The sequence below is a fragment of the Rhinopithecus roxellana genome, chromosome 9 (assembly GCF_007565055.1).
Source record: "Rhinopithecus roxellana isolate Shanxi Qingling chromosome 9, ASM756505v1, whole genome shotgun sequence".
NCBI classification, from domain to species: Eukaryota; Metazoa; Chordata; class Mammalia; order Primates; family Cercopithecidae; genus Rhinopithecus; species Rhinopithecus roxellana.
Window position 1 is genome coordinate 18,922,690 of NC_044557.1, and position 144,179 is coordinate 19,066,868.

Here is a 144,179-nt window from a genome sequence, read left to right on the forward strand (position 1 = left end):
AATCTCGCTCTGTTGTCCAGGCTGAAGTGCAGTGGCGTGATCTCGGCTCACTGCAACCTCTGCCTTCCAGGTTCAAGCACTTACCTCCCTCAGCCTCCTGAGTAGCTGGGATTACAGGCTCCTGCCACCATGCTCTACTAATTTTTGTATATTTAGTAGAAATGGGGTTTCACCATGTTGTTCAGGCTGGTCTTGAACTCTGGACCTTGTGATCCACCTGACTTGGCCTCCCAAAGTGCTGGGATTACAGGCATGAGTCACTGTGCTTGGCCTGAGTTTTAGTTTTTATTATGAGAGGCAATGGTTTTGTTCCACAGGGATTACCCAGCTTAGAAAGTCTTTAGTTGTAAACTAAGTAAGGTTTGTCAGGGTGGAGTTCCCCACTTCTCTCTCAGAAGCTTCTGTCCAATCCATTGCTGCCTCCCTTCTGGGCATCTCTTAGGGGACAGCTACACTATTCACCATTTTTGACCTCCTCTCCATCATTATGAAAGGAGGACTCTTTCTTTGGGAGAGGCTGTAGGGAGAGTGTATGTCAGATACCATAGCTTATCCTAATTCAGATTCTTCTTAAGGACCCCAGAGATGATTAATTTTATGTCAACTTGGTTGAGTCATGGTGCCCAGGTATTTGGTCAAACATTATTCAGGATGTTTCTGTGGGGATATTTTTCTTAAAGGAGATTAACTTTTAAACTGATGGACTTTGAGTAAAGCAAATGGCTCTCCATAATGTGGGCGGACCTCTTCTAATCAGTTGAAGGCCTGATAGACCAAAAACTGACCTCCCCTGAGCAAGAAGGAATTAGCAAAAGTTTTCTATATGCCAACAGTGAATAATGTGAAAAAGAAATTTTAAAAAGTAATCCCATTTACAATAGCCATACCTAAAAATAAATACTTAGGAATCAACTTAAGCAAAGAAGTAAAAGATCTCTACAATAAAAGTTATAAGACGCTGATGAAAGAAATTATGAGGATACCAAAAAATGGAAAAATATTTCATGGCCATGGATTGGAATAATCAGTATGGTTAAGACGTCCGTATTACCCAAAGTAACCTACAGATTCAATGCAATCCCTATCAAAATATCAATGTCACACTTCACAGAAATAGAAAAACAATCACAAAATGTATATGGAACCACAAGAGACCCCGAATGGCCAAATAAATGCCGCACAAAAGGAACAAAACTGGAGGAATCACATTACCTGGCTTCAAATTATACTATAAATGTTATACTACAGAGCTACAGTAACCAAAACAGCATGGTACTGGCATAAAAACAGACACATAGATCAATGGAACAGAATAAAGAACCTGAAAACAAATCCACACACCTACTGTGAACTCATTTTTGACAAGGGTGCCAAAGGTACACTGAGGAAAACACAAACTCTTCAATAAATGGTGCTGAGAAAACTGAATATCCACATGCAGAAAAATGAAACTAGACTCCTATCTATCAACAAATACAAAAATCAAATCAAAATGAATTACATACTTAAATCTAAGACCTCAAATGATGAAACTACTACAAGAAAACATTGGAGGAAAATCTTCAGAACATTAGTCTGGGCAAAATCTTTTTGAGTAATATCCCACAAGCACAGGCAACCAAAGCGAAATAGATAAATGGGATCCCATCAAGTTTGAAAGCTTCTGCACAGCAAAGAAAACAATCAACAAAGTGAAGAAACAACCCACAGAATGGGAGATAATATTTAGAAACTACCCATTCACAGAAGATGAATAACCAGAATATATAAGGAACTCAGACAACTCAACAGGAAAAAAAATCTAATCCGGGTAAATGGGTAAAAGATCTGAATAGAGATTTTTCAAAAGAAGATATACAGATGGCAAACAGGCGCATGAAAAGGTGCTCAACATCATTGATCATCAGAGAAATGTTAATCAAAACTACAATGAGATATCATCGCATCCCAGTTAAAATGGCTTTTATTCAAAAGATAGGCAACAACAAATGCTGGCAAGGATGTGGAAAAAAGGGAACACTTCTACACTCTTGATGGGAATGTATACTAGTCCAAAACCACTGTGGAGAACAGTTTGGAGTTTCCTTAAAAATCTAAAACTAAAAATTAAGTTACCATATGATTCAGCAATCCCACTGCTGGGTATACACCCAAAAGAAAGAAAGAAAATTAGTCCATCAAAGAAATTTCTGCACGTCTATGTTTGTTGCGGCACTGTTTATGAAAGCTAAGATTTGGGCCCGGCGCGGTGGCTGAAGCCTGTAATCCCAGCACTTTGGGAGGCCGAGGTGAGCGGATCACGAGGTCAGGAGATTGAGACCATCCTGGCTAACCCGGTGAAACCCCGTCTCTACTAAAAAATACAAAAAAACTAGCCAGGCGAGGGGCGGGCACCTGTAGTCCCAGCTGCTCGGGAGGCTGAGGCAGGAGAATGGTGTGAACCCGGGAGGCCGAGCTTGCAGTGAGCTGAGATCCGGCCACTGCACTCCAGCCTGGGCGACAGAGTGAGACTCCGTCTCCAAAAAAAAAAAAAAAAAAGAAAGCTAAGATTTGGGAGCAACCTAAGTTTCCATTAGCATATGAATGGATAATGAAAATGTGTTATACATCTAGAATGGAGTACTATTCAGTCATAAAAAGAATGAGATCTTGTCATTTGCAACAACATGGATGGAACTGGAGATCATTATGTTAAGTGAAATAAGCCAGGCAGAGAAAGACAAATACTGCATGTTCTCACTTATTTGTGAGATCTAAAAATTAAAACAATTAAATTCATGACACAGAGAGTAGGATGATGGTTACCAGAGGCTAGGAAGGGTGGTTGCGGGCTGAGGGCAGGTGGAGATGGTTAATGGGCACAAAAAAATAGAAAGAATGAATAACATCTACTATTTGATAGCACAACAGGGTGACTACAGTCAATAATAATTTAATTGTATCTTTTTTTGATATGGAGTCTTGCTCTGTCACCAGGCTGGAGTGCAGTGGCACGGTCTTGGCTCACTGCAACCTGCGCCTCCTGGGTTCAAGCGATTCCCCTGCCTCCCAAACAGCTGGGACTACACAAGCATGCCACCACGCCTGACTAATTTTTTGTATTTTAGTAGAGACAGGGTTTCACCATGTTGGCCAGGATTTTCTCAATCTCCTGACCTCGTGATCTGCCCGCCTCGGCCTCCCAAAGTGCTGGGATGACAGGCATGAACCACCGTGCTTGGCCTGTAAATTTTAAATTTTAAAATAAAGACTGTAATTGGATTGTTCGTAACTCAAAGGATCAATGCTTGAGGAGATGGCTACCCTATTCTCCATTATGTGCTATTTTCACATTTCATGCCTGTATCAAAACATTTAATGTACCTCCTAAATATATATACCTACTATGTGACCACAAAAATTAAAAATAAAAAATTAAGACAAAGAATTATGAATTGTGCTTACAGATGGTCTTCAGACATAACCTGCAGCAAAGCTATTCCCTGGGTCTCCAGCTTGTTAGCCAATCCTGTAGCTTTTGGAATTTCTAGCCTCCATTATCTCTCTCACTCTCTCTCTCTATCTACATACACACATGCACATACACACACAGAGTTGGACCCCCAAATATCTGTGGGTTTCATGTCTGACATCTGTAGATTTATCCAACCACAGATGAACACTTTTCAGAAAAATGAAACAATAAAAAATAATAATATGACAATAGAAATGATACAAATTGAAAAACACACCTTAACTATTTACATGGGATTATTAGTAACTACTTATGTAGGTATTATTAGGAATCTGGAGGTGATTTAAAGTATGCAGAAGGGTGTGTGTAGGTTACATGCAAATATTACAGTTTTATATATAAAGGACTTGATCATCCCCTGATTTTGGTATCTGCAGGGGTCCTGGAACCAATCTTCTACTGATACCAAAGGACTCCCCCCTCCACACACACACACACACATATATATATATAGTGTTCTCTTTCTCTGGAGAACCCTGATGTAAGGTTTTAATTAAGGAATCTCAAATATTTATCAAGTTACTGAAGGAGAGATCTATACATCAGCATAAATTTGGTGAAGCTTCCCACTGAACACATGAATGGTACCTGCTCCATCCATTTGCAGGACTGACTTACAATAATTGAAGATGCAGCCTCCTTAAGATAGAAAGAAAACAAGCATTTTCTTCACCTCCACTGGGCCCCTGGCAATAAGAATGAGTATCCTGAAGAAAACTATCTTTGAGGGCAAGAGCTTGTAGACCTCCCCTCTATTCCATTCAATCTGGGTATGGATTTATTCTGCAATTGTTGAGAAACCATGATGTGTTAGACACTACCATTGGTTTAGATTTTATCTGGGTGAACCTAAAGTATAATCTCATGGCACCTTCTTGTTCTTATTGTGAAACAAAACTTAAAGGCTGGGCATGATGGCTTACGCCTGTAATTCCAGCACTTTGGATGGTCGAGGCGGGCGGATTACTTGAGGTCAGGAGTTCGAGACCAGCCTGGCCAACATGCTGAAACCCCATCTCTACTAAAGACACAAAAACATTAGCTGGATGCCAGGTGTAGTGGTGCGTGCCTGTAATTCCAGCTATTCCGGAGGCCGAGGCAGAAGAATCACTTGAACCTGAGAGGCAGAGGTTGCAGTGAGCCAAGAATGCACCACTGCACTCTAGCCCGGGCAACAAGAGTGAAACTCCATCTCAAACGGAACACAACAAAATCACAAAACCAAAAACACAAGTCCCAGACCAGAGTGTGTCTATCCCGGGATCTGAATCTGGGCCAGCTTTTCAGTCTCTTTATCCTCAGTCATAATTCTGCATCTTACCTCCATGCACATACACGTGCTCCAAGGGTTTCTGCAACACTTCTTCTTCTTCTTTTCTTTTACTTTTTTTTTCTTTTTCTTTTTCTTTTTTTTTTTTTTTGTTCTTGTTTTTTTTTGTTTTTTTTGAGACAGAGTCTCACTCTGTCACCCAGGCTAGAGTGTAGTGCCACGATCTCGACTCACTGCAACCTCCACCTCACCGGTTCAAGTGATTCTCGTTCCTCAGCCTCCCAAACAGCTGGGATTACAGGCGTGAGCCACCGTGCTCAGCCTCTGCAGCATTTCTCGACTGCTTGTCTTCCTCCCTCTTCTCCACTTGCCTCAGAACTCACAGGGTGAGAGAGCACACACTTCCTACTCCTACTGCTTTTTCTTCCCTAGACATTTCTTCTTATCCAGACCATGAGGATCTTCAGGGAACATGCAGCATCATCACATTACAACCATTCACTCAGTGCCAACTCTCTAACAATATATATGAGCTTGACTTTTCGCAAAAACACTGCAAAGTAGCTATTATCTTCATGTAAAATGTGACTATTATGATTCAAAAATGTTAAGCAGGCCAGGCGCATTGGCTCACGGTAATCCCAGCGCTTTGGGAGACTGAGACGGGTGGATCACCTGAGGTTGGGGGTCCCAGACCAGCCTGACCAACATGGAGAAACCCCATCTTTACTAAAAATATAAAATTAGCCAGGCACGGTGACTCATGCCTGTAGTCCCAGCTACTGTGGAGGCTGAGGCAGGAGAATTGCTTGAACCCGGGAGGTGGAGGCTCCGGTGAACCGAGACTGCGCCATTGTACTCCAGCCTGGGCAACAAGAGCAACTCTGTCTCAAAAAAAACCAAAAAAGTTAAGCAAGATAAACAGCTTGTACATCTTGTATTATAAGTAAATGTCTACATTAGACACTGAGGTTTGAACACCAGCTCTGCCATTTCTTCAAGCTCAACAGTCACACCCCTACACCGTCCTAATAGTATTTCTACATTAGATAGCCATTTTTTCACTGGTGTGCATACCCTTCATCCCTAGGAAACTTGAGAAAACTTTGTTCTCTTCTGTAGTGGAAGCTTTACCTTGACCATTATACATCAAGCTGAAAATGGAACTCCTTGCTCCAGAAAATCGTACCCAACATATGAACTAGGTAGGTTAATTGGTTCATGGTTGCTCATTAGCAAACAAAATAAAAACATTTGCTTTTATTTCTTCCTCGTGTATAAGGCTGAATGACAACAAGCAAACACAATATATTCTGAAGGCTTTGAAAGATAAAATTTTGTACACTTCTCTTCCTACCTCATTTAATTTATCCAGTTTTCCATTTATTCAATATTTATTGAAAATTCTGTGTCAAGTTTTGTGGTTTTTTTGAGTGCACTTGAATCCTTTAAAAGTAAACCAATTAAGATGATTACTTGTTAAGCCTGTAACACTAAGGCACAAAATAGGTCCCCATGTAGTACAGGTCTAGGTTTAAAAGATAAAGCGACTGTGGCATCCTTTCTTCAATTCTCAAAGGTCCTTGCATCACTCACTACATGTCTACATGATTTCAAGACAAATCCAGATTCTATCTCACTTTGCTTGCTTGATTGGGTGTCATATCCCTTTTCTTCACCAACTACAAGGAGATAGACACCAGTTCCAAGCTCTGTTCTGGTTCTTAGGAACCCCTATACATGATTCTCTACGGTTCAAGGACCAAACAGGGAGAATGGTAATGTGATAACCACCATTTAGCTCCATACAGTAATTATGAAATCACCTCTTTTATAAATAAGCAAACTGTGGCTATGAAAGTTTAGACAACATGTCTGTCAGTGACAAAGCTGGAATACAAACCCAGATTTTTCAGCCTTTTTTTTTTTTTTTTTTTTTTGAGACGTAGTTTCACTCTCTTTGCCCAGGCTGGAGTGTAATGGCGTGATCTTGGCTCACCTCCACCTCCACCTCCCAGGTTCAAGCGAGTCTCCTGCCTCAGCCTCCTGGGTGGCTGGGATTAGAGGTGTGCCTGGCTAATTTTGTATTTTTAGTAAACATGGGGTTTCTCCATGTCGGTCAGGCTGGTCTCGAACTCCCAACCGTAGATGATCCACCCACTTCGGCCTCCCAAAATACTGGGATTACAGGTGTGAGCCACCGCTCCTGGCCTGGTTTTTCAGCTCTTGAAGCCCATAGTTTTGTCAGTTTCTACCTCCCCGCATATCCAAATGACAAACAATCATTTTATTGCTATGGATTCAAGAAGCTGGAGGAATATAGTGTTCTCTTTTGACTGATATATACGCAATCTATGCTCTGATGCCTCACCTCATAACCAAATAAACTTTTGTTGACATTTTCCCTTTGTGCCAGGCATTATCACTTCTGTTATTTGTATCTACCTTGAGACCCATCTGATCATCTCGATTTTATAAGAAATAGGAATCTGAGAATTAGTGACTTTCTGAAATTGGTCAAAAAACATATTGTTTTAAAAACAGGAAAGTCAGAATTCGAACAGGTCTTATTCTAAAGGTCATGAGCTTTATACCTGAGAGTGACAGTGGGGAGGAATAATGGTTTGGATTATTCACCAATGTGCTTCTGTCCTCTCCTGCCACCTGTTCACATCCTTGGACCATGGCACACGCTCAGCCCAGGTAGTTAAGACTGTCTGAGTTTACTGATCCCAGAGCAAATCAAAGAACAACAAATATATTCATGCTCACTTTTTGAGGTTCAAAATAGACTTTTCAAACACAAGAACAGCATGCATAGAGAAAAGGCATTCTGAGTCATGGTAGCCTAAGTTTTTGAGCTGAGACTCTGACCTGAACAACAGGCAGAGAGGATACCATCAGAGCCAGGCGTTCTCCTTGGCCCATCCAGACTAGAAAAGGATTATTCCTTATGGGTTAGAGAAGAGAGGGCAATGTCAGCAGCAGGGAAGAGCATCTGAAAGTGTCTCTGAGAAGAAGCTCTTGGTCTTTCCTGTCCACCTCATCTTTGCCAGACCAAGCCCTGTGGAGATAGGACAGGAAGGGCCCTCCCCATGCCCCAGGTGGAAGACACTGGTTCATGGCATCCTACCAAGGGCCCCAAGAGTTCATAAGCCTGCAAAATTCTCTTTCCCCCATGACACTGGAAAGAGGAGATGGTTGCTGTGGTTATAACACTTTCCAAATATTCCTAGGGCAGGTGGGAAGTAGTCAGATATTTTTCCAGGTATTGTGATAGGACCTTGAGGGCTGGAGAATGTGAAGGGCTTTGAGACATGATGACACAGGCCACAGGTTGCACTTGACCAGTGTCCACGTGAGGAGAGGGACTTCTTAGCATATGTGAACTTGGCAGAGGCTGCTCAGTGATCAAGATACTGGATAGGCCCCCTGGAATTTAGAAGCTATTCCAGGTATATGTTTGTGCACAGCATGGAGGGTGAGGGGCAACCTTCAATTAACAGAATTTATTTTATTCTAAATTGGTCTGATTGGCTGGGTGCAATGGCTCAGGCCTGTAATCCCAGCACTTTGGGAGACCGTGGTAGGTGGAACACTTGAGGTTGGGAGTTCAAGATCAGCCTGGCCAACATGGTGAAACCCGTCTCTACTAAAAATACAAAGCACAACAACAAAAAATTACTCAGGCACGGTGATGGGCACCTGTAATCCCAGCTACTCAGGAGACTGAGGCTGGAGAATCGCTTGAACCCAGGAGGTAGAGGTTGCGGTGAATAGAGGTCACACCACTGCACTTCAGCCTGGATGATAGAGCGAGACTCCATCTCAAAAACAAATAAATAAATAAATAAATTGGCCTGATTAAAATTTTCTCATTTTCTACTGCCAGGTGAAATGAGCTCTTGAGATAGAAACCAAGTCAATAAAAGCATTCACATTTATTTGCACACTCACCACATCGATTTACTACTTATTCCCAGTTTTCTTATTTTCTTATATAAGATCCATTCTTTCATTTTACAAATACAGATTTTCAGAGTAAGAAGAGAGAATAATCCTTCTAAAAATAAAGAAAGGCATTACAATACAATTTGCAAATCTAGGTACCACGTGGAAAGTCTCATCCGTTCCCGTATCATTAACTGCTCATTTTCACTCTGGCGGCATCCAAGTCCTTATTGTCAGCATCCTCTTTCTTCCACATCTCCACTGGAGCATTTCCAACCTCCTGACACCAAACTCAACACATTCAGGGAGAAGAGGGCTGGTCTGGGACCACAGAAATCCTTGTTCTAATCTTGGAGGCAGTGCTCAGTAGGAACTTAATGAATTGTTAAGTGAATTTGTTTTTTAAGAAAATCAGCAGGTAATATATCCCCGGGCAATTTTATCTGATTTTTGAAATTCAGATTGGTTTTCTACTACTTGGCGAAGAGAATGGGGTACAGTCACTCCTCTGGGGGGTTCTGCATGAGGAAATATCCATGATACTTGCTATTTAGCAGTGATCAGGTAGAGAAGGAAAGTCTTGGCCACATCAAGTGTCCTTTCTGAAGTCAACAGTTCTCGACAAGGAGATTATGGTGCTCTGTAGAGCAGGAACATGAATAGGGCTGAGATCCTTCCTGGATGATCCCAGGCAGAACCCTGACCCTCATTCTCCAGGCCCACCTGCCCTCCATGGGAGCTCTGCATTGCTGGGGAGAGGGCAGCCTCCTAACTACCTGGGTGAAGGATTGACTCCAAGGTCTTATCCCTGACACTCTTAAGGAAGCTCATAACTGTGGTTCCACCTGTGCCCCTGTCTTCTAAAGCCTGAGGAGGCCCTGGGAGATGGTTTGGCTTCTGACGCTTTGTCTTGGCTGCAGCTATGATGAGGTATCTGGTGACCATCGTGATGTGATAGCTCCGCAGGTCTACCAGGGCCTGCACACACTGGTTATAGGCTGTCAGCAAGTGGTCCTGTCCAGAGGACAGGACGTAGTCCCTCAGGGAAGGTGCTGAGTGGATGTCTTCTATGAAGGCCTTATGGGAAGGAGGCATGTAATCCCTCATTCTGTACAGAAAGTCAGCTGAAAGAAACAATACAACATAATGTCATAGCTCCACATGGAAATATAGCAGAGCTCATCTGCTTCTTCTTCTTTTTTTTTTTTCTCGAGATAGGGTCTTGCCCTGTCACCCAGGCTGAAGTGCAGTGGTGTGATCTCAGCTTACTGCCACCTCTGCCCCTGAGTTCAAGTGATCCTCCCACCTCAGTCTTCTGAGTAGCTGAAACTCCAGGTGTGTGCCACCACACCCAGTTAATATTTTTTGTATTTATTTTAGTAAAGACGGGCCATTGCTATGTTGCCCAGGCTTGTCTTGAATTCCTGGGGGCAAGCGATCCCCCAACCTCAGACTTCCAAAGTGTTGGGATTACAGGTGTGAGCCACGGTGGTGCCCAATCTTGTCTGCTTTTTCAGACAGGAATGCACCAGAAACTGTTGCTGGTGTTCTAATTCAAATCTACCTTTGCCCTTTCGTTTGCAGACTTCACATACTCAAATGCATATTTCTAACTGTTGACAGGAGATGGAGAAGAGGAAACAAAGTAAGCACATCTCAAATGACAGAGTTTGCACTAGATTTATTTGCCAATGTATAAATATTTACTAGATAACAAATGTAAACGAAGTAGCCAGTTGGTAGCTGCTATGAGGAATATCTTCAAATGTAGGACACAAACCCTTGAACTGACTAGCTGAATACTCTGGTGAATTTTGTTTCCTCAGTGCTTTGTTTTGGAGGGAGCACAAGAAAAGGAGAAAGTTACACAGAGCCTGTGAAGGCAAAAAAGATAATGAGTCACTGTTTTAGTAATAGCCTCTTGAAGCCAAATGGTTTAAAAAATCAAATCAATAGATATTTATAGGAAATTCATTATGGGTTTAATAGTATGCATGGTAAGTAAATCAACCACTGACATCACCAAATGCCAAAATCCATGAAAAGTTATCACAGTTCTAAAGAACCAACTTGAATGTATGACACTAAGTTCTGGTGATTCTTTTTCCTCTAATCCAACTTGAAAACTCCATAGTATGAAGTGTCTTGTTTGCAACTGTTAAAAACTTAACTTGATCCTGGCAGGTAAGAAAACGAGCAATTTCAAGCTTCCAGGGTGATAGATCCCTCTGCTAGTATAAATAGATTTGGCTAGAGGTTGCACCATTTTGTGGGGAAGGACTTTCTTGGAAGAGCCCAGACCTGTTTCCAGCTGGCCCAGGTTCATAGCCTTCAAACTCTACATCTCTCCCCCATTTCAGAAAAAGGAAGCTAGTTTCTAAAGATCCAAACCAAAGTGATAGTGAACAGTTGGAAACAGAGCAACATTTTAAGATTTGGAAGTAAAATCCAAGATCAAGCTGAGATCTGATATTCCAATATTAATTGACTTGACACAAAAACATTGGCAGTCATGCGGTTTCTTGGCTGACTTAGAGAAGTATAAACTTCATGACATTTTAATTTATATTTGGTTTTATCAATTGGTTAAAAAAACAAAAACTCTCTTCTCTTCCCCCCTCTCCTCTTAAGGGAAAACAAAATGTCTGACTTACCACTTTCCTTGCTATGACGAATGCCTAAGAACTCATCAAAGGCATGAAGCACTGTGCTCTGAGCTGCACTCCCGCCCGAGTATTTCAGGGGCTCTTTGGAAACTCCTTCGTACATCAGCCCTGTAGGCATTGCTGGGTTATCTTTCCATCTAAGCAAGAATAAAAGTGAGAGAGAAGAAAGGGGTGCAGAGAGGTAACAGTACATTTTCTGACACGGAAACTGAAAGTAAAGGAGAAAGGAAAAGTGATTTCAATGGTAATTTTAGGTTGAGGGATTGGGGGTATCTTTGTAGGGTAAGCACTGAAGCATCATCTTCACTCCAGCTTCATAACAAGCTATAAATTCATAGCCCTTTTCTTCCTCATCTAAAGGGTTATTCCAGAGAGGTAAAGGCTATTTAGAGAGGAATTTGTGGCTCTGGTCCCATGACATATTTATTGCAAATACTCGGTTATAAAGATGTCCTCAGTGCTACTCAACAGGAACATTTCAGGGGCTCTGGAAAAATCTTCTTCACTTCCTTTGCTAATCTCAACCTTGATGACCAGATACTTACAACTCTGCCAAGTAAAGAGACTCACAAATATACACAAACACCCACAACTGCATACACAGATACACACAAATGAAAACACACACACACACACACACACACACACCCCTTTGCCCTTCCCTGAAACAGTGATAATTGTTAACAAGTCATCACATTAAACTATCAATTCTGGATATTACCTAACTTTGTAATCTGTAATGTACAGATGTTACCTGACTTTGAGGATGCCTTTATCAAATACTTTATTGACCACAGGTATTGATAATAAGGATGGATGAGAAGAGTAACAGCAGGAAGCACATAGCAAGCCTGTGCCTCACCAGAGGCTGAAGTCAGGGACATGCAGAAAGGCTGGGACTGGGCTGCCAGCCATGCTCCACGAAGCAGCTGTTCTCTCCTCCCTTCCCTTCCCTCTCTTCTCCTCCCCACCTTTCCTCTCCTTCTTTGTCTCTCTGATTCCTGTTCTTCACTGTTTTCTCTGAGTTCCCCCTCTTTACGCCTCCATCTATTTTACTCATTTTCCTGTGTCTGACTTTGCATAGTCTTGAACAATCACAGAGTGTGTGGGCATGACTTTATAATGAGTCCAAAACAAGAACAAGCTCATGTCACATTTGCACCTACCATGCTGTATAGTTTATAAAGCATCTTCGCATTCATTTTCTCATTTGACTTCTTGTGTGTAGATCAGGACAGGTTTTTGGGTTTTTTTTTTTAATACTTCATTTCATAGATAAACTAACAAAGACTTAAAGCAATTAAGGTTCCAGGGTCATACTGTTAAAGGATGATAAAAACAGAACTTGATCCCCAAACTTGCAATTTTCTATCTTCATTTCTACAAGAACCTCATATGTGGATTTCCATTTTTACTAAGGAATATCGTCTTTTCCTCCTATAGCCAGAAACAAGTTACTTTCTTTGTTATGAGTTTAAATAAATAACAGATTTACATTGATGTGGCACCTTTTTTCTATAATTCTGAAAGTCATTTTGCTCAAGAGAAGGGACACACGCACACACCATATACACATATAAAAGCCACAGACAGACTGCCATGTTTGCTGTTCATGATATTTTTCAAATACTGCTCTGAGGCTGGAAGTGCTATAAGGAGCCAGGTTGTTTTCACCGAGGGCTCTTTGGGTTGTCTGTGCTATGGCTTTCACTGGGTAAATAGCATGGTGGCCTTTGTAACTTGGGCACCATCAGTCTGAAAAGAGATGTGGTACAGAAAGAGGGCACGGGAATGGTGGGAAGAGGAAAGGAGAGGTTACTACTGCCAGGTCCTGACAGGCTGCAGCTGTTAGGAGCAAGGCCTCTACCTCTAGCAGATATGGAATTTAATTTTAGCTTTGCTATTTATTAACAGTGAGCCTTGGCTTAGTTAATTAACCTCTCTGAGCCTCAGCTTTCTCATCTGAGAAAATTAGTATCTACCTTATTGGATTATTGTGAGAACTAATTAAAATAATACCTGCCCAGGGCCTGGAACATGTTAAGCATTCAATGAATACTAGCCATTTTATCATAATTTTTAGAATGAGTGGGAATCCTGGCTCCCTTTTCATTACTGTTTAACTTTGTACAAATCTTTCTGAGCCGTTGTTTTCCCAATTTATATTTGCTTCCTACAGTTGTTGAAAAACAAAATAGGCTCCAGAGAGGTTTTGTGACTTGTCCGTTAAGACCCTGGTCCAATAAAGTTGATGAACATTTTATGGGGAAGAAATATGAAAGACATAACTGCTATTGGGTGAGATATGGGCACACTTGTTCGGGTTTTTCTTTGTAATCTGGTTGATGGTCTTATGTAGTCATTCGGGGCTCTTTCACTAGCTCCTTCCCATCCTGAGTACTGCTAAATGTTGCACTCTCAAAGGGTCAGTCCATGGACTGCTCACTACTCTCAATTTCCAAATGGTTTTATCTAGCCGCATAGATTTAGAAAACAACTATATCCCAGCTGGCTGGGGTGGCTCACGCCTGTAATCCCAGCACTTTGGGAGACCCAGGTGGGGAGATCACTCGAGGTCAGGAGTTTGACACCAGACTGGTCAACATGGTGAAACCCCATTGCCATTAAAAATATAAAAATTAGCCTGGCATGGTGGTGCACACCTATAGTCCCAGCTACTCGGGAGGCTGAAGCAGGAGAATCGCTCGAACCCAGAGGCAGAGGTTGTAGTGAGCCGAGATTGTACCACCGCACTCCAGCCTGGGTGGCAGAGCGAGACTCTGTCTTAAAAAAAGAAAAAACAAAGCCTATATCCTGACTATTTACAAATGTAAAAAGCTATTTACACCTATAGCTGGACCTCTCCCCTATATTCCGGACCCGTACATCCAACTGTCTCGTTTATATGAATGTGTCCCTAAACTGATCTCCTGATTTCCTTTCTTCTTTGCTAAACCTGCTCCTCCTATAGTCTTCCTCATTGGAGTAAATGATGTCTCTGTTCTTTCAGTGAACCAGGCCCCCAAAACCTGCAAATTATCTTTGACTCACATGTTTCCATTAACTTTGATTTCAGTACATATCCACAATCTGACCATTTCTCAACACCTTTAGCCCTTGTACCCTAGTACAAGCCACCACCCTGGATTGTAGTGATAGCTTCTTTTTTTTTTTTTTTTTTTTTTTTTATTATACTTTAAGTTCTAGGGTACATGTGCATAACGTGCAGGTTTGTTACATATGTATACTTATGCCATGTTGGTGTGCTGCACCCATCAACTCGTCAGCACCCATCAATTCATCATTTATATCATGTATAACTCCCCAATGCAATCCCTCCCTCCTCCCCCCTCCCCCCTCCCCATGATAGGCCCCAGTGCGTGATGTTCCCCTTCCCGAGTCCAAGTGATCTCATTGTTCAGTTCCCACCTATGAGTGAGAACATGCGGTGTTTGGTTTTCTGTTCTTGTGATAGTTTGCTAAGAATGATGGTTTCCAGCTGCATCCATGTCCCTACAAAGGACGCAAACTCATCCTTTTTTATGGCTGCATAGTATTCCATGGTGTATATGTGCCACATTTTCTTAATCCAGTCTGTCACAGATGGACATTTGGGTTGATTCCAAGTCTTTGCTATTGTGAATAGTGCCGCAATAAACATACGTGTACATGTGTCTTTGTAGTAGAATAATTTATAATCCTTTGGGTATATACCCAGTAGTGGGATGGCTGGGTCATATGGTACATCTAGTTCTAGATCCTTGAGGAATTGCCATACTGTTTTCCATAATGGTTGAACTAGTTTACAATCCCACCAACAGTGTAAAAGTGTTCCTATTTCTCCACATCCTCTCCAATACCTGTTGTTTCCTGACTTCTTAATGATTGCCATTCTAACTGGTGTGAGATGGTATCTCATTGTGGTTTTGATTTGCATTTCTCTGATGGCGAGTGATGATGAGCATTTTTTCATGTGTCTGTTGGCTGTATGAATAACTTCTTTTGAGAAATGTCTGTTCATATCCTTTCCCCACTTTTTGATGGGGTTGTTTGTTTTTTTCTCGTATATTTGTTTGAGTTCTTTGTAGATTCTGGATATTAGCCCTTTGTCAGATGAGTAGGTTGCAAAAATTTTCTCCCATTCTGTAGGTTGCCTGTTCACTCTGATGGTAGTTTCTTTTGCTGTGCAAAAGCTCTTTAGTTTAATTAGATCCCATTTGTCAATTTTGGCTTTTGCTGCCGTTGCTTTTGGTGTTTTAGACACGAAGTCCTTGCCCATGCCTATGTCCTGAATGGTACTACCTAGATTTTCTTCTAGGGTTTTTATGGTATTAGGTCTAACATTTAAGTCTCTAATCCATCTTGAATTAATCTTCGTATAAGGGGTAAGGAAAGGATCCAGTTTCAGCTTTCTACTTATGGCTAGCCAATTTTCCCAGCACCATTTATTAAATAGGGAATCCTTTCCCCATTTCTTGTTTCTCTCAGGTTTGTCAAAGATCAGATGGCTGTAGATGTGCCGTATTATTTCTGAGGACTCTGTTCTGTTCCATTGGTCTATATCTCTGTTTTGGTACCAGTACCATGCTGTTTTGGTTACTGTAGCCTTGTAGTATAGTTTGAAGTCAGGTAGCGTGACGCCTCCAGCTTTGTCCTTTTGACTTAGGATTGTCTTGGCAATGCGGGCTCTTTTTTGGTTCCATATGAACTTTAAAGCAGTTTTTTCCAATTCTGTGAAGAAACTCATTGGTAGCTTGATGGGGATGGCATTGAATCTATAAATAACCTTGGGGAGTATGGCCATTTTCACGATATTGATTCTTCCTATCCATGAGCATGGTATGTTCTTCCATTTGTTTGTGTCCTCTTTGATTTCACTGAGCAGTGGTTTGTAGTTCTCCTTGAAGAGGTCCTTTACATCCCTTGTAAGCTGGATTCCTAGGTATTTTATTCTCTTTGAAGCAATTGTGAATGGAAGTTCATTCCTGATTTGGCTCTCTGCTTGTCTGTTACTGGTGTATAAGAATGCTTGTGATTTTTGCACATTAATTTTGTATCCTGAGACTTTGCTGAAGTTGCTTATCAGCTTAAGGAGATTTTGGGCTGAGACGATGGGGTTTTCTAAATATACAATCATGTCATCTGCAAACAGGGACAATTTGACTTCTTCTTTTCCTAACTGGATACCCTTGATTTCTTTCTCTTGCCTGATTGCCCTAGCCAGAACTTCCAACACTATGTTGAATAGGAGTGGTGAGAGAGGGCATCCCTGTCTTGTGCCAGTTTTCAAAGGAAATTTTTCCAGTTTTTGCCCATTCAGTATGATATTAGCTGTGGGTTTGTCATAAATAGCTCTTATTATTTTGAGGTACGTTCCATCAATACCGAATTTATTGAGCGTTTTTAGCATGAAGGGCTGTTGAATTTTGTCAAAAGCCTTTTCTGCATCTATTGAGACAATCATGTGGTTCTTGTCTTTGGTTCTGTTTATATGCTGGATTACGTTTATTGATTTGCGAATGTTGAACCAGCCTTGCATCCCAGGGATGAAGCCCACTTGATCATGGTGGATAAGCTTTTTGATGTGCTGCTGAATCCGGTTTGCCAGTATTTTATTGAGAATTTTTGCATCAATGTTCATCAGGGATATTGGTCTAAAATTCTCTTTTTTTGTTGTGTCTCTGCCAGGCTTTGGTATCAGGATGATGTTGGCCTCATAAAATGAGTTAGGGAGGATTCCCTCTTTTTCTATTGATTGGAATAGTTTCAGAAGGAATGGTACCAGCTCCTCCTTGTACCTCTGGTAGAATTCAGCTGTGAATCCATCTGGTCCTGGACTTTTTTTGGTGGGTAGGCTATTAATTGTTGCCTCAATTTCAGAGCCTGCTATTGGTCTATTCAGGGATTCAACTTCTTCCTGGTTTAGCCTTGGGAGAGTGTAAGTGTCCAGGAAATTATCCATTTCTTCTAGATTTTCTAGTTGATTTGCGTAGAGGCGTTTATAGTATTCTCTGATGGTAGTTTGTATTTCTGTGGGGTCAGTGGTGATATCCCCTTTATCATTTTTTATTGCATCTATTGGATTCCTCTCTCTTTTCTTCTTTATTAGCCTTGCTAGCGGTCTGTCAATTTTGTTGATCTTTTCAAAAAACCAACTCCTGGATTCATTGATTTTTTGGAGGGTTTTTTGTGTCTCTATCTCCTTCAGTTCGGCTCTGATCTTAGTTATTTCTTGCCTTCTGCTAGCTTTTGAATGTGTTTGCTCTTGCCTCTCTAGTTCTTTTAATTGTGATGTTAGAGTGTCAATTTTAGATCTTTCCTGCTTTCTCTTGTGGGCATTTAGTGCTATAAATTTCCCTCTACACACTGCTTTAAATGTGTCCCAGAGATTCTGGTATGTTGTATCTTTGTTCTCATTGGTTTCAAAGAACATCTTTATTTCCGCTTTCATTTCGTTATGTACCCAGTAGTCATTCAGGAGCAGGTTGTTCAGTTTCCATGTAGTTGAGCAGTTTTGATTGAGTTTCTTAGTACTGAGTTCTAGTTTGATTGCACTGTGGTCTGAGAGACAGTTTGTTATAATTTCTGTTCTTTTACATTTGCTGAGGAGTACTTTACTTCCAATTATGTGGTCAATTTTGGAATAAGTGCGATGTGGTGCTGAGAAGAATGTATATTCTGTTGATTTGGGGTGGAGAGTTCTATAGATGTCTATTAGGTCCGCTTGGTACAGAGATGAGTTCAATTCCTGGATATCCTTGTTAACTTTCTGTCTCGTTGATCTGTCTAATGTTGACAGCGGAGTGTTGAAGTCTCCCATTATTATTGTATGGGAGTCTAAGTCTCTTTGTAAGTCTCTAAGGACTTGCTTTATGAATCTGGGTGCTCCTGTATTGGGTGCATATATATTTAGGAGAGTTAGCTCTTCCTGTTGAATTGATCCCTTTACCATTATGTAATGGCCTTCTTTGTCTCTTTTGATCTTTGATGGTTTAAAGTCTGTTTTATCAGAGACAAGGATTGCAACCCCTGCTTTTTTTTGTTCTCCGTTTGCTTGGTAGATCTTCCTCCATCCCTTTATTTTGAGCCTATGTATGTCTCTGCATGTGAGATGGGTCTCCTGAATACAGCAGACTGATGGGTCTTGACTCTTTATCCAGTTTGCCAGTCTGTGTCTTTTAATTGGAGCATTTAGTCCATTAACATTTAAGGTTAATATTGTTATGTGTGAACTTGATCCTGCCATTATGATATTAACTGGTTATTTTGCTCGTTAGTTGATGCAGTTTCTTCCTAGCCTCGATGGTCTTTACATTTTGGCATGTTTTTGCGATGGCTGGTACCGGTTGTTCCTTTCCATGTTTAGGGCTTCCTTCAGGGTCTCTTGTAAGGCAGGCCTGGTGGTGACAAAATCTCTAAGCATTTGCTTATCTGTAAAGGATTTTATTTCTCCTTCACTTATGAAACTTAGTTTGGCTGGATATGAAATTCTGGGTTGAAAATTCTTTTCTTTAAGAACGTTGAATATTGGCCCCCACTCTCTTCTGGCTTGTAGAGTTTCTGCCGAGAGATCTGCTGTTAGTCTGATGGGCTTCCCTTTGTGGGTAACCCGACCTTTCTCTCTGGCTGCCCTTAAGATTTTTTCCTTCATTTCAACTTTGGTGAATCTGGCAATTATGTGTCTTGGAGTTGCTCTTCTGGAGGAGTATCTTTGTGGCGTTCTCTGTATTTCCTGAATTTGAATGTTGGCCTGCCCTACTAGGTTGGGGAAGTTCTCCTGGATGATATCCTGAAGAGTGTTTTCCAACTTGGTTCCATTTTCCCCCTCACTTTCAGGCACCCCAATCAGACGTAGATTTGGTCTTTTTACATAATCCCATACTTCTTGCAGGCTTTGCTCATTTCTTTTTCTTCTTTTTTCTTTTGGTTTCTCTTCTCGCTTCATTTCATTCATTTGATCTTCAATCGCTGATACTCTTTCTTCCAGTTGATCGAGTCGGTTACTGAAGCTTGTGCATTTGTCATGTATTTCTCGTGTCATGGTTTTCATCTCTGTCATTTCGTTTATGATCTTCTCTGCATTAATTAGTCTAGCTGTCAATTCTTCCACTCTTTTTTCAAGATTTTTAGTTTCTTTGCGCTGGGTACGTAATTCCTCCTTTAGCTCTGATAAGTTTGATGGACTGAAGCCTTCTTCTCTCCTCTCGTCCAAGTCATTCTCTGACCAGCTTTGATCCGTTGCTGGCGATGGGCTGCGCTCCTTTGCAGGGGGAGATGCGCTCTTATTTTTTGAATTTCCAGCTTTTCTGCCCTGCTTCTTCCCCATCTTTGTGGTTTTATCTGTCTCTGGTCTTTGATGGTGGTGACGTACTGATGGGGTTTTGGTATAGGTGTCCTTCCTGTTTGATAGTTTTCCTTCTGACAGTCAGAAGGACTGTCTGTTGGTCTGTTGGAGATTGCTTGAGGTCCACTCCAGACCCTGTTTGCCTGGGTATCAGCAGCAGAGGTTGCCGAAGATAGAATATTGCTGAACAGCGAGTGTACCTGTCTGATTCTTCCTTTGGAAGTTTCCTCTCAGGGGTGTACTCCACCCTGTGAGGTGTGGGGTGTCAGACTGCCCCTAGTGGGGGATTTCTCCCAGCTAGGCTACTCAGGGGTCAGGGACCCACCTGAGCAGGCAGTCTGTCTGTTCTCAGATCTCAACCTCCGCGTTGGGAGATCCACGGCTCTCCCCAAAGCTGTCAGACAGAGTTGTTCGCGTCTGCACCGGCTCCGGCTACTTCCCCTGTTGGTCTTCAGCTGTGCGCTGTCCCCAGAGGTGGAGACTACAGAGACAGGCAGGCTTCCTTGAGCTGCTGTGAGCTCCACCCAGTTCGAGCTTCCCAGCGGCTTTGTTTACCTACTTAGGCCTCAGCAATGGCGGGCGCCCCTCCCCCAGCCTCGCTGCTGCCTTGCGGATAGATCGCGGCAGACTGCTGTGTTAGCAGTGAGGGAGGCTTCGTGGGCATGGGACCCTCCCGGCCAGGAGTGGGATATGTTCTCCTGGTGTGCCTGTATGCTTACAGCGCAGTATTGGGGTGGGAGTTACCCGATTTTCCAGGTGTTGTGTGTCTCAGTTCCCCTGGCTAGGAAAACGGATCCCCTTCCCCCTTGCGCTTCCAGGTCGTGATAGCTTCTTAAATATTTTCCCTGTTTCCATCTTAATTCTCGGAGTCTGTTTCTTACTCAGTCAATACAGAGATGATTTGCAACTGAAGGCCGATCACGTTGTTATTCTTTTCAAAACGTGTCAATGTTGTCCATCTTACTCAGAAGAGAAGCTGACAAAGCTCTACATGATCCGGTCTGTACTGTCACCTCACTCTTTCTCATTCTCCCCTGAGTGTTGCGGTCCTGCTGGCTTCCTGCAGCTCTTCCACCATGACCAACACGCTCCCACCTCAGGGACATTGCACTTGCCATTCCTTCGTGTGGCTCGCTCCCTCACTTCCTCCAGGTATCTGCTCAAATGTCATAGAGTGTTGTGGCACTCTTGGACCACAATAAACAAGAAAATTTGGCCACCGTATTCAACAGTCCCTAATACACTCTATCCTGCTTTCCATTTCTTCATTGTGCTTATCATTGTAATGTATATTGTATGATGCTTTTATTAGATTTACTTGTGTATTAATTGTCCATCCCTCACCATGGAAATGTAAGCTCCAGAGGGGCCAAGTTGAGGGTTGGTTTTACTGCTCTATTCCCAGCACCTAGAACTGACATGGGGTAGGCACTCACTAAATATGTGATAAATGAATGATTTAAAAATAGCATCCTATAAGTATGTATTATATATCCAGAATATGTAGACCCAAGCATAGTTCTTGAAAGAACGTGCCAGCTTAAAAGAGCCATCCAGTGTCTCAAATGGTCAAGAGACATAATCAGTCTGTTTTCAGTTCCTCACCCTGAAGAGGATGTCACATTGAAGGTGACAGAGCAAATATCAGCATGAAAGTCCAAAAAGATAAAAGAAGCACATCTACTTTCAAAACTCATGTTCTCTAGCTTGCAATTCTAGTCTGAGGAAGGGAAATGGTGTTTCTTTGAGCAGTCCAAATATTGCCCCCCTACATTCTCAGGTACAAGCTACTACTGTGAAAAAAGAGGAACTATTTTCCTTTCAAATATCTGTAGGCATGATTATTTTTAACCTTTCTTGTAGCAACCCCAAGAAAACGGGAAGTTTTGGTAGGAAAAAAATGAGATGGTTTTTTTGCAAGGGCTAATAACTTCCTCAAGAAATTTAATGTGAGTGGAAACTAAAACTAAAAGGAATGAATATGTGTCATTTACACATGAAATATCTCCATTCTCCTAAATAAAAATGTTTTTTTAAAATCAAGCAAAAAGGCCGGGTCTGGTGGCTCATGTCTGTAATCCTAGCACTTTGGGAGGCCAAGGTGGACAGATCACCTGAGGTCAGGAGTTTGAGACCAGCCTAGGCTACATGGTGAAACTCTGCCTCTACTGAAAATACAAAATTTAGCCGGGCACTGTGTGGTTGCCTGTAGTCCCAGCTACTTGGGAGGCTGAGGCAGGAGGATCATTTGAACCTGGGAGGCAGAGGTTGCAGTGAGCCAAGATCGCACCATTGCACTCCAGCCTGTGTGATACGGCGAGAACTCTGTCTAAAAATAAATAAATAAAAATAAATAATAAATCAAAAATAGGATAAATCAAGAACAAAAAAGCAAATTTATGTTTTTCAAGACAATACTAATGGGAATTCTCAATAGTTCGGATGTTTTTGGCCATCTACCCTAATTAATGCATGTAGGATTTAGTACTGGCCACTTAGCTACAAGGGAAATATTTTCAGGGTAAGAAACAGAGTGGAGGCATTTATGTAAATCACAGATAAAATTTGTCAATGACTCCGAATTTATTTTAATGAGAGTAAAATCACCTTCTAGTACCCACCTCATCATGGGGATTTCAGAATACATAGTTCATCCTCATCAGATGCTTCTGACATAAGGAAGAAGTAGAATCAATTTATCCCTTGAAGGATACTGTGGTAGGTATAAGTCTCAAAATGATTCTCCAAGATTCTTATCATAATTCTTAGAATTATTAGTATTATGAGATATCATGTCTATCAGTATGATATATTGTCACAAAGGGGACTTTGCAAGTGTAATTAAGGTTATTAATCAGTTGATCTTGACATAGGGAGTTATCCTGAATTACCTAGGTAAGCTGAATCTAATCACATAAGACCTTTAAAATCAGAGAGTTTTCTCTGGCTAGTGGCAGAAAGAGAGGTGAGAGGGAATCAAAGTGCTAGAAGGATTAGAATTGTCAGTGCTGTCTGGGCACAATGACTCATGCCTGTAATCTCAGCACTTTGGGAGGCTGAGGTGGGCGGACCACTTAAGGACAGGAGTTGAGACCAGCCTGGCCAACATGGTGAGACCCTGTCTCTACAAAAAATACAGCCAGGCTGGTGGCGGGTGCCTGTAATCCCAGCTACTCAGGAGGCTGAGGCAGGAGAATCATTTGAACCCAGGAGACAGAGGTTGTGGTGAGCCGAGATCGTGCCACTGCATTCCAGCCTGTGTGACAAAGAAAGACTCTGTCTTAAAAAAAAAAAAAAAAAAAAAAAAAAAAAAAAAAAAATTGCCAATAGGGAGATGGGAGAAACCACATGACAAAGAATACTGGATGCCTCAAGAAACTGAGAGCAGCTCCTGTCTGACAGCCAGCAAAGAAACAGATCTCAGTTCTGGAACCACAAAACACTGAATTCTGAAAACAACCTGAATGAGTTTTGAAGGGAATTTTTCCCCAGATCTTCAGTTAAGAGCCCAGGCCCAACAGATAAATTAACTTCGGCCTTTTGAGACCCTAAATGGAAAAGTCAGTTGCGCTTGCCTATGATTCTGACTTACAGAATTGTGGAACAATGAAGGCATATTGTTTTAAGCTACTAAATTTGTGGTAAATTGTTGAGTAACAAGGAAAAACATACAGATTTAGAGAGCAATGTGAAGCACAAAGGGATTTTCCAGAATTAGGTGCTTCCTAAATGCCAGTCTGTTTCTGCATCTACAGTACAAGGCCACTATGTGGTAGCATGAAATTTTTAAAAATGGTCCATTTTTCTTCTTCTAATCCTATCAAAGGTATACAGAGAAAGTCTAAATACTAAGATACACTCTCAGCTCCATTTCTGCACCCTTCTTTTTGTTTTCCCTTTCCCCCATAAACCATGCACCCATCACTCTCAATCTTGGAAACCTTTTTGCTTCCACTCTGTACCCTCTACAAGGAGGATTCCACCCCCACTCTCTCTCAGACTGGACTCTGTTTGAAGTGCTTCACATGTCACACTCATCCAATGTGGAGAAAATACTTAGTATGTGTTGCTACTCTGTCCTGTCCTTTCACCAATGTAATACAGTAGATTTTTAGCATTTGCATGTCTCTTGCTGTATCCAGACACAGCTTCAGATTATTTCTATTGATAGCATTTCAGGTATCTCCTAGTTAATAAGATGGCCCACTAGATGATATCTATTTGACATATTCACCTCATCCAGCCATTGCCTCCACCTTTCATTTTTCACTGTTTAAAAATTAAACAAAAACAAACCAAAAACTCTTAATTTCCAAAGTTAATAGGAAGGCAATCTGGTTAAAACATGTCAAGGAAGGAATGGCTAATTTGTTTAAGCAAAGCAAGTACCTAAAAGTAGAGTTATCGACCAGGCGTGGTGGCTCACGCCTGTAATCCCAACACTTTGGGAGGCCAAGGCAGGCAGATTACCTGAGGTCAGGAGTTCGAGACCAGCCTGACTAACATGGCAAAACCCTATCTCTGCTAAAAATACAAAAATTAACCAGGCTTGGTGACAGCCACCTGTAATCCCAGCTACTTGGGAGGCTGAGGCAGGAGAGTTGTTTGAACCCAGGAGGCAGAGGTTGTCATGAGCCAAGATGGTGCCACTGCATTCCAGCCTGGGTGAAAAGAGCAAGACTCTGTCTCAAAAATAAAATAAAATAAAATAATAGTAGAGTTCTCTCTGTGGAGAAATCTTAAGCCATGTGACAAAAGAAGAGTATTGAGAAAATATGAAACAAATGGTTTGGGGTAGTGTCTTAAGTCTGTTCTTGTTGCTACAACAAAATACATTAGACTGGGTAATTTGTAAATATAGATGTTCTTTAACTCACAGTAGGTTCCATCCTGATAAACCCATTGTAAGTTGAAAATATCATAAGGCAAAAATGCGTTTAACACATCTGACCAAGCAAACACCTTAGCTTAGGCTAGCTGCCTTTAAATGTGCTCAGAACACTTACATTAGCCCACAGTTGGGCAAAGTCACCTAACACAAAGCTTATGTATGTCAACATGTTGAATATGTAATGGAATTTATTAAATACTGTACTGAATGTGAAAAACAGAATGGTCATATAGGTACTCAAAGTAGTTTCTACGGAATATGTATGCTTTTGCACCAACATAAAGTCAAAAAATGGTAAGTCAAACCATATTGAATTGGAGACTACCCATAACAGAAATGTATTTCTCACAGTTCTGGAGGCTGGGAAGTCCAAGATCAAGGTGCTGGCAAGTTCAGTGTCTGGTGAGGGCCTGGTCTCCACTTCCAAGGTAATGCCTCAAGTCCTGTGTCCTCACAGAGTGGAAGGGACAAGGAATTGAAGAAAAAAGGAGCAAAAAGAGCCAAATGAGCTCCATCCAGCCCCTTTATAAGGGCATTAGTTCCACGCATGGGGATTGTTTTCTCCTCTCAGAGGAGACATAATCACCTCACAGAGGCTGCACATTTGAATACCTCATCATCATAATTAGTTTTTAACATATTAATTTTGGAAGGCCACATTCATTCAAACCACAGCATAGCTCTTCCAGGAACTTTAGAAGAAAGCTTTGATGCTATCTAACCCTATACTACACTCCCCACCCCTCTACCTGCCTTAATAACAAGAAGAAAAAGTAGATGTAAGTGATAGAACTGTGTGAGGGACATACTTTTTCTTCTCCTTCTGTCATTGAGCGATAATTCTAAGAAAAGTGAATATAAATGGATCTAGATTGCCTAAGAGCAAACAGTTTGAACTGAAATATTTAGCCCTCAGTGTTATTTGTCGTGCAGATGGTATCCCACTTCTTTTACCTGAGAGTGGATCCCTAGCAAGGGTCACTTGGTATGTTTCTTATGCTAGGAAGCTTCTGTCTCTTTCTCCCCTTATACATTCAGTCAATGCTACAGAGACTTCACACAGGAAAACAAATGAACTATACTTACCCAGAGAGAAAGATCCGGATGATTGAATAAAATATGTCTGGATCTACATGATCTGGAAAAGCAATCAAAATGTGAACTTTGCTACAGGCAAATAAAGCAATTGGTTACATGTGCATGGACCCTGCTGCTCTCCAGGAGCTCCTTCCCTATCTGATATGCACAGAGACCTGGAATGAAAGCTGCAGCAACTGGGGATAGAATGTTCTCTTCTGCAGTTGCCCTCATGGGTGCTCCCAGAACTTCTAAACTATTCCATACGCTGCCCTTTTCTATTTGTGGTTCTTCCTTTCTCTGTACTTAATAACAACAAAAAAGAGATCAAGGCCATCTTTTAAATTTTCATATTTTAAAAAGGCGATGTTTGAGAAAATGAGGGAAGGGAGGAGAAGAAAAGCAGAGAGAATCACCTCTCAGGGCTTTCACAAGAGATGAAAATTAAATTCACTGATGCTCAACTGAAGGTCTGAATATTCAGCAAAGGACACAGGAGCGGAGCAAGTGTCCCTTGCCCAGGGATTGCCACACTAGGTCAAAGACAGGTTCGCTCAGCTTCATGTTTAGCGGCCTTCATTAATATAAACAACTATTTTTGATCTATTCCAGTGTTTGGGGATAACTGATTCTTCCAGTTTATTAACTTGTATGTAAGGAAGCCTGCCCTCTTATTTGTACTAAATTTCTTTTCATCAACTTTTGAAGGTTGTTCTATTGTTTTCATGTAGCGGGACCTCTCTGAATTCTGTCACCTGGCATATGCCTATCTTACTGAGATCTCTGTCTGTGTCTCTGTTTCTGAGATATCTATCTATCTAATCTATTTATCTATCTATCTATCTATCTATCTATCTATCTATCTATCTATCTATCTATCTTTTATGTGAGACCCAAATGATAACATCTCCATACCATCAACTTCCTTTTCCAACCATCATACATAGTCTTTGATCCTATTTCTTCTTCCTGCTCCCTAATTTCTCTGAAGCGTCCATGAGCCTGGGTGACTTATCTTCCTTCAGCCTCCAGCCCTTCAGATGCTCCTTGGTGGTACCACATTCTGTCTGCTCACATGTGGCAATGCCCCATGCACTAGATTTTTACTGGGTCCTACTTCTATGTTTTTCTTATTTGATGCTCTCTTTTCACCAAAACTGCTAAGAAACTACTACTTTTTGCTGTAGAAGAATGACTGGCAATACTTTAATATTTTGCTCAACTTAACATATTGAAGGAGGAAAAATGAAATGACCATTTCAATAGGTGTTAAATATCTTTTATGTAAAATGGTTTCAGTAGATGTAAGAAATACATTCACGATTAAAACAAACATGCAGAAAACTTTGGCTAATTAGGAATAAGAGGAGATGTTCTTAAATGGATAAAAGGAATCCACAGAAAGCCTACAGTGCATATTATGCTTAACAGTGAAATATTAAAAACAATCTTTTCTTTAAATGTGAAACTAAACAAAGATCAGCACTTCCACTCAATACTGTGTTAGAAGTCCTAGCCAGGAGAATAAGAAAAAAATATTAAAAGGAAATAAAAGTTGTAAATTTTATAAATGAAGAAGCAAAGCATTCCACTCAAACAATATAATTTATAAATAGAAAATACATAGGATCTACTAATAATTATTAGAATGAATAATAGTATTTACCAAGGTGCTAGATTTAAGGTTAATATTCAAATATCAATATCATTTTTGAAACTGGTAATGAACAGGTAAGAGGCAGTAAAATCGAAAGATACCATATTTATTAGAAACAAAAATATCAAGTAACTATGAATAAAGCAGAAGATAGGTAAGCCCCTTAGCTTGAAAGAAATTGAAGAAAAAACTAGTAAATGAAAGGATATATTCTCTTTTTTTAATTATTATTTTGTTTTTGAGACCTAGTCTCGCTCTGTCGCCCAGGCTGCAATGCAGTGGCATGATGATCTCAGCTCACTGCAACCTCCGCCTCCTGGGTTCAAGCAATTCTCCTGCCTCAGCCTCCTAAGTAGCTGGGACTACAGGCATGTGTCACCACGCCTGGCTAATTATTGTGTTTTTAGTAGAGATGGGATTTTGCCATGTTGGCCAGGCTGGTCTCAAACTCCTGACCGCAGGTGATCCATCCACCTCGACCTCACAAAGGGATATATTCTCTTATACCATATTCATGGACAGGAAAACTCAATATGAATATCTAAAAGAAGAAATGTATTGAAGAGAAGAGTTCTCTGTCTGGATATATTTCGGGGCGTGGGACAAAAGAAGAATATTCAGCAATATGAAGAAATGATTTGAGGTGGTTCACCCAGGAATTTTAGTTATTATTTTATGCTATTATCTGCCTCTCTATTTGCCTTGTTCATAATACAGAAATATTAAATAGAATATCAAAATCATGTCATTTTTCTCTAAATTAATGTGGACATTTAATAAAATTTGAGCAAAATTTCCGAAATAGATTTTTTATTTTATTTTATTTTATTTTATTTTATTTTTATTTTATTTTGAAATGGAGTCTCACTCTGTCACCCAGGCTGGAGTGCAGTGGCACAATCTCGGCTCACAGCAACCTCCACCTGTAGGGTTCAAGCAATTCTCCTGCCTCAGCCTCTCGAGTAGCTGGAATTCAGGCGCCTAACACCCAGCTAATTTTTGTATTTTTAGTAGAGAAGGGATTTTGCCATGTTTGCCAGGCCGGTCTCAAACTCTTGACCTCAAGTGATCCACCCGCCTCGGCCTCCCAAAGTGCTGGGATTACAGGTGTGAGCCACTGCATCCAGCTCCAACATAGATTTTTAAAATGGAACTTGGCTAGATGATTCTAACAGTCTATATGAAGGTCCTAGTCCAGGATAGCACAAGCGATGCTGGAGGAGAAAAGCCAGGTGACGGTTTGCTCTACTTGAAAATGAGGAATACCATAAAGCTAGAGTGTTTAAGGCAGATGATATTGTTGCAGGGAAAGACAGACAATGAAACAGAACAGAGCCTAGAAAACACATCCATTCATTTTAGAAAATATGACATAAGACTGTGCTAATATTGCAGGTTTGTGCTTATTCCTAGGAGGGAATTAGAATTTATTTCTTATCTCATATTACTTACAGATAATTATAAGTACTAAGTGGTAATTATATGTGAATTAAAAACTTAAAAATGAAAGACAAAACAACTGTAGAAGAAAATACATAAACATGTATTTATGAGCCAGGCATGGTGGTTCACACCTATAATCCCAGCACTTTGGGAGGCTGAGGTGGGTGGATCACTTGAGTTTAGGAGTTCAAGACCAGCCTGAGCAAAATGGTGAAACCCTGTCTCTACTAAAAATACAAAAATTAGTCCGGTGTGGTAGCACATGCTTATAATCCCAGGTACTCAGGAGGCTGAGGCAGGAGAATCGCTGGACCCAGGAGGCAGAGGTTGCAGTGAGCCCAGATTGAGCCACTGCACTCCAGCCTGGGCAACAGAGTGAGACTCTGTCTCAAAAAAAAAAAAAAATGTATTTATGACTGATGATGATGGAATAATTTCTTATGCAAGACCTCTTAAACCACAAACTTTTACAAATGATTGATAGGTTGACTATATTTAAATTAAGAACTTTTACTTTCAAAAGGCATAAGACACACTATAACATTTGCAACACATATAATTGACAATAATCGGCCTCCAGAGTGTCCAAAAGTCTTATAAAAAACCAACAGGTAAGATAAAAGCCTATTTAACATAAAAATGAGGAAAGACATCCAGGCATGGTGGCTCACGCCTGTAATCCCAGCACTTTGGGAGGCCGAGGCAGGTGGATCATCTGGACACAGTGGCACATGCCTATAATCAATCTGGGTACTTTGAAAGACCAAGGTGGGAGGATCATTTGAAGCCAGGAGTTCAAGATCAGCCTGGGCAATGTAGTGAGACCCTGTTTCTATATAAAAATAATTTTTAAAAAATTTAAAAAGAAAATCAGAGAAATGCAAAGTAAAACCATGATGAAGCACCATTATACACCTACCAGACTAGCAATAAACAAATAAATAAAAGACTGAATTAATCAATTAGTGAATGAAGAAATGAAGTTGACAACACTAAATGTGATGGGGAGGTGGAATTTCAACTTAGTTCAAACATTGTGAAGAACAATTTGGTGTTGGCCAGTAAAATTAAAGATGCACATACAGTCCTGCTGAACAATTCAACTCCCTGGTGTCCACTCTACAGAAAACCTGAATATGTAAACTTGTAGTTATGGGCATGAGTATATGTAATGACATCGCTTTTCATAGCAAAACAAACAAACAAACAGAAATAAATAGAGAATAAGTAAACTGTAGTCTACTTGTACAAAATGATGCTGTATAGGGGTGAAAATGTGCTATGTCTATTCGACTAATGTGGATGGCCCTTAGTGAAATAGGAAAATTGTAGGAAGAAATTCATACACTTTAATTTTTTTAGACAAGCTTCAAAACCATACAAAACAAAATAATATGAAAATATGCTGTTTAGGAATACTTTTGTAATAGTGAAAGCATACAAAAGTGAAGGAGAATGATTAATATAATAATCAAGATGATGACACCTGGAAGAAATGTTTTGGGAGAATGAAGTTGAAAACAACACAAAAGGTTGCAACAGTTTTTGGTGATAATCTGTTTATTAAGGTAAAAGTTGGATATGAGGGTGTTTATTTTCCAATTATTCTATATATTCAACTTATATATTCTATATTCTATATAATTAAATATTTGATTTTTAAAAAGAATAGAAGTTGGGCATGGTGGCTTCTCCCTGTAATCTCAGCACTTTGGGAGGTTGAGGTGGAAAGATTGTGGGAGCCCAGGAATTGGAAGCTGCGGCTGCAATGAGCTATGATCATGATTGTGCCACTGTACTCCAGGCTGGGCAACAAAGCAAGACCTTGTCTCAAAAACAAAATAACAAAAAACAAACAAACAAACAAACAACAACAACACACAAGAAAATAAGACCCAGAATAGTATACAGCATAGTTATAATGGTTATACAGCTATTAATGGAGTTAGAGCTAGATATTCTGCTTCTGACTCTGATATTCTTTTCATACTCCCAGCTGATTTATGTTGAAGAATATCAGTGTATTGTGGGAGCTGACTCTGAAGACTGTTGAGAGAATATGAAGTAGAGAACTTCCTCCTCTACCAGCACGGAGCTGGTGAAGGAGGAGAACCCTTGCTTTCACATTTAATGTGTGCATTTTGGCTAAGAAGGGTGGTTCCTAAAAGCCAATGACATTATCCTGCAGGGAACCCAGAAGATCTACACACAAACGTGATGAAGCCTCCACATGTGGCTTTTCCTTCCACGGGACTTTCTAGTGAAGTAGAAAAATGATTAAACTTCTGCCCAAATGGCAGCTCCGTTTAGTGCCTGGCCAGATGTCTTCCAATGTCCCTGTTCTCATTGTCCAGCAAAACACAAAACATATTGGTCAGGTAGCTTTCCCTTTTAAACCCACATGAATCTCAAGGAAAATATAATGTCTGCTCTTGATTAATTTACATTCATCTCCTCAAATTTTTATGTCATTATTATTATTATTATTTTGTTGAGGAAACCCCAGGAAACTTGCTTTTTAAACTTTTCAGGAGCAGAAATTTAGGTTTTACACTGGGAAGTAGCTTTTAAACAATGCAAAACTCAGAAAATCATTTCTTTGAGTCAGTGTTGTAAAACCTCACACTCAGAATGACTCCAGTCTTTTTACATGACATTCTTAATGTTCACTAACTACCAACCCACTCAAAAAGTCACAAGGCCAATGCTTCATTACTGACACACAGGGCAAGGCATTGCAGATGCACAATCCACTCCAGCAGATTGAGCTAGACAAGCCATGGTCACGACCACCAAAAGGTATCTCTTTTGTGCCATTCTCACTTTTATTAATTGATTGATTTTGAGACAGGCTCTGTCACCTAGGCTGGAGTGCAGTAGCGCCATCATTCCTCACTGCAGCCTCAACCTCCTTTGTTCAAGTGATCTTCGCACATGAGCTACACAAGTAGCTGGGACTACAGGCACACGCACCACCACACCCAGCTAATTTTTCTTTTTCTTTTTCTTTTTTGTTATTGTTGTTGTTGTTTGAGATGGAGTCTGGCTCTGTCCCCCAGGCTGGAGTGCAGTGGTGCAATCTTGACTCATGGCAACCTCCACCTCCCGGGTTTGAGTGATTCTCCTGCCCCAGTATCCGAAGTAGCTGGGACTACTTCACCCAGCTAATTTTTGTAATTTTAGTACAGACGGGGTTTCACCATATTTGTTACGCTGGTCTCAAACTCCTGGCCTCAGGTGATCCACCCGCCTTGGCCTCCCAAAGTGCTGGGATTACAGGCATGAATCACCATCCCCGGCCTTTTTTGTTGTTGTTGTTGTTTTGGTAGATATAGGGTCTCGCCATATTGTCCTGGCTGGTCTCAAACAGCTAGGCTCAAGCAATCTTCCTGCCTCAGACTCTCAAAGTGTTGGGACTACAGGCATGAGCCACCGCACCTGGCCAGTTCCTACTTTAAAGCCTCATATTTCCACTGGATGTTTTATAATCACCTTAAATTAAATAAGTCTTTTAAAAATTATCTTTGATTATTTTTAAAGAAATTAATTTGTAAAGTCTAGGTAAGACGTGCGTTTGGCACACAATTTACAAAGTTCAACAAAGTATCTAATGAGAAGTATGCTTTCTTCCTATTCCTGACCCCAACAATCAATTCTTCTCACCAAAAGCAACCCTTGGTCACTGGTTGCTTCTAGTGAATGTTTATGGAAAATATTCTCAGATTGGCTATTGGTCAAGACTTCTAAAGCTTACAATTGACCTTGCTTCTCATCCTCTTGAGGAAGAAAATAAAAAGTTTAAAAATTTTGGCTGGGTGTGGTGGCTCACGCCTGTAATCCTAGCACTTTGGGAGACCAAGGCGGTGTATCTCCTGAGGTCAAGAGTTTGAGACCAACCTGGCCAACATGGTGAAATCCTGTTTCTACTAAAAGTACAAAAATTATCCTGGCATGTTGGCGGGTGCTGGTAATCCCAGCTACTCGGTAGTCTGAGGCAGGAGAATCGCTTGAACAGAGAGGCAGAAGTCGCATTGAGCCAAGATTACACCACAGCACTCCAGCCTGGGCAACACAGCAAGACTCCATCTCAAAAAATTGAGAAGAAGAAGAAAAAATTAAGAAGAAGAAGAAGCAGAATGAAGCCTAAGGCCAACAAATTGAACAACTCAAAAAGTAGACAGATACAGAGAAACCTGTACATGTAGTCAGGGGAGAAAGATAAACCAACAGTTAACATCTCAATAGCAACCATGGAAACCAGAAGCTATTGTACTGATATATTCAACATTTAAAAGAATATAGCTGCTGGCAAAAATATCCTTCAGGAATTGAGAAGAAATAAGGCAACTTTTAGAGGGGAGAGTTTACCAACAGCAGACATTCACTAGAGGAAGTCTTACAGGATGTACTGAAGGAATTTCTAAAGGAGTGAGGACAAACTTTAGAAGCATTAACATGGGGCTGGGCATGGTGGCTCCCGCCTGTAATCCTAGCACTTTGGGAGGCTGAGGCGGGCAGATTTCCTGAGCTCAGGAGTTTGAGACCAGCCTCGACAACATGGCAAAACCCCGTCTCTACTAAACATACAAAAAAATTAGCTGGGTGTGGTGGTGCACGCCTGTAATCTCAGCTACTTGGGAGGTTGATGCACAAGAAATGCTTGAACCCAGGAGGCAGAGGTTGCAGTGAGACGAGATCATACCATTGCACTGCCTGGGTGACAGAACAAGGCTCTGTCAAGAAAAAAAAAAAAAATTAAGAAGAAGAAGAAAAAAAGCATTAACATGGGAGGGAGGGGAGTCTGAGTCCTGGAAACAGAGCTCCACGCTGGAACTGGTTCCCTTGCAGTCATTTTCTGTCCAACCAAACAGCTGATCAGACATGGGAGCCAGCCAGAGCTGCAGTAGAGATGAACGGGGACCGCTGTATGACATGTGCTTCTGCACTGGGAATTTCCGAAGACTGCACTGGAGGAGTCATTATGTTATACAGCCTCATGATGACAGTGAGGACAGCATGAATGGTCATGAAGATACAAATGGTGCAAAAGAAAGTTGCAGAGAACAAAATATACATTTTTTGATTGCACATGTCACTGGGATAATGAAACATGCCATATCTCAAATGGGAAATGCCCAAGAAAGTGTTCAAGAATGTGTACGTGCGTTCATCAGCTTTATAACACCTGAGGTAACTGAAAGATGTCCCCAAGAGAAACGGAAATGACCAGTGGAGAGGATCTTCTCTTTGCCATGTCTGCCGTAGGCTTCAACAGTTATGTGGAACCTCTGAAATTATCTCTTCAGAAACTCAGAGAGGCTATGAAAAGAGAGAAGGGAATTGGTGGAGAAGTCAGAGCTACAGATGGGCTAAGTGAGGAGCTTACAGAATAGGCATTTGCTAGCCAGTCACCAGCCGGCTTCATACCTGCCGCTGGGCAACAACAAATGTTATGATTTATGTATCACCATAGCAAGAGATTTCTGGTGTTCGACAAATTCTGTTTCCAGGCTCTGAAGAAATGATGGGGTGAGGAATTTAGGGAAGTGAGAGTGTGTGAATCTGGAATAGAAATACCAGAAGACAATGACTGGTGAAAAGGTATCCCTTTGTATATTAAGTAGCTGTAATGTAACTTCCTGATGCTTGACTAGTTGAGGTGTTAATTCTGACTAGAGAATCTTTTCCATAAATGATATTTATTTATTTATTTATTTATTGAAACATGGTCTCACTCTGTCACCAGGCTTCAGTGCAATGGTGTGACCTTGGCTCATTGCAGCCTTGAGGTGCATCCTCCCACCTCAGCCTCCTGAGTAGCTGGAACCACAGGCACTCAGCACCATTCCCATCTAATTTTTGGTTTTTTTTTTGTAGAGATGGGGTTTTGCTATGTTGCCCAGGCAGGTCTCAAACTCCTGGGATCAAGTGATCTTGCTTCGGCCTCCCAAAGTGCTAGGATTACAGGCGTGAGTCAATGCATCTGGCAATGATTTTTTTTTTTTTACTTTGGATTTTAAATGTATAAAATATTTTTATTTCCTAGGAGAGTTTATTCTTCTGTAAGACTCCTGCATGCATTGTGTATTACAATTTATTACGTCAGAAATTTATAGACAGTCTCTTACTTTCATATTGAGTCATGCCACTTTTGTAATTCAGGAAGCAGCTGGGTTAATTCATAAAGTCTGCCCTTTTAATAAAATATAAAGGTAGGGTTCATTTTGAATGCAAGTTGTTTGTATTACGAATTTGTATTTGTCCTGGTTATATATCTTGCATGATAGTTTAGTTAGAGTTTTAGCACATACTGTATTTATTAAAATGATTTCCTTTGTAAAGCATTCATAGCTTGAGCAGCACCATTTTTCAACAGTGTAACTGAGTAAGTGTGAATGCAGAAGTAAATATTGTCTGCCCTATTAAACTTGGTGCCGATTAACGGTGTTTACAATGTTCATTGTGCTTGTTAATGTAGTTTTAGTTATTGGAGCTTTTGTTAACACTAGACTTGTTTTTGAGTTACATTATTAAGAGTGTTGGAATTCATTTAAGTTTAATGTAGCTCTAGTGCTTGTAAAATGGTGCCCTTTCAGTAAGTATATACTTTTTCTTTCAAACCATATCTTCAAGTACTATTACCCTTCAGAAGAATTTTAGGCTGGATGCGGTGGCTCACGCCTGTAATTCCCAGTACTTTGAGAGGCCAAGGCAGGTGGATCACTTGAGGTCAGGAGTTTGAGACCAGCCTGGCCAACATGGTGAAACCCTGTCCCTAGTAAAAATACAAAAAATTAGCCAGGTGTGATGGTGCGCACCTGTAATCCCAGTTACTTGGGAGGCTGAGGCAGGAGAATCGCTTGAACCTGGGAGGCAGAGGTTGCAGTGAGCCGAGATCACACCACTGCACTCCAGTCTGGGCAACAGAGCAAGACTCCATCTCAAAAAAAAAAAAAAAAAAAAAAAAGAAGGAAGAAGAAGAAGAAAAAGAATTTTATAGGCTGATGGTAAATGTTCTCATTTTACCTTTTAATTGAAATGTGAAGGTTCCTAGTATAACGTCAGGCATCATTTTGTGTACAGACCTTTTGCATGGGTGAGGGAATGGCTGGAACAGTGGCTATGAACAGTGTGAATAGAAGCCGTCAACCACTAGTGTGCTCTTGATCTTTACAGTAAACTGAGCTTAAATAATATAACATCGTATAATTTTTTAGTATTTACTTTGGTCGTTTCTTTTTTAAAGTGAGAATTTGTATTTTCTCAATTATTCTTTTGGTGTTAATTAGTCTGAACTTTTTTTTAAATAGTTAATATCAAAAATTGCTGTTATGCAGTCTGCCTAAAAGGAAGTTTGAGTGAATGACATTTCTGAAGGATACTCCAGTTTGTAAGTTAGGAACAATTTCCAGATTCAGGCTGAACAGAGGCATTTACTCTGCCAGAAGTACCCTCTGGGGCATATTTGGGTTAATCGGAGTTTAATAACTTCCTCACTTTCTAACCCTATTTAAAAAATAATCAGGCCAGGCCTGGTGGCTCATGCCTGTAATCCCAGCACTTTGGGAGGCCGAGGCAGGCAGATCACCTAAAGTCGGGAGTTCAAGACCAGCCTGACCAACATGGAGAAACCCTGTCTCTACTAAAAATACAAAAAAATTAGCTGGGTGTGGTGGCACATGCCTGTATTCCCAGCTACTCAGGAGGCTGAGGCAGAAGAATCACTTAAACCAGGGAGGCGGAGGTTGCAGCGAGCCAAGATCCCGCCACTGTACCCCAGCCTGGGCAACAAGAGCAAAACTCCATCCCAGAAAAACAAAAAAAGAAACAATCTTCATTATAGAAAGTTCAAATTGAAAAAAAGGAGGGAAGAAGTTAAGTAAAATCAACTATCATCCTCTGTGTTGAAATAATTAATGTAAATATTTTAATAAACATCATTTATCCTTTTTTGCTAAATATGTATATTTTTATTAAAATGTGCTCATATTATGCAAGTTCTGTAGCCTGCTTTTTTCACTTAACAATATATTGTGAACATCTTTTATTTATTTATTTATTTTGAGACAGAGTCTCACTCTGTCGCCCAGGCTGGAGTGCAGTGGCAGGATCACGGCTCACTGCAACCTCCACCTCCCAGGTTCAAGTGATTCTCCTGCCTCAGCCTCCTGAGTAGCTGGGATTACAGGCATGTGCCACCATGCCCAGCTAATTTTTGTGTTTTTACTAGAGATGGGGTCTCACCATGTTGGCTACCCGGCCCTCGAACTCCTGACCTCATGTGATCCACCCACCTCAGCCTCTCAGTGTGCTGGGATTACAGGCTTGAGCCACCATGTCTGGGCTGTGAACATCTTTTCTAGGTCAAAAAGAAAAAGAAAGAAATGTTTGTATGATTTTATTATCATATAGAATGTATTAAAGAAGAATCTCAGTGTTAATTACTTTCTAATTGAGTTTAGACAAAATAAGTTCTCAGGCTAAGACGGAAAATCTTTCCATGATATCAAGTGAACTAATAAGAAAGGAACAGTAGCAGAATTTCACACTACAGCTTAGCCCCAATTTACTCAATAAGAAACCCGATTTAAATGCATACACTAAATTGTTAGAAAGAAACCCTCGACTCCTCATTACTGCTAAAAGAAAAAATTCTTAACACTGCCAATGTGCCAATGGGTCAAGTAAAAACTGGAGATTCTGTTAATTTGGGAGTAAATAAAGGCAAACATTTCCATGACTTTTGGGGGAGAAAAATATCCTTCACCTTTTCCAAGAAGAACATTACTTTCTAGAGAACAGGGTCTATCAGTAAGCATGCCCAAAAAAAAGAAAAGAAAAAAAAAAAAACAAAAAAACAACCACATCTCTTAATAATCTGAACACTTGAAAGTCTGAAAATAGTTTAATCTTCCAACGAGTCAGAAAGCTCAGAACTGGCTGAGTCCCTGGAAACCAATTCCAAAGAAGGACTGGACGCAGCTCCTGCAGACACACATGGTTGACAGGCAGCAGGTGGTGGCAGGCTGACATAGTACCGTATGGACTTCTGCTTTATGGGGGCAGTTTATGAAAATAGACCGGGCTGGTTCTGTCTTCCGCTCAGAAGTGAGCACGGTACAAAACTGAGAAAAGCTGGGCAAAGGACTTGGGATTCGGGTACCGGGAGTATGGCTCTCCAAAATGCCACTGCAGTCTGCAATGGGCATTTTCTACTCAGCCCTGAGTGTGAAGGGGTCTACGTGCCTGGACGGAAGTAGTTATGGATGAAGGGATTAGAGCTCATGACTCTTGCTAAAGTTGGGCTCTAAAAGAAGCTATTGTTTGGTATGCTCCATTTTGGGGAATGGAAGCAGAGGGAAAAAGTCCAGCCAAGCTCTATTTATCATGCAGAAGAAAATTAATAATTACAAACCAGAGGCAATGCCTGGAGTGTTCATGTGATTCCTTAAATCCTGCAATTTCTAGTGTTTGTTACTATTTTTATAACTTCATTTCTTGCGATTACTATTGCTGCATAGAAACCACTCCAAACATAGGGGCGTGAAGCAACCACTGTGTTCTGCTGATGAGGAATCTGGACAAGACAAGTTGGCAATGGCTTGTCTCTGCTCTACGTGGCTAGCGCCTCAGTTGGGAAGACTTCAAGATGGGACATAAGTTGGGGTGGGAGCCTAGAACCATCTGAAGGCGCCTTCACTCCTGGGCTGAAGCCAGCTGGGGAACCCACACATGGCTCTTTGGTGTGGTTTGCCTGTGTCATTTGCACAGCATAGTGGTGTCAGGGTAGGTGGACTTTTTACCTAGTGGCTCAGGACACAAGGTAGAACCTGCATCACCTTTTCTAGTCTTGCCTTAGAAGTCTGTGCTATCCCTTCTACTATATTATATTGGCAACACGCATATCACAAGCAGGGGCACAGAGTCCACCCCTGGATGAAAGGAATGCCCAGGCCACACTGTGGAGGAGCATGCAGGATGGCATGGGGCCATCCTTAGAAAATGCAGTCCAATCCATTCAGCTGTTTTTCCATATAGATGAATGTGACTAGGAGTAAAACATTTAAACGAAATTATGTCTGCGTGGGAAAATGTGCCTTTTGGGAAAACAAGGGCAGTAGCCCTGGGACCTCCTCAGACAATGAGACCTCCTGCAGAGGCTGAGCAGGAGAGCACAGCGGGTTGGCCTGGGCCTAAGAAGTGAGTCTGGGCTGGGCGCAGTGGCTCATAGCTGTAATCCCAGCACTTTGGGAGTCCGAGGTGGGCAGATCACCTCAGGTTAGGAGTTCGAGACCAGCCTGGCCAACATGGCGAAACCCCATCTTTACTAAAAATACAAAAATTAGCTGGGCGTGGTGGTGCCTGCCTGTAATCCCAGCTACTAGGGAGGCTGAGGCAAGAGAATCACTTGAACCCAGGAGGTAGAGGTTGCAGTGAGCCGAGATCGCGCCACTGCACTCCAGCCTGGGCGACAGAGTGAGACTCCATCTCACACACACACACACACACACACACACACACACACACAAAAGTGAGTCTGAAAGTGAGCCCTAGGAAAGCCTGTGACAGTCAGACACTGAGTGCACCATCTTACTGCTACATGCACTGGGACCCGGTGGAAGGTTTCTCATAGTCTTCCAAAATTACTTCCTTGTGCTCATCCATGTGATCTGAAGACACCTGCACTATCTCCCTAATAGCCTTGATATCCTGAGTGATGGATATCAGGCTTTCTTGGCAAAGCTAAAACACATCTCATCTCATTTCAGCTTGGCAAAGCCACCATACAACTTAGGGGACTGGTTTGGCGGAAGGCCTACTGATGTGATCATGAGGGCTTTAAAATTAAAATTCAAGGAAGTAGAGAAAATAAAAATATAAAATACAAAACCAGGAAGTGGAATGGAAATAATACCTAATCCTATGACTTCACATAGATTTCTGCTAGTACTGAGAGGCTGGGATGACAAATTATATTTACTTTTTTAGTACAGGATAATAAAACTCGGCACCACCTAGCGTCTTTCTCCCTCCCTCCTGTCCTGCTTCCTATAAACACTCTCTTTTTCCAGAATCTTTCTTTCAAGGATTTCAGCAGGATTCAGGGAAAAGGATACTTAGACTCTGGTTTTCTCTTGTTAGGAAATCACACCCCTCTCTCACATCCCCCTAATACATTCTTCAGATTCCTCTGAGAGAAGAATTTGAAGCGCCTCCCAGATTTTGGAAACTGAATGCAGTAACCAGAATAAGATTTGTAATCGGTCCAGGAAGTTTGGGCCCCATAACTGACCATGCCTGTGTTAACCAGAGTAACAGGGAGAGGCTCCCTAATGCAACAGGATATTTATTCTGGTATAGGGCATTGCAATGGGAATACGTGTGCCATAATAAACCATGTGGGTGTTCAGAGAGATAAAGGAAGACACAAGTTTTTAAAGGAAAAATGAAGACAATTACATAAATGTTTGGAGATCATTATCCTTGGCTATAGGCACCAATAAAAAGGGTGGCACAAGGCCAACTTTGGAAAGGCAGTTGCTGGGCAGATGTCATTGTGTAAGTATTTTTGTGTGTGTGTAAGGTGTGATGGCCTTTGTGCAAGGTGGTGATTTTTTCAGTCCTTTGGAAAAGATTTTGTTATCAAGCATTTACACATGGGAGCTCTCTCTTTATAGCCTTCCCCAGCTCTATTTATCAAGGTTTAAAATTTTTTCTTCAACAGAAGTGACTCTATTTTGATTCTGACAACTTTCCTACTTTTGACAACTCAGCCTGCCCTAGCTACAGAAAGGGAGCACAGGCCTTCCATTAGACAAGGCTTAAAACCAAGGTCAGACATCTCAGGAACCAACAGAGGGGGTTAGAATAAAAGGGGCATTAGAGAGTGTAGACAAACCGCTCTGCAGTACCTAACACTGCGGGATGGGGCATGTGCGACCAACATTGCTGTGCATCCCATCCCCTCCTCTCAAGCTTCAGGCAAGACCTCAACATGCCTAAGAAATGTCTGGCCACTGCAGAAGGGAAACCATCTTAATCACGGGAGAATATAAAGGAGAGGGAGAATACAAAGCTGTGACAATAGCTTTCCAAGATAATATGCGCTTAACCTAAAAGAAAGATCATCCACCAGCCTCATCTGGTGGATGAATGTATCATCACCCCTTCGGGACATGCCTGGTCTCCAGGTCCCCTTCCCCCAAGCAGAGCCCAGGACCCCTGGGGGATTGTTCAGAAGCATGGGAGGCATCTTACTGTGCATCTGTCCTAAGGTTTTGGTGATGTCCTGAATAGACAGTCTCAGTCGCTGCAGGGCTTGGAGCAGGGCCTCCTGGTTGGGCTGTAAGATAGCATTCACGGCCTGAACAAGAGCCTGGGAATGAGATTCATGTATACAACTTATTAGTACTTCCTTAAAGTCCATGCAGGCAGAGTAAGCCTCATACTGTGGGAACCCAGGAGAGGACTGGACAGTTTGTCAGAACTTCCTGGGAACATCCTAAGCTAGATCCACTGTGGTGTCAGCCTGACAGCCAGAAGCTCCCTGGGGACCTCCCAGACAGACCCCTAGGTAAGTGTTTCGGGAATTTCAGCTGACTGTTACTTCTTGCACCTCCCAAGGGCCTGAGTACTATTATTTTACTCTTTTCGTCTCTCAGATTTGTCACATATTATGATCAGTTCTACTTCTGCATTTCCAACTGGGGCATCCTTGCTCTGAAAAAGTCTCATATAAAGTCAGATTTAAATGGTTTGGCTCTGTGTCCCCACCCAAATCTCATCTTGGATTGTAATCCCCACATGCTGATGGAGGGACCTGGTGGGAGGTAATTGAATTATGGGCATGGGTTCTCCCATACTGTTTTCATGATACGAGGAAGCGCTTTCACAAAATCTGATGGTAAAAAATTGTTTGGCAGCTCCCCCCTTTGCTCTCTCTCCTGCTGCCTTGTGAAGAGGTTCTTGCTTCCCCTTCACTTTCCTCCATGGTTGTAAGTTTCCTGAGGCCTCCCCATCCATGCAGAACTACGAGTCAATTAAACCTCTTTCCTTTATAAGTTACCCAGTCTCAGGTAGTATGTTTATAGCAGCGTGAAAATGGACTAATACACAGACAGATTCTACAGAGCCCCCAGCTCTGGAACCCCCTCTGCTGGGAAGACTTCCTTGTCTTCCTTGAGCCTCTACTTCATCTGAACTATACTTAGAAGGCCGATATTTCATTCTGTATCTTCCAATGCACCAAACACATGGATGAGAACTAAAGTAACCATGGAGTTTAACTATTGAGAGAGAAAGAAAGTGCTATAATATATCAGCAATGGGTCACCCCATTGAGGACACAGTAGGTGCTCAACATATGCTTATCAAGGGAGGTAGTGTTGGCTGGGCATGGTGGCTCACACCTGTAATCCCAGCACTTTGGGAGATCGAGGCAAGTGGATCACGAGGTCAGGAGTTTGAGGCCAGCCTGACCAACATGGTGAAACCCTATCTCTACTAAAAATACAAACATTAGCCAGGCATGGTGGCATGCACTACTTAGGAGGCTGAGGGAGGAGATTCGCTTGAACTTGGGAGGCAGAGGTTGCAGTGAGCTGAGACCACGCCATTGCACTCTGGCCTGAGGACAGAGCAAGACTCCATCTCAAAAAACAAACAAACAAACAAACAAAAAAAGCAGTTGGGGGAGGTAGCCAGGGAAGGCAAAAATCTTAACTGAAATATTTTTAGGCAAGACATTAACGCTGTAGCTGATCACAGGCTGCATCACTGTCTTTTGTCTTCTATCCAGCCTTCCTGGTACCTGTCTGACTCCTGAAGAATTTCCAGTTTGAGGCCCGGTGCAGTGGCTCACACCTGTAATCCACGTTAATCCATCTTCAACCACTGTATCCATCATGAGCTTCTGTCAGGGCTGGGAAAATGTCTGTCTTGTTAGATCCAGTTTCCCATTGCCCAAAACAATGCCTGTTTGTTGAATGGAGAAAAGGTCCATTCCAAGTTTTATAGGAATTGAGAAAAGGGAGCAAATACGGTGGCCTAGAGCTTAGATCTCTTCTCTCAGACTTGAACTAAGCAGGACAAGGTCTATGTTCATTTGTATTGAGAAATCCACTGCAGGAAAGGCAGAGTGGGAAGCTCAAGCTCATTTAAAAGGAAAAGTTGCTATCAAGTGAGAAGATACCTTTATCCCAGGCACTGCTGCTTTCTCCACCAAAGCAGTCACCAGTATAAAGCCATGCAGGCTCTCTCCCCCAGGAAATGAGATGATGGTCTCCAGGTTCCTTGGGAAAGAGAGGATCACATGGTTAGGGATGTGGAGACTGTACTGTGAGTACTCACTGCCCAGAGATCCCTGCCAAGTTAGGTAACTGCAGGGTGGAATCACTGCACAACTTTTTCCTCTCCATAAGACAGTCCTGAAGATGGGCATATACCTTCAGCAATGTTCAGGGAGGAAAGAGAACAGATAAGTTCAATCTCATGTTCACCTGACAGGCAGCCTCCCAATGTCTAGCATGGCTCTGATGGTCCTGGACCATCTCCGCAGTGGAATAACTGGCTGAATGAGAAGTTCCTAGTAAGAGATGTAGCTGATTCTCCACAGGGCCAGTTCTATGGTCCATCAACATCATTCCTAACAAAAGCCAGAGTCTTGGAGCTAGACAGACCCAGGCAATAGCTAAGTCCATGTTCTTTTTTCTACAGGTATGAAACCATGGCCCACAGAAGCAAAGCAGCTTGCCCAAGGTCATATAGCCAGCTAATCACAGGACCAGGCTGGGAAGAGTTTCACAACTCAGGCCAGTGCTGCCTCTAATCCGTTTATAAGTGTATTAGTTCATTCTCCCACTGCTATAAAGAACTACCTGAGACTGGGTAATTTATAAAGAAACGAGGTGTAATTGACTCAGAGATCCTTAGGCTTACCAGCAAGTATGGCTGCGAGGCCTCACGAAACTTTTCAATCATGGTGGAAGGGGAAGCAAGCATCTCACATGGTGGCAGGAGGTGGGGGGAAGTGCCACACTTTTAAATCATCAGATCTTGTGAGAACTGGCCGGGCGCAGTGGCTCAATCCTATAATTCCAGCACTTTGGGAGACCAAGGTAGGCGGATTACCTGAGGTCAGGAGTTCGAGATCAGCCTGGCCAACATGGTGAAACCCTGTCTCTACTAAAAATACAAAAATTAGCCGGGCACGGTGGGACATGCCTGTAATCCAAGCTACGCAGGAGGCTGAGGCAAGAGAATCGCTTGAACCTGGGAGGCAGAGGTTGCCGTGAGCCAAGATCATGCCACTGCACTCCAGCTGGGGTGACAGAGTGAGACTCTGTTGCAATGATAATAATAATAATAATAATGATATCTTGTGAGAACTCACTCACTATCATGAGAATAGCACTGGGGAAATCCACCCCCATGATCCTGTCACCTCCCACTGGGTCCCTCTCCTGACATGTGGGGATGACAATTTGACATGAGATATGGGTGGGAATACAGAGCCAAACTCTATCTATCTATCTATCTATCTATCTATCTATCTATCTATCTCTCAATGCTGTGCAATCAAATGGAATCTGGAAGGCTGTTACAGAGGAATCATTTCTAAATGACCTGCTGTCATTTAAATGGAGTAAAACATCTACAAAACCTAAAACCTTAACTCTATGGATCATATTTGCCCTTCACATTTTAAGTATGAGACAAAGATGAAAAACAAAACCAATGTCAAACCAAACCAAACCAAGTCAAAGGCAAGACTTACATTGTTCCAGCAGCAACATTAGCTTGGGAAATGATGTCTTCACCTTCTGTGCCCCCATCTGCCCAGTTTTTCTACTAGACACTCTTATTTGATGGGTTTGGCAATAGAAGCTGAGGTTTGGTGATGGGAGAAGCAACACTAGATCAGAGGCTATTTTTGTTTTCCAGGAAAAGCAGAGCCTAAAGATGTGTGGATCAGACCTGCCCCGTGAGCTCCAGTCTATGTAATAACAAGGTCTTTTGAAGGGATTTTTCTATAGCCAATCTGCAATCTGGCCTCCCATAGAAGATATAGTGAGATGAGAAATATTTTTTTCAAACCATTAAACTTCAACTGGGTGCAGTGGCTCACGCCTGCAATCCCAGCACTTTGGGAGGCAAGGTGAGTGGATCACCTGAGGTCAGGAGTTCAAGACCAGCCTGGCCAACATACTGAAACCCTGTCTCTACTAAAAATACAAAAATTATCCAGGTGTGGTGGGGGGTGCCTGTAATCTCAGGTACTCAGGAGGCTGAGGCAGGAGAATGCCTTGAACCCAGAGGCAGAGGTTGCAGTGAGCCGAGATCATGCCACTGCACTCCAACCTGGGCAACAGAATAAGACTAAGTCTCAAAAAAAAAAAAAAAAAAAAAAAAAATTAAACTTCAAAGAGTTACTGAAATTTGGTAAAGTTTAATTTTGTTTTCTTTGCATTGCACGTTACTTGTTTTATTATGTACAGACTGGAAAATACAGAAAAAAAAATTACCTAATCTATACAAGGAAGAGGCAATCACTGTTAACTTTTAGATTTTGAACTTCAGGCACATTTCCTTCTAGTATATTTTTTATGCATTTTATATGGTTGATATTATACTATACATCTAATTTAGCATGCTTTGTTCTTTGTTTTATTGTAAGATTTTAAATTTGGCATAGATTCTAAAGTGCATAAATGATTTCTGAGAACTTACCCAATTTCCAGGAATCTAGCCCAATTTCAGTTATTGATGACCACCAAGAGAAAAAAAAAATAAAAGAACAATTCAGTTTGTAAACCAGATGTATTAATAACTTCTAGGGTCACATGTCCACAGGCATGCACACTTGTTTGCAAGGCACTGCAGACATACACGCATCCACACTTACTTTGAATTCTGCAGGTTGTGGCTGGACTATGGGATGTTGTGTGACAAAGGGTGAGTGACATCTCCACTCACATTCCAGCCCCAGAATATTTAGCCTGTGGCCATCTTAATAAATTATTAGGCTGTGCACAGTGGCTCATGCCTGTTATCCTAGCACTTTGGGAGGCCAAAGCGGGCGGATCATGAGGTCAGGAGTTTGAGACCAGCCTGGCCAACGTGGGGAAACCCTGCCTCTACTAAAGATGCAAAAATTAGGCAAGGCTCAGTGGTTTACGCCTGTAATCCCAGCACTTTGGGAGGCCGAGGCGGGCAGATCATGAGGTCAGGAGATCAAGACCATCCTGGCTAACACGTTGAAACCCCGTCTCTACTAAAAATACAAAAAATTAGCTGGGCATGGTGGTGGGCACCTGTAGTCCCAGCTACTCAGGAGGCTGAGGCAGGACAATGACGTGTATCCAGGAAGCAGAGCTCGCAGTGAGCTGAGATGGTGCCACTGCACTCCAGCCTGGGCAACAGAGTGAGACTCCGCCTCAAAAAAAAGCAATAAAAAAATTAGTTGGGTGTGGTGATGGGTGCCTGCAATCCCAGCTACTCAGGAGGCTGAAACAGGAGAATTGCTTGAACCCAGGAGGCAGAGGTTGCAATAAGCCGAGATCATGCCACTGCACTCCAGCCTGGGAGACAGAGTGAGACTCTGTCTCTGAAAATAAATAAATAAATAAATAAATACATAAATACATAAATAAGTTATTTCACTCCTCTTACATTTTTGTATTTACCACAATCCCACATTTTGCTCTAGCTAGTTGATTCCTACTCAACTTTTAGGATTTGCCTTACATCAAGTTCTGCCCCCTCACCAAGATTTTTGCTGATTTGTAAAGCCTGCATTGATGCCATTTCTCTGAAATTCTAAAGGACATATTGTTTGAGTCACTCTTTGACATTTGTCATATAGTGTCTTGTTATTTAACCACATGGGGAGTACTTTGCTTCTATTTCTTTCATTTCTTCATAGCACTTAGCTCTGTGTTAGGCATATTAAAAGGTTTCAAAAGACAGTTACCAAACAGAATAACTGGTGAGACCCAGGACTGTGTCCACATCTCTGGAATTAAACTAGCCCTTCACTCTTCCTTCCTAGGAAACTATTATAGCTTTTTTGTTGTTGTTTTGTTTTGTTTGTTTTTGAGACAGGATCTCACTCTGTCGCCCAGGCTGGAGTGTAATGGTGGAATCTTGGCTCACTGCAACCTCTGCCTCCCGGGTTCAAGTGATTATCCTGCCTCAGCCTCCCGAGTAGCTGGAATTGCAGGCACCCACTGCTACACCTGGCTAATTTTTGTATTTTTAGTAGAGAGGGGATTTGACCATGTTGGCCAGGCTGGTCTAGAACTCCTGACCTCAGGTGACCTGCCCACCTGGGCCTCCCAAAGTGCTGGGATTACAGGTGTGAGCCTCTGCACCTGTCTGTTGTTGCATTTTTGACTACCATTCTAGTACAGTCATTTTTCCCTTCAACCTCCTCTTATTCTTTCTCTTTGAGTAATAAATCCAGCTAATTCACTATTCAGTACCTTGAACAGAATAAATTATGCACATATATTTATTATTTTTATCCAAATTCTTACCCAGATTCAGCAGTTTTCAGTAGTCACCCATTTTATTATTAAAGCATAATTAATCAAGGATCACAATTCATAATTGCAGAAAATATAAACCTCCAGGACTCAGAGCTCCTGAGAGATATGAGATGGCCCAATCTCACTTCTTCCAATGGGGCACATTTTTTTTTTTTCTTGAGGCAGAATTTGTCACCCAGACTGGAGTGCAATGGCATGATCTTGCTCACTGCAACCTCCACTTCCTTGGTTCAAGCGATTCTACTGCCTCAGCCTCCCGAGTAGTTGGCATTACAGGCATGCGCCACCATGCCCGGCTAATTTTTTTGTATTTTTAGTAGAGACAGGGTTTCACCATGTTAGACAGGCTGGTCTTGAACTCCTGACCTCAGGTGATCCACCTGCCTCAGCCTCCCAAAGTGCTGGGATTACAGGCATGAACCACTGTGCCCAGTCGGGGCACATAAATTAGCCTTAAAATCTAGGCTGTCTACTAAATACGTAACCCTTTTAAGTAGATTCCCACCATCGCCTCTGGCAATCCCATGGCTGAGGAAGTTCTTCCTCACATCAAACCTCAGTGAACTTTCAGCTGTTGTAATCAGCCACAAAAGAAACTGCTGTCTCTTTTATCTGGAGCTGAAATAAATTTGGCTGCAAAAATTAAGGTGAAAGGAAAATTTAACATTTTAGATCATGTGTCCAATTCTATTTGTTGAATTGCTTGTTTGTTAAAAACTCATGCTATTCCTTCTATAGACAAATGTCCTTATTCGCAGCCCAACTGTCAAAGGAATGATGTGACTTTGGTGGAATAGATGGAATTAATCAAATTCTCAATCCAACCCACCTGGAGCATCTGCTCTGAATTCATCCATAATCATTCTCTTCTGATCACTATATAATAATTACTTATCAAAGCCAACTGGTTCTAACCTGATAGAATGGAGAGCATCTTAGGGAATAAACAGTGTGAAGAGAAAGAACAAATAAAAGCTGATTTTGCAGGAGCTTGATGGTCAGGTTGAGAAATCCACACATGATGTGGAAACAAACAAGACAAAATGGCCTGATCCATTGTGTTCAGAGCGGACTGAGAGGAAACTTCTGGGGTCTGTGATTTTTGAATTTTTGGTCAAGCTCACCCCTTCTTTGGAACCATAAAGCAGACCATGAATATGAACATCCGTAATTATAAAAAAAAGCCTGGGCGTTTCCTGTGGGAAAAGTTAAAAGTCACAAAACTGCCTCCGGCAGAGTTTCAGTCTGTGGAAATTCAAAGCATTCTCTTCCTTCCTTACCCGTCTGGATCTTTTTTGGTCCAGTTTGTCAGCACCAAGTCTGAGTGGACCAGGATAGGAGGGAGCCCCAAGTTCCTGGAGACTTCGACAAATGGAAGGGCAAGATTCCTTGGCAGGACCTTTCAGAAAGAAATCAAGACAAATAGCATATTCTAGAAAGCTTGCAGCAGAGGAAATAACCATGGTTGCCTTTTGTTACAGCAATCCTGTGGTACACAAATGACCTGGGAACCAAGTTTGAATTACCTGAGTGACGCACATTCATATGCCTCACACATATCTTTCTGTTAATGACCCAGTGGAAATACTGCTTATGAGTACACGGTACAATATATGTGAAAATTACAGCCGGGCATGGTGGCTCAAGCCTGTAATCCCAGCACTTTGGGAGGCCGAGACGGGAGGATCACGAGGTCAGGAGATCGAGACCATCCTGGCTAACACAGTGAAACCCCGTCTCTACTAAAAATACAAAAAAAAAAAACTAGCCGGGCGAGGTGGCGGGCGCCTGTATTCCCAGCTACTCGGGAGACTGAGGCAGGAGAATGGCGTAAACCCGGGAGGCGGAGCTTGCAGTGAGCTGAGATCCGGCCACTGCACTCCAGTCCGGGCGACAGAGCGAGACTCTGCCTCAAAAAAAAAAAAAAAAAAAAAAAAAGAAAAGAAAATTACAACGTTGGACCATACATGTACATATAGAATATAAAATAACCTCTGCAAACTGACTGTGCAAAGAAAGGCACTACCAAAACAATTAAACATAAACTGGGGCCCGAGGAGATTACCAATAGAAAAAAATTTTGATAGATGGGTAAGTAGGTAGATGGATAGAAATATGTATATACATATATATATAGAGAGAGAGAGAGACAGAAAGAGAGAGATGATATATACATAGATGATAGAATGATGATGATAGATCGATAGATAGATGATAGATTTATCGATTGATTGACTGATAGAGATATACAGCTAGATGCAGAAACCTGTGTGTGCACCAGGGTATGAGCCAGGGAGACCCCAGCGCCCTAGAAAAGCATGAGGATAGACCACCTCAGCCTGTGGGGAAACTGACTCTGTCTCTCACTCATTAGTCAAACCCAGTAACACCTTCAAGGAAGCCACCGCAGGACAGATCCCTTCACCCTTTTTTATCCAACGAGCCCTCCACAGCGCTTTATCAGTCACAAGTCCAGAAAAGCTGCATGGGGTTCTCTATTGGAGGTAAAGGCTGAACGAGTCTAGATTCAAACCCCATCCTTGCGCCCCCTCTTCCTTCTCCATTTTCATTTCTCCTTAAGATAAAATATCCATTAAGAATGCCCTGCTTTTGCCTTCATTTTTCCCTTGAATTTTTTCTTGGGTGGAAAACAATGAAGAGCTTTAAAAGGTTTTGCAGTGTGAACCTCGGGTACACTTTCCTCAGAAGGCACTGGAAAGCTAGGTACTTTCTGAGCTGAAAAGTCAAGGGAGGAGAAACAAAGAAAGTGAAAGGTGATCTGAGGCGAGATGGTGGGTATGAGGAGCCTCCCGGTTCCCTGGAACTACCAGGTCACAGCTGGGAGGAGAAGACTTCCTTCCCCTATCGCTCTTCTCTCCCCCAAACCCCAATTTAGGATAATGGTTTGCAGAGGGGATGGTCTAAAGCAGACCCACTGGGACGTGCCTAGACTTCAAACTTTTCAGCATCAGACACACTGTTTTAAAAATGCAATGCACTGGCCGGGTGCTGGGGCCCATGTCTGTAATCACAGCACTTTGGGAGACCCAGGTGGGTGGATCACCTGAGGTCAGGAGTTCGAGATCAGCCTGGCCAACATGGTGAAACCCTGTCTCTACTAAAAATACAAAAAAAAAAAAAAAAAAAAAAAAGCTGGCCATGATGGCAGGTGCCTGTAATCCCAGCTACTCAGAAGGCTGAGGCCGGAGAATCCCTTGGACCCAGGAAGCCAAGGTTGCAGTGACCCGAGATTACGCCACTGCACTCTAGCCTGGGCGACAAGAGTAAAACTCTGTATCAAAAAAAAAGAAGATATGCACTGACAAATAACAAGGCTGAAGTGACTCTACACTGTTCCTCTTCCTGAGTCTCCTTTGTTTCCCTGAGAGACAAGAGGTAAGATCAATCAGGCAAACACAGTGGGCACAGGCTGTTCTCTTCACCATGGAGTTCTAGGACATGGGTAACTCCCTGATTTCTGGGAAAGGCACACTTTTAAAACTGACAAGAAATAGTAACTGACACTGTGGATGGAAACTGTACAAAGTTATACAATGATTCAGAAGATTTGGATGAAATATTAAAAGACAGACTAATAATTGGCTGGATAGAAAGCAGTATTAAAAAAAAATAATGAAGATGAGTGTTGTAAATATCAATATGTCCCCTGGGGAAAGAAGACTGCACTAGTAAAATCAGAAGATCTGGGTTCTGGCCTTGGCTTTTCCACTAACATGCTGTCTGACCTTGATTAAGGAAATAAGCGTCTGTGCTTTTCAGTTGTAAAATGGGCCTGGTATGGCTCTCCTTACTTTACAGGATTATGAAGAGCAACCTGGATAATTTATATAAGTAAGAGTACAAAATGCTGTGAGGTCTTTATGAACTCTCAGAGTCTGTCTTCAGGTCCAGCATGGTGGCTCATGCCTATAATCCCAGGACGGGAGGCAAAGGCAGGAGGATCACTTGAGGCCAGGAGTTTAAGAGCAGCCTGGGCAAAAGAGCAAGACCCTCATCTCTACAAAAAATTTTTAACGATTAGCTGGGTGTGGTGGTACATGCTGCTAGCCCCAGCTTCTCGGGAGGCTGAGGTGTGAGGGTCGCTTGAGCCCGGGAGGAGTTGAGGCTGCAGTGAGCTATGATTGCACCACTGCACTCCAGCCTGGGCAACATAGTGCGACCCTGTTTTAAAGCAAAAAAGCAATCCGCCTTCACATGAAGTTCTTCAAACATTCTTGGAAAAGGGTGCCAAAAAACAAACAAACAAAAACAAATTCAAAAGCTTATAAAAGGAAGAAATAGCTATCAGTTTAAACAACAAATTAGCTTCTTAGAAAAAAAAATAAAAAATTCCTTCATTTAAATGGCCCTTCAGGTTGAGCGCAGTGACTCACGCCTATAATCCCAGCACTCTGGGAGGCCGAGGCAGGCAGATTACCTGAGGTCAAGAGTTCGAGACCAGCCTCGGCAACATGGTGAAACTCATCTCTACTAAAAATACAAAAACTAGCCAGGCGTGGTGGTGGGTGCCTGTAGTCCCAGCTACTCAAAAGGCTGAGGCAGGAGAATTATTTGAACCTGGAAGGGGAGGTTGCAGCGAACCAAGATCATCCCACTGCTCTCCAGCCTGAGTGACAGAGTGAGACTGTCTCAAAATAAAATCAATAATAAATAATAATAAATGAACCCTTCATCCTTGCTTAAACTAATGCCCATCGAGAAGAAGAAAGTACCCATTTTCCGGGAAAACAGTGTAGCACCAAGCAGGGAGCACGTTACTCCAGGCGCAGCCAACCTGCAGGTAACAGGAGAAGCAGCTCTCTGGCCCTCACCTCTGCCGGCTGGGCCTCTCCTTCCTGCCAGACATAACCCATGGTGAGGAAGCTCAGGACCAGGTGGGCCAGGCGCTGCTCTCGGTGACCTTTCAGGAACTGGCAGCTCAGCAAGGGCATCTGTTCATGAAAATCCAAATACCGTCAGAGGAGGGATGGGAACAGGGACAGGGGAGGGAACGGGGCCTGGGGACCTGGGATGTGAAGGGACCTTTGGGTGCAAGGCATGGGTTGTATTTTAATGAAGGAATAAAGAGCCCCCACACACACCCATTTATCCCCAGACCCAGGACCCTGCAGTATGGGAGGTGGTCCACACGACTTTGCACAGGAAGAACCTAACCGCCCACCTGAGCCCACAGTTTGTCCCCATGGCTGTGGCAGCCTCCCATCTCCATCCCCAAAGTCACTGCTTGGCTGGAATGTTGTAGGATACTTAACTCCAAGGACTGAGCGGGCTTATTTCCTAGGGGTCTTGCATGGCAACTTTTACAAGCCTGTCTTATCCTAACACTGTGGCCTGCTTGCTATCGCTGACCCTGCAACAGCTCTGTGCAGTGGGTGTTCCTCTCTCTATCGAACAGGAGCAGAAACACAACCCCTGATGCTGCCTGGGGCTTTTCACACCCCCTCCATCTCCGCCCTCCATGCCTAATTTATTTTGAGTGTTATATAATTATTTTTATTATGGCTAGACACATTTGAAAGATATACTATTAGAAAATTATTAATACTTTTCTCAAAAATAAATAAAAAATATTAATCACATTTTATTTCTAAGTCAATTTGTTCTGAATTGTAAATGACTTTGAGGACATGAGCACAAAATTATTTGTCCGTGATGACAAATGTATTAAAAATCTGTTAATTAGCAGAAATAATATTGGACTAAAAACAGAAATACTAATTTGTGGGTTTCCATCACAATGGAAAGGTACTCTACCTTCAATGCTTTTCTTAATGCTACTCAGCTAACATTTTGACAGTCTCTGGCCTCAGTTTGGGAGGGCTAAATATGTGATTTTCCCTCTAAAAGCAAAAATGAAGTTTGAGGAGCTTCTCGGAACCATTGTGAACATTTCTTTAGAATCTGCAACATGATTCAGGGCAACATGTTCGCACTATTTTCTGCTGAACACTTTGAAATGCATCTTATAACTTCCTATTTATTAGAAGCATTTCATGAATTTATATACCATGAATATAAATTAAACATATGCAATATCTATTTACAACCAAAAGAGTAGACATAAGCAAACACATATTCACTCATCACTCAGCTTAATAAATAGAACTTGACCAACATTTTTGTAACCCTCTGTGTGCCTTGTATTGATTGTAATATGCTGCTTGCTCCTCAAGAGTATCTATTTGTTGAATTTTGTATTTGTTATTTCCTCGCTATTTATATATCCTTCAAAATTCATATATGTACGTCACTGAGCAATATATTATTGGCCAGGCACGGTGACTCACACCTGTAATCCCAGCATTCTGCGAGGCTGAGACAGGCAGATCACTTGAGGTCAGGAGTTTGAGACCAGCCTGGCCAACATGGTGAAACCCCATCTCTACAAAAACACAAAAATTAGCCAGGCGTGGTGGTGCTCACCTGTAGTCCCAGCTACTTGGGAGGCTAAGGCTGGGAAATAACCTGAACCTGGGAGGTGGAGGTTGCAGTGAGCCAGGATGTTCCCACTGTACTCTATCCTGGGGGACAAAGCAAGACTCCATCTCAAAATATATTGATTATTTAGTTTGAATGCTTTTGAACTTAACATAATGGAATTATACTGAATACAGGATATTCTATGATTTTCTTTTCTCATCAATGTTATGGCTTTGACACTCATCATTACTGGATGCATCTGCAGTTTATTTATTTTCACAGTTATTTCATGTATTTTTGCTATGATAAACAATACTTTCATACCTTTCAGAGTACGCAGTTATCAGTACGCAGGCCTAGGAAGCTCTAAGGTATTTATATACACAAAAAGGGAGTTCTTCATTAATAGGATGTATATCTTCAACATTGCCAGATAATCACAAGCAGTTTTTGAGAGAGATTGTACCCACCCACAGTGAATAAAAGATTCAGGTGTTTTATATTCCTGCCAAAACCTGTTCATGCCAGACTTTAAGCATTTTTCAGTTGTATGGTTATAAAATGTTATCCCATTATGGTTTTGACTTTCATTTTCTTGACTATTAATGGTAGTTTGCATTTTTCAGATGATATATTGGGAACTTATGTTTTCTATTCCACAAAATGTCTGTTGAACATTGTTTTCTATTTGGTTGTTTCTCTGACCAATTTACAGGATTTTATATATTCAGGATACAAATCTTCTTTTCATGTATATGTATGACAATATCTTCTCTCAGTTTGTGGCTTGACTTTCGTTGTCTTTCAGCCTATTTTGATGAACAGAGGTCCTGTTTTAAGGATATCAAGTATATCAGAAAAATACTTCAATGTTGAATGGCATGAACCCAGGAGGCAGAGTTTGCAATGAGCCAAGATCGCGCCAATGCACTCCAGCCTGGGCAACAGAGCGAGACTCTGTCTCAAAAAAAAAAAAAGAAAATAAAAAGAAAAAAAATACTCCACTGTTATGCCTTACTAGAAAAATCCTTTTTTTTTTTTTCTTTTTTGAGATGGAGTCTCTCACTGTTGCCCAGGCTAGAGTGCAATGGCACGATGGCACAATCTCGGCTCACTGCAACCTCCGCCTCCTGGGTTCGAGTGATTCTCCTGCCTCAGTCTCCCGAATAGCTGAGATTACAGGCACATGCCACCACACCCAGCTAATTTTGTGTATTTTTTTTTTTTTTTTTTTAGACGGAGTCTCGCTCTTTCGCCAGGCTGGTGTGCAGTCGTGCAATCTCCGTTCACTGCAACCTCTTCCTCCTGGGTTCAAGCTATTCTCCTGCCTCAGCCTCCCAAATAGATGGGACTACAGGTGCGCACCACCACGCCCAGCTAATTTTTGTATTTTTAGTAGAGATGAGTTTTCACCATATTGGCCAGTATGGTCTCAATCTCTTGACTTTGTGATCCACCCACCTGGGCCTCCCAAAGTACTGGGATTACAGGCGTGAGCCACGGCGCTCAGTCAATTTTGTGTCTTTTCAGTAGAGATGGGGTTTCAGCATGTTGGCCAGGCTGGTCTCAAACTCCTGACCTCAGGTGATCCACCTATCTCGGCCTCCCAAAGTGCTGGGATTACAGGCGTGAGCCACTGCACCCAACCCTAGAAAATTCTTCCTTCATGCCAGTACATAAAGATACTCTCCAACATTTTCTTCCAACAGATGAAACATTTTTGATTTTGACATTTAAGTTTGTATTCATCTTGAATGAACTTATTTTTGTTTGTGGTGAAAAGAGCAGAGCCAGTTAATCATTTTGCTATGTGCAAACTCTATGTATGGATTACCAGTCATGTTACTACCATCGTGTTCCCAACATTTCACCCCTGTCCCGTGTTTAGTGTGTATTCCATACACACATGGGTCTGTATGTAGGTCGTCTATTAAGTTTTGGTTCCCTTGGTTATTGGTCAGAATTTCTATGGTTTTATAACATGTCATGATAACTGACAGCACAAATCTTACTTCGCTGTTAACTATGTAATATTTTTCTGGTTCATTTCTTTTATAATCTGGCATAGCACACCAATACAAACATTATTTTGGCTGGGCGCAGTGGCTCATGCCTGTAATCCCAGCACTTTGAGAGGCCAAGGCGGGTGGATTACTTCAGGTCAGGGGTTCAAGACCAGTAGGATTTTGGTGAAACCCAGTCTCTACCAAAAATGTAAAAAATTAGCTGGATGTGGTGGCAGGAGCCTGTAATCCCGGGAGGCTGAGGCAGGAGAATCGCTTGAACCCGGGAGGCAGAGGTTGCAGTGAGTCAAGATTGTCCCACTACACTCCAGCCTGGAAGACACAGCGAGACTCCATTTCAGAAAAAAAAAACAAAAAAAACAACAACAAAAAAAAAAAAACAAAAAAAAAAAAACAAGAAAATCCATGATTTTAGTTTTACAACTGTCATTCCACTATGTCCCAAGTTTTGTTAAAAAGAAATAGGAGTTTAACTGTATCATTCTATCACGACTTGGTCACAAGAATATGTACCTACACACAATGCACTCACAAATTATTTTGGAAATTATTTTCTTATTTCACAGTCACATTGTCAATGATTACAGTGACCATAGAATTTACTGGTTTCATTGTTTCACAGTGTTTCTTACATACTCATATTTTCCTTCCCTAAGTCCGTGATTCTAAATTGTATTCACTTTATTGGAATAATTCCTGAGCAACTGAGACAAAATACTTGAATGTTATATTTTCTTACTTCTTGGTTTGACGGATATCATGTCTTTTTGTACTCATAGATGAACAATACAATTCTGGGTTTTTAATTTTTCTTTTTTTTTGCTAAAACTTTACAAATATTTCCAAATTGTCTTTTTAAATAAAATAACATTATGAACAGGTGTATATTTAATTTTTACTTTCAATCACACTCCAGCGCTACTTGATGTATTTTCTTGCTCATATTGCTCCAGCCTGGCCATTGATAGCTCTTTCAGTTGGCTCCTGTGTTTCATGTGACATCTACTCAACCTTTCTGAGCACTCTCCCACTTTCTAGTGGGACAAGATGTTCTGGGGTCTTTTTGTATTTTCCCTACCTGAGGTTTATTATCAGCTATTTCTTTTCTTTTCTTTTTTTTTCTTTTTCTTTTTCTTTTTTTTTTTTTTTTTTTTTTTTTTTGAGATGGAGTCTCACTCTGTTACCCAGGCTGGAGTGCAGTGGCACGATCTCAGCCACTGCAACCTCCACCTCCTGGGTTCAAGCAATTCCCTGCCTCAGCCTCCCAAGTAGCTGGGATTACAGGCACCTACCACCACGCCCGGCTAATTTTTGTATTTTTAGTAGAGATGGGGCTTCACCATCTTAGCCATGCTGGTCTTGAACTCCTGACCTCGGGATCCACCCGCCTTGGCCTCCCAAAGTGCTGGGATTACAGGCGAGAGCCACCACGCATGGTCTATTATCAGCTATTTCTTCAAGAAGACCAGGCTACTGTTATTGGAGAAAGGTATTTATCTGGGCAGTTGGTTTACTCATTGCTACTGGGATGTCACTAATTCCAGATCCTTGCAGTGGATAGATCTAGGAAACGTGTGTGTGTGTATATACATACAACTCATTATATAGGCATATGTAAGTAGTATTATACATTCCTATGTATTTATAAATATTAAACAAAACATGACTTCATACTGTGTCCGGAATTGGTGGGTTCTTGGTCTCGCTGACTTCAAGAATGAAGCTGTGGACCCTCGCGTTAAGAGTTACAGTTTAGCACTCTGTGTCTAGCTAAAGGATTGTAAAGGCAACAGTCAGCACGCTGTCAAAGGGACCAATCAACTTTCTGTAAAATGGACCAATCAGCAGGATGTGGGTGGGGCCAGGTAAGGGAATAAAAGCAGGCTGCCCAGCAGCGGCAACCTGCCTGGGTCCCCATCCACATTGTGGAAGCTTTGTTTTTTTGCTCTTTACAATAAATCTTGCTGCTGCTCACTCTGGGTCCACGCTGCCTTTATGAGCTGTAAAACTCACTGCGAAGGTCTGCAACTTCACTCCTGAAGCCAGGGAGATCACGAACCCACCGGGAAGAACCCACAACTCCAGACACACTGCCTTTAAGAGCTGTAGCACTCACTGCCAGAGTCTACAGCTTCACTGCTGAAGTCAGCGAGACCACGAACTCACCAGAAGGAAGAAACTGCGGACACATCTGAACATCTGAAGGAACAAACTCTGGACACACCATCTTTAAGAATTGTAACACTCACTGCGAGGGTCCATGGCTTCATGCTTGAAGTCAGCGAGAACAAGAACTCACCAGTTCTGGACATAATACTGATGTCTCCAACTCTAATGCAGTAACACCTATTAATTCTAGCTTTTCCTCCTACCCCTTGCTAATCTGTAACTTCCCTCACTCACAGTGAAACATCATCCACCATCTATTTACTTATTGTTCAACCCAAGTATATACAGGCATACCTTGGAGATATTCAGGGCTCAATTCCAGACCACCACAATAAAGTGACTATCCCAATAAAGCAAATCACACACATTTAATGGCTTCCCAGTGCATGTAAAAGTTATGTTAACAACATAAAGTGTGCAATAGCATTATGTCTAGAAAAACAATGTACATTATAAAGTACTTTATGCCTTAATTATAAAGTACTTTATTGCTAAAATATGCTAATGATCATCTGAGCCTTCAGTGAGTCATAATCTCTTTGCTGGTGGAGAGCCCTGCTTCAATGCTGATGGCTACTTACTGTTCAGGATGTTGGTTGCTGAAGGTTGGGGTGGCTTACGATAACAAGGCAGTTTGCCACATCAGTTGACTCTTCCTTTCACAAATGATTTCTCCGTTGCATGCATGCAATCTGTTTGTTAGCATTTTTTCCCCAGTAGAACTTTTTTTTTTTTTTTTTTTTTTTTTTTTTTTGAGATGGAGTCTTGCTCTGTTACCCAGGCTGGAATGCAGTGGCAAGATCTTGATTCACTGCAACCTCTGCCTCCCGGGTTCAAGCATTCTCCTGCTTCAGCCTCCCAAGTAGCTGGGATCACAGCTAATACAAAAAATTAGCTGGGCGTGGTGGCAGGTGCCTATAATCCTAGGTACTCAGGGGACTGAGGCAGGAGAATTGCTTGAACCCGGGAGGCAGAGCCTGCAGTGAGCCAAGACTGCACCACTGCACTCCAGTCTGGACAACAAGAGCGAAACTCTGTCTCAAAAAAAAAAAAAAAGAAAGAAAAGGAAAGTTCAATCATGAAATTGCAGCAACTCAGTTACAAAATCAGATTCCACTTCTAATTTTAGTTCTCATACTATTTCTGCCACATCTGCAGTGACTTCCTCTGCTCAAGTCTTGAACCCCTCAAAGTCATCCATAAGGGTTGACTTCTTGCAGACTCCTATTAATGCTTTATTTTGACATCATCCATAAATCATGAATGCTTTTAATAGTATCTAGAATAGTGAATCCTTTCCAGGTTTCCATCTGGCTTTGCCCAAATTCTTGGAAGAAATCACTATCTGTGTCAGGAATAGCCTTACAAAGTGTAGTTTTTATTTTTTTTATTATGTATTTATTTATTTGAGATGGACTCTCTCTGTCGCCCAGGCTGGAGTGCACTGGTGTGATCTCAGCTCACTGCAAGCTCCGCCTCCCAGGTTCACGCCATTCTCCTGTCTCAGCCTCCCCAGCAGCTGGGACTACAGACACCCGCCACCACGCCTGGCTAATTTTTTGTATTTTTAGTAGTCACCATGTTAGCCAGAATGGTCTCAATCTCCTGACCTCGTGATCTGCCTGCCTCAGCTTCCCAAAGTGCTGGGATTACAGGCGTGAGCCACCGCACCTGGCCACAAAATATAATTCTTAAATAATAAGACTTGAAAACCAAAATGACTCCTTGATCCATAGGTTGCAGAACAAATGTGTTAGCAGACATGAAAACAACATTTATTTCCTTGTACATCTCCATTAGAGCTCATGGGTGACCAGAGCCATTGTTAAAAAGCAGTAGTATTTTGAAAGGAATTTTTTTTTTCTGAACAGTAGGTCGCAACAGTGAGCTTAAAATATTCAGGAAAGCATGCTGCAAATAGATATGCCAGGCTTTATTGTCTGTTTATAGAGCACAGGCAGAGTAGATTTAGCATGACTGGTAAGGGCCCTAAGATAAAATCAACAGCTGCACTAGCCCCTAACAAGATAGTCCGCCTGTCCTTTCAAGCCAGGCATTGACTTTTTTCTAACTATGAAAGTCCTGGGCCAGGCGTAGTGGCTCATGCCAGTAATCCCAGCACTTTGGGAGGCCAAGGTGGGTGGATCACGAGGTCAGAGATAGAGACCATCCTGGCCAATGTGGTGAAACACTGTCTCTACTAAAACTGCAAAAATTAGCTGGGCATGGAGACACACGCCTGTAGTCCCAGCTACTCTGGAGGTTGAGGCAGGAAAATCACTTGAACCCGGGAGGCAGAGGTGGCAGTGAACTGAGATCACGCCACTGCACTCCAGTCTGGCAACAGAGTGAGACTCTGTCTCAAAAGAAAAAAAAAAAGTAAGTCCTGATGGAATCTTCTTCCACTAAAAGATGGTTTTGTCTACACTGAACACCTATTTTTAAATGTAGCCACTGGTTGGGCCTGGTGGCTCATGCCTGTAATCCCAGCACTTTGGGAAGCCAAGGTGGGTGGATCACCTGAGGTCAGAAGTTCAAGACCAGCCTGGCCAATGTGATGAACTCCTGTCTCTACTAAAAATACAAAAATTAGTCAGGTGTTGTGGCAGATGTCTGTAATCCCAGCTACTGGGGAGGCTGAGGCAGGAGAATTGCTTGAACCTGGGAGGTGGAGGTTGCAGTGAGCCAACATCACGCCACTGCACTCCAGTTTGTGGGACAGAACAAGACTTTGTCTCAAAATAAATAAATTAATGAATAATAAAAATAAGAAATAAATGTAGCCACCTTCATCAATAATTTCAGCTGGATCTTCTGGATAATTTGCTGCAGCTTCTCCATCAGCACTTGCTGCTTCACCTTGCACTTTTATGGTGTGGAGATGGCTTCTTGCATCATACTTCATGAACCAAACTCTGCTACCTTAAAACTTTTTTTTCTGCAGCTTCTTTACCCCTCTCAGACTTCGTAAAATTGAAGAGAGTTAGGGCCTTTCTCTGAATTAGGCTTTGGTTTGAAGTTGTGGCTGGTTTGATCTTCTATCCAAAACACTCAAACTTTCTCTATATCAGCAATAAGGCTCTTTTGCTTTCTTGTCATTCGTGTGTTCACTGGAGTAACACTTTTAATTTTCCTCAAAAACTTTTTCTTTGCACTCCCAGCTTGGCTGCTTGGCAAAAGAGGCCCAGATTTAAGCCTATCTGGTTTTGACATGACTTTCTCACCAAGCTTAATCATTTCTAGCTTTAGAATTTTTTTTTTTTCTGAGACGGAGTTTTACTCTTATTTCCCAGGCTGGAGTGCAATCGCGTTATCTCGGCTCGCTGCAACCTCCATCTCCCGGGTTCAAATGATTCTTCTGCCTCAGCCTCCTGAGTAGCTGGGATTACAGGTGTGCACCACCACCCCCGGCTAATTTTTGTATTTTTAGTAGAGACGAGGTTTCACCATGTTGGCCAGGCTGGTCTTGAACTCCTGACCTCAGGTGATCCCCCTGCGTTGGCTTCCCAAAGTGCTGGGATTACAGGCATGAGCCAGCATGGCCAGGCTCTAGTTTTAGATTTGTAAAGTGAGAGACATGCAACTCCTTTCACTTGAACACTTAGAGGCCTGTGTAGGATTATTAATTGGCCTAATTTCAATATTATTATGTCTCAGGAAACCAGGAGGCCTGAGGAGGGGGAGAGAGATGGGGTAATGGCTGGTCAGTGGAGCACTCAGAACACATACATTTACCAATTAAGTTTCAGGACTTACAGGGGCACAGTTTATGGCACCTTCAAAACAATTATGATAGTAACATTAAAGATCACTGATCACAGATCACTGTAACAGATGTAATAGTAAAGAAAAAGTTTTAAATATTGTGAGAATTATTAAAATATGACACACAGACACCAAATGCGCACACACTATTGGAAAAATGGGGTTGACAGACTTGCCTGATGCAAGGTTGCCACGAATCTTCAATTTGTAAAAATTGAAATATCTGCAAAACGCAAAGTTATGACTACATGTAAAGCAGTTTCACAACTGTTCACCTGCACCCCGTGAAAAACTGATTTACCAATTAGAGTATAGTGATCACATAAAGTTTCATTTACCATAAGCCTTATAGAATCTAGTCACAGCACAACAGTATTTTCTGGAGTAATTTAAGTCTGTTCCTTTCCCTGATCCCCACTCTCCTCATCGAGGTTATATAGTGCATTTGTTGTCCAGTTAGGTTGGTTTTTTATTTTTGTTTTTTCACTTCTTTAAAATTTTACTTTAAGTTCTGGGATACATGTGCAGAACGTGCAGGTTTGTTGCATAGGTACACATGTGCCATGGTGGTTTGCTGCACCTGTCAACCCATCATCTAGGTTTTAAGCTCCTCATGCATTAGGTATTTGTCCTAATGCTCTCCCTCCCCTAGCCCCCCACCGCCCAACAGGCCCCAGTGTGTGATGTTCCCCTCCCTGTGTCCATGTGTTTTCATTGTTCAACTCCCACATATGAGTAAAAACATGTGATGTTTGGTTTATGTTCCTGTGTTAGTTTGCTGAGAGTCCAGTTAGTTTTATTTGTCACAGTCTGCATTCCATCCTAGTATTCTCCCAATATTCTGGTTTATTTTTTAAAATTTGCGTACATGAAAGTCCATTCTTTGTGACATACAATTCTATGGGTTTTTCAGTGCCTAGAGCCATATATCCATCACCTGAATGCCATATAAAACAGTTCAATCATGCTAAACATTCCCCTATATGTTACCTTTGCAGTCAACTACCAACTCCTTGTCTGTCTCTGGTAACCATAAAGGTATATTTCATCCTTCCAGTTTTGCCTTTTCTAGAAAGTCATTTGAAAAGAATCATAAAATATAGGCCTGACATCTTTCATTTAGGTAAATGTATTTAAGGTTCATCCCTGTCATTGCACAAATTAATTGTTCAATCATTTGTATCACTGAATACTATTCCACTATCTATTCTACAATTTACAATTACTATAACTTGGTTTATTCATTCCCCTGTTGAGAGATATCCTGTTTTCTTCAAGGTTTTTTTTTTTTTCTTTGGTGATTATGAATAAAGCTGTTATAAACATTCACATATAGATTTTCTTTTCTGGGAACATAAATTTCCCATTTACTTGGATAAATACTTAGGAATGCTATTGCTGAGTTGTGTGGTAAATCTATGTTTCATTTTATAAGAATCTGCCAAGCTAGTTTTCAAATTGGCTGTACCGTTTTGCATTTCAACCAGCAATGAATGAAAGTCTCTATTGCTACACATCCTCTTCAGCATTTGATATGGCCAGATTAAAAAAAAAACAATTTAGCCATCCAAATAGGTATGAAATTGTCTTTTAGGCTGGCATGGTGGCTCATGTCTGTAATCCCAGCACTCTGGGAGGCCAAGACGGGTGGATTACCTGAAGTCAGGAGTTTGAGACCAGCCTGGCCAACATGGTGAAACCCCGTCTCTACTAAAAGTACAAAAATTAGCTGGGCGTGGTGGTGGGCACCTGTAATCCCAGCTACTTGGGAAGCTGAGGCAGGAGAATTGCTTGAACCCAGAGGCAGAGGTTGCAGTGAGCCAAGATCGCACCACTGCACTCCAACTTGGGCAACGAGTGAAACTCCGTCAAAAAGAAAGAAAAGAAACTGTCTTTTAATATTTAGCATTGCAGGTAAACAGTCCTATGTATTTACTCTGTAAATAAACTGTTTTTCATTTTTGTTTTCTATGAACATTCAGATTTCTTTATGCTAAAAAATTCACAATTTCATCTGAGTATTTACATGTGCCCCCCAACCCTCACCCCATTTCTTTCTGATATAAAAACTCAAATATTTCTTAAGGTCTAAAAAATTTGTGCTTATATGTTGGAAGTTTTACTTTTCCTCCATCCATCTGCTTATAGGACTCGATGATAATGAATTTGGATCCCCTGTATTTCTCTTTTTTATGTATGTTTATTTTTCTGATAGTTTGCACTCTTTGATTTTTGCTTTATGCTTTATGAAATTTCTCAAGGAAGTCCCTAAATCACTATATATATTTTTTGCAATCAATGTTTTACTGAATTTGTTGAGTTTATATTGAGGAGTTTTTGGATGTGTGTGGTTTTTTATTTCTAATAGTTCTTTTTATATATCAGCTTTCACTTAATTTATGAAGGCAATATACTGGATACACAAAATAGAATATTTAAAGCACTAATATCACCTTAATTATTTATTTGAGGCCATTGGTCCGCAATGCCGAGTGGGCTACCCTCTTCTTTTTGAGTTGCCCATTTTTTCCATATTATTTGGCAATTCTGTGTATTCAAATTCATGAACAAAGGTTAGTTTTATTAAGATTAGTGTCTACTATGGATTTTCTTATTGTATTTCCAGAATTCCGCTGGATTTCTTCTTGCATAGCTCCCTCTGATCATGTCTTCCTGGGAAATGTGAGTGGATGGGTCTAAGCCAATTAATATGTTTTGTTTCAAGATACAGATAGATATGTTGAGACATTCTAAGACAAGGTGGTTGGCTTAGGTTCACTGTGAGATCAAAGCTGTAAATTCACTTATTCTGTTGTCTGTAGCAAGTAAAGGATCCAGAAAACATGTTTTTGTCTATAGCTCCATCTGTGGTTCTGGAAACTATCATATTTGCCTCTCACAGAAAATTCCTGATTCAGTCTCTGGAAACTATTGTATTTGCTTCTCACAAACAATTCCTGTTTCAGTCTCAGCCTTTGGTGGTAAATCTAAAAACTGGCCTTAATTTGTTAGATATTTTCTAGGCAATTAAAAGTAGGGATAGAGGCTGTGCACAGTGGCTCACGCCTATAATCCCAGCACTTTGGGAGGCTGGTGGATCACAAGGTTAGGAGTTCGAGACCAGCCTGGCCAATATGGTGAAAACCCATCTCTACTACAAATACAAAAATTAGATGGGCGTGGTGGCTGGTGCCTGTAGTCCCAGCTACTCAGGAGGCTGAGGCAGGAAAATTGCTTGAACCTGGGAGGTGGAGGTTGCAGTGAGCCAAGATCGTACCACTGCACTCCAGCCTGGGAGACAGAGTGAGATTCTGTCTCAAAAAAAAAAAAAAAAAAAAAAAAAAAAAGAAGTGATAGAGACCAAGAGTGTTGTGTTAGTTTTATGGGCTACCATAACTAATGTCCACAAATGGCATGACTTAAAACAGCAGAAATGTACTCTGCCACAGTTATGGAAAATAGAAGTCCCAAATTAAGGTATCAATAGGGTTGGTTTCTTCTGGAGCCTCTGAGGGAGAATTTGTTCCATTCTGTTCCATGCCTCTCTCCTAACTCTTGGTGGCTGCCAGCAATCCTTGGCACATCTTGGCTTGTCAATGCATCATTCCAATTCTACCTCCATCTTCACGTGATGTTTTCCCTTGTGTCTGTGTCCCTGTGTTTGATTTTTCCTCTTCTTATAAGAACACTCATCATATAGAATTTAATCCAGTATCACCTCAGCTTAACGTGAATACATCTATACACATCCTATTTCCAAATAAGACCACTTTCACAGATCATGCATGAACATGACTTCTAGGAAGACACTACTAAACCCAGTAAAAATTTATATGTATATATATATATAGTTCATTTGTTTTGTTTTGTTTTTTGAGACAGAGTCTCACTCTGTGGCCCAGAGGGAGTTCAGTGGTATGATCTCAGCTAACTGCAACCTCTGTCTCCCAGGTTCAAGCAATTCTCCTGCTTCAGCCTCCCAAATAGCTGGGACTACAGGCATGTGCCACCACACCCGCCTAATTTTTTGTATTTTTAGTAGAGACATGGTTTCACCATGTTGCTCAGGCTGGTCTCGAACTCCTGAGCTCAGGCAATCCGCCAGCCTTGGCCTCCCAAAGTGCTAGAATTACAGGCGTGAGCCACTGCACCCAGCCTAAACCCAGTACAAATGTTAGGTGATGGATTTCACACTCGATTTTAGCCAAAAGGCCAAGAAATAATAGCGACTGGTTTCAATGCTGTGCTAGGAGGAGCCCCAATTTGACAAGTCCTTCTCTTCTTTTATGGCAGTTTAATCAAATAAAGCCTGGTGAATGCCTGCGGCAGAGGACCTCGTAGTTCACAAACTGAATTCTAACCTCCCTCCTGCCAACTGTTCCAGGCTTCCCTTGCTTCTCTTCTCTGCTATTCTGAGATGGGAAAGGGAGACTCATGGGGATCTCCTTCTGCTTTGGTTAAATACTTGACATGGGTCCTGTAAACTTATTTCTGGATTTTATACATGATTTGCTTAATATGGTCAAAAAAATCCTTTTTTATTCCATCATTGGAACTTTTCTCTATTTTTCTGTGCTTACAGTTATTTTCTTAATTTTTTTCTTATTTTTGGATTTCTTTGGTCTTGTCAACACAATATTTTATCTATCAGGCAAAGAAATTACTCTGCTTAGTTTGCTATCTTCATAGACATTGAAGCCAGTCCCTTATTCATCTTCTACAGGGTTCTAGTGCTTTGCACAGAGCAGACATTCAATGAGTATTTTAAAAAGAATTTGTAATTCTAGACATTCAATATTATCCATCAGCAAAGGGGAATTTTGGAGAGTAGAAAACTTTTCGTGGACTTCTGCAATTATGTGGTACTCCAAATTAGTAAGATTAAGACAGATGGAGAAGAGACTACAGGGAAGTAATGAATGTATACTGAATGCTATAATAGGACAAGAACTACAAAGGGGCCACTTTGAAAGTGATTTAGTTCCCATAACAATACTATGAGACCAGAGTTTCTCACATTTTATAAATAAGGAAGTGGGATTACAGAGTTCAGTAACTTTTTCAGGGTTATGTAGCTATTAGGTTGGTACAAAAGTATTTGCGGTTTTTGTCATTAAAAGTAATGGCAAAAACTGCAATTACTTTTGTACCAGCCTAATAAATACTTTTGTGGAATTTACAGGCTTATTGGATGTTTCTGTAGAACCCGTGGCCAATTTTATAATTCAGAAATTCCCTCCATTTAACTATTCTATAACACCCAGGACAAAATCAAGGTAGAGCCCCTCAGCAACAACAGAGCCCTGAGCACGTACATGGAATGAGGAACCTAAGAATTTCCAAGCTGGCCTTCCTAGGCCATACCTTGTCCATTAGTTTATCATTCTCACCCAGATTCTTCTTTAAACAAATATTTGGTGAGTGATTGGTATGTGACAGGCATTGTTTTGTGCTGACTCTGGAAACCTTAGAAAAACACAGTATCAGAAGGGGTCATTCTGTTTTCCGGGAAGGTAGAGATAGCTTAGCTGATAAGTTCAATGGTAATGATCAATTGACACACTTCCGCAAGGCTAATAAAAGTGGTATGATGATGAAAACAGAATGTGATAAGGGGGTGAAGAGAACAATACCTTGTCCACATGAGCTCGAAGCTGGTGAGCATCAATCAATTGAGGAAGTTTGTTGGCAATTTCCATCCAAGACCTGTAATGATCTGGAAGTTCTTTCTGCATTTAAAATAGAAACATGTAAATATTTTAGACCTCTCTGGAAAGGGGCTTCCGGGAATAGCTATTTTCACATTTCAGTCTTCAGGGGAATTCAAGTCAATGAGGTAACATGAAAAGTAAAAGAAGAAAGCCTAGACTAGCACAATGGAGAATATTCACAAGGCAGATAGAGGAACTAATTGCAGCAATACAGATCAAAAACATAGTGACAGACATTCAATGAGCTTGAATAGAATGACCTGATAGAAGTCAAGACAGTAGAGGATTTCACAGAAGTAGAGAATCATCAGAAGGTCGAATGCATCACTACAGAGTTAAAGTAAGATTGACCTCTCTAAAAATCAAAACAATATTAGGAAGTCGCAAATACATATTAGTTTATCTATGTACATTTAATAGAAATTTAGGTCAGGGTCATAGAAGCAGGATTCAAATGTTAGTGTGTTGAGGAAGTAGAAAATAGAGAAAATGTAGATTACTTTTCTCTGCATGTTGAACGAACATTGAGAATGCACCATATGCTACATAGGCCATGTGCTCACCTCAGATACACAGATGACTAAGGAGCATATGCTCTAGTACAGGAGAAAAACACATTAGTCAGATATTTGCCAATGCGGTAAAATATGTTTAATTACTGATATCTGTGTAAGCCAAAGAACTTGCAAAGAAGAGGAAGTAGTTAATTCTGTCAGCTGTTGTGAGTAATTAAAGGGAAATATTCATAAAAATATGACAGAAGGCCGGGCGCGGTGGCTCAAGCCTGTAATCCCAGCACTTTGGGAGGCAGAGACGGGAGGATCACGAGGTCAGGAGATCGAGACCATCCTGGCTAACACAGTGAAACCCCGTCTCTACTAAAAAATACAAAAAAAACTAGCCAGACGAGGTGGCGGGTGCCTGTAGTCCCAGCTACTCGGGAGGCTGAGGCAGGAGAATGGCGTAAACCCGGGAGGCGGAGCTTGCAGTGAGCTGAGATCCGGCCACTGCACTCCAGCCTGGGCGACAGAGCGAGACTCTGTCTCAAAAAAAAAAAAAAAAATGACAGATGATCCCAATTTTTGGAGGAGAAGTGACTTTTTTGGGTTGAAATGTGAAGAAGGGAAGGTAGTAAAGACAGAGGGGACAGCAGATAAACAGATATGGGTGCTTCCTGGGACACAGATGACTCAGTGTTGCTAAAATATAAAACTCAAGAGAAAGTGATAGAGGCAAGAGGCAGACAGATGCCTAGGCAGAAAGGGAAGGGTCCCTGTGAAACCTCACCTTCAAGCCCAAAACAGTCCAAAGGCTGAAAGACCAGATTCCTGGTCCCAGATGAAACCCGTGACAGAGGGATAACTTTCCCTGTTGGCCCACCCTTTCCCAATTGATTCTTTCTGAATAATGCCTTTTAAGTAATCAAATGTTGCCTTTTCTGATGCTACCTATGGTTTGCTTGGGCACGCCCACATGCATACTAGGAAAACTGGTGCAACCACCAGGAATTCGTGCCTTACGCTAGGGAGGAGCCTAGCCTTTTCAGCTTGCCTGTGAAAGTCCTGGTACTCTATTGTGAGGTGGGAGCCTGCTGGAGAAACCCCTCTCTTTGCAGAGAGCTCCCCTTTCGCGTAATAAATTGCATCATCTTCATCCTTCATTTATGTCTACCTGCCTAATTCTTCCTGGTCATGAGATGAGATCCTGAATTCTGCTGAACTAAGGAGCCGAAAATCCTGCATCAAAAGGATGATGAAAGACGAGCCTAGAAAGTTACATGAAAATGCTCATCATCACTGGCCATCAGAGAAATGCAAATCAAAACCACAATGAGATACCATCTCACACCAGTTAGAATGGCAATCATTAAAAAGTCAGGAAACAACAGGTGCTGGAGAGGATGTGGAGAAATAGGAACACTTTTACACTGCTGGTGGGATTGTAAACTAGTTCAACCATTATGGAAAACAGTATGGCGATTCCTCAAGGATCTAGAACTAGATGTACCATATGACCCAGCCATCCCATTACTGGGTATATACCCAAAGGATCATAAATCATGCTGCTGTAAAGACACATGCACACATATGTTTATTGCGGCACTATTCACAATAGCAAAGACTTGGAATCAACACAAATGTCTATCAGTGACAGACTGGATTAAGAAAATGTGGCACATATACACCATGGAATACTATGCAGCCATAAAAAAGGATGAGTTTGTGTCCTTTGTAGGGACATGGATGCAGCTGGAAACCATCATTCTTAGCAAACTATCGCAAGAACAGAAAACCAAACACCGCATGTTCTCACTCATAGGTGGGAACTGAACAATGAGATCACTTGGACTCGGGAAGGGGAACATCACACACCGGGGCCTATCATGGGAAGGGGGGAGGGGGGAGGGATTGCATTGGGAGTTATACCTGATGTAAATGATGAGTCGATGGGTGCTGACGAGTTGATGGGTGCAGCACACCAACATGGCACAAGTATACATATGTAACAAACCTGCACGTTATGCACATGTACCCTAGAACTTAAAGTATAATAATAATAAAAAAAAAGAGAATGCAAAAAAAGAAAAAAAGAAAGTTACATGAAATGTGCTGTGTGTAAAATATATGAATTTTCCCTTTACGTAAGTTGGTGACATGGTTTGATTTGAATTTTAGGAAGATAAATTTGTAAGACTTTAAGATATAAAGTCAGATAAGGAAGTCTTTAAAATATTGTTCAAGGACTAAACTTAGGCAATGACAATGAATTTGGAAAGGAGAAGCCATATATTCAAGATATACCCGGAAAATGAAATTGAAATGATATGATGATTAAATTTGGGTGTGGAGGCTCAAGGTAAGAAAATCACTAGCCCAATAGCTCCATTTATATGCCCACTCTAGGCCCATGGTTTAGCCAAGTAAGACAGTCTGCATTTCAGTGACCCCCAACTCTCACCCAAGGGACAGTAAACTACATTAATTTTTGTGAATTTTCATTGGCACCCAGCCTCTATCATTTGTTTACGTACTATCTATGGGTGCTTTTACATTATAGCAGTAAAGTTGGTAGTTGCAACAGAAGCCATATGGTAGGCAAGTTTAAAGCACTTAGTATTTGGCCCTTCAGAAAAAGTTCACCAATCTCTGATTTATTACCCTGACCTGAGGCTCCTTTCTCTTTTTTTTTTTTTTTTTTTTTTTTTTTTTTTTTGAGATGGAGTCTCGCTCTGTCGCCCAGGCTGGAGTGCAGTGGCCGGATCTCAGCTCACTGCAAGCTCCGCCTCCCGGGTTTACGCCATTCTCCTGCCTCAGCCTCCCGAGTAGCTGGGACTACAGGCACCCGCCACCTCGCCCGGCTAGTTTTTTTTGTATTTTTCAGTAGAGACGGGGTTTCACCGTGTTAGCCAGGATGGTCTCGATCTCCTGACCTCGTGATCTGCCCTTCTCGGCCTCCCAAAGTGCTGGGATTACAGGCTTGGGCCACCGCGCCCGGCCTTGAGGCTCCTTTCTCAATGTATAACCTGCACAACTGAATTTTTGGGTTAAGAAGAGGAAGTGAGGATGATTTCCATGTTTAAGAATTAGGTGAGCAGGCCGGGTGCGGTGGCTCAAGCCCGTAATCCCAGCACTTTGGGAGGCCGAGACGGGCGGATCACAAGGTCAGGAGATCAAGACCATCCTGGCTAACACGGTGAAACCCTGTCTCTACTAAAAACTACAAAAAACTAGCCGGGCGAGGTGGCAGGCGCCTGTAGTCCCAGCTACTCGGGAGGCTGAGGCAGGAGAATGGCCTGAGCCCGGGAAGCGGAGCTTGCAGTGAGCTGAGATCCGGCCACTGCACTCCAGCCTGGGCAACAGAGCGAGACTCCGTCTCCAAAAAAAAAAAAAAAAAAAAAAAAAAAAAGAATTAGGTGAGCAAATGAATGAATGGAAACAGGAATTGAGACAGAAATGTAGGTGAAAGTCGAAGAGTGGGGATAAATGTGGTAAATTCATTTTTAAATATATTGACATTAAATTACCTGTGCAATCAAAAGATATGACTATGGTGAAAAGTTGGATACACAGTTTAAAGTTCAGGAGAAAAGTCATATTAGAAATACACAATTGAGGCTAGGCACGGTGGCTCACACCTGTAATTTCAGCACTTGGGGAGACCAAGGAGGGCGGATCCCCTGAAGTCAGGAGTTTGTGACCAGCCTGACCAACATGGTGAAATCCTGTCTCTACTAAAAATAAAAAATGAAGCAGGCATAGTGGCACATGCCTGTAATCCCAGCTTCTCGGGAGGCTGATGTAGGAGAATCACTTGAACCTGGGAGGCAGAAGTTGCAGTGAGCCAAGATCGTACCACTGCACTCCAGACTGGAGTAACAGAGCAAGACGCCATTTCAAAAAAAAGAAAAAGAAATACGTAATTTGAAAGCATAACTACAGCAAAAACCCTACATTGTGGTTAAAACCACAAGAGTGTATAAAGCCATTTGAGGTAATATGAAAAGCGAAAGGAGAAGAAAGCCTAGATTAGCACAATGGAGAATATTCACAAGGCAGATAGAGGAACTAATTGCAGCAATACAGATCAAAAACATAGTGACAGACATTCAATGAGCTTGAATAGAATGACCTGATAGAAGTCAAGACAGTAGAGGATTTCACAGAAGTAGAGAATCATCAGAAGGTCGAACGCATCAGTAAGATTGACCTCTTTAAAAATCAAAACAATATTAGGAAGTCGCAAATACATATTAGTTTATCTATGTACATTTAATAGAAATTTAGGTCAGGGTCATAGAAGGAGGATTCAAATGTTAGTGTGTTGAGGAAGTAGAAAACAGAGAAAATGTAGATTACTTTTGAAGGAGAGCCATAAGGCAGCAGGGAATTTGCATTTAAGAGTGATCTTTTAAGAATGAGAAGCTTGAGCAGTTTATAGTTGGCTATTGCAAGAATGAGAGATTGAAGACAAGGAGAGAAGAGAGTAATCGAATGCAGAAGGAGCAAAGGACTAGAAGAAGTGAAAGAGGAGTCAGAGAACAAGAATGGAATGTCTGTCCTTGCAGCAGCAGTAGGAGAAGATCTGGAGTTTAAAGGAGTTCACTTTTTATGGACTCAATTTCTCAGCAGATGGGAGTGAAAATCAAGTTGTGTGAGTTGAGATAGGGGTGGGTGTGAAATTAATTACAGAGGGGAAAAGACCAGGGACCTCAACCTAAACATACAAATGACATGGAAGGTCCGTGAGAACCCAGGGAAGTCTGAAAACTGTGAATTTGGAGTAGTATAGACCTATACATTACCCACAAATCACTTGGAAGTCTTCGGTCCCTGAGGATCTGAGACAAACCTGGGTTCAAGCTCCCAATTAATTCATAAGTTAGGTACATCCAACATCCTATTCACAGTCTCTGATTGATTGATTGATTGAGACACAGTTTCATTCTATCGCTCAGGCTAAAGTGCAGTGGTGCGATCTCGGCTCACTGCAACCTCTGCCTCCTGGGTTCAAGCTCCTAATTAATTCATAACTTGGGTACATCCAACATCCTATTCACAATCTCTGATTTATTTATTTTATTTATTTATCTTGCGACACAGTTTCATTCTATCGCTCAGGCTGGAGTGCAGTGGCGCGATCTTGGCTCTACCTCCTGCATTCAAGAGATTCTCCTGCCTCAGCCTCCTGAGTAGCTGGGATTACAGGTGTGTGTCACCACGCCTGGGTAATTTTTTGCATTTTTAGTAGAGATGGGATTTTGTCATGTTGACCAGCCTTGTCTCGAACTCCTGACCTAAGGTGATCCACCTGCCTCAGCCTCTCAAGGTGCTGGGATTACAGGTGTGAGCCACTGTGCCCAGACAAAGTTTATAGAGATTTGAGAAAAGAGTATTGACATAAAATTGCTGGGTTAGACACACCACGAGTTAGTGTCCTATAGGGAGTGCAGTCATAAGCATTGGAGTTATATTTTCTACTCAACAGAAATATTTTGCTGCTCTTCTATATAAAAATCTACAAATTAATGGCCAGGCACGGTGGCTCATGCCTGTAATCCCAGCACTTTGGGAGGCTGAGGCAGGTGGATCACGAGGTCAGGAGACTGAGACCATCCTGGCTAACAGGGTGAAACCCTGTCTCTCCTAAAAAAATGCAAAAATTTAGCCGGGTGTGGTGGTGGGCACCTGTCGTCCCAGCTACTCGGGAGGCTGAGGCAGGAGAATGGCCTGAACTAGGGAGGCAGAGCTTGTAGTGAGCCAAGATCGCACCACTGCACTCCAGCCTGGGCAACAAAGCCAGACTCTGTCTCAAAAAAAAAAAAAAAAAAAAAAAAAAATCTACAAATTACCATGTAATTTCAGACTGAAGTAGTGCAACAGTATTAATCAATACTAAGTAACACAGAAAACAAAGGAAAAACCTCTAGATGATTAAATCACCATAAAGTGAGATGGTTGAGACAATGCTCCAGGATGATATTGAAAAGACACACAGCCATCCTTTTGCCTCTGGATCATTTCTTTGGATAATATTCTTAACACATTTATAATTTAAAGAAAAACAGATTTGTAAAACTGTACTTTTTATATGAACACTAAACTCTTCGTTAGCTTAATGCTTGATTAGATTAAGTATAAATTTTGGCTAAGAAAGTAGCATAGGAAAATTAAAAATAAAAGCATGCACAAAAATAAACCAGGTGTGGAGCCCGGTGGCTCACACCTGTAATCCCAGCACTTTGGGAGGCTGAGATGGGCGAATCACTTGAGGTCAGGAGTTCAAGAGGAGCCTGGCCAACATGGTGAAACCCCGTCTCTACTAAAAATACAAAAATTAGCCAGGCGTGGTGACACGCGCCTATAATCCCAGCTACTCAGCTACTAAAAATACAAAAATTAGTTGGGTGTGGTGGCAGACGTCTGTAATCCCAGCTACTTAGGAGGTTGAGGAAGGAGAATCGCTTGAACCCAGGGGGAGGAGGTTGCAGTAAGCTGAGATCACGCGACTGCAGTCCAGCCTAGGCGACGGAGTGAGACTCTGTCTCCAAAAAAAGAAAAAATTAGCTGGGCGTGGTAGCAGGTGCCTGTAATCCCAGCTGTTCGGGAGGTTGAGGCAGGAGAATCGCCTCAATCTGGGAGGCAGAGGTTGCAGTGAGCCAAGATCAAGCCACTGCACTCCAGCCTGGGGAAGAGAGCAAGACTCCGTCTCAAAAAATAAAATAAAGTCTGGACGCGGTGGCTCACGCCAGTAATCCCAGCACTTTGGGAGGCAGACGCGGGCGCATCACGAGGTCAGGAGATCGAGACCATCCTGGCTAACACGGTGAAACCCCATCTCTCCTAAAAAAAATACAAAAAATTAGCCGGGAGTGATGGCGGGCGCCTGTGGTCCCAGCTACTCAGGAGGCTGAGGCAGGAGAATGGCGTGAACCCGGCAGGCGGAGCTTGCAGTGAGCCGAGATCGCACCACTGCACTCCAGCCTGGGCGACAGAGGGAGACTCCATCTTAAATAAATAAATAAATAAATTTTAAAATAAAATAAAATAAACCAGGTAAACATGAACAGGAAACTTGGGTGACAATATTAACATCAGAAAAATTAGAACTTAAACTATCGGAAAGATTAGAATTTGAAGCAGATGATTTTAAATGAAATAAAAGGTTTAAGTTTTGATGGAAAGAAGCTGTTCTGACATTGCATCAAAGTAAAGTGAAGGAGAAAGAGCTATTACATGCCCTTCTAGAGACAGGCGAGCATCACAGGGGCCCTGTAGGAAGAGCTTTAAAGAGCAGATTATCAAGGTTTTGTTTTCATTTTATGTTTTTTGGAGACAGGAGCTCACTCTGTCACCCACACTGGAGTGTAGTGGTACAAATATAGCTTATTGCAGCCTCAAACTCCCTGGGTCAAGCAGTCCTCCCACCTCAGCCTCCCAAGTAGCTGGGAACACAGGCACATAGGATCATGCACAGCTAATTCTTTTTTATTTTTGTAGAGATAGGGTCTCGCTATCTTGCCCAGGCTGATCTCAAACTCCTGGCCTCATGTGATCCTCCTGTGTCAGCCTCCCGAAGTGCTGGGATTATAGGTGTGATCTACCACCTCTAGCCTGATTTTCATTTTTAAGCATCACTTGACTGCTATGCACAGAATGTGTTACAGCTGAACAGGAATGGAAATAAGGAAACAAGGGGAGGAGACAATAGTCCTGGGGCTACATGAAGGTGGATTAAACTCGGGTGGAAATGGAGAAAACTGGTCACCTTGGAAGTATATTTCAGAGATAGCACTGAATTCATTAATTGTCAAATGGATCATCTGCAAATGGTGAAGACTATTGTGAGGATTATTTCTTTATTTTATTTATTGATCTATTTATTAGTATTATTATTATTTTTTGAGATGGAGTCTCACTCTGTCGTCCAGGCTAGAGTACACTTGTGTGATCTTGGTTCATTGCAACCTCCGCCACCTGGGTTCAGGTAATTCTCCTGCCTCAGCCTCCCGAAGAGCTGGCACTACAGGCATGCACCACTACACCCGGCTGATTTTTGTCTTTTTAGTAGAGACAGAGTTTCACCATGTTGGCCAGACTGGTCTTGAACTCCTGACATTGTGATCTACCCGCGTCAGCCTCCCAAAGTGCTGGGATTACAGGAGTGAGTCACCATGCCCAGCCAAGACTACTGTGAGGTTTAGATTTTAAAAGTGTAGTTAAAGTTAACACAGGGCCTACTACAAAGTGAACACTTTCTGTATAGTTATTACTATTACTATATTTTGTAAACAAACTTAAACAGGAATAAGAAAAAAATCAATTATTAATGAAATGTAACAGGCTGCTATGAATAAATTTTGCTAATACACTTGAAAATTTCAATTGAGTTCCCATTTGTGAAATTGCAAAAATTCAAATTTTTATTTAGAAATAAAAAACCTAATTAGAACAATAAGCATAAAGGGAATAGAAAATGTAATTCAAAACATACAGCTTAAAATGTCTATAGTCTGAAGAGCTATGCTATATCAACAGATAGATGATCTGTTTCAGAACACAGAAAAGCATGAGAAAGCATGTAATTTGCTGAGTGTGGTGGCTCATGCCTGTAATCCCAGCACTTTGGGAGGTCAAACCACACAGATCACTTGAGGTCAGGAGTTGGAGATCAGCCCGGCCAACATGGGGAAATCCCACGTTTACTATAAAGGATACAAAAATTAGCCGGGCATAGTGGTGCGTGACTGTAATCCCAGTTACTCAGAAGGCTGTCAAGAGAATCTCTTGAACCCAGGAGGTGGTGATTGCAGTGAGCCGAGATTGTGCCACTGCACTCCAGCCTGAACAACAGAGCGAGACTGTCTCAAAAAAAAAAAAAAAAAAAAAAAAAAAAAAAAAAAAAAAAAAAAAAAGGCATCTAATGCATCTTATGAAGAAAATGTAACCTAAAGATTAATCCTTGAAATAACACTAACCAAGGCCACTATCCACTGTTGCTATTTATGAATACAAAAAGACAATCCTGAAGATGTCATAAAATTGAGTTCAACAATATATTTAAAGATAAAGTGAATCTGAGCATTGCTATGGTTATGTTTTAATGTTAGAACATTGTTATTATAAATGAAACAGTAAAATCTAGAAGTATAGAAAAGGTCTGGGGACAGTATTTTGATAAACTACTACAGTAGAGGACATGCCAAAATAGCAACAAAGTTTTGCTGAAATTATTTCTAAAAAGCGTGGAACCTGATATTGGGGGATTTCTTTTCTTCTTTTTTGTTTATTTGTTTTCTTCCTTGAGGTGTGGGTAGATTTGAGTCTAAGCTTAAGAGCTTTGGATCATGGCTATTGTCAGAGTATTCGACTTTCTCTGTTCCCTCCCCTGACCTGGCATGAGAGCTCAGTCATTCGTCTCAAAAATCACCAGGCAACCTGTAATCCCAGCATTTTCAGAGGCCGAGGCTGGTGGATCACCTGAGGTCAGGAGTTTGAGACCAGCCTGACCAACATAGTGAAACCCCATCTCTACTAAAAATACAAAAAATAAGCTGGGTGTGGTGGCACGCGCCTGTAATCCCAGCTACTTGGGAGGCTGAGGCAGGAGAATCACTTGAACCCAGGAAGCAGAGGTTGCAGTGAGCCAAGATTGTGCCACTGCATTCCAGCCTGGGCAACAAGAGTGAAACTGTCTCAAAAAAAAAAAAAAAAAAAAAAAAAAAAAAAAAAAAAAAAAAAAAATCAGGCAAATATTAAAGAAATATTTGTTAATTGGTAAATATTGGTTAATGAGTCCATCTAGCATGCCAGAGTATTTTTTCCTGGCCTTATACTTTCTGGTATGTGTTAAATTGTGTCTCCCCCAAATTCTTATGCTGAAGCCCTAGCCTTAGTACCTAAAAATATAACTGTATTTGGAGATAGTCCCTTGAAGACGGTACATTGAAATGAAGCCTTTAGGGTGGGTCCAATTTAATCTGATTGGTGTCCATAAAGAAGAGGAAATTTGGACACAAAGAGACAGGGGAAGAGTGGGCACAGTAGCTCACGCCTGTAATCGTAGCACTCTGGGAGGCCGAGGTGGGCAGATCACTTGAGGTCAGGAGTTTGAGACCAACCTGACCAACATTGCGAAGCCCCATTTCTACCAAAAATACAAAAAATTAGCTGGGCTTTGTGGAGCGCACCTGTAATCCCAGCTACTCAGGAGGCTGAGGCAGGAGAATCACTTGAACCCAGAAGGCAGAGGTTGCCGTGAGCTGAGACTGCACCACTGCACTCCAACCTGGGTGACAGAGTACGACTCTGTTTCAAAAAAGAAAAAAAAAGAGAGAGACATAGAGACATGGGGAATTTGTGCATGGCGGAGAAAAGACCATGTGAGGACACAATAATAAGGAGGTCGTCTACAAGCCAAAGAGTGAGACCTGAGAAGAAACGAACTCCACGACACCTTGATCTTGGACTTCCTGCCTCAAGAACTGTGAGAAAATCAACTTCTGTGATTTAAGCCCCCGTTTGTGGTATTTTAAGCCCAACTGTTTGCGACTGCTATTACAGCAGCTCTCACAAACCACTATACTATTAAATCTGACTTCACAATCTTGAAGGTAAGTACGGATCAGCACCCTGTCTGGGGCACCAGCAAAGGCACAGAGGCCTCCTTATGGGATTTGTGAGTTGAATAGGGGGTCCTCATCTCAAAGAAACATTGAACTCAGAGCATCTGCCCAAACCAAAAGCAAAAGTGCATGGAATCACTGAGGACTTAAATGCCAGGAGATGAGGACTAGAATGTAATGTGTAGGAGTGGAGAGTTTTCACACTGGTCTTTTTATCACGTCTGTATCCTAAACAACTTCCTAAATGCCCTTAGGTATAGAAACTGGTGAATAAGTTTTTACTAAATGGAAACAATAAAATGGCCAGAAAAATTTTGAAAGAATAGAAAATTCAGAAAGGGTTATTAAGTTGAAACTAGAGAGACAGAACAAATGGTATTCAGTTAAGATGGCAATTGTTCTTAAAACTAGCCAGTGATTGCAAATTATTTTTAAGGACAAGATAGGGAATTTTTGTACAAATGGTGTGATTTAAATTTAAACATCTCAGGTAGAAGAGAAAAGTTTTGTTATTATTTTTGTTTTTGTTTTGAGATGGAGGGCCGAGGCGGGTGGATCACTTGATGTCAGGGGTTCGAGACCAGCCTGGCCAACATGGTGAAACACCGTCTACTAAAAATACAAAAATTAGCTGGGTGTGGTGGTGGGCTCCTGTAATCCCAGCTACTCGGGAGGCTGAGGCAGGAGAATCCTTTGAACCCAGGAGGCGGAGGTTGCAGGGAGCCGAGATGGCATCACTGCACTCCAGCCTGGGTAATAAAGTGAGACTCTGTTTCGAAAATAATAATAATAATAATACAATCAGTAAAAATAAATGTGAAGTAAAAATTTAAAACTAGACTTTCAATTTATGGGACTCATTAACTGGAGATGATATAAAAGTGAAAGATTTCTATCAGTCATAGAGCCTAAAAAAGCAGTTGACTAACATTTGTAATAATCATATTTCAAGTACTGAGGTTAGTTATGCTAGAGGTTCTGAATGAACTATTCTAGGTGGAGCTTCGGCATCAGTATTTTTTAAAACTCCGCAAGTACTTTTGCTATACAGCCAGGAACAACAACTCTAAACCACCTTGTATGTAACATTCTTTGAGGAAAACTCTTCAAATATCAGATGCATCATGTCATTTACAGGATGTGTTAAGTCTGAACTCCAGGCTGGGCCCGGTGGCTCACGCCTGTAATCCCAGCACTTTGTGAGGCTGAGGTGGGCAGATCACGAGGTCAGGAGTTCAAGACCAGCCTGACCAACATGGTGAAACCCTGTCTCTACTAAAAATACAAAAAATAGGCCAGGCGCAGTGGTTCATGGCTATAATCCTAGAATTTTGGGAGGCCAAGGAGGGTGGATCACCTGAGGTCGGGAGTTCAAGACCAGCCTGACCAACATAGAGAAACCCCGTCTCTACTAAAACTACAAAATTAGACAGGCGTGATGACTCATGCCTGTAATCCCAGCCACTCAGGAGGCTGAGGTAGGAGAATTGCTTGAAGCCCGGAGGCAGAGGTTGCAGTGAGCTGAGATCTCGCCATTGCCCTCCAACCTGGGGTACAAGACACCATCTCAAAAAAAAAAAAAAAAAAAAAAAAAAAATCTGAACTCCAGAGCCTCACATCTAAGCTCTCTCAGTTCTCCTCACTCTTGTCGCCTGCTCTAACCTTCTTGATGCTAAGCTAATTTCCTTGTATTCTCCATGTCTAAAGAGAAATTAGCCCTCCCTCTGAAAGAGATCAAATGAAAAAAACTAAAAGGCAGAAATGAAGTCCACAGGCAAACAGCCCGGGCGGCGCCCTGAGCCTAGTTAAAGATCGATCCCGGACCTAACCGATTAGGTTATCTATAGATTCCAGCTGTCCTGCTCTAATTACCAGTGTCTGCCACATATCTTAGTCCTGGGCCCAGTACAAACACAATCCTCTATTTTGTCCCAACTTCCTGAGCCCAACACAAACATATCCTCCCCCCCACACATCTCAGAAACACCACCTAGAGAGCCCCTGATAAGGTCACAACCGTTTGTAATTTTACTAAATGCGCGGGAACAAATAGAAAACTGTTAATTGTATAACTTAAAATATTAACCAATTACCAGTTGTGATGCTGCAACCAAAAGAATTCCTTTGTACCTCTGTAACCTTACATATCCTGTATGCATCGGGCTATAAAAAGCGGGCACATGCATCATTCGGGGCCCTCTTGTATGTTGTAGAACGGAGAGACAAGTTCGAACTTGCATTAAAGATCCTTGCCGCTTGGCTTTGACTCTGGACTCTGGTGGTCTTCTTCGGGGAATAAACGGTCTGGGCATAACACCTCCAGAAACACACATCCATGCCCCCTGTACACATGTAGGGCATATGAAATATTTATTTGTATGAATTGGTGAGGCACACATTTTCTACAATAAATGTTGTGGAACTTGGAAAATTTTGAACGTTGACAGAAACAATGGGATAGAATATTTGAAACCAAGTCAGACTCCTTCCCCAAAACCAGAATTTTTTTAAGTCACTGTCTTGACTATGTTTTCTTCACACACGTTCAAGCAACTATCTATAGTGAGAAAACAAAAGAGATACTGAAGGAACTTCTGGGGCCACTGGACATGAAAGTACAGCCTCTCGACTCTGACGCTTGCCTTTCAACTAAAGGAAAGTAAGATCTGGTGTCCCCTTGAGCAGGACAGCCAATTGTGATTCTCCATCTGCTCTTGCAACACTCTGCCTGGTGATTTTAGTGACTGGGTCCCTCCTCATCTGTGAAGCAACCTGGGGCAGATTTTGATGAAAATGTCCTTCTGCTACCTCTTCCCAGAAAGGGAGTTGTTGAAAAAGGTCACACCAATGAAAGAAAATCAAAACTGAAACAGGGAAGTACATTTTGAGAAATCTGGGGAAAATGATCATAACAGAGTAAAACCAGTTTCACAAGGGACTTTTTTTCCACATAAGCTCAGGAATGGAAATTCCATCAACGAAACCATAGCATGTCAGGCAGGGAGTGTCACGAGAACTTGATTCTCATCTGTTTCTCCTGTTTCCATAGTTACAAAAGAGGAAAGAACAAAGAGAGGAACTGTACAACTGTGGATCTACGTCATGTTTAACTCATTTGTAATATTATTTTTCCTCAGCTCAGTGTACACATTTAATCCCAATAAGAGCAATTTGGTTTTTTCTTCCTTTGGAAGTAGGCAGGATATTCCTGAATTGGGTTAGACGTATAGAGTGGAGTTTTAACAAGCACTGGCTCAAGGTCAGAAGACTGGCTTCTGGTCCTTACACTGGATTTATGAAAGTGTTTTCACATTCATTCTCCATAGGAATCTGGTGGAGGTGGCACCAGATTTCCATCCAGTAAATGTGAAAATTGAGGGTTAGGGGATGTTTGTGATTCACTCAAAGTCACAAGAGCTACTAAGTGCAACTTAGGGTGACCAACTCATCCAAATTGTCCCAGCACTTTCCTGGTTTAGTACTGAGAGTCTTGCATGTCAGGAGTTCATCCGGTACCTAACAAATAGGGACACTTGGTCAACCTAGTGGCAGTGTCAGAGGAAACAGTCCGGTCCTCTGGACCACAACCCAACTGTGCATAGTAACACAGGAGTTATTAAGAAATTATTTGTAGGCAGCTAGAAAGGGTGAAAGAGGTCTCACTGGAATTTTCCTTTAATAAAAAGCAGCCTGAAACCACTTCTTCTCTAACTGAAAGCAGCCTGATATATATGCAAACTAGGAGCTTTCATATGTAAACGACAGCAGCTGTACCTGGGAGCCAGGTACATTCAATATGGAGATTATGCTCTCTTGTGTTTTTCTTTGAGACAAAATTTCACTCCATCACCATCAGGAGTGCAATGGTACGATCTCCGCTCACTGCAATCTCCACCTCTTGGGTTCAAGCGATTCTCCTGCCTCAGCCCCTGAGTAGCTGGGATTACAGGTGCTCACCACCACACCCAGCTAATTTTCAAATTGTAAACCCTCTGTAGAGACGCGGTTTCACCATGTTGGACCGGCAGGTCTCGAACTCCTGGCCTCAGGTGATCCGCCCCTCCTCGGCCTCCCAAAGTGCTGAGATTACAGGCATGAACCACTGCGCCCGGCCCTCACTCTTTTCCTTGTCACCCGGTGTGTAGGCATCATGACAGCCTCCAGGTAAAACCACGTGTAAAGGTATCATGGCGGCTGCCAGGTGGAGGCTGTATTTGCAAATAAAAGACTAGGGTGGGAGGGCCAGTCTTTTCCCCAGCTATGTAAATGGCATACCTGATCAAACCAATCCCCTGGGCCCTATGTAAATCAATCACCGCCTCGTCAAGCCTTTGTACAAAATCCATTGCCTTCCACCGCAAAGCAGACCCTTTTGGGCGACCCGCTTTCTCAGCATAAAGAAGCGTTTTTTTCTCTCTCTTCTTTTATGTCTATTGAACTTTCAGCTCCTAAACCCACTCGTGTGTATCCGTGTCGTAATTCTTTTCTCGGTGGAGACAAAGAACCAGGATATATACCCCAGAAAACGGAGCCTTTCATTAGCACCCCCGCTGTCATTACTACTGATGGCGGAGTTACTTGCAGATTTGTAACTTGATTTCAAAACTAACAGCTGGGCCGGGAGCGGTGGCTCATGCCTGTAATCCCAGCACTTTGGGAGGCCGAAGCAGGTGGATCACCTGAGGTCGGGAGTTCGAGACCAGCCTGACCAACATAGAGAAACTCTGTATCTTACTAAAAATACAAAATTAGCTGGGCGTGGTGCCACAGGCCTGTAATCCCAGCTACTTGCCAAGGCTGAGGCAGGAGAATCTCTTGAACCCGGCAGGTGGAGGTTGTGGTGAGACGAGACTCTGCCATTAGAAATTTCTAAGAAGGGGAAGGAAACCTTGCTAATAAACAATACCTCTTTCTTAATTCTACTTTGGACTCAAATTGTAACGCAAATCCGTTTCATCATCTAGCCCTTATCAACACTGTTTTTCTCATCTGCTATGGTCCAAAGCCTAGAGCATTAAAACTATCAAAGCTTTTACAGACCATCAGGTGTCAACCCCCTCTTTCTACATTTGAGCTAGCTGAACTCCAGAGGAAATGACTTCCTCAAAGTTATGAGTGGCAAAAGCAGAACTAGTTCTGCTTATAACCCTTGACTTTTAATTATTATTATTATTATTATTATTGTTATTACATCCTAAATGAGGGCCAAGACCACTCAGTTAAAAACTTTGGGGTCCAGGCCAAGTGCGGTAGCTCATGCCTATAATCCCAGCACTTTGGGAGGCCAAGGGAGGCGGATCACTTGAGGGTCAGGAGTTCGAGACTGGGTTGGTCAACATGGTGAAACCCCGTCTCTACTAAAAATACAAAAATTGACCGGGCATGGTGGTGCATGCCTGTAGTTACAGCTATTCGGGAGGCTGAGGCAGGAGAATCCTTGAATCCAGGAAGCGGAGCTTGCAATGAGCGGAGATCATGCTGTTAGGAATGAAGTTTTTGGTGTCACAGAAAAAGAATGAACGTGGGAATAAATGATCTCTCAGCAACGGGAGCTTTACTTTCTGCAGAAAGAGTGCTACTCAATGGCTGTCCAGCCACGAGAGCACACCAAACAAAGGAGACAGAGTTATTTATAACCTGACGCATCACCCTACTGCTGTGTCCAGCTTCCATTGGCTGGAATAGGATCTCACATTTTACACTTTACCCAATTGGCTATTAGTTTAAAACGTTTTTAATTGAGTAAAGGAACAGAGCAAAGAAAGAAAAGCAAGTTGCCCAGGGATATTTAAGGAAGCATCTCGAATAAGGAATGACATGCACGATGGGCTGGGGCTTTTCTAGTTCTGTCCAGGCATGCCGGAGCAAGCTACAACAGCTGATTTGGACAGCCACTAATAGTGGCTAGCAATGTTATAGTAAGAAATTGTGACTTTTTATAATCTTTGAAGAAGAACTTTCCCATTTCCCACAGTGCCACTGCACTCCAGCCTGGGCAACAGAAAGAGATTCCGTCTCGGGAAAAAAAAAAAAATATATATATATATATATATAATATTTATATATATTATATATATATATAGCGGTTCGATGTTGCGGTCATTGCAGTAATTTAGAAGAAGTTCCACCTCCACCCTCCAGCCCAATTTGCCATTTAACTATGATTAAAGAATAGTGTGGAATTCAATGGGCTTTTACTGAATACCTACACCGAGGCTTGTCTACTTCTGAGTGTTACCGGAGTGATATAAATAAAGATAAGAATTCTGCTGCTTCCATGAGTAAAGAGCTGTTTAGTTTAGTTTAGTTTAGTTTAGTTTAGTTTAGTTTAGTTTAGTTTAGTTTAGTTTTGTTGAGATGGAGTTTCGCTCTTGTTGCCCAGGCTGGAGTGCAGTGGCACTGTGAGAAATGGGAAAGTTCTTCTTCAAAGATTATAAAAAGTCACAATTTCTTACTATAACATTGCTAGTCACTATTAGTGGCTGTCCAAATCAGCTGTTGTAGCTTGCTCCGGCATGCCTGGACAGAACTAGAAAAGCCCCAGCCCATCGTGCATGTCACTCCTTATTTGGAGATGCTTCCTTAACTATCCCTGGGCAACTTACTTTTCTTTTTTTGTTCTGTTCCCTTACCCAATTAAAAACGTTTTAAACTAATAGCCAATTGGGTAAAGTGTAAAATGTGAGATCCTATTCCAGCCAATGGAAGCTGGACACAGCAGTAGGGTGATGCGTCAGGTTATAAATAACTCTGTCTCCTTTGTTTGGTGTGCTCTCGTGGCTGGACAGCCATTGAGTAGCACTCTTTCTGCAGAAAGTAAAGCTCCCATTGCTGAGAGATCATTTGTTCCCAGTAGAATTAGGAAAGAGGTATTGTTTGTTAGCAAGGTTTCCTTCCCCTTCTCAGAAATTGTTGCAAAGATTTAATCCTTCCTACCAGCCCTGGAAGCACCCAAGTTTCCTCCTGTTCTCTTTTTTCTCCCACTAGCAAGTCAAGATAAACTAATTTACATCAAAATGTCGTGGTAATGATCCAGGATAGTTTATAAGTAAATGCTCCTGGAGGGATTTGCATTATAAACATGCAGTCATGCAAAGGAGAAAATATTTAACAGAGAAATTCCAGGTATTCTGTTGAAGGGGCTTGAGTCTTGCTGTGACCTTAGCTCATGTACTTGGAAGTGCCATGTCCCAGGTGCTGAGGCTCTATATTTGTTCTTATAATTTATCTCTATATAAGTTCATTCTTTTTCTTGATAACTACAGGTTTGCTTATAATTTCTCTTGCCTGACAATCTAGTCAAAAGAAACTGAAACAAAAAATATTCCATTTGACCTGTTCTCTATGGCATCTGTCACTTCTCTTTTGATGGTAATGATAATCTATGCTGTTTGTAGCATCTTTCTCAGCTAAACAACTTGATATTTATATTGCATGTCTCTTAATAATCACATACATTTTTTAAAAAACAAACCAACCAACATCTCAAGAAACATATTCTGACCTATCCTTACCAAGGCTCTATCCTTACCAGAGAATCTGGAAGAAGAAAGCCATACTCTTCAGATATGTGGTATCTTTCCAAAGACAATGGAACTGCTGTCTTCACATTCGGTCTTCGGGGCTCCATTATTTTGCTTGAAGTATCTGCATGGAAAGTGTCACTGAAATCAACTGTGCCTAATATATTAAACACCCAGGTTGCATCCTTTGGTTCCAGTTAGTTGCGCAGTGTCTCAAGTACAGGGGAGAACTTTGCCCTGAGGTTGAATTCCAAATCGTCATGGACTTTCTCTGAGACAGGGATGAGTAAATAATTTTAAAAATGCTGATTAAACAAACAGACAAACCAAACAAACTCAAAGAAATTCCCTCATTTTCTCTCACATACCAATATGAGAAAAGTTATTTTAATCCCAGAGACAAATTTGTTCCACATTGGAAAAGGAGAAATGAAATAGACCTGTGGTCGTGGCTTATCAAACCTGTACCCTAACAGGAACCTGCTCCATTGCGAACTTTGACAAATGGGTCAGAGTTACTCCAAATGGAGTAAACTATCAAAATTAGAAGTTACATGCAGACAATTATTTCAGTGATCTCTGGTGAGCAGGGAGGGGAGGAAGGGCCTGCCAGAAGCTCAGAGGGTGTTGTATGTAGTTTGAGCAACATAGTCTAGAATTACGATTGATTTATTTTAAGAAGCAACACAGTAACTTTTTTAAATATTTGAACACATTAAAGACAGGTTTTTTTTTTTAGTTTAGCAAATGAGATAATAAATACTAACAAACTTGATAATAGCATTGTTTGAAATGTTTGTTCCTCCGTGCTGTAAAGAAATAGCACTTGAACATAAATTTATTAAGGTCATTTTTACTTCCTGCAGAAAAGGTACACTCACCAGCAATTTTGCCACAAGAGTACACCAAAGGAGACAGGGTCATTTATAAGCTGACACGTCCACCCTACTGCTATGTCTGGTTTCCATTGGCTGAAACAGGACCTCACATTCTGTATTTGTCCCAATTGCCTAACAACTCAGAACTTTTTAAAAGAGGCAAAGGTAGAGGAGAACAAAGGAAGGAGGAAGTAACTTGTGGAACACTGAGAAAGATAAAAACACTTTTAAATCAGGAAATGAACAGGCTATGACCTAATGCTTGCTTGGACCAGTATAACCATGCCAGGGCAAATATTTAGGCTAAATTGTGGGAGCTAAGAACATAGCATACATTGATTTGCTTATTACGGCTAGCAGATATTTAAGAATGTTAGCACAGGTCTTTGAATAAATTTTGTTTCTAAGATAAGTTATTATTTACTCCTAATGAGACGGGGAGGAAAGTCTTTGAAGAGGAACCTCTACTTTACTTTTTACAGCATGAATGAATTATTTAATTAAATACTCGACTTTTTTTTTTTTTTTTTTTTTTCATACCTCAGCTCTAGTCCTAGAGTTTTGCTCCTGTTTCTCTGACTTGAGTGCAGTGGCATGATCTCTGCTCAATGTAACCTCTGCCTCCCAGGTTCAACAGGTTCAAGCGATTATCCTGCCTCAGTCTCCCAAGTAATTGGGATTATAGGCACCCACCGCCACACCAATTTTTTGTATTTTTAGTAGAGATGGGGTTTCACCATGTTGACCAGGCTGGTCTCGAACTCCTGACCTCAGGAGACCCACCCGTCTTGGCCTCCCAAAGTGCTGGGATTACAGGCATGAGCCACTTCACCTGGCATTATGTCCAAAATTTGACCTCTAAGCACCTTTCTAGTAAGACCTTTGCTCAAGCCCTCAAAAATGATTTACTGCTCCTGAAATAACTAGTATTTTGTTCTTTGGTCTAGCTATTCACACTGTCTTTGCAAAATATTTTCTTGACAGTCACCACGATGAATCTCTACTCTACAAAAAGTTTTTCTTTTTTTTTTTCTTTTTTTTTTTTTTTTTTGAGATGGAGTCTTGCTTTGTCACCCAGGCTGAAGTGCAGTGAAGCGATCTCAGCTCACTGTAGCCTCTGCCTTCCAGGTTCAAGCAATTCTCCTGCCTCAGCCTCCTAAGTAGCTGGGATTACAGGTCCCTGCCACCACACCAGGCTTATTTTTGTATTTTTAGAAGAGGTGGGGTTTCACTGTGTTGGTCAGGCTGTCTGGAACTCTTGACCTCAGGTGATCCGCCTGCCTCAGCCTCCCGAAGTGCTGACATGAGCTACCGCCCCCAGCCAAAGGTTTTTTTTCAATTTTATTTGTATTTGGTACATAAGAATGGTATATACTTAAGAGTTGCATGTGATATTTCTATACATGTATGCAATGTGTAATGATCAAATCAGGGTAATTGACATCTCCATCACCCAAACAGTGATCGTTTCTTTGTTTTGGGAAGCGGAGAGTGGAACAGTGGTTACCAGAGGATGGGATGAATAGGGGGAGGAGGGACAGGGAGAGGTTGGTTAGTGGGTACAAAATTATAGTTAGGTAGCAGGAATAAGTTCTAGTGTTTCATAGCACAGTAGGGTGACTATAGTAAATAATATATTGTATATTTTAAAATAGCTAGAAGAGAGAGTTTTGAATGTTTCCAACAGAAACCCCACTTATCTTTTGAGACACATCTCAAAAGCTAATACTTCCATGAACACTTCTTCAGAATTGTTTTCTTTCTGCAAAATTCTACAGTCAATCTGTACCTCATTTGCATCACACTTCCAGTTCTATCCGGTCTGATTGCTACTAATGTAGTAACCATATCTTTCCTATTAGATTATAAGCTCCTTGAAAACAGAACCCATATCCAACCCAACTTTGTATTTTCCGTTAGCCACAAGCCCAATATCTGGCACTCAATAAATATTTGTTGGATGGATGATCTCTTAGTCTCATTATGGACCTCATATTTGTAGGACCAGTGTCTGCCTGTCAGGTAGAACTTTGTACTGCTTTTGGTCACACTGCTTTACTCCCAGCCCCAGAAACTTACCCTGCAGTAAGGAACACAGGGCCATACCCTACATGAAGCCCTGCCTGGCCTCTTCCTTACTAAGAGGAAGTTGACTAGATATAATTGTGCTCAGAAACTTTCTTTCCTAACAGTAAGGCTGGGAATTTTGGTGTTTTGTGTTCCATGATCAGCTTTCCATGAGTCACAGTAGTACCAGTGCACAGCAAGGGATCCATTTCTATCTGTCTGGGTATTAGGGCCTTTTGGAAATGGGCCAAGGAAAAATTAGAAAAAGAAAAAGAATATATGGTCACAGTTGAACTTTTTAGGGCATGATTTACTTGTTTCCTAAAAGCAACATCAGATGTACTTAGTTTCAGTTTCTAAATCGATAACACTGGTACACTGAGTGTTTTTGTCCAGTTCATTAATTACTTCTTCCTTCCTAAATTCAATGGGGACATTTAAGTCCTTTCCTTGATTAACTTTTCAAGTATCTGACATTGCAGCCTACTTTTTTTTTTAACCCTTTTACCTTCTTGACATTTTCCATGACATCTATCCCTCCTTATTTTACTATACTTAATAATAAAAAAATAAATACATACATACATACATACATAAAGACTGCAATCATGGAATTTTCCTTCCTTCTTTCTTTCCTTCCTTCCTTCCTTCCTTCCTTCCTTCCTTCCTTCCTTCCTTCCTTCCTTCCTTCCTTCCTTCCTTTTTTTGAGAGAGTCTCGCCCTGTCATTCAGACTGGAGTGCAGTGGTGCGATCTCTGCTCACTGCAGCCTCCGCCTCCCGGGTTCAAGCAATTCTCCTGTCTCAGCCTCCCGAGTAACTGGGACTACAAGAAAGCATGCTAATTTTTGTACTTTTAGTAGAGAAAGGGTTTTGTCATGCTGGAAAGGCTGGTCTCCCACTCCTGACCTCAAGTGATCTGCCCTACCTTGGCCTCCCAAAGTGCTGGGATTACAGGTGTGAGACACCACTTCCAGCCTCTTTCTTCTTTTTTTTTTTTTTTTTGAGTTGGAGTCTTACTCTGTCACCCAGGCTGGAGCACAGTGGTGCACTGTCGGCTCACTGCAACCTCCACCTCCTGGGTTCAAGCAATTCTCCTGCCTCAGCCTCCCGAGTAGCAGGCGTGTGCCACCACGCCCGGCTAATTTTTGTATTTTTAGTAGAACCAGGGTTTCATCATGTTGGTCAGGCAGATGTCAAACTCCTGACCTCGTGATCCACCCACCTCAGCCTCCCAAAGTGCTGGGATTACTGGCGTGAGCCACTGTGACCGGTATGAGTGTGGATTTCTACTGCACCATATCCTCACCAGCACTGAGTGCTGTCAGTGTTGGGGATTTTCACCAATGTAGTAGAAATGTAGTGGTATCTCATTGTTTTCATTTGCAATTTCCTAATGGCATATGATGTAGATCATATTTTCATATGCTTGCCACTTGTATTTCTTCTTTGATGGGGTTTCTGCTCAGATCTTTTGTCCATTATTTAACTGAGTTGTTCATTTTCTTGTTTTTGAGTTTCAAGAATTATTTGTGTCCGGAGCCATGAGGCCCGGAATTAGCCGACCTCTGTTGCTTGATCTCCGCAAAGCGGAACAAGATGGCACATTTCCGGGTTCTTCATTACAAACCTTTCCCGCGCTGGCGCTAGCTTTTCCCGCGCGCGCCTAAACTGTTTCCGCCTGCGCAAGCCTTTCGCGCCCAGGAAGATATGCAGCCTACAGCGCAGGCGCGATCCTGCGCCCGGGAAAATTACCAACCAACGGGTGCATGCGCGATTGTAATTTGAGAAAACCCGGCCCCCCCCCCCCCCCCCCCCCCCCCGCCGTTACCGCCCAGGCCCCACCTCTTCCCCTGCCAGCCTATATAAGGCATTGCACTGCCACCATTAAACGAGACTTGATCAGGCTATTTGTCTTGTCTCCATTTCTCGTGTTTTCTTGTCTCCTCCATTCCCACTCCCCCTTCCAGAGCCCGTTCGACTGTCCTGCAGGTTGGGACATATTTGTATATTTTGATAATTGTCTTTTATCACATATGTCTTTTGCAAATATTTTCTCCCAGTCTGTGGCTTGTCTTTTTATTCTCTTGATGATGCCTTTCCCAGATCACATTTTAATGTTGATATGTGATATAGAGCTTGTCATTATTTTTTCTTTGATTGTGCCTTTGGTGTAGTATATAAAAAGTTATCTCCAAACCCAAGGTTACCTAGATTATCTCTTATGTTATATCTAATAGTTTTATGGTCATAGCAGTTTTTAAAATGAGTTTATTAGTATATTACTTTAAAATAATTGTTAAATGAAATAAATCAAGTATAAAGTGATGTTATATTTTATAAAATTCATTTGCAGATATATTTCCTGAGAAAATTCATATATATATAAAATATATAGTTTTCCTCACAAAATTCCTTTATATAGATATAGATATAGACAGAGAAGTTTTTGTAGAGATAAGAGTTTCACTATGTTGCCCTTGCTGATTTCAAACTCTTGGGCTCAAGTGATTGTCCCACCTCAGCCTCCCAAAGTGCTGGAATTACAGGTATAAGCCATCATGCCTGGCTAGAAAATTCTGCTACAGGCCGGGCGCGGTGGCTCAAGCCTGTAATCCCAGCACTTTGGGAGGCCGAGACGGGCGGATCACGAGGTCAGGAGATCGAGACCATCCTGGCTAACACGGTGAAACCCCGTCTCTACTAAAGAAATACAAAAACTTAGCCGGGCGATGTGGCGGGCGCCTGTAGTCCCAGCTACTTGGGAGGCTGAGGCGAGAGAATGGCGTAAACCCAGGAGGAGGAACTTGCAGTGAGCTGAGATCCGGCCACTGCACTCCAGCCTGGGAGACAGAGCAAGACTCCGTCTCAAAAAAAAAAAAAAAAAAAAAAAAAAAAAAAAGAAAATTCTGCTACAAAAGAAATATAAAACAAACACATTCTAATATCTGTTTCTTGTAATATAAATACAAATTATTTAAATTTTCACAAACTCCCATATCTTTTTTCCATAGTTCTTAACATGTCTAAGAAGTAGGGAAACAATAAAAGTGCAAGTAAAATACACACATTTTACATTTTGTTTTTATAAAACAGTTTATTACAAATATACAAATGCAATAAGTTTGTTTGCATGGTCTACAAGCAATGTTATGTTGATTATTTCACTTTTTGATCATTACATTGTAAGGACTAAAGTTCCCTTGATCTTTGTTGTGTCGTTAAAATACACATGTTTTGAGATGACATGGTTGCTCACACCTGTAATCCCAACACTTTGGGAGGTTGATGCAGGAGGATCCCCTGAGGCCAGGAGTTTGGGACCAGCCTGGGCAACGCAGCCAGACCATGTCTCCACAAAAATATAAAAAATTAGCCAGATGTGGTGGTGCATGACTGTAGTCCTAGCTACATGGGAGCCTGAGGTAGCAGGATCAGTTGAGCCCAGGAATTCAAGGCTGCAGTGAGTTAGGAACACACCACTGTACTCCAGTCTGAGTGACAAAGTGACACTTTGTCTCAAAAACAAAAGAAAAAGATAATTTGGTATAGTTTTAAGTTCTCATAGAAAAGCTTCCTGAAATAGAAAGTTATATTACAGAAAAATCATTCCCTTTAAGCCATTAAAAAGTTATTTATGAAATATGTCTACCTAAATAAAGTTTTAATTGATGAAAACTAGTATTTTTTTTTTTTTTTTTTTTTTTGAGACGGAGTCTTGCTCTGTCACCCAGGCTGGAGTGCAGTGACCAGATCTCAGCTCACTGCAAGCTCCACCTCCTGGGTTTACGCCATTCTCCTGCCTCAGCCTCCCAAGTAGCTGAGACTACAGGCGTCCGCCACCTCGCCCAGCTATGAAAACTAGTATTTTTGATAAGAAAACTTTAAAGAGATGAAAGACACTGTAATTTCTGTTTGATGTAAACTGGAAATTTTTCATTTTCTCTATACCTAGTTATTTTACCTTTCTGTGAAATATAACTGTTGGAATATAATCCTGCCTGCGTGATAAATTGGGAGCCATCATTCAACTGTATCCACAGAGATCCACAGAGTTTACTATGTCGCTCAAACAACATTTTCCACAAAACAGAATTCAAAAGCTGTTTTGATTTTGGAAGACGATCATTGAGAGTGCCAGAAAAGGAGTTTGGCCCAAAGTTGTAGCTGTGCAATCATGTTCTTTGTAATATGACAATAGATATGTTAAATATGAGTATCTATTGCAGAGAAGATGAACTAGCCATAATTAAACTAGTTATGATTATTCTTTTAAAAGATGTCATTCCTCTCACTGCAAAGTTTGACCCACAGAAGGAGGAGGAGATAAGCCCTTAGGGGCCTAACACTGCCAGATTGTCTATGAATACCAAAAAGGAAGGACGACTTCCACTTTTATTTTCTTCTTTGGAAATTATAGATTTCAGTTTCAAACAAATGGAACATGCCTAATTAGCATTGACCAAATATTTTTTCATTTTCTCTTTGTGGAGGCTAAAGGAACTCCATCTTGGATGCTAATCCACCATGTTGACTTCTGATTAACTCCAGTTCTAGGAATGCCTCTAAGGTTACTACTTAATCTACTCTTAAGAGCATGTACTTGCTGTAAATCCTGCGGTTAAACAAATTACTGTAATTGTCTTTCCCTATGGTATATAAGCCCTGGGTCTGGGGATAACAGTGTGAGGATCCACCAACTCATCTCAGGGCATCTCATCTCAAATGGCTTCTGTTCATAAGTCCCTATTAATTTTTCTTTTTCTGAGAAACTAGAATTGCCAGCCTCTTTCTTCAGCCTGTCAGCATCCTTGATTTTTGGGGGTAGATTTGCAGAGAATTGTTCACAGTGGAACACATTTTCAAGCTACCAACTTTACTTCCTCCTTTCAATGTGTAAGATTTCTCACAAATTTTCCAAGATTTTGCAATGACTTGAATTAAATCTCTTTTGGATAGTATTTGCTCTATCATAATACCAGACCTCAAAAACAATAGGAGGGTAATTTTTTTCATCAAAATGCATTTACAGTACCTTGTAAAATAGATGGCCTTATAAAATAGAGACAGATCCTGTAGGTAGAATAAATCTGGAAGCATATTCATATTTCCTCCAGTATGTTTCTGGTATATTGTTAAACCTGTACTTACTGTTAGTAGGTGGATGCATTCTATCAGCAAGGGAAAACTTCCATCATGTGGATAATACATTGTAAACATATCTCCATCCCTGGATATACTAAGACCTCTATTAGAAGTTTTGTGGATACTTCTTCTGAATGAAGTATGTTCACTATCGCCCTTTTGATTTTCAGTTATGACTGATTTTAACTTGCACATAGTTAAAGAAGGTATAATACTTCATAATGTACATATCTGAAAACTCAATGGTGGTTTCACACTTGAGGTTTGCTGTCTTCCAAAACAACTGCCATTTCATAATCTGCCAATACTACTTCATTTAGTGTTCTTGACTGTGCCATTGTCAAATGTGGCCTCAAAAGTAATGCATAGGCTGGGCACGGTGGCTTACTCCTGTAATCCCAGCATTTTGGGAGGCCAAAGCAGGTGGATCACTTGAAGTCAGGAGTTTGAGGCCAGCCCGGCCAACATGGTGAAACCCCGTCTCTACTAAAAGTACAAAAATTAGCTAGGTGTGGTGGTAAGCAACTGTAATCCTAGTTACTTGGGAGGCTGTGGCATAAGAATCGCTTGAACCTGGGAGGCAGAGATTGCAGTGAGCCAAGATCATGCCACTGCACTCCAGCCTGGGCAACAGAGTGAGACTCTGTCTAAAAAAAAAAAAAAAAAAAGTAATGCACAAAGCATTCAGCCCATGGACCAAACATTAAAAGCAAGTACATGTGTACTTTGCAATTTCTAGGGAAACATAGTTAGGAATTTTACAACAGAGAATTTTCCAATTGAGTTGCTAGCCCCAAATTGTCAGCCTTGAGGTTACATTATGCATACAAGGTTAGAAAAGAAGTTACCAGTGTACTTACCATAATAATGAAAATGCAACATTCTTGTGATGATTCTGTTCTTTAGGTGTGTGTTGCCTTCTGTATTATGGTACATTTCTAATATCAAGTCTAATCCAATCCTTGTCTTTAAAATATTTATAAAGCTCCAGTGTAGGAGGATGTTTCAACTGGCAGTGCATTTTCCTCTCATTGTGGACTTTCTGTATTCTCATTGCTTTCTTAACTATCTGGACCGAAATTTCCAAACTAGTGTGTATGGACTCAGTTTTGCAGACACCAGCAAATGATCCCTTACCAGGCAGATTTCCAACTTTAAAATTTTCCATCTTCTTTCTGTGGCAAGTCACAATATTTCCAGGCACCAGCCTCTACATTCATTGGGCTCAGGTCTCTGGCTGCCACTCCTATGGCAAAAGTGCAATCACCTCAGCATCTCCAGGGCATCTTCCAAGGCCAGGGCTATGCCTCTGAGCTCTTGCTTTCAAAAACTTGGGCCCTTGCTCCACATAGCAGTAATGAGGACAAAAATAAGTCTTCTTCCACTCTACCTCCACTGCTCTCTTATTACTACAACATAATAAAAAGTCATGCATGAGTTGGGAATTTGAGGAGAGAGTTGTGCAGTCAATTATCCTATACTGTGATAGCAAAGTTCAAAAGAAACCTAGCTCCCTTGTAAAAGAAAATTTTGCAAGAGAGGAGATTGTACTGTGTAGTAGTTTGAAATATTCTGTAGTCAGATTGCCTGGGTTCAATCTTTTACTTTGCCATAGCCGTGTGGCTCTTGGAAACTACTGAACTACATTGGGTGTCAATTCCCATATAGGAAAAAGGAGTACTAGTAATAGTACCTGTCTCTGAATTCATTGTTTTGATCAAGTGATTAATGTATATTTTAGGACAGTAAGAGGCATATGAAAGAATTAAGTAATCATTAGCTATCATTATTAATTTATAGTTTAAAAAAGTAGCTCTCCCAGAAGATTCCATATATTAGATGATTCTGATGCTCATTTACAACACTGATATTTTTATGTTTACTTCTTGCATTATATATCAGGCTAGGTCGACAAGCAAAGTTATATGTTTGCTTGTTTATTTAATGCTGGGCATTCAGGAGAAAATTTTCAATGAAGGTATACCGATCAATTCAACTTTAAAGTTAAGTATCAAACTTACCTCCTGTAAACAACATTCCTCAACTTTTCAAACAGAAAGAATCATTTTCTATTTTGTGCCTCTATCACACACTATTTTCTTGTTAGTCTAACGATTACAGAGGTAATCACCCCCAAAGAAACACAATATGATGTCTTGTCTCTGTAAGCTAATTGAGATTAGAAAAAGTACTTTATTGATATTTAAATGTCAAGCAACTAAAAGAGTGTCTGTGCAAAAGTGAGTTGAGCTGTATATGTGTTATTGACATCTCCTTCTCTAGAGGTATTGCCACAGAAGCTGGATACATTGCCTTCTCTATATTATAGTAATTAAGAGCTCATATTTAGAGCCTGACTATGCAAATTTATACTCTAGCGTTGTCTGTTCCTTGTTATATTCTTGAACAAATTTCTTGGCCTCTGGCATCTCAATTCCCTCATATGTAAAATGAGGAAAGTAATAATATATAGAATTGCTTTAAAGATTAAGTGACTACATATAAAGACCATTAGGAGCAGTAATTGATGGTGTGAGTTCTAAATACAAGTTTGCTATTTCCCAGAGGCTCTGGAGATGGAATTTCTGCCTGCGTGGGTCATTTTGTCTCATATTTGGCAAGAATCTTAGAAACCATTAAGTGTATGTTTATATGAAAAATTTTTGGCTTGTGTGAACTTCTGACCTTTTAATTGTTTATTGTTTATTGACATAAAACAATTATGTGGAAATGAGCAAATTTTAATTTCCATTTCGTGGTTGACCATTACAACTGCTTGACTGCACTAGCTCTTGTTTAAAGGGCATGAGAAGTTCAGAGTGGTGTGAACTGAGAAAAATATTTCTTATTTCCTTGTGAGATTATATTTAATATAGTAGAGTGAAAAACAGGACTAAATAATACATAAATAATTTCAACATTTAATATGCAAAACTGAATTATAAAAGACAAGGGCTAAAGAATACTTTGTTGAACCTTGGTATGAAAACGATACATATTTTAAGCTAAATTACCCTTACTTATGGAAAACAACCTTGAAGAAATACACTACTATGAGTTTCTTTCTTTCATTCTTTCTTTTTTTTTTTTTTTTGAGAAGGAGGTTCGCTCTGTCTCCCAGGCTGGAGTGCAGTGGTGTGATCTTGACTCACTGCAACCTCTGCCTCCTGGATTCAAGTGATTCTCCTGCCCCAGCCTCCTGAGTAGCTGGGATTACAGGCACCCGCCACCATTCCCTGCTACTTTTTGTGTTTTTGTTAGAGACAGGGTTTCACCATGTTGGCCAGGCTGGTCTCAAACTCCTGACCTCAAGTTATCTGGCCCCCCGCCCAGCCTCCCAAAGTGCAGGGATTATAAGCATGAGCCAGCATGCCCCACTACCGCTATGAATTTCTGTTTTTCCCATGACACAGACAGGGATAGAATTATCTTTAATTTCACTCAAATAGGAACCATGTTACTTAAAACATATTACATCTCATTAAAACCATGTACTGTGATAGGTTACCACCTTCACCATCTGGTGATCTTATCCTACCCCTGGAGGAGTACTCACTGCAATATGCAGAAAATGCATGGGATAGGAGCGGGAGAGTGGCGGACGAAGCAGCAGGCTCATGAAACATACCAAGCATTTTGTGGTCCCTTCCCACTCCAGAGATGATTTAATTAGAGTAATTCAGGAATCTTGGTTTCTTTTTTTTTTTTTTTTTTTTTTTTTTTTTGAGACAGAGTCTCACTCTGTCACCCAGGCTGGAGTGCAGTGGCGCGATCTTGGCTCACTGCAACCTCTGCCTCCCAAGTTCAAATCATTCTCCTCCCTTAGCCTCACAAGCAGCTGGGATTACAGGCACATGCCACCATGCATGGCTAAATTTTGTATTTTAGTAGAGACGGGGTTTCACCATATTGGTTAGGCTGGTCTCGAACTCCTGACCTCATGATCCACCCACTTCAGACTCCATAGTGCTGCGATTACAGCTGTGAGCCACTGTACTGGTCCCTTGGTTTCTATTATGTGGAAACACAGAAGGGACTCTGGAGCTAGTGTTCACACCCTCTGTAGGAGCACATGGAGTCCAGTGTCAGTCCCTCTCTCACCTACAAGGCAGCAGTGGGTGCAATTTCTATGATGATGCCCCTCACTTCTCCTCTTTCCCTCTCTCCCTTATTATCAGAATAAAGGTGATGTTCTAAAGGAGAAGGCATGACTGCAGGGTCTTTCTTTAGCAACCAGAGACTCTCTGCATGTCAGTATTAATTAGGTGAAACCAACTCTGGAAGAGAGAAATGCCTGATGTGCCTGAAGTGTAGCCTTTCCAGGGTTGTGGGCCCTGAAGTGTAGCCTTTCAGTGCTGCAGGTGGGAGAACACAAGATAGATAGCTTCTTGACCTGGAGCCAATACAAGATCCTTAGCAGGCCAGGCACGGTGGCCCACTCCTGTAATCACAGCACTTCGGGAGGCCGAGGTGGGTGGATCACCTGAGGTCAGGAGATCGAGACCAGCCTGGCCAACATGGTGAAAACCCGTCTCTACTAAAAATACAAAAAATTACCTGGCCGTGGTGGTGGGCGTCTGTAGTCTCAGCTACTCAGTGATCTCAGCTCACTGCAAGCTCCACCTCCTGGGTTCACGCCATTCTCCTGCCTCAGCCTCCGGAGTAGCTGGGACCACAAGCGCCTGCCACCACGCCTGGCTAATTTTTTTGTATTTTAAGTAGAGACGGGGTTTCACTGTGTTAGCAAGGATGGTCTCAATATCCTGACCTCGTGATCCTCCCACCTCAGTCTCCCAAAATGCTGGGATTACAGGAGTTAGCCACCGCGCCAGGCCCCTTCCTCTCATCTTCTGTAACATACTTGATTTCTGGCTGACCATTTACAATATCATGAGTTCCTCCCCAGTCATTTCATTTCCTCCCCTTTTCCTTCCAAAATTATTTTTTCCTCCCACCTAGTCTACTCCAAGTAGAGCAAAAAGAACAAAGATGAGTCATCAAAAATTTTTTCTCCCATTGTTAATCAACTAATCGTGTGATCATCGTTAAGTTATTTCACCCTTCTGTGCCTCAGTGTTGCCATCTTTAAAATGAAGAGCTTGGCTTTGATAATTCTTAAGTTCCTCTCAGGCTCTAGCTTCTTAGGATTCTATTATTAAATATGTTCATGCCAGCACTTTGGCTTTCCAAAGTGCTGGGATTATCATATATTCCAAAGATAAGATACAGACATAACTTGAGCTCAGGAGTTCAAGACCAGCCTGGGCAACATAGCAAGACCCTGTCTCTACAAAAAATATAAAAATTGGCTGAGCATGTTGGTGCACAACTGTAGTCTCAGCTACTTAGGGGGCTGAGGTAGGAGGATCACTTAGGTCTGGGAGGTCAGGGCTGCTGTGAGCTGAGATCATGCCACTGCACTCCAGCCTGGGTGACAGAGTGAGACCCTGTCTCAAAAAAAAAAAAAAAAAAAAAGCAGGTGGGATGCATAAATCTGGTAAACAATATAGAGTGTCCCTGGCATCAAGAAGCTTATCATGTAATGAGAATATAGACAAGTAAACAGGTAATTATGAAAAAGTCTCACATTAACAAAGGGAAAGTATAGGAGTCTATTAGCCCTGCTGAAAGCAGTTTAGAGTAGGTCTCATCTAAAGAAATATTTGATTACAGTTATAAATGAAGCAAGATTTATTATATCTTATGCATTTTTATTTATTATGAAAGAATATTTATATCTTATGCATTTTTATTTATTTGATTTAATCATTTTATTCCAATGACAAGATACAGATTATAAAACTTCCACTATAATTACACATAATTACCTTTTGTTGTTTTCCTACAAGAAATGCACAGGTATTTTGAGGTCTTTTGTATTGCATTATTGGCAAAGCACTGCATAGTATTAGTTTGTGGCTCTGTTACAATGGGTAATGACGGGAATATATGCAGATGTCTCTGCTATGATAAGATGTGCTCTTGTTGGGTTACATTAACATTCCTTCAAAAGGTATTTCTCGGTTGTACTTCTCACAGTCTTTAGGAATTTCATTAAATCAGTGCCTCCAGTTCCTTTGGCATCCAGTTTTGAAGGGTCTTCAGAGGTCTTGTTCTTCTGTGGCTGCTGGCTTGCAGGAATCAGGACGTACTTGGTCACAATTTGCAGATGGTAGCTCCTCAGGGAGACCAGAGCTTTCACACAGGCATCATAAGCTTCCCGCAGGCCAGCATCACCTTTTGAAAGGACAAACTCACGGACTGAGGGACTTGACTCTAAGGAGCACAGGAAGTTTCTGTGAGCCGGTGGCATATATGTTCTCATGTCCTGGAGGAACTGAGCAGCATGTCCTATAGGAACAAGAGAAAGAGGAAACATGGAGGTCACAGCATTCCCCAATCCAGAATAGAAAGGCAGAGTGAGGGCAGAGTGGGCAGGAGATCACTAATACAGCATTCAGTGAAGTCAAGGTCATTCTATTTGAAGGCTCATGTTTGGCTATTAGTCTTGCTACTAGCAATCGTAATTATTGTAAAATACTACTAATTTTGAAAACTGAATGAGCTAAACTCATTTTCTCACAATAAGTATTTTTGTTTGCACTTTTTTTTCTTTTTTTTTTTTTGTTTTTGAGACAGAGTCTCGTTCTATCGGCCAGGCTGGAGTGCAGTGGCACAATCTCAGCTCACTGCAACCTCTGCCTCCCAGGCTCAAGCAATTCTCCTGCCTCAGTCTCCTGAGTAGCTGGGATTGCAGGCACATGCCACCATGCCTGGCTAATTTTGTATTTTTAGTAGAGACAGGGTTTCTCCATGTTGGTCAGGCTGGTCTCAAATTCCCAACCTCAGATGATCCGCCTTCCTCGGCCTCCCAAAGTGCTGGGGTTACTGGCTTGAGCCACTGTGCCTGGCCTTTGTTTGCACTTTCTTTCTCTCTTTTCTACTGTAAGAAGCTGATGGTATAGACAAGGGCATATATAATCTGCAATTGACAGATTATGACTGATTCTTAAGAGAGTTTAAGAGATTGTGTTTAAATGAGTGTTCAGCAATACCAAAGACATGGAATGAACCCAGGTGCCCATCAATGATGGATGGGACAAAGAAAATGTGATACATGTACACCATGGAATACTACACAGCCACGAAAAAGAATGAAATCAAGTGCTTCACAGCAACAAGGAGGCAGCAGCTGGAGGCCATTAGCTTAAGTTAGCCTAAGTGAATTAATGCAGAAACAGAAAACCAAATACCACATGTTCTCACCGATAAGTGGGAGCTAAATATTGAGTACACATGGACACAAAGATGGGAACAATAGACAGGGAGCATTTCAAATAGGGGAGGGAGGGAGGGAGGAAAGCAAAGGTTGAAAAACTACCTATTGGGCACTATGTTCTATACTTGGGTGAGGGGATCATTAGAAGCCCAAACATCAGCATCACTCAGTATACCTGTGCAATAAGCCTGCACATGTATCCCCTGAATCTAAAATAAAAAAAATTAAATATGATTAAAAAATTAAAAAAATAAGTGCTCAAATTAAGAAAAACTCATGTTTGTACCCAGCCCGATGCTTTCCCCTTTGACTATTAAACAGAAGTTTAACAAAACAGAGAAAATTAAAAAATTCTTCTTGGAGCTTATTCCTCTCCTCCAGCTAAGCCCCTAGAAGGCATACAATGAATGTGGCTCATCTTTAAACTTTGGTGCAGGCATTGCTGTGGGTGGCTGGGGCCATGGGACAGCTGAACAAGACCAGGGCCCAGACTCTGCTTGTCACTGAGGTCTTTATCTCCCCACTAACAGCCCTGTCTCATTTGCAGGTGACTGTCTCTTCCTGAGTCTGATCATACATTTTCAGAACATGACTTCACTGGAGTCAACCACTCTTTATAGACATGTTCAGATTTCAAAATGGAACTTGGGTGTGAGGAAAGTTCTGCCACTTTTATTTTATTTATTTTATTTTATTTTTATTTATTTATTTTTTTGAGATGGAGTCTCACACTCTTGCCCAGGCTGGAGTGCAGTGGCGCCATCTTGGTTAACTGCAAGCTCCACCTCCCGGGTTCACGCCATTCTCCTGCCTAAGCCTCCCGCTTGGCTGGGATTACAGGTACCCACCACCACACCAGGCTAATTTTTTGTATTTTTAGTGAAGACAGGGTTTCACCGTTTTAGCCAGGATGGTCTCGATTTCCTGATCTTGTGATCCGCCCGCCTCGGCCTCTCAAAGTGCTGGGATTACAGGCATGAGCCACTGCGCCTGGCCTTTTATTTTTTATTTTTTATTTTTATTTTTTATTTTTTATTTTTTGAGACGGAGTCTCGCTCTGTCACCCAGGCTGGAGTGCAGTGGCCGGATCTCAGCTCACTGCAAGCTCCGCCTCCCGGGTTTACGCCATTCTCCTGCCTCAGCCTCCCGAGTAGCTGGGACTACAGGCGCCCGCCACTTTGCCCGGCTAGTTTTTTGTATTTTTTAGTAGAGACGGGGTTTCACCATGTTAGCCAGGATGGTCTCGATCTCCTGACCTCGTGATCCGCCCGTCTCGGCCTCCCAAAGTGCTGGGATTACAGGCTTGAGCCACCGCGCCCGGCCTTATTTTTTATTTTTATTTTGAGACGGAGTTTCACCCTTTTGCCCAGGCTGGAGTACAGTGGCGCAATCTTGGCTCACTGTAACCTCTGCCCGCCGAGTTCAAGCAATTCTCCTGCCTGAGCCTCCTGAGTAGCTGGGATTAGAGGCACCCACCATCATGCTCGGCTAGTTTTTGTATTTTTAGTAGAGATGGGGTTTCACCATGTTGGTCAGGCTGGTCTCGAACTCCTGACCTCAGGTGATCCACCTGCCTAGGTGTCCCAAAGTGCTAGGATTACAGGCTTGAGCCACTGCACCCGGCCAGCTCTGCTACTTTCTAGCTGGTTCACAAGGAACCAGTCACTGACTCTTACTAAGTTTGTGTATCTTCATTTTTAAAGTGGGATCATGGCAACCAAATCCCTACTTGCCCGATTCTGCTAAAACCATCAGATAAGCTCAGATGAGATGCTGATGGGAAGGTGCTTTCTAGATATCCAAATACTATTGTGTTCACATAAGAGATGATTATTTCTTGCTATTTTCCACTCACCAGCATTCTGCTGGATGCCCAGCAGGACGTCAAAGCACTGAAAGATGCTGCTTTGTGCTGCGCTGCCCCCTGCAAACTGCTTTGGGTCTTTCCAGAACCCCTCATACACCAGACCATCTGATAGCTGGGGGTTGCCTTTCCAGCTATTGGAGGAAAGAAAGAAAAAAAGAAAAGTCATTCTTTAGATTAATTGCTAATTTTCAGGTATCAAATCTTGCACTAGTAGTGAATAGAAGGTGACAAGAGATGTATTTCATGATCCTTCTTTCATGCCCCCTTGCCCCTGCTCATTTTCATGCATGAGAATGATAAATAATATAATCCTGCACAGATTTGGCATAAATATTCTAGGAATGGAATTTTAGCTTCGCACTAGCACAGACCACTCTTTTTAAAATAACTAGCTTTCCTGTCTCACCCTCCAATACCTTCCTGGCTAAGTGATAACAGAACCGTCTAGTCTTTTTCTACCATATGAATTTTTGGATATAAATTGTTAGTCAAGCCCAATGGATATTAGAGACCATCCAAGAGAATTTGGTGGTGTTCTTTGTTAAGTGAGAGAAAACAAATTCAAACATAAGACTACATACCCAGCCAAATATATGCGAAGAACACTGAAAAATGTATTTGGGTTTACGTGATCTGTAAAAAGATGGAATGTGTTTAATTAAGCAGCATCAGAGGTATACAGGGAAATCAAGGTGTTGTGTACAACTGATAACAGATTTCGGCACAGGCTGCAGGAAAAGGCATTAGGTCAGTCTGTGCTAAACAAAGCCCCTGTGGTTATAAGCGTTCACTCTCCTGCCCTCTTCCAGGAGGCCCGTTAAACTGTAAACTTAGTGCTTACTGACGTAACAGATAAAGTGTTTACATAAACAAACCAAAGACAAAAACAAAACAAACCAAAACAAAAGCCCAGAAACTAGATCTCCCTCTCTATTTTCAAAATTTTTAAAAATCGTTTGGTGACAGGGTCTCACTTCATCGCTCAGGCTGGAATGTAGTGATCATAGCTCACTGCAGCCTGCAGCCTCAACTCCTGGGTTCAAGCAATCTTCCCACCTCAGCCTCCCAAGTAGCTGGAAACTACACGTATGAGCCACCGCACTCAGCCTCCTACCCTACTTGATTTGAAAATGTAGCTTCTTGCCAAGGACTAAATAGCAATAACTCAAAACCCAGAGATAAACAATCAGGTATTTGTTGACTCTGTTCAGTAGGGCAGATTTCCTGTTGCAAATTACTGCTTGTGTACCTTTTTGTGTGTTTTTTGGGGTGTAGTTTTTTAGCTGTTAATTTTGCAACAAACTTTGAGCCCAATGACTTTTCTGTGTCATTTCTTAATTTGTGAAAAAACAGAATTAGGAAAGAGTTCTTATTAAGCAGAAGTTAGTTTTTTTTTTTTCCGGAACTTAAAACCACCCGCCCATGTAGAAAGTTTCTCAAAGGTTTTTAGTGGGAGGCAAGGAAGTTCCTTAGCATTAAATAGAGCCAGCTTGGAACTCTGGCTTCACTATTTACTGCCTGTGGAATCTGAGGTCATTTATCCTGTCTTTCTGAATTTAGATGACCTTACTTGTAAAATGGAGATAATGAAACCTACCACATAGAAAGTGTAATGGTTTAGTAAGATAAAATACCTAAAGTGAAAACATACTAAGTGGTAGTTGCTTTTTGCTTCCCTTTTTTCAACTATTCTACATCTGGAACATTTGACTTGTCAGCCTAGACTGTTGCACTGCACACAACACTTGCCATGCATTTGGTGAAACACTTGAAGGGCTTTCTCCAGGCAAGAAGCTATTTCCAACAGTGCCTTTAGCAGAGTGTCGCGTTCTTGCATTTGCATTGCCCTGAATACAGTAGGAATTACCTAAAACAAAACAAAACAAACAAACAAAAAAAAAACATTTAAGGTTTTCTTTCTTTCTTTTTATTTTTTTTTTGAGACGGAGTCTCGCTCTGTTGCCCAGGCTGGAGTACAGTGGCGCGATCTCGGCTCACTGCAAGCTCCACCTCAAGGGTTCACAGCATTCTCCTGCCTCAGCCTCCTAAGTAGCTGGGACTATAGGCGCCCGCCACAGTGCCCGGCTAACTCGGCTAATTTTTATATTTTTAGTAGAGACGGGGTTTCGCCATGGGGGCCAGGCTGGTCCCAAACTCCTGATTTCAAGTGATCTGCCCACTTAAGCCTCCCAAAGTGCTGGGATTACAGGCGTGAGCCACTGTGCCTGGCCAAATTCCCCCGTCTTAATCCATAAATTAAATTTGGGATTTTTTCATTTCTTTCCTGGGCTGGACAGGAAAGAAATGTATTTGACTAAATTCCTTATATTTATAGAAGTTTGGATTTGTTTTTATTCACATAGCATTTAATTTAGAGATATTTATATAGTCGTATATGTTTCATTTCTATTTTTGATAATCAAAACTATTGAATTTATGGCACTGTATCGTAGTTCCAAAGCCACATTTTATTGAAAAATTTTATTTCCTACAGAGGTTTCAAGTTGGATTTTAAGTATATGGCTCTGAGATTTTATGCTTTAGGTAAGACACATTTATAAATAATTGATCCTTTATAAGTAAATGATCCCATGTTGTATTTGTTAAGGATAAAGTTAACTCATGCTTAGTATAGTTTAGGCTCCGAAATGATTGCTCTGCTTACGTAAATTGACATACAAATTTTGAAGTGAGGATAGACGTACTTTGATAGCAGAAGCAGCTGCTATTTCTACCAATAGAGAGACCAGGAAGAATCCTTTACTGCAGTCTCCATCACGAAATGAGAACAAAACGTCCATGTTCCTGAGGAAATTGGATAAGGAAGGCAAGAAGTTTAGCAAAAATTATGGGATTTTTTTTGACATTTTTATTTATCCTATTTTAGTTTCAACATAATTTTATGAGAGAGGTGTGGCAGGCCTTACTGTATCCATTATGTAGTTGGGAATATTAAGACTCAGTTGTTAGGCCCATTGTCTAAGATCACATAATTAATAGTAAGTAGACTAAATTGAGACCTAAAATGTCATGCTGAAACTCAGAACTAGGGTCGGGCATGGTGGCTCACACATGTAATCCCAGCACTTTAGGAGGCCAAGGCGGGTTGGTCACCTGAGGTCAGGAGTTTGAGACCTGCCTGGCCAATGTGGTGAAACCCCGTCTCTACTAAGAATACAAAAATTGGGGGACGGGCATGGTGGCTCAAGCCTGTAATCCCAGCACTTTGGGAGGCCGAGACAGGCGGATCACGAGGTCAGGAGATCGAGACCATCCTGGCTAACACGGTGAAACCCCGTCTGTACTAAAAAATACAAAAAAAAACTAGCCGGGCGAGGTGGCGGGCGCCTGTAGTCCCAGCTACTCGGGAGGCTGAGGCAGGAGAATGGCGTAAACCCGGGATACTTAAGATACTGCAGAGCTTGCAGTGAGCTGAGATCCGGCCACTGTACTCCAACCTGGGCGACAGAGCGAGACTCCGTCTCAAAAACAAACAAACAAAAAAAGAATACAAAAATTAGGTGGCGTGGTGGTCGGCGCCTGTAATCCCAGCTACTCAGGAGACTGAGGCAGGAGAATCACTTAAACACAGGAGGCAGAGGTTGCAGTGAGCCAAGATCGCTCCATTGCACTCGAGCCTGGGCGACAAGAGCGAGACTCGTCTCAGAAAACAAATAAACAAAACAAAACAACAACAAAAACAGAACTAGAAATTCCCAAACTAGTTCTGTTTCTATTATCCCGTTAACTTGTCACAGGCATTTATATTACCATACGTATACACTCAATGTTTACAGAGATATTTGTGAGGCAGAGTTTTAAAAGGTAATCTTTTGTTTAAATAATTATATTCCTATTCATATTTTAATTTGTGAGCCTAGTTAAATTTCTCAGTGGTTTATCTGCTTTACAAAGGAATTGACTGCGGAATTCAAATAACTGATTAGACCCTGTTTTTCTTTTTAATTGAAGTTTGGGCATTGGTGCAAACATAGTCTATCTATATAACTACGAGTTTTGTGGTGGTTAAATTCATGGTGTCTGAAGCCAGACCATCTCTGCAACTTACTTGCTGTTGTGTGACCTTGAGCAAGATATGACATCGTCTGCCTTGGTGTAAAGTGGGACTGACTGTTAATGTCATCCTCTTTTTTAAAAACCTTCCAGTTTCTCCCTTATCTTAAGATACTGTTTTAACTCCTTATCATAACTAAAAAAATCCTACATAATCTTTTATTATTATTATTATTATTTTTGAGATGTGTCGCCCAGGCTGGAGTGCAATGGCACAATCTTGTCTCACTGCCACATCTGCCTCCTGGGTTCAAGCTATTCTCCTGCTTCAGTCTCCTGAGTAGCTGAGATTACAGGCATGTGTCACCATGCCCCACTAATTTTTGTATTTTTAGAAGAGGAGGGTTTTCGCTATGTTGGCCAGGCTGGTCTCGAATGTCTGACCTCAGGTGATCCACCTGCTTTGCCCACCCATCTTTAAAAAAAAAGTAAATAATCTTTTTCTCACAGTGTTATTTTTATCATTTATTATCAGTGACATTAGCCATCCTTCAGCTTTGATAATACACCAAGATATTTATCACTTCAAGGCCTCACTTTTGCTGTTTCTTCTGCTATGAATACTCTTACCTTTTTCCTCTAGCTAATTGCTCAAATAACTTGCTTCAAGGGCTCCCGCATCACTCCTTTTATTTGGTTAGGGATCCCAATACTTTATCTTCTTAAGCCTTCTCTTAATCATATGGCAGTTTGCATAATTTTCATATACTGCCTTTCCTCTTCGTTAGTCTAGCTTCACCAAGGTGGGTTTATACTGATGATACTTACCTTAGTTTTTCCATCTCTTTTTTTTTTTTTTTTTGAGATGGAGTCTTGCTCTGTCACCCAGGTTGGAATGCAGTGGCGTGATCTCCACTCACTGCAACCTCCACCTCCTGGGTTCAACTGATTCTCCTGCCTCAGCCTCCTGAGTAGCTGAGATTACAGGCACCTGCCACCATGGCCGGCTAATTTTTTTGTATATTTAGTAGAGATGAGGTTTCACCATGTTGGCCAGGCTGGTCTTGAACTTCTGACCTCAGGTGACCCGCCTGCCTTGACCTCCCAAAGTACAGGGATTACAGGTGTGAGCCACACACCCAGCCCAGTTTTTCCACCTCTTAGCCTATGTTTGGTATATATTATAGGTCAAAAGTGTAAGAATTGGGTCAAAAAGAACAAGTTGGTATAAGATTACTTATTGACAATGGTAACTAGTTATGGACATAGGAGTTATTAAGTCATAGATACACAGTTGTATGTGCATTTTGTATGTTTGCATATTAATTTCCTATAGATGTATTTGAGTAGTATTCTTGTGTATATCTATAGCTATAATATCAAATAGACATAGTTGTAACACAATCATAGATACAATTAAAGACTGAGATTATTTGTTCTCTAAATAATCACTGAAATTATTTTTTTGGCTGAATTTAATTAATCATTTAAAAATGCATTTGGAGTCTATCGATAAACCTACATTCAACTATAAATAGCAAATTCTTAGACTAAAACAAGAATCAGATACTTACTCATAAGTCAGGGGCCTTATGAAAGCAGCCATGAAGCAATGGGCCAATTGGAAGAGAGAAAAAAAATCAATTTAACAGCAAATAATGATGAGTTGTTGCTATTTGATTGAATACTACTATCAGAGGTAAGACATAGTCAGGTAAAAGAAAAAGTTTTAAAAATATTTCTTCAGTAGGCATTACAAACATTTTTAACTTAATAACTTACAAATGAATTAAATAATCAAATATGCAAGGAACACACAGGGACAGTCAAAATTAATTGTTTTATTTTTAGTTTTTTGAGACAGAGTCTTACTCTGTCACCCAGGCTGGTGTGCAGTGGCACGAACATAGCTCACTGCAGCCTCAACTTCTAGGGCTCAAGCGATCCTCCTGCCTTAACCCCCTGTGTAGCTGAGACCACAGACATATGCCACCATTCCCGGTTAATATTTTTTAAAAAAAACTAATTTTTAATAAGAAGAAACTTTCTAGATCGAATCCTTTTATTTTGTGGTATTCCCATTTGCAGAGTATTCTTCTACAGACACATACCCAGAGACGAGAAAAGGTTCTCCCTTTCCTTTATTGTAGCAGATCTCATGCCTGAAGGGTAAAAATCACCTACATCCTGAGCAGACTGTTCTGAAAAACCAGTCATTGCTGCCTGTAATTAAAGATGTGTTGACTCTTAACCACAATTGGCTGCTAAAAAATTAAATTAATCGTATCTCAAAAACATGCTAATCAAAAGAAGCCAGACACAAGAGTCTATACTTTATGGTTTCGTTGATATGAAACCCAATAACAAAAATCATCTACTTTTTGATAAGGCAAATAAGAATATATTTGTCTGTGGCAGGAAAGGGAATTGAAAGAAGTACAAAGAAATTTTCTGAGGTGATAAAAATATTGTGTATCTTACTGAGAATGGTGGGTGTATGTAATTACGTAACAGTTAAATTCAAGCTGAACACTTAAGATCTGTGCATTTTACTGTGTTAACTATACACCTGTCACATATGTGTACATTTGTAGTGGTAGACACAGCAGTCCAAGAAACCGTACCCAACTGCGGAACTGAGAGGGACCATATCCAACTGAGAGGAAAACTGTGCTGCCCAAAATTAAGCCAATGAACAACTCCTGTTTTATTTAATTGGCACACACTCCAAAAATTCCTGTTGTTCTCACTCTTTACATACTTATTAGGATCCTTTTTCTTCCAGTTTGCCAAGACACAGTCTGCATAAACCAGAATAGGAGGCAGTTCCAGTTTCTCGGAGAGTTGGCAGTAAGGAACAGCAATATTTCTTGGCAAGACCTGATTAAAATACAGTGGTTAGGTTTGTTTTTTGTTTTGTTTTGTTTTGTTTTTTTGAGATAGAGTCTCGCTCCTGTCGCCCAGGCTGGAGTGCAGTGGCAGGATCTTGGCTCACTGCAACCTCCGCCTCGTAGATTCAAGTGATTCTCCCACCTCAGCCTCCCGAGTAGCTGGGATCACAGGCACCTGCCACCATGCCTGGCTATTTTTGTATTTTTCATAGAGATGGGGTTTTGTCATGTTAGCCAGATTGGTCTTGAACTCTTGAACTCAGGTGATCCTCCCGTCTTGGCCTCCCAAAGTGCTGGGAGGCCCATATGTGTTTTAAAGGTTAGATATTGCAGTCCGTATTAGTTTTATGTAATTAGGGTTGCCAGATAAAATACAGGATGAAAAATAAAGTAAAAGACTTAAAAATATAATAATGATAACAGTTGACATGTCAAGCCAGGGCATATTTTCTTTTTCATTTTGTCCTGTTATCGAAACTTTGACCAATGCAGTTATAATACTTTTAGAAAATTTTTGGAAAGTTAAATGTAAATTAGATGAAAATCTGTCACATAGCATAAGAAATCTGAGAAAATCTCCAAACCTTACGGATGTCTCCATGACCTTTATCCCACACATACGCCATGGTGATGAATCCCAGAACTAGATGTGCAAGGCGCTGTGACTTGTGGTCTGTGAGATGATCAATGCTGAGCATGTCTAACTGAAAACAAATGGAGCAATTGACTCAAATCAATCTCGGTGATGTTTTATGCTTCAAAACCAAGTTAACAATATTAAGAAGTTATACAAGAAGAAAAATGTAATACATATGTCAAACCTTCTCAACTCTTTCTCGAAGTTGGCCAGACTCTATGAGATCAGGCAGATGTTTAGCAATGAACATCCAGTCATTATAAAAATCAGGTAGATTTTCCTTGAAAACACAAACAAAAAAAGATTTTTATTTACTAGTAGCAGTTACTGTAGCTTTGGCTTCCAACTGATAGTATGCCTTGCCCCCACATCCATTTTGTGCAGTGTTGCCCTGGCACATGGCTTACCTGTCTGGAAACACCAGCCTCTGTCTTGTCTTCTGCACACATGGGGCTGAAGACCCTTTCTGTGTTCCACCTCTTCCTCTCTCTTCAAACACTGCCATTTGCAGCTTTTCGAAGTTCACCTCAAAGATTTCACTAAAATCCTCCTGACTACTCTATTTGAAACTAATCTCCATTGTAAACTCTACGGATTACGCCTTTTCATATTGTTAAACAATTATTATCTGCTACTTTCGTTTTTTTTTTTTTCTTTTCTTTTCTTTTTTGAATTGGAGTCTCGTTCTGTTGCTCAGGTTGGAGCGCAGTGGCGCAATCTTGGCTCACTACAATCTCCGCCTCCTGGGTTCAAGCAATTCTCCTGCTTCAGCCTCCCAAGTAGCTGGGATTATAGGCATGAGCCACCGTGCCCGGTTAATTTTTGTATTTTTAGTAGAGATTGGGTTTTGCCATGTTGGCCAAGTTGGTCTCGACCTCCTGACCTCAGGTAATCTGCCTGCATCGGCCTCCCAAAATGCTGGGATTATAGGCATGAGCCACTGTGCCTGGCCTACTTTGGCTTATCTTGGCTAGATTTTAAGTTCTTTGAATGGAAGAAAAATGAGATGTGTTAAATGTCAGTAGTGGACTAGGCACTCTGCTCAATAATTTCATATATATATAGTATACGTATTTAATTATTGTAATGGCCCAAGAAGTTATCTCTGTATCATAAATAAGGAAATCCAGGCTTATACAGTTTACATACATTCTCTTTTTATACCTTGCTACATGATGGCAAGGTTTGTATTGTGCATTTAATTTATATCTCTTACAAGCCCTCGCATAGTGCTGGGCATGTAGCGGGTGCTGTATGTATTCATGTTGATTACCTACTTTGGTTCCACTATAGGCTTGTTTTTGCCCATTAAGTAAAAATGAAACTCAAATAAAAGTTTCTCTTTGGAGCTTATCATATTTATAATCTCATCTCAAGGGGAAATACACAAATAAAAAGACATAGGAACCTTCCTAAAATGAGATATAGATCCCTGAGCAACTCCCCCATACCCTGTTTCTATGCCTACTCCACCAGGTAGTTTCAAGGTACACCCTTAAGGTAATCAATGTTGAACCATGGGGATTAAGTGCAAATGGAAAGATTAACTTAAATCAACATGGGTGAAGTTCTGAGCTTCAAAATAAAGTTAATATTGTAAGCAAGCTATGAAACAAAAAGATAAATACAATATAAAATCCTAACATTTTCAACATCTGCATGTAATTGTCCAGCCTTAATCAGTTGGGGCAGATTTTTAGCAATGAAAATCTAGGCAGTGTACTTCACTACTTAGCCACCTTTCTTGCTCTGAACTTTTCGCCCCAACTGTGCTGTAGTACTTTTAGAAGTAAATGTAGGCCAGGCGGGGTGGCTCATGCCTATAATCCCAGCACTTTGGGAGGCCGAGGCAGGTGGATCACCTGAGGTCAGAGGTTCAAGACCAGCCTGACCAACATGGAGAAACCCTGTCTCTACTAAAAAAGCAAAATTAGCTGGGTGTGGTGGCACACAGCTGGAATCCCAGCTACTGACGCTGAGACAGGAGAATCACTTGAACTCGGGAGGCGGAGATTGCGGTGAGCGGAGATCACGCCATTGCACTCCATCCTGGGCAACAAGATTGAAACTCCGTCTCAAAAAAAAAACAAAAACAAAAAAAAAAAAAAAAAAAAGAAAGAAAGAAATGTAATAAATGTATTTTTGTTGTTTTTATTCTGTATTTCACAGTCTAGCACATCTTACTTTTTTGATTGTTCTGGTTTTTCCCCAAATAACAGACATACTTTTTTGTTCTGTACCGTGATTAGCATTTTATTTGACAGCATTTTCAGCAAGCATAAAATTTAATAAGTAATATGCTCTGGTTCAGAGGATCCCTATATGGTATAATATAAATTAATAATGAATCATACTGAGGATCATTCAAATTCTGCTAGATTAGAGATTGTGCCTTGTGTCTATATGGAATCAGAAAACATATTATTTTCCTTTGGACTAAGAAGCAGATAGATTACGAGAGATAAAATAAGAATATTTTTTGGTTCATAATTTCTAGGAAAGATCTTCAGTGAAGAAATAAAAGTAATCAATAGTTTTTTTTTCATGTTTCCGGTACAGTAAATCTAGCTTCTTCAGCATCTCAGCTAGCAGAATTACTATCATTATTATTGTTCTCAGGCAGGGCCTCACTCTGTCACCCAGGCTGGAGTGCATTGGAGTGATCTCAGTTCACTGTAACCTTCGCCTCCCAGGTTCAAACAATTCTCCTGCCTCAGCCTCTCAAGTAGCTGGGACTACAGGCACACCAACATGCTGGGTAATTTTTTTTTTTTTTTTTGCATTTTTAGTAGAGATGGGGTTTCATCATTTTGTCCACGCTGGTCTCAAACTCCTGACCTCAAGTGATCCACCCACCTTAGCCTCCCAAAGTGCTGGGATTACAGGTGCAAACCACCACACCTTGTCAGAATTATTATTATTATTATTATTATTATTTTTGGAGACAGTCTCTCTCTGTTGCCCAGGCTAGAGTGCAGTGGCACGATCTCAGCTCACTGCAGCCTCCGACTCCCAGGTTCAAGCAATTCTCCTGCCTCAGACTCCTGAGTAGTGAGGATTGCATGTGTATGCCATCATGCCCAGCGAATTTTTGTATTTTTTTAGTAGAGACGGGGTTTCACCATGTTGGCCAGGCTGGTCTTGAACTCCTGACCTCATGATCCGCCCGCCTAGGTCTCCCAAAGTGCTGGGATTACAGGCATGAGTCACCCGCCCCCGGCCGAAAATCTTTTTTTTAAGTAGCCAAGGAAGAGTTTTGTTTGCTTTCTCTTGTGGTTTTGCTTTTCTTTTGTGGTAACCCTTGGAATCTGTTCTACAGGTATTCATAATTATCAAAATTGTTGCATTTTTAAGTAGAACCAAATCTCTGAGAAAAAAGAACCCATGATATATAGTTTAGTAGTTTCTGAAGAAGATGGTTTTATTGTACCATTGATAAGTACATCTTTGAAACCATCCAGTCCTGGCATTTTTGTGGGTATGCGGGCAAATAGCAAGTTTGAGTATTACTGATTTGCATGAATAAAGCAAACTAGTGCTTTTGGCAATAAAATTAAAGCACACTCTTCATTTTCTTTAATTAACAATCCAAAGAGGAAAATTAGATTGGAAGGAGGTAGGTGCTTTAAATTTCCCGGTATCACCAAAGTGTTTGCAGGATTTCATTTCTAAGCACAGTTAGGTTGGAATCTCTGACTAAACATTTGCTGTGTTTAAAGGTGCTCTCCAGTATGTGGACTGTAACTGTTTGAGCTACAAACAAAAATATACTTGTCTACAGAATTATCATAACATGTCCATAGAAATCTTCTCCTGGAATCCCATGTACCTTGTTAAACCGAAGATTGAAAGAAGAAAAGTAATGTCTTATTGTCCCTTCTTAAGAGAGGCAGTGTGGAATAATGGTTTTAAGATCATAGACTCTGAAGACAGGCTGCTTAGGCTCAAACTGACCTCTGGCACTTGCTAGCTACATAGTTTGATAATTACATTCTTCATGCCTTATACTTCTCATTAGGAACATGAGGATAATGACATACATACCTAGCCGAGTGCAGTGGCTCATGCCTGTAATCCCAGCACTTTGGGAGGCCAAGGCTGGTGGATAACCTGAGGTCAGGAGTTTGAGACCAGCCTGGCCAACATGGTGAAACCCCGTCTCTACTAAAAATACAAAAATTAGCCGGGCGTGGTGGCAGGTACCTATAATTCTAGCTACTTGGGAGGCTGAGGCAGGAGAATTGCTTGAACCTGGGAGGCAGAGGTTACAGTGAGCCGAGATTATGCTACTGCACTCCAGCCCAGGTGATAGAGCAAGACTCCATCTAAAATAATAATAATAATAAATAATAAAAATAAATAAATAACATACATACCTTTTGGGATGGCTATGAGAATAGAAAGGGTTAATTTGTAAATTGCTTAGAAAAATGCTGTATTTGATAATGAAAATATTGATGATAAATTGGTTTACACAGCATTCATTAGAAGACACATTAGCAAATATAGTTTTTAAGGCAAACGCTTTTTCCACATAGCTTGCACTTTATAGGTAAAACTTGCAAACAAGAAGAAGGTAGTTCAGACTCTCGCTTGAATCTTATGCTCAGTAAATAGCAAGCAATGATCATATAACATGGAAGGTGCTTGATGCGCAATCTCATAAACCCCATCAAATTAGAAACACATGTTTTTTATAATTTAAGGTATGTCCCTAAGAGAAAGGGATTTCTCTTTGACTCATGGCTCATTTAAAACTCTGGCTTTTTCAAAACACCTTCTCAAAATACAACTGTAATAACCTCTTTGTTTGTATTTTACTGTATAATTCTTATGTAAAGGTGATACACTTTCTATAGTTTCCTTTCCCACCATTCTCCATATCCATGTTAGGTAAGTAAGAAATACATAGATGACTCCATTTCTAGGGAGAAAATTTAAGACAAATTAAGTGAGATGCAGTTATCACAGGTCTCTCTCTAATTTTTACACTGCTTTATATGTTTGTTTACTAGAAGTTACTGAACCACAGTTGTTTAGTATAAGTTAACTTGGCCAGGTCAGAAATGAGAAGAATATGCATTTTCCCACATTTTAGTGCCTTCTCTTACCTGTGGATTTGGCAGAGCGAAGCCCACTTCTTTATCAATATGGTACTCTTCACTGATTGTCCAGGAGTTTTCCATAGCATGTGCCATTCTTGTAGTCTGCTCCTCTGGTGCCCCTCAGTGTTTGAAGAGTTTTCAGAGCATCTTATACTAGTTGCTGCCACAGCCAATGACCAGAGTTTATCACAGGGGCAGTGAGAAATTACTTCCACTTTTGGAATGGTTTCATTTTCTAGTTTCTTTATTTGTAATATGAAAAACAGTAAAACCACAAAAGCATCTCTGTGCATCATATGCAGAAACTGAAAGTTTGTATTCCATATCAGATTTGTAATCATTAAGCACATCATTTTCTATCTGCCGTATGGGAAGCCGGAAAGGCCTGAAGGAAAACACAGCACTATGAAAACAGTGGCCGGAGAAGAACATTTTACTTTATGGAGACTTTTAAATCTTTGAATGAAAATGAAAGCTACAGTCCTAAACTCTCATTTAGTTATTTCTCATTGGCTTTCTTTTAGGCTTCCATGGTTCTTTGAAAATATGTGTCATGTTTCAGCAGACCAAAACACATCCTGTGATACACTGAACTATTAGTCAATGGCTCTGAAGTAGGAAAAAAACAGAAGCCCAAGAAAAATTAGAAACATAGTAACTCTCCACTTCCTTATTTTTCCTATTGAGACTTTTGTCAGTTTTTCCAGTGATAGCATTTGTCCTTCTCACATTTCTAATAAGTAACTTTTAGGAAGATTGCCTTGCATCTAACTGTACCTGACTGACAGGGGCTGAGGAGGCAACAGTCTGGCATATTTGGGTACTTTGTAATATGTCAAAAGTTGGAGAAAAGGATAAAATACCTTGCAAATTTTTTTTCAAAGTACAAATCAAGACTGCATTTGGTAAAGGTTTTCAGCTTGAATGCAAATCTGTGGTCACTTTAGAGGCATTGTTCGCTCTAATGAGAACAAGGAAGCTAAAGCAGAAACCAAGGTCGCCTGTTCCTCTAGATGATCAAAAGGAGAAAGGAGAAATAGTTCGTGTGAGTAAACTAAAAGACAATGCTGTTTTGTCATCAGCTTATTAGTACTTGAAATAAATTAAATTGTGATAGCAGATGACTTTCGTTACAGTCTAGAATAGCTCTCGCGCTATTCCCTACTACATTTTGGCTGTTTTTTTCAAATGTCGTTTTGGAGGAAAATGTTCCTTGAATAGGAAATGTAAGCAAAACTGAAACCAAAATTATACAGCAAAGAGAATGCAATGATTGTGTTTCTTTTGAATGCATGATTCATGAGACTAATACTTTGGGAATCAGTTCACGGAAAACAAAAAATCATGAAGACCTATCATATCTGTTTAGAAGACAACAATACAAACAAAATATTGAGCATTAGAAAATATGTGGTTATTCCTAAGATTTTTCATTCTTTGTATTTGAAGTTTTTATGGGTGAGTCAAAGTGAAGACGTGGAACAAAGTTTTAGATGATTCTGTCCCGGGATTAAGTTTTTAAGAAGCGTAAGTTTTTGACGAAGCTTTTTCTTGATTCTGTTTATCCAGTCATCCCACTAAATCTATCCCACCCTTGGGCCAGGAGCAGTGGCTAACGCCTGTAATCCCAGCACTTTGGAAAGCTGAGGAGGGCAGATCGCTTGAGGTCAGGAGTTGAAGACCAGCCTGGACAACATGGTGAAACCCAGTCTCTACTGAAAATACAAAAATTAGCTGGGCATGGTGGCATGTGCCTGTAATCACAGCTACCCGGGAGGCTGAGGCAGGAGAATCACTTGAACCAGGGAGGTGGAGGTTGCAGTGAGCCGAGATTGTGCCACTGCACTTCAGCCTGGGCGACAGAGCGCAATTCCGTCTCAAAAATAAAATAATAAAATAAAATAAAACTGAATTGGACTGAAATAGAAGACAATGATTTGTGACAAAAGTCTGTCCAGGTGTGTTGACAGACTTTAGTCATTCTTTCCATAACATGAGTTAAGTTAATGAAAACACAGAAAAGGGAACCGAGGTAATTGTTTTCTTCTTTGGCAGATCTGGACTTAAGGCAGGTAAGAGAACTTAAGGGAACGACTTCTTTCAGTGTCTACTGGCCTCCAGGAGCCTTTAATTTGAAGTAACCAGCATATCCAATTGCCATATTTTTGGGTGTCTATTTCTGAGCCCCAGTATCCCTGTTTGAAACTTTCCTAATGTTTCATACACAAAAAGTTGAGTTGGTAGTTGTGGAGAGACAAACTGAGTTAGTAGCTGAATGGCAAAGGATCTCATTAAACCAGTCTTCTCACTTCTGGGAAAAGGCCAGTCTAATTAGTCTTCTCACTTCTGGGAAAAGGCCAGTTTTGTTTTATTTCAGGAGATGGCTTTGTAGATGGGATCTTAAAGCTAAGACTCTCTATATAATGCAGACAAAAAGATCTATAGTAAGAGCCAGGCTGGAGTGCAATGGCATGATCTTGGCTCACTGCAACCTCCACCTCCTGGGTTCCAACGATTCTCCTGCCTCAGCCTCCTGAGTAGCTGAGATTACATGTGCACGCCACCATGCTCAGTTAATTTTTTTTTATTTTAGCAGAGACAGGGTTTCACCATATTGGTCAGGCTGGTCTCGAACACCTGACCTCAGGTGATCCATCCACCTCTGCCTCCCAAAGTGCTGGGATTACAGACATGAGCCCGGAGTCCAGCCAAGAGTACTTGTTACAATCCTTTCCATGAACTTTCTTGAAGACACAACACTTTAGGATTTGCAAAGAGCTTTCAGAATAAAAGGATCAGCATAAAAAAATTAATTGTGAGCAAGACTAAAAATGGCCATGGTTAAAGATGGAATTAACAAGAAAACTACGTCATTTTTTATGTCCTACAACACTTTAACATAATACTCATAATTATGACTAATAACGTATAACAAGACAAATACAATTTTAGGAATCTCATATAATTTTGGAGTAAATACTAATAACATGACAATACGAATATAATTTAAAAACGGTAAAATGTTATTTCTTATTTGAAAATCTTTATACATAATTGAACATATCAAATAAGCTGGTTTATTATTTCTTTTGGAAGCTTCAGCAGATTTTTGGAATATCTCAAAGTTAGTTTGAGGTCAAAAATACTTAATTTTAGATTTTGAAATATAATTGTGAGAAGCCTCTCAAATATGCTAAAGGTTTCAAACACTCGATCAAAATAGGATCATAGGTCCGATGAAAAAATAATAGTCATTCATTTAGCCAAAGTGATAATTAGAAGATCTCAACAAGCAAAAACCTTTGCTGTTTGATTGACAGGAGACTCAGTTTTCCAAATAATCAAAACACCTTCTGAAGAAGCATGACAAGACATGAGGCCCACAAAATCTGTTTCTCTTCCTTGCTTCTTTTTTTTTTTTTTTTTTTGCATTTTCTCGGAACATGTACAAAAATCTTTTCTTTTTATTAATCCTGTGCAAAAATATTGTTTAAAAGAGAAAATCAACCACTAGCTTTGTCTTTGTGTACTTTAAATACTAAAGCTAATTTTAATGAAAACGTATAAACAAATTTCTCTGATATCGGTCAGCTTTGCACACAAGATAAAATTTTCATAAACTTTCTATAACCTATTATAATTTTTTCCTACTCTTCTACTTCTTAAAAATTCTTTATATCCATTTAGTTTTACCTATATCATTTTTTTCTCCATTCACTTAGTCTGAAACAACTTTTATTTATTTTTACTTTTTTGGAGACAGGGTCTTGTCACTCAGGCTGGAGTGCAATGGCCTGATCGTGGCTCACAGCAGCCTTGATCTCCCAGGCTCAAGTGATCCTCCGATCTCAGCCCTCAGCCTCCACAGTAGCTGAGACCACAGGTGTGTACCACCACCCTAGCTAATTAAAAAAAAAAATTATTTTCTTGTAGAGACAGGGTCTCCCTCTGTTGCCCAGGCTGGCCTCAAGAAATCCTCCCACTTCAGCCTCTCGAAGTTTTCGGATTATAGATACGAGCCACTGTGCTTGGTCTGAAACAACCTTTAAGTCACCTCTAAACTAGACAAAATTACTTTTCCTTTGACAAACCACATGCTCATGCCTTCCTTGTAAATGTTCTCACCGAAAACATATGTTGCCTTTTTTCATATACACTTTTCATACAAAATTGTTTACCTTATTTTTAGTGGTTTTAATTACATATATTAATTATAATTTAACTCTTAGTATCTTAATTTTTAGTGAAAATCTAGGAAGGAACTCTTTCATATCAGTATTTGTAAATGAAAACCATTTTATAATTCTTAAAAATATTTCCTCAATTTTTCACGTTTATCAAGGGATTCAAATATATTTATCTTTTCTATATCACATCAAAATAAGGTATCAGAGTATTCAGACTTAAACTTATGCTTAATAATTGATGTGTCAGTATTATAACTTAGAAATAACTCAGATATTTCATGATTTACTATTACTTAATTTAACATAATATGACTTTAAGACTTTAAGAGTGACAATTACCAAAAAAATTTTTGAAACTATAATAAATTTTTAAATAAAACTTTACTCCATTTGTATTTACCTAATTTACTCATTTTTAACAATTATGTCTGAATTGCTCATGAAAAACAATAGTACTCATTTAAGCTGAAGCTTTTGGTTTGTTTGGTTTTTTTTTTTTTTTTTTTTTTTTAAGATGGAGTCTTGCTCTGTCGCCCAGGCTGGAGTGCAGTGGTGCTGTCTTGGCTCACTGCAAGCTCCGCCTCCTGGGTTCATGCCATTCTCCTGCCTCATCCTCCCGAGTAGCTGGGACTACAGGTACCCGCCACTGTGCCCAGCTAATTTTTGTATTTTTAGTAGAGACGGGGTTTCACCATATTGGCCAGGCTGGTCTCGAACTCCTGACCTTGTGATCCACCCACCTTGGCCTCCCAAAGTGCTGGGATTATAAGCGTGAGCCACCGCGCCTGGCCTGTTTTTTTGTTTTTGTTTTTTCAGCAAAACCAGGTCAACCCTAAATCAGCCAATTTCATCTTCAGCAAGGCCTTTAAGATATTGGGCACAGGTATCCTCCCCAATACTCTATCCCCCAGGTTGTCCTGGATCCAAATGCCCGTGGGCACCCAGAATGGTTACGAAAAGGAGGGTCCATCTGGGTCCTGGATTTACACACCAAGTGTAAAGTAAGGGACAGGATAGAACTACGAAGATGATGTCTGGAGGATCTGACCCCTCCCAGCATGACCAAGACGAAGAGCTGGATCTGGGAGGATAGGGCCCTACTGAGCTTGACTCTGCCCTGCAGCTGGTAGCCCAGGTGCTGTGGACACACATATACCTCAGGTTTCATCATGGCAATCTTTCTAGGCCCCAAGACCTAGAAACTCAAAACCAAAAACATAGGCTCACAGTAAGATGTGTGCAAGGCTTTGCAGGAGCCCAGCCACCAGCTGTAGTAGCTTTAGCTCACAGACAAATCAAAGAAGTACCAAAAATATCATAGAAGAGATTGTTTTATGAACTTACTACATTTAGCAGAGACAGCCCAAACCTGCCTGACCTGTAGCCCCAGGCAAAAATGTATAAATTAAATTCTGAAGACATTTTTATTTTATTTTACCAACAATTTTTAAACAGTTTTATTTAGCAAAGATTCTTAAGGTCATATGAATTTGAAAAGCACTGAACCTATTTACTTAATTTATATGTGTTTTTATTTTCAAGTCAATTTGTTACCATTAGACAATATACAAGCATATGTATATAAATATAAATGTATGTAGACATAAAATACAGAACGCATGGGTATGCATCCAAAAGCCAGACATCGGGGGCTTCACACAGCAGAGAGCAAAGCTTTAGACCTGAGAGGAACCTGCCCATACCTCTTGGGGCTCTGTAATGGAGATAGGGAACACCCTGCCCGCCCCCCACAAGAGGCCAGTGGCACCTTTTTTTGTGTTCTTCAAAGAGTCACAGGGTCCCCTTGTGAGAGTCAAAGTCCTGGTTAGATCCCTTAATGTAATACTAAAGGTGGCAAAAGAAAGGTGAAGTAGAAGCAAATGGAAAAACAACTCTTAGAGAAGCCCATTGGGAATATTTTAAGCTTTCCCAAAAAGACCAATGAAATTTTACTTTTTTCTCTCAGTAAAAATAATTAAAAAACGAAGCAAAAAGAAGGACTAAATGTATAATTTTAAAAAAGAGCTTCAGTTGACTGGAAAAACAAACAAACAAACCAAAAAACCAAACCAAACCAAACCAAAACAAAACAAAAACCAACACAGGGTAGAAAGAAGAGCCAAAAGGGAAAGTCTTTGTAAAAAATAAAGTACGGCCGGGCGTGGTGGCTCACGCCTGTAATCCCAGCACTTTGGAAGGCTGAGGCGGGTGGATCACCTGGGTCAGGAGTTTGAGACCGGCCTGGCCAACATGACAAAACTCTTGTCTCTACTTAAACTACAAAAATTAGCCTGACATGGTGGCGGGCGCCTGTAATCTTAGCTATTCAGGAAGCTGAGGCAGGAGAATCACTTGAACCAGGGAGGCAGAGGTTGCAGTAGGCCGATCACCTGAGATCAGGAGTTCGAGACCAGCCTAGCCAACATGCTGAAACCCCGTCTCTACTAAAAATACAAATTAGCCAGGTGTGGTGGTGCACACCTGTAATCCCAGTTACTCAGGAGGCTGAGGCAGGAGAAACACTTGAACCCAGGAGGCAGAGGTTGCAGTAAGCCAAGATCACACCACTGCATTCCAGCCTGGGAGAAAGGAGCGAAACTCTGTCTCACTAAAATAAAATAAAATAGTCATCATACGAGGGTGCTATAGTTTAGGGAATTGATTTCTCAGGCTCAACACTTCTGTACAGATCTTTGTAAGAGACTATTCTAAAACAGAGTAGCTCATATGACTTTTTAAAAAATGACTTCCACAATACATTGGCAATGTATTGTGAAAAGCTTTTTCAATGTATTGAAAAGCTTTTGGCTTTTCATTTATTTTTTATTTAATATTTGCATGTTGCAGCAAAGATGGAGTTAACTGACTGTAGTCTATTTTCCCATTGATCACAATTAGATCCTCTGGACAAAATACAAAGATAAACTACTGGTAAATCTTAAAGTAAACAATATCAGGTGGATTTAAGGATTAAGGTCAAAATTTGAATAGTGACACATAGGAGGTTGAGGTTTGTTTTTCTCCCTTCTTTCCTGATGATGACCACAAACTGGTCTAAATCTTAGAAGAGTGCAATAGTCACTAAGTAAAAACGTCTTCTTTCTAGTCAAACGACTGGAAAAAGTTATTCTTGCATATTAGAAATGGGAGGAGATCTCTATTTTTCTTTTTCCTCTCCTTCCTCTCCTGGCTCCACTCTGAAGCCAGTTCATAGCTGTAGCACTGCTCTGCCACACAGGTGGGGGCACAGGTACCTAAGGCCCTGAAAGAAGGACTCTTGGCCAGAGGGACTAGGAGAAGAAATTAGGACAAATGTCTGAAGAATGTGGGAAGGATGCCCACTATTTCCCTCTGTCTTCTATCAACACTTCACTTGAAAGCTGACTCCGGTTGTGCATGATCGCACATCAGTGCAGAAGGCTAAAGCTCTGAATTATCACAACTTTGGGAACAAAGAAACTGGAAAAAGGGCCCCAGGGCATTCGAGCATGTGGGAGAAATAACAAAACAGGAGAGCACTAAAAAGTGGCATCCCATAGCTCTACCATGAACTAATATACGTTTTGGGCTTTACTCTAAATTGTGTGTAAACAGAACAGACTCAAAGAAGAGTAGTCTATATTTCAAGAACTGAACTATGCCATAAATGACTGCTCAAGTCTCAGACTAAACCTTGAGTGCTTCTGTGCTATTTGGGTCTGCCTGGTCCGTGGCCCAAATAGCACAGAAAAAGCTTTGAAAGCTGAACTCGCTGTAAATTACTGCCCATAGAGGACGAGACAGAACTGTGGTCTGATTGCTTCTCAGGCTTTTGGCTAATAACTGTGGTCTGAACCTAAATAGCTTGATTGCCTGCTAAAACAAATTCTAAAAATCAGCATTCACCAGAAAATTTTAGAAGGACAGTAGTATTCAAAATGCTAAAGATAGGCTCGGCGCCGTGGCTCACGCCTGTAATCCCAGCACTTTGCGAGGCCAAGGCAGGCGGATCACCTGAGGTCGGGAACTCAAGACACGTCTGACCAATATGGAGATACCTCATCTCTACTAAAAATATAAAATTAGCTGGACATGGTGGCTCATGGCTGTAATCCTAGCTATTCAGGAGGCTGAGGCAAGAGAATCACTTGAAGCTGGGAGGCAGGGGTTGCGGTGAGCTGAGGTCGCACCATTGCACTCCAGCCTGGGCAACAAGGGTGAAACTCTGCTTCAGAAAAAAGAAAAAAAAAGCTGAAGATGTAATCCAATATTAACATGGCATTTGGAGAACAATGAAAATCTGACCTAAATTCAAGGAAAAATGCAATCAATAGGCATCAGTCGTGAGAATATTGTACATGTTATAACCATCTTCCATTAGGTAAATGGGAATATGCTTTAAAAGTAATAAAAGACATTAATATCAAAGAAATTAAACCAAATGCAAAATTGCCTTATAGAGTACAAAATAAATACTTGAAATTGAAAATGTACTTCATTGGCTCAGTATCAGAATGAAGATGACAGAGGAGACAGTATACTTGATTACAAATCAGTAGAAATTATCCAATCTAACACTAAAGAGAAAAATTAATTTTAAAAGGAAAATCAAGGCTGGGTGTGGTGGCTCACGCCTGTAATCCCAGCACTTTGGGAGGTCGAGACGAACGAATCACCTGAGGCCAGGAGTTTGAGACCAGTCTGGCCAACATGCTGAAACCCCGTCTCTACTAAAAATACAAATTAGCCAGGTGTGGTGGTGCACACCTGTAATCCCAGTTACTCAGGAGGCTGAGGCAGGAGAAACACTTGAACCCGGGAGGCAGAGGTTACAGTGAGCCAAGATCGCACCACTGCACTCCAGCCTGGGAGACAAGAACGAAACTCTGTCTCACTAAAATAAAATAAAATAGTCATCATACGAGGGTGCTATAGTTTAGGGAATTGATTTCTCAGGCTCAACACTTCTGTACAGATCTTTGTAAGAGACTTTTCTAAAACAGAGTAGTTCATATGACTTTTTAAAAAATGACTGCCACAATACATTGGCAATTCTTTGCTTTTGGCTTTTCATTTATTTTTTATTTAATATTTGCATGTTGCAGCAAAGATGGAGTTAACTGACTGTAGTCTATTTTCCCATTGATCACAATTAGATCCTCTGGACAAAATACAAAGATAAACTACTGGTAAATCTTAAAGTAAACAATATCAGGTGGATTTAAGGATTAAAGTCAAAATTTGAATAGTGACACATAGGAGGTTGAGGTTTGTTTTTCTTCCTTCTTTCCTGATGATGACCACAAACTGGTCTAAATCTTAGAAGAGTGCAATAGTCACTAAGTAAAAACATCTTCTTTCTAGTCAAACGACTGGAAAAAGTTATTCTTGCATATTAGAAATGGGAGGAGATCTCTATTTTTCTTTTTCCTCTCCTTCCTCTCCTGGCTCCACTCTGAAGCCAGTTCATAGCTGTAGCACTGCTCTGCCACACAGGTGGGGGCACAGGTACCTAAGGCCCTGAAAGAAGGACTCTTGGCCAGAGGGACTAGGAGAAGAAATTAGGACAAATGTCTGAAGAATGTGGGAAGGATGCCCACTATTTCCCTCTGTCTTCTATCAACACTTCACTTGAAAGCTGACTCCGGTTGTGCATGATCGCACATCAGTGCAGAAGGCTAAAGCTCTGAATTATCACAACTTTGGGAACAAAGAAACTGGAAAAAGGGCCCCAGGGCATTCGAGCATGTGGGAGAAATAACAAAACAGGAGAGCACTAAAAAGTGGCATCCCATAGCTCTACCATGAACTAATATACGTTTTGGGCTTTACTCTAAATTGTGTGTAAACAGAACAGACTCAAAGAAGAGTAGTCTATATTTCAAGAACTGAACTATGCCATAAATGACTGCTCAAGTCTCAGACTAAACCTTGAGTGCTTCTGTGCTATTTGGGTCTGCCTGGTCCGTGGCCCAAATAGCACAGAAAAAGCTTTGAAAGCTGAACTCGCTGTAAATTACTGCCCATAGAGGACGAGACAGAACTGTGGTCTGATTGCTTCTCAGGCTTTTGGCTAATAACTGTGGTCTGAACCTAAATAGCTTGATTGCCTGCTAAAACAAATTCTAAAAATCAGCATTCACCAGAAAATTTTAGAAGGACAGTAGTATTCAAAATGCTAAAGATAGGCTCGGCGCCGTGGCTCACGCCTGTAATCCCAGCACTTTGCGAGGCCAAGGCAGGCGGATCACCTGAGGTCGGGAACTCAAGACACGTCTGACCAATATGGAGATACCTCATCTCTACTAAAAATATAAAATTAGCTGGACATGGTGGCTCATGGCTGTAATCCTAGCTACTCGGGAGGCTGAGGCAAGAGAATCACTTGAAGCTGGGAGGCGAGGCTTGTGGTGAGCTGAGGTCGCACCATTGCACTCCAGCCTGGGCAACAAGGGTGAAACTCTGCTTCAGAAAAAAAAAAAAAAAAAAAAAGAAAAAAAAAGCTGAAGATGTAATCCAATATTAACATGGCATTTGGAGAACAATGAAAATCTGACCTAAATTCAAGGAAAAATGCAATCAATAGGCATCAGTCGTGAGAATATTGTACATGTTATAACCATCTTCCATTAGGTAAATGGGAATATGCTTTAAAAGTAATAAAAGACATTAACATCAAAGAAATTACACCAAATGCTAAATTGCAATATAGAGTACAAAATAAATACTTGAAATTGAAAATGTACTTCATTGGCTCAGTATCAGAATGAAGATGACAGAGGAGACAGTATACTTGATTACAAATCAGTAGAAATTATCCAATCTAACACTAAAGAGAAAAATTAATTTTAGAAGGAAAATTGCCGGGCGCGGTGGCTCAAGCCTGTAATCCCAGCACTTTGGGAGGCCGAGACGAGCGGATCACGAGGTCAGCAGATCGAGACCATCCTGGCTAACACGGTGAAACCTCGTCTCTACTAAAAAAATACAAAAAAAAAAAAAAAAACTAGCCGGGCGAGGTGGCGGCGCCTGTAGTCCCAGCTACTCAGGAGGCTGAGGCAGGAGAATGGCGTGAACCCGGAAAGCGGAGCTTGCAGTGAGCTGAGATCCGGCCACTGCACTCCAGCCCGGGCAACAGAGCGAGACACCACCTCAAAAAAAAAAATATAAATAAATAAATAAATAAATAAATAAATAAATAAATAAATAAATAAAAGGAAAATCAAGGCTGGGTGTGGTGGCTCACGCCTGTAATCCCAGCACTTTGGGAGGCCGAGACGAACGAATCACCTGAGGCCAGGAGTTTGAGACCAGTCTGGCCAACATGCTGAAACCCCGTCTCTACTAAAAATACAAAAATTAGCCAGGCATGATGGTGTACCCCTGTAATCCCAGTTACACTGATGCAGGAGACTTGCTTGAACCCGGGAGACAGAGGTTGCAGTGAGCCAAGATCATACCACTGAACTCCAGCCTGGGTGACAGAGTGAGACTGTCAAAAAAAAATCACAACTTCTGCACAGCAAAGGAAACAATCAATAAAGTGAAGAGACAACTTACAGAATGGGAGAAAATACTTGCAAACTATACAACTGACAAGGGATTAATAACTAGAATGTATAAGGAGCTCAAACAAGACAATAGTAAAAAGCAAACAATCATTGAAAATGGGCAAAAGATCGGAATAGACACACCACAAAAGAAGATATACACAGAGCCAGCAGATAAATGAAAAAATGTTCAGTATCACTAATCATCAGGAAAATACAAATCAAAACCACAGTGAGCTATCTCACCCCAGTTAAAATGGCTATTATAAAAAAGATAGGAAATAATAAATACTGGAGAGAATGTGGAGATGGGAGTGTTCCTGCGCTGTTGGTGCAGATGTAAATTAGTATAGCAACTATGCAAAGCAATATGGGGGTTCCTCAAAATACTAACATTAGAACTACTGTATGATCTAGCAATTCCACTGCTGGATATATATTCGAAGGAAAAGACATCAGCGTATTGAAGCAATATCTGCACTTTTATATTGATTGCAGCACTGTTTGCAATAGGTAAGATATGGAAGCAACCTAGGTCTCCATCAATAGATGAATGGATAAAGGAAACGTGGGGTATATGCGCAACGGACTATTATTCCCTCATAAGAAGAATAAAATATTGTCTTTGGTAACAACATGGATGTAACTGGACGACATAATGTTGAGTGAAATAAGCCAAGAAAAAAAAAAAAGACGAATGTCACCTGTTCTCACTCATATATGGGACTGAGAAAAATTTCTGTGATGGAAGTAGTGAATAGAATAATGATTCCCAGAAGCTGGGAAGGGTAGTGGGGAGTGGGGACAAAGGGGATGGTTAATGGGCCCCAAAATACAATTAGATAGAAGAAACAAGATTTAGAGTTCAAGGCTAGTCTGGCCAACATGGTGAAGTCCTGCCTCTACTAAAAATACAAAAATATTAGGGGGGCATGGTGGCAGACCCCTGTAGTCCCAGCTACTCAGGAGGCTGAGACAGGAGAATCACTTGAACCTGGGAGACAGAGGTTATAGAAAGCCAAGATCGCACCACTGCACTCCAGCCTAGGTGACAGACTGAGACTCTGTCTCAAAAAAAAAAAAAAAAAAAAGAAAAGAAAAGATAAGAAATGAGATATAGGGTTTGGTAGCACAGTAGGACAATATTATAGTTAACAATAATTTATTGTGTATTTCAAAATAACTGGAAGAGGAGATTTGTGATGTTCACTCTGAAAACTCAGAAATGATCAATGTTTGAGGTGACAGATATCCCGATTAGCCAGTTGTGATCATTACACATTGTATGCTTGTATCCAAATATCCCAGGTCCCCCACAAATATGTACAAATATTATCTATCTATCTATCTATCTATCTATCTATCTATCTAATTAAGAAAGTGTTTACCAGGGTTTCTCCACCAGCAGTGTTAATAAAGTTAAAACCTTTTTTTTCTTTTTTGAGACAAAGTTTCACTCTTGTTGCCCAGGCTGAGTGCAATGGCATGATCTCCGCTCACTGCAACCTCTGCCTACCCGGTTCAAGCGATTTTCCTGCCTCAGCCTCCCGAGTAGCTGGGATTACAGGTGCCCACCACCACACCCATCTAATTTATTTTTATTTTTAGTAGGGTCCCCACACCACACCTGGCTAATTTTTGTATTCTTAGTAATAAAGGGGTTTCACCATGTTGACCAGGCTGATCTCGAACTCCTGACCTCAGGTGATCCACCTGCCTCAGCCTCCCAAAGTGCTGGGATTACAGGCATAAGCCACCACACCCAGCCAAGTTAAAATTTCTAAATGTTTTTTCCCTTATATTTTCCTGGGACTGAGACATTATAATCCTTTTATCCTTACCTGTAAAAGAGGATCTAGTAATAAGAAACTTCTTGAGATAAAAGTTAGGTAAGGCCAAATGAGACCGTGTTGCTAGAACAAATAATTCCTCCCCATTCTCATCCCACGAATGCTGGCAAATTCCCTTCTCTTGTTGATCGTTGCCTCTTTGAAGAACAAGCTGAGTGAGAGTCATGGTTGTGGGTTATGATTCCTTAGCACTTTTTACTGTATGAGTCCATGCTTGCACTAATTCCCACAAATGAGAACAAACAAATCCCTCCTGGAATGGGCCGACGGCAGATAGGATGGATATTACCAAACCAACAAAATGTTGTTTTCAGCTTGGCGCAGTGGCTCACGCCTGTAATCCCAGAATGTTGGGAGGCCGAAGCGGGCAGATCACCTGAGGTTGGGAGTTTGAGACCAGCCTGACCAACATGGAGAAACCCAGTCTCTAAAAAAAAAAAAAAAAAAAAAATTAGCTGGGTGTGGTGGTGAGTGGCTGTAATCCTAGGTACTCGGGAGGCTGAAGCAGGAGAATCACTTGAACCCAGCAGGCGGGGCTTGCAGTGAGCCAAGATCACGCCACTGCACTCCAGCCTGGGCAACAGAGGGAGACTCTGTATCAAAACAAACAAACAAAACTTGTCTAGAACCAAGTTCTGAAGCTTTATGGTAATTCTTAATGCTCTTGATATTTCTGGTACCCATTTAATCAGGACATTTTAATATTTTATTTTATTTTGAGAGAGGGTTTCACTCCTGTAGCCCAGGCTGAAGTACAGTGGTGCAATCTCAGCTCACTGCCACCTCGGCCTCCCGGGCTCAAGCTATTCTTTCTGCCTCAGCCTCCCGAGTAGCTGGGACTACAGGCACGTGCCACCACGCCTGACTAATTTTTCTATTTCTTGTAGAGATGGGCCTTCGTCATGTTGCCCAGGGTGGTCTCCAACTCCTGGGCTCAAGCAATCCACCCACCTTGGCCTCCCCAAGTGCTGGAATTACAGGCGTGAGCCACTGTGCCTGGCCACATTTTATTATTCTTTTCCAAATTATGAATAGTTTCAAATTAGCAAAAAGAACAATATAGAATAGCAAAAATAGAATGTCATATGGCTTCAGATATATTTTTAAGACATGAAACATTACACGCTTTCGGAACACTGCAGATCTATTAGAGACAAATCATTACAATCACAACTGAAGCCCCATGCATCTGCCTTGCTCCATAGAAGAAAGCATTATTGTGATTTCCATGTCTTATTCCTGAACTTAATTTTATCCTCTTGCTACTACAGATAAGAATCTATAAAAACTATATAGTATTGTTTCACAGATTTCAAATATATATTCTCTGGATATATTTTTCACTCAGTATAATGTTTCAAATAATAATACAAGTTAATGAATGTAACTCCAAAGCATTCATTTTTATTTTTGAATTTATTTCATTGCATGAATATATTATAATTTGTATCTATAGTCAAACATTTATGTGGTTCTACTTTTTTGTTCCTATTAATAATGCTGCAGTAAATATATACATGTTTACAGCAATGTTTTCTAAACTATGAATTTTGTCCAACTAGAGGTGAACCACCTTTGCAAAATTATGACTGACACAGTGAAAGAGATCTAACTGACTCCACCTTGCTTCTAACTTCCAAGTTGTCCTTGTTCATCCCTGGGAGTAGGATGAACTAACTTTGGGAGAAACTTAGTTTATACTTTATAGTTTAAAACAAAGATGAGGTCAGGTGTGGTTGCTCACGCCTGTAATCTCAGCGCTTTGGGAGGCCAAGGAGGGTGGATCACTTGAGGTCAGGAATTTGAGACCAGCCTGGCCAATATAGTGAAACCCCGTCTCTACTAAAAATACAAAAATTAGCCAGGCATGGTGGTGCATACCTGTAATCTCAGCTACTCAGGAGGCTGAGATAGGAGAATCACTTGAACCCGGGAGGCGGAGATTGCAGTGAGCCAAGATTGCACCACTGCACTCCAGCCTGGGTGACAGAGTGCAAATCTGTCTCAAAACAAACAAGCAAACAAAACAAAATAAAAAACAAAAAAGCAAAAACAAAAACACAATAAAAGCAAAGACGATAAAGGCTCTTTCCCAAGGCAGACCTCCTTCTTGCTTGAGAACTAGATTGCCTTTGTAGGACTAACATTCGCCATAAGATTAGAAATTATGGTATACGGGTCGTGCAACTGGAGGCTACAAGATTCTGACCCTCCCTAAACTGCTCCTAAGATCAGTGCTTGAGATATTTTGCAGACCCTGCGCTTGATGGATCAGCTGTCACCACTCAGATCTTGGGGCCCTCACCCAGGAACCCAATCAGGGCAAGAAGACAGCGCCCACGTCCTATGATTTCATCCCTGACCAATCAGCACTCCTGTCTTCTTGGTTTCCCCTCACCCACCAAGTTGTCCTTAAAACCTCTGCTCCCAGTATGCTCTGGGAGGCTGATTTGAGTAGTAACAAAATTCTGGTCTCCTGCACTGCCGGCTCTGCATGAATTACTACTCTTTGTCTATTGTAATTCCACTGTCTTGAGAAATCTGCTGTGTCTAGGCAGTGGACAAGGTGAACCCACTGGGTGATTACAGATGGTTGAGACCCCTTAATAAATAATAAAAATTCCTACAGTATATTGAGACAAACATTTTCTTAAAGAGCTAAATGGAATAGAATACAATACAAAATTTCAAGGTGTACCAGATATACAAAGGTAATAATAATTTAATAGAGCTTTTGTTCTACTAATGTGCAAATGGGTATGGGCATGTACTGGGGCTCAGGTAAAATATTTTTACTTATGATGGCTGTGGTCAAAATGTTTGAATAAAACTCCTATGGTTTACTTCCAAAAAAGGGGAATTCCTGGGTTTTGGTGTGAATATTTTAAGCTATACCAGATGTTTCAGAATCACCTTTCAAATTGATTATATACAATGATTCTCCCCAGTATTTTTAAAACATTTCCACATCTCCACACTATGTTTTTTTCTTAGAGTAAAATATGCATACAGAAAAGTACACCTAGTATAATGTAGATCTCAATTCATTTTTATAGACTTACCAGTGCAAATAGGTAAGTTACTTGTGTAAATAAGTGACTATGAAAATAATTATCTGTGCAAATAAGTAACTTACCTGTACAAACCTTGTTAAATGACAATTAATAATAGCCACAGTCATTTGCATATATACACTTTTCTAAATGAGGGAATAGATTATTGCTAGTATTGTCTGGGGAAGAGTCTCCTATTGTTTATCAGGTCAAATTATGCAAAATATTTTTATAAATATTAATAACTTAGAGAACTTATGTAAGTTTAACATGCCAGATGGCAAGTAGGGCATAATAATCTTTAGTTTTGCCACATGACTAATTCAGCAGTTTTTGAACCACCAGGAAGTAGGAAAGCATGGAAATCTTATCTAGTCTATCATTCCTATTAATTTAGAGGAGTGTTTCAAAACAAAACCCTATTTATTTTTTGTGGAACATTTGGTATACGAGTGACCATTAAGTGTTGGGGCACTCGGTAACCTCACTAACATGTCATAATCCCTTACCAGTTATCAGTTCAGAGGAGAGTAAAACAATTTTACCCAGGACTTGTTAGGAAAATAGTTTGATCCTGAGGCTAAAGAATTTTATCAGCCAAAGAGATTTTGCATGAGCTTGGACAATCCAAGTCTTGATGGACACCACAGACCAAATAAAACTTGCCCATTAAATCTTTCCTTTTCAAAAAACTAAAAATTCTAAGAACCCGATAATGCTCCCAAATCCTCTCTGTGAATTTGAGAGAGCACATAACATGGAGTGGCTTACAGACACAAACCTTACCTGGTGAAATGGATCACAGGAACATAGCTGCCAATGGCAAATGCATCTTGTCCCACTTGTCTGATGAGCCTTGATCAGAAGGAAAATTACATGGTTTCAAATTTGAAGTGGATCGTATGAATTTATTTATTATACATATATCTATGCCTATATCCTTAGCTATATCTATAAATATATGTAAAAAATATATCTTTTAAATTGCAGTTGTGATAGCAATACATAGAAAGTCAATAAAAGACTACAGATTGAAATCGTCAGGCTCCCTAAGGCTTGAGGTAAAAACATTTAGCTGCTTATAGACTCAAAGTGAAGTCCGACTGTGATATCCTTTATGATAGAGAGGATAATATTCAGCATAATGGTGTCAAGTGAACCCCGTGGTTAATTAAGTAGAGCTTCCAGAAATAGTTAATGTAGCCACCATCCTCAATGTTTTTGAAGATCTACTGCTACCTGATCACTGTCTCTGACCCCTGAGACCCTATAAAAGACACTCATGCCTGCTCCTCCCTTCCTTCCTTGGAAAACGTATCACAGAACCACCCTGATCACCCCAGTCTTCCTAATGTACAATGAGTAGTTTTGGTCACTCTGAAGCACGTATCTCCAGTGGCAAACATACCTGAAAGCAGTTCTTTGGGTGAGAACTCTGAGAACAGTGAAGGATCCTTTAAGGTTTGGAATGAGCTGATATAAGAGTTGAGGAACAAAAGTACTGATAGGAAGGTGTATCATGAAAGAGTAAGGACTTATGTTAAGCATTTCCAAAATCCCTGATGATGAATATCATCATGGTTTTTTTTTTCTTTATAAACCTAAAAATCTGTCATAAATTTGGTGAGAATCTATCCCAAGATAGATGCTGCAAAATATCCAGACTTTTTTTCTAATTTAATTGAGATAAATAGAGCTTAATAGTGATGAATTGCTAAAAATGCACTGTGCCAGTAGGAAAGATTTTTGGAGGCCTGGTTTGAAGGACACAAGGACACTAAGACCTGTTCTTTAGACGTAAGCGCCATCTTGTGGATTCTGACTATATTGATGCTCACATGCTCCTTAGTAGCCACATTTTTTTCTTAGAGCAGAATAAAACCCCATTATACCTGATGTCTGGCTGGATTTGATCTTCACAGGTTATGGGATTTTACCATTCAGAAAAAGATTCAGCAACGTAGTTTTGTTTGAGGAATACAGTGTGGTATTGTTTTATTCTAGCCACACCTGATGAGTGGGGGACCAATTTGTAACAGAGCAATGAACCCAAATGTTTTCATGGTTATGCATGAGTATTCTTATTTTGGTGCTACAGATATGAACATTGTATAGTTATCTGTGCTTATTTGTTTTTGTTTTATTTTATTTTATTTTATTTTTTGAGACGGAGTCTCACTCTTGTCACCCAGGCTGGAGTGCAGTGGTGTGATCTCGGCTCACTGCAAGCTCCACCTCCCGGGTTCAAGCAATTCTCCTGCTTTGCTGAGACCAGCTTAGTTGGGGAGACCCTAACCCAGTGGTGCTAGAGGAATTAAAGACACACACTGTCTCACATGTCCATGTGAAGAGACCAACAAACAGGCTTTGTGTGAGCAACAAGGCTGTTTATTTCACCTGGGTCCAGGCGGGCTGAGTCCAAAACAGGAGTCAGCAAAGGGCGGTGGATTATCATTAGTTCTTAATAGGTTTTGGAATAGGCGGTGGAGGTAGGAGCAACATTTGGTGGGCAGGGGGTGGATCTCACAAAGTACATTCTCAAGGGTGGGGAGAATTACAAAGAACCTTCTTAAGGGTGGGGGAGATTACAAAGTACATTGATCAGTTAGGGTGGGACAGAAACAAATCACAAAGGTGGAATGTCATCAGTTAAGCCTATTTTCACTTCTTTTGTGCATCTTCAGTTGTTTCAGGCCATCTGGATGTATACGTGCCAGTCACAGGGGATATGATGGGTCAGCTTGGGCTCAGAGGCCTGACACACACACAGAAATATAGAGGTGTGAAGTGGAAATCAGGGATCTCACAGCCTTCAGAGCTGAGAGCCTCGAACTGAGATTTACCTACAAATTTATTAATGGCAAGCTAGTCATTAGCATTGTTTCTATAGATATTAGATTAACTAAAAGTATCCCTTATGGGAAAGGAAGGGATGGGCCGAAATAAAGGGATGGGTTGGACTAGTTATCTGCAGCAGGAGCATGTCCTTAAGGCACAGATCGCTCATGCTATTGTTTGTGGTTTAAGAATGCCTTTAAGCCATCTTCCACCCTGGGTGGGCCAGGTGTTCCTTGTTCTCATTCCAGTAAACCCACAACCTTCCAGTGTGGGCGTTAAGGCCATCATGAACATGTCACAGTGCTGCAGAGATTTTGTTTATGGCCAGTTTTGGGGCCAGTTTATGGCCAGATTTTGGGGGGCCTATTCCCAACACTGCCTCAGCCTCCCGGGTAGCTGGGATAACAGTCCTGCACCTCCATGTCTGGCTAATTTTGTATTTTGAATAGAGACAGGGTTTCTCCATGTTGGTCAGGCTGCTCTCAAACTCCTGCCCTCAGGTGATCCACCCGCCTTGGCCTCCCAAAGTGCTGAGATTACAGGCATGAGCACCCAGCCTGTTTAATTTTAAAGATGGGGTCTCACCACGTTGAACAGGCTGATCTTGAATTCCTGGCCTCAAGCTATCCTCCCACCTTGGCCTCCCAAAGTGTTAAGATTATAGGCCCCTACACCCCAGCGGATTTTGTTTGTTAATGGTGAGATTTGTTTTTTTTTTTTTTTGAGATGGAGTTTTGCTCTTGTTGCCCAGGCTGGAGTGCAATGGCATGATCTCAGCTCACTGAAAACTCTGCCTCTGGGTTCAAGTGATTCTCCTACCTCAGTCTCCCAAGTAGCTGGGATTACAGGTGCCCACCACCATGGCCAGCCTACTTTGGATTTAGTCACCAAATCAATGTATCTTTACTGTATCTCTTAGAGCATGGTAGGACGAGTGCTCAACCACTTATGCAGTTCGAAAGCATTTTTAAGGGTGGGCACAGTGAAACACACCTGTAATCCCAGCATGTTGGGAGGTCAAGGTGGGTGGATCTTTTGAGGTCAGGAGTTCGAGACCAGCCTGGCCAACTAGAGGAAACCCCATTTCTACTAAAAATACAAAAATAAGCCGGCTGTGGTGGTGGGCACCTATAATCCCAGCTACTGGGGAAGCTGAGGCAGGAGAATCACTTGAACCTGGGAGGTGGAGGTTGCAGTGAGCCAACAGCGTGCCACTGCGCTCCAGTCTGGGCGACCCTGAGATTCTGTCTCAAAAAATAACAAAATAAAATAAAAATAAATAAATAAACGAAATCATGTTTAAGAGCAAACACTGATAGTGAGAAGCTTACCAAAAATAAATGATATATTATGGACAGTGTTTTAACTTATTTTCAGCAAGTATACAAATGTAAACGTTTGCATTATACAGTCTGTAAGGACCTCTTTTAAAAGAGGATGGGCAGTAAGGACCTCTTTTAAAAGATGACAGGCAGTTTTGTTTTGTAATGGAGATTCTGAAACCACAAAATTTTATGCTATGTATGATTTGAATCTACCCAGCAATTCAATGAATGTCTCAAAAGAAGTTATGGCAAGAATTTTGGAAGTATGAATTACTGACAAAAATTAATAACAATTCTTAACTCTTGAAATTCAGGGATTAACATTACTTGTCTGTATTTCAAAATCATATCACGAGCACCTCACCGGAAGACAAATTGAAAATGATCCCAAGATTTTTGACCCAGCATGGAAAAGTTGATGTTCATAGGCAAAAATGTTTAACATTTGCTTTACCACTGTGGTGATTGTAAACCTTAGTTTACATACGTTATTAAGGTTTTCTATTTTGTTCCATTGTACTGATGCTTCAAACACTTCTTTCTGATTTTTGAGTTCTATAGTAGATCTTGACACATTATTTGATGAATACTGGCTAAATTATGAAATTGTGGAAGAACCTATTACAAAAAAATTGTTACAAAAAATTTTTAAAAAGTGCAAATAACATATTATCATAAGTTTCAGAGAAAATGCCAGTGCTACATCTGTTGGAGCTTCCTGTACAGACTTTAAAACACTATAGGAATGCACAACTCTGTTACAACTTTACAACTGTACAACTGTACAGTACTGTTAGAACTTTGTACAGAGTCTCAGAAAGAATTTGTGGGAAGCCTCACTGCAACATTCAATAAAAATAACCTTGTTCCTATCAATAGTGTGAACATGGAATTTGTGGAAAGTTCATAGAACAAATTATCCATTTAAAAAATGCTTTTGGCCGGACGCAGTGGCTCACGCCTGCAATCCCAGCACTTTGGAAGGCCTAGGTGGGTGGATCACCTGAAGTCAGGATTTCCAGACCAGCCTGGCTAATGTGAAACACCGTCTCTACTAAAATTACAAAAAATTAGCCGGGCGTGGTGGCAGGCACCTGTAATCCCGGCTATTCAGAAGGCTGAGGCAGGAGAATCTCTTGAACTGGGGAGGCAGAGGTTGCAGTGAGCTGATTGCACCACTACACTCCAGTCTGGGCCATAAAGAGAGAGTCTGTTTCAAAAAAAAAAAAAAAAAAAAAAGCTTTCTCCAAGGCTGTTTATGCTGAAGACATATATGGTTGTTCTTTGCAGTGGGTGCCTTTTCCTATTCTCACTAAGTTTCACATGGACCAGAAATAGTCATACCTTAACCTCAACATCATTTACATTATTCAAAATTTATTTGTCAAAGTGAACAAAAAACACACCATTATTTTCCATTTAACATAATTTTCTGGCAGGATTTTTTGTAGAATTGGCATTATCTCTTCCATAAATGTTGGAATTCATCCATAAAGCCAGCTGGGTCTGGAGTTTTCTATCTGGAATTTTGAATTGATTTTATTTTATTTATTAAGTAAGTGGCTACTCAAATAATCTTTTTCTTCTGAATTGACTTTGTTAATTTTTGGCTTTTGGTGTCACATTTACATTGTCACATTTATTAGCATAACATTTTATGATATTTTTTTTTTTTTACTATCTGTAAGATATGAAATAATGTCCCTTCTCCATTTTCTGATATTGGCAATATGTATCTTCTCGCTTTTTTTCCCTTAATGAATTTGGCTAAACGTTTATCAAGTCCATGATGAAGAACTACCTTTTGGTTTCACTAATTGTTTTCTATTGAGCGCATTCTAGTTTATTAATTTGTATTCATCACTATTTTCTTTCTTCTGCTCACTTCAATTTATTTTGCTCTTCTTTTTCTATATTTTTTAAGATTACATCTTGATCATTTATTTGAGGCATTTTTTTTCCTAATACAAACATTTAAAACTAAATTTCTTTCAAGGAGTATTTTACCTACATGCCTCAAATTTTGCTATCTTGTATATTTAGTTTTATTCAGTTAAAATGCTTGCCAGATTTCCTGGTGATTTCTATTTTGAGCTGCAGTTTATTTAGAATTGTGTGATTTTCTTTAAAATATTTTGAGTTTTTTTCATACAGTGCATTCAGAAAACATACTTAATATGATTTGAATCCTTTTAAACATATTGAATCATTCTTTATGGCTCATAATATGGTCTTTCATGGTGTATGTTCTGTTATTCACTGAGAAAGAAGTTTATTTTTAAATTCAAGCAATGTCTTATTGTGAATTCAGTCCATGCCACTTCATTTAAGTTGGTTGGTAATGTTTTCCTTTTTTTTTGAGACGGAATCTTACTCTGTCACCCAGGCAGGGGTGCAGTGGTGTGATCTTGGCTCACTGCCACCTCTGCCTCCCAGGTTCAAGCAATCCTCCCACCTCAAACTCCTGAGTAGCTGGGATTATAGACCCCTGCCACCATGCCTGGCTAATTTTTGTATTTTTAGTGAAGATGGGGTTTCACCATGTTGGCCAGGCTAGTCTCAAACTCCTGACCTCAAGTGATCCACCCACCTTAGCCTCCCAAAATGCTGGGCTTACAGGTGTGAGCCACTCCACCTGGCCAATAATGTTTTTCAAATATTCTACATATTTGGGTTTTTTTCTATTTTTTCTGTTAATTCCTGGGAGAGAATGTGGGAATTAATATCTAAGTATAATTGTGAGTTTGTCTATTTCTCTTTTCAGTTCTGTTTGTTTTCATTTCATGCATGTTGGAGCTTTGTTATTAGTTGCATACACATTTTGTATTATTAGGCCAGTTGAAGAATTTACCCCTTAATTATTATGGAAGTACTTCTTGAAATATTCTTGTCTTTAAGTTCACTTTGTGTGCCATGAATATAGCCACCACTGCTCATTATTCTTGTTTGCATGGTGTATACTTTTCCATCTTTTTACTTTTATTCTTTCTCTGTCTTTATATTTAAAAAAGGGTTTTTGTTGTTGTTGTTTTTGTTTTTTTTTGTTTTTTGTTTTTTGGTTTTTTTGCAAACAACATGCAATTTTGTCTTGCTTTTCTTAATTCAATTTGATAATATCTGTTTTATAATTGAAAAATTTGGGAACTGCATCGCACCAACCAAATCTTGGCTGCTATTTGTATTTTTCTTTTAACACAGCCACATGTATTTATTTCTGTATTGTCTGTGGCTTTTTAAACATTATGATGAAAGTGTTGAATAGTTGCAGTAGAGACTATATGGCCCACAAGCCTAAAAGTAAATGTTTTGGTGCACTTTTTAAAAGAGATACCTTTGGCTGCAACATGAAATTTTAGATTGGCAGTCATTTTCCTTTTAGTCAGTAAGATTTCATGCAGTTGTCTTTTCCCATCTCTGGCATTCATGGCTTCTAAACAGAAATTTGCTGTCATTCTTATATTTGCAATTTTGGAGGCAAGGTGAATTTTCATTTTTGATTTATTTTAACATTTTCCTATCACTTGTTTTCAGCAATTGGATTATGCTAGGTTGTGGTGAAAATTTTTCTCTGTGGTTATTCTTCTTGGAATTCACCGAGGTTCTTGAATGTGGAGTTTGTAGTTCCAATATGGGGAAATTTTCAACCAGTATTGGATCAAATATGTTTCCTGTTTCCCCTCCTCTGCCTCAAGGACTCCAATTACTCACGTTTTATTTTTTTTTATTATTTTTTTATTTTTTGAGACGGAGTCTTGCTCTGCCGCCCAGGCTGGAGTGCAGTGGCCGGCTCTCAGCTCACTGCAAGCTCCGCCTCCCGGGTTCACGCCATTCTCCTGTCTCAGCCTCCCGAGTAGCTGGGACTACAGGCGCCCGCCTCGTCGCCCGGCTAGTTTTTTGTATTTTTTAGTAGAGACGGGGTTTCACCGTATTAGCCAGTATGGTCTCGATCTCCTGACCTCGTGATCCGCCCGTCTCGGCCTCCCAAAGTGCTGGGATTACAGGCTTGAGCCACCGCGCCCGGCCTACAGTGTTGAGTTTAATAGGTAATTAGGTTGTGAGGGATCTGCCCTCATGAATAAATTAATATCATTGTCTCATGTGAGCGGGTTTGTTATTGTGAGAGTGGTTTTGTAATATAAGTAAGTTTGACTCTCTCTTGCTCTTTCTCTTGCCATGAGATGCTTTACACCATATTATGACAGCATGAAGGCCCTAGCAAGATGCAGGTACCACCATGTTGGACTTCCCAGCCTCCAAAATTGTGAAAAATACCTTTTTTCCTTCACAAATTACCCAGTGATTGGTATTCTGTTATAGCACAAAACAGACTAAGACACAACATTAGATCATTCTTTTGCTGTTTCTTTTCCTCTCTGTGTGTTTCATTTTGGGTCACTTTTATGACCATGTCTTCAAGTTCCCATATATTTTTTTCCTACAGATTCTAATCTGTTGTTAATCTTCCTTAGTTATTTTAAATGTTTTATTTTCTAATCACTAGAAGTTCAATTTGATGGATTTTTTTGCATTTATCTCATGATCGTGTTCATATATATGTATGTATAGTTTTTTCATTTTTATTTTATTTTTTATTTTTTTGAGATGGAGTTCTGCTCTCCTTGCCCAGGCTGGTGTGCAATGGCATGATCTCAGCTCATGGCAACCTCCACCTCCTAGGTTCAAGCAATTCTCCTGCCTCAGCCTCCTAAGTAGCTGGGAATACAGTCAAGCATCACCACGCCTGGCTAATTTTGTTTTTTTAATTACAAATAAAAATGTTGGTCAGGCTGGTCTCGAACTCCCAACCTAAGGTGATCCACTCACCTTGGCCTCTCAAAGTGCTGGGATTACAGGTGTGCCTGGTCCATGTTCATATTTTTAAAATATTGAGCATATGTATATTTATGATAGTTATTTGAAAGTCTTCATCTATTAATTCTACCATTTTTGTCATTTATGAAAATATTCTATTTTTTGTGTATGAGTCATACTTTTTTGCTTCTCTGTTAGAAGTAACATTTCATTGAATGCTGGATGTTGCAAATTTATGTTGTTGACTGCTGCATATGAATGTATTCCTTTGAAAGGTGTTGGACTGTTTTTCCTGTATGAAGTTAAGCTCCTAATGACTGACTTTTATTTTTTTCAAGACTTACTTTTAAGTTCACTAAGGTGGTTTCAGATTCTACGATTGGTCTGGTAAGACTTTTCCAAGGATTCTACATAATACCTCCTATTTAATGATATTTAATGATGAGAGTTGAAACTGGCTGGGCTTCTGGGTTGGGTGGGGACTTGGAGAACTTTTCTGTCTAGCTAAAGGATTGTAAACACACCAGTCAACGTTCTGTGTCTAGCTAAAGGTTTGTAAATGCACCAAACCACACTCTGTAAAAACACACCAATAAGCACTCTGTGTCTAGCTAAAGGTTTGTAAATGCACCAATCAGCAGTCTGTTAAAATGGACCAATCAGCACTCTGTAAAATGGACCAATCAGCACTCTGTAACATGGACAATCAGTAGGAAGTGGGGGAGGGACAAATAAAGGAATAAAAGCTGGCCATCCGAGCTGGCAGGGGCAATCTGCTTGGGTCCCCTTCCACACTATAGAAGCTTTGTTCTTTCACTCTTTGCAATAAATCTTGCTGCTGCTCACTCTTTGGGTCCACACTACCTTTATGAGCTGTAACACTCACTGCAAAGGTCTGCAGCTTCACTCCTGAAGTCAGCGAGACCATGAACCCACTGGGAGGAACAAACAACTCTGGTTATGCCACCTTTAAGAGCTGTAACACTCACTGTGAAGGTCTGTGGTTTCACTCCTGAAGTCAGCAAGACCATGAACCTACTGAAAGGAAGAAACTCTGGACACATCTGAACATCTGAAGGAACAAACTCCTAACACACCATCTTTAAGAACTGTAACACTGACCACGAGGGTCTGCAGCTTCATTCTTGAAGTCAGCGAGACCAAGAACCCACTGGAAGGAACCAATTCCAGACACATTTTGGTGACCATGAAGAGACTATCATCTATCACCAACCATTGAGTAACATCGGGCCCCTTTCTCTTGCTATTCTGCCCTATTTTTCCTTAGAATTGGGGGACTAAATACTGGGCACCTGTTGGCCAATTAAAAACGACTAGCACGGCCGCTGGACTAAAGACACATGTGTCAGGATTTCTGGGAAAGGGCTGTCTAACAACTCCTGACTCTTCGGAGTTGGGAGTGTTGGTTTGCCTGGAACCAAAAACTGAACAGTCAGTGGAGACTAGTGCAAGATCTTAGACTCATCAATGAGGCAGTAATTCCTCTATATCCAGTTGTACCCAACCCTTATACCCTGCTCTCTCAAATACCAGAGGAAGCAGAATGGTTCACTGTTCTGGACCTCAAGGATGCCTTCTTTTGTATTCCCCTGCACTCTGACTTGCAGTTTCTCTTTGCCTTTGAGGATCCCACAGGCCACACAGCCCAAATTACGTGGATGGTCTTGCCCCAAGGGTTTAGGAATAGCCCTCATCTGCTTGGTCAGGCACTGGCCCAAGATCTAGGCCACTTCTTAAGTCCAGGCACTCTGGTCCTTCAGTATGTGGATGATTTACTTTTGGCTACCAGTTTGGAAGCCTCATACCAGCAGGCTACTCTAGATCTCTTGAACTTTCTAGCTAATCGAGGGTACAAAGCATCTAGGTAGAAGGCCCAGCTTTGCCTACAGTAGGTCAAATATCTAGGCCTAATCTTAGCCAGAGGGACCAGGGCCCTCAGCAAGGAATGAATACAGCCTATGCTGGCTTATCCTCACCCTAAGATATTAAAACCGTTGCGGGTGTTCCTTGGAATCACTGGGCTTTTGCTGACTATGGATCCCCAGATACAGCAAGACAGCCAGGCCCCTCTATACTCTAATCAAGGAGACCCAGAGGGCAAATACTCATCTAGTAGAATGGGAACCAGGGGCAGAAGCAGCCTTCAAAACCTTAAAGCAGGCCCTAGTACAAGCTCCAGCTTTAAGCCTTTCCACAGGACAAAACTTTTCTTTGTATGTCACAGAGAGAGCAGGGATAGCTCATGGAGTCCTTACTCAGACTCGTGGAGCAACCCCATGACCAGTGGCATACCTAAGTAAGGAAATTGATGCAGTAGCAAAAGGCTGGCCTTACTGTTTATGGGTAGTTGTGGCAGTGACTGTCTTAGTGTCAGAGGCTATCAAAATAATACAAGGAAAGGATCTCACTGTCTGGACTACTCATGATATAAACGGCATACTAGGTGCCAAAGGAAGTTTATGACTATCAGACAACAACCTACTTAGATACCAGGCACTACTCTTTGAGGGACCAGTGCTTCAAATATGTACTTGCAAGGCCCTCAACCCTGCCACTTTCCTCACAGA

At 41.0% G+C, this 144,179-nt stretch overlaps 2 protein-coding genes and 1 pseudogene across 6 annotated transcripts; 1 reads left to right on the plus strand and 2 right to left on the minus strand.

The window, feature by feature from the left end:
• Window positions 1–8,701: 8,701 nt before the first annotated feature.
• IDO2 (indoleamine 2,3-dioxygenase 2) lies at window positions 8,702–87,156 on the minus strand. 5 transcript variants are annotated; one of them, XM_010354612.2, is made up of 11 exons: window positions 86,998–87,154; window positions 86,125–86,240; window positions 67,394–67,489; window positions 52,194–52,313; window positions 48,642–48,760; window positions 45,542–45,556; window positions 43,005–43,104; window positions 41,072–41,189; window positions 25,723–25,774; window positions 11,390–11,538; window positions 8,702–9,859 (listed from the first exon to the last, which is right to left on the minus strand). In XM_010354612.2, exons 1-11 carry the CDS (start codon window positions 87,038–87,040, stop codon window positions 9,504–9,506), a joined length of 1,284 nt encoding a protein of 427 aa, XP_010352914.2. In that variant the 5' UTR covers window positions 87,041–87,154; the 3' UTR covers window positions 8,702–9,503. The 5 variants fall into 5 exon arrangements, with proteins under 5 accessions (XP_010352914.2, XP_030793766.1, XP_030793767.1 ...); XM_030937906.1 differs by having other exon boundaries at window positions 86,125–86,387; window positions 86,998–87,143; XM_030937907.1 differs by lacking the exon at window positions 86,998–87,154 and adding an exon at window positions 86,485–86,502 and having other exon boundaries at window positions 86,125–86,387.
• Window positions 33,723–34,346, plus strand: LOC115899699 (annotated as a pseudogene).
• Window positions 87,157–99,950: 12,794 nt separating the features above from the next.
• IDO1 (indoleamine 2,3-dioxygenase 1) lies at window positions 99,951–116,182 on the minus strand. The gene is made up of 10 exons (XM_010354614.2): window positions 116,004–116,182; window positions 111,077–111,172; window positions 110,840–110,959; window positions 110,126–110,244; window positions 108,939–108,953; window positions 106,056–106,155; window positions 105,100–105,217; window positions 103,932–103,983; window positions 103,339–103,481; window positions 99,951–100,555 (listed from the first exon to the last, which is right to left on the minus strand). The coding sequence occupies exons 1-10, from the start codon at window positions 116,088–116,090 to the stop codon at window positions 100,200–100,202; spliced, it is 1,206 nt and encodes a 401-aa protein (XP_010352916.1). The 5' UTR covers window positions 116,091–116,182; the 3' UTR covers window positions 99,951–100,199.
• Window positions 116,183–144,179: the final 27,997 nt, after the last annotated feature.

Bases quoted from the DNA above. Each gene is read 5' to 3' on its own strand.
- IDO2 (XM_010354612.2), bottom strand. From the start codon at position 87,040: ATGACCCTGTCTCCTTTGGTGTACTCTTGTGGCAAAATTGCTG. The intron at 48,761-52,193 runs GTGAGGGCCAGA...TCTTTCTGAAAG, and splicing joins GAGAGGCCCAGCCGGCAGAG to GTCCTGCCAAGGAATCTTGC. The intron at 41,190-43,004 runs GTATCTTCTCAC...TCTCATTCCCAG, and splicing joins CAGCAGTGCCTGGGATAAAG to GCTCTTGTTCAGGCCGTGAA.
- IDO1 (XM_010354614.2), bottom strand. From the start codon at position 116,090: ATGGCACATGCTATGGAAAACTCCTGGACAATCAGTGAAGAGTACCAT. The intron at 105,218-106,055 runs GTACGTCTATCC...GTTTTGTTTTAG, and splicing joins CAGCTGCTTCTGCTATCAAA to GTAATTCCTACTGTATTCAG. The intron at 103,984-105,099 runs GCAAGTGTTGTG...ATCTTTTTACAG, and splicing joins AGTGTTTCACCAAATGCATG to ATCACGTAAACCCAAATACA.